Source organism: Seriola lalandi, unplaced genomic scaffold (assembly GCF_002814215.2).
Source record: "Seriola lalandi dorsalis isolate HSWRI2012SDOR001 ecotype SW California unplaced genomic scaffold, Sedor1 jcf7180002054949, whole genome shotgun sequence".
NCBI lineage: Eukaryota > Metazoa > Chordata > Actinopteri > Carangiformes > Carangidae > Seriola > Seriola lalandi.
Genome location: NW_019525500.1, coordinates 253,060 through 397,238, shown reverse-complemented (window position 1 = coordinate 397,238; position 144,179 = coordinate 253,060). Strand labels below are relative to the sequence as shown.

General features: G+C 40.3%; 4 protein-coding genes and 1 pseudogene across 6 annotated transcripts in view; 1 reads left to right on the top strand and 4 right to left on the bottom strand.

The window, feature by feature from the left end:
* Positions 1-25,270, bottom strand: part of LOC111645393 (ephrin type-B receptor 1-like) — an 83,021-nt gene extending 57,751 nt beyond the window's left edge. The window contains exon 1 of the mRNA XM_023394605.2: positions 25,210-25,270. Coding sequence (XP_023250373.2) covers positions 25,210-25,270 — 61 coding nt within the window. The remainder of the gene's footprint in view (positions 1-25,209) is intronic.
* Positions 25,271-29,109: 3,839 nt separating this feature from the next.
* Positions 29,110-69,018, bottom strand: LOC111645334 (glypican-1-like). The gene is made up of 10 exons (XM_023394497.2): positions 68,246-69,018; positions 40,419-40,577; positions 38,513-38,730; positions 37,847-38,020; positions 36,217-36,382; positions 34,893-35,023; positions 33,940-34,077; positions 33,235-33,365; positions 30,954-31,129; positions 29,110-30,560 (listed from the first exon to the last, which is right to left on the bottom strand). Exons 1-10 carry the CDS (start codon positions 68,394-68,396, stop codon positions 30,379-30,381), a joined length of 1,626 nt encoding a protein of 541 aa, XP_023250265.1. The 5' UTR covers positions 68,397-69,018; the 3' UTR covers positions 29,110-30,378.
* A 7,358-nt stretch (positions 69,019-76,376) lies between these two features.
* Positions 76,377-124,333, bottom strand: LOC111645339 (glypican-5-like; annotated as a pseudogene). Its single transcript, XR_015436318.1, has 11 exons — positions 123,606-124,333; positions 120,931-121,092; positions 115,614-116,161; positions 114,043-114,225; positions 112,048-112,229; positions 111,808-111,867; positions 111,032-111,154; positions 99,694-99,814; positions 93,607-93,748; positions 79,850-79,956; positions 76,377-79,274 (listed from the first exon to the last, which is right to left on the bottom strand). The product of XR_015436318.1 is annotated as a glypican-5-like (transcript).
* Positions 124,334-124,793: 460 nt separating this feature from the next.
* nasp (nuclear autoantigenic sperm protein (histone-binding)) lies at positions 124,794-131,193 on the top strand. 2 transcript variants are annotated; one of them, XM_087170498.1, is made up of 15 exons: positions 124,794-124,977; positions 125,393-125,443; positions 125,791-125,904; positions 126,249-126,329; positions 126,479-126,582; positions 126,913-127,320; positions 127,566-127,636; positions 127,713-127,783; positions 128,002-128,075; positions 128,465-128,653; positions 128,898-129,061; positions 129,258-129,338; positions 129,437-129,511; positions 130,161-130,292; positions 130,990-131,193. In XM_087170498.1, exons 1-15 carry the CDS (start codon positions 124,940-124,942, stop codon positions 131,026-131,028), a joined length of 1,692 nt encoding a protein of 563 aa, XP_087026624.1. In that variant the 5' UTR covers positions 124,794-124,939; the 3' UTR covers positions 131,029-131,193. The 2 variants fall into 2 exon arrangements, with proteins under 2 accessions (XP_087026624.1, XP_023250397.1); XM_023394629.2 differs by lacking the exon at positions 126,913-127,320 and having other exon boundaries at positions 124,800-124,977.
* A 1,051-nt stretch (positions 131,194-132,244) lies between these two features.
* Positions 132,245-139,382, bottom strand: ccdc17 (coiled-coil domain containing 17). The gene is given in 14 exon segments (XM_087170490.1): positions 132,245-132,406; positions 132,899-133,009; positions 133,169-133,255; positions 133,671-133,806; positions 133,929-134,144; positions 134,305-134,359; positions 135,008-135,130; positions 135,492-135,625; positions 135,786-135,902; positions 136,858-136,996; positions 137,193-137,316; positions 137,609-137,677; positions 138,154-138,282; positions 139,012-139,382. Coding segments are annotated over 14 exon segments (1,752 nt in total). The 5' UTR covers positions 139,162-139,382.
* Between the last annotated feature and the right edge of the window lie 4,797 nt (positions 139,383-144,179).

The window sequence follows — 144,179 nt, the reverse complement described above, 5'->3', positions numbered from 1 at the left end:
TATTTTTGTATTTTTCATGTTTTAGTTTGTTTTTTTGTTTTCCTTCAATTTTAAATCTGACTCTGAAAAGTAACAAGTAACTACAGTTGTCAGATAAATATAGTGGAGTAACAAGCACATTATTTTCCTCTGAAATGTAGTGGAAAAGTAGAAATTAGTATCAAAAGAACAAACGTTTTTACTGTACAGTGCTTGAGTAAATGCATAGTTACATTTCACAGCTGTACTTAGTGTTAACAAGTTTTAGCTCCTGTCAGACCCACAGGAGCTCTAGCAGACTCAGTACTATACTCTGGTGTCTCAAAACTGCTCTTATCTACACACAGTCCCCTTCAGCCACACTTGGCTGCATATAAAGTGAATACACAGCCTGCAAAGTCTCCCCAAGTAATTTCCACATTCAACATCAGTCTGAAGTACTGGCTAATGGGATGACCCTGTTGTCTCAAAAGAGTGTGCTCAGCAGTTCAAAAACACATTGCATCAGCAAAAAACACACATAACTATACAACAACAGTGGATTTACACGAGGAGCTCCAGATGTTGGGGACAAAATTGCACTTCTTTCACAACAGCATGCCACCATCATGTCATAAATTAAAGAGAGTATTTGGTTTTGAGGCATTTTTTCTTTTTTACCCACTTATCCAGAGTGGAACAAACACATTTATACTGTGATAGATTTATACTGTGCATTACCCTCAAATTACTCCATTACTGGATGTCTGTGGGATCAGGAGCAAGTTCACTAAGCTAACGAAGCTAATGAAATACACCTACTCCACTGTGATAATGTATAGCGAGTCTAATTAATCGTCATGTTGTTATTTACATACTTAGTGTTGTTTATTTCTTTGTTAAAGAAATTTGATAGAATCAAACATCTGATTAAGGTCCTGCCTTCATGCAACACCCATAGTGATCCTGTAACTGCTGTAACTTAAATGTTCAATTTTTGATCTGATATACTGTACATCCATCACTAAGCTGAGACAGACACTGTTTGTCTTACCTGTAAAACTCAAGGTATTGATGTGCATGTCTAAAAAAGATACTACAAAAGCACTTCTTTAAAGGAGCACTGCAGCAATTTAGTATTACACCACAATAAAGTTAAGAGACTCACAGGATTGGCGAAAAAAAATGGAAGCCACATTGGTTGATTATCCAGAGTGTTTCAGTTCCTAGTAGAGGTGAAGCTCTGAAACCAATGGTTCCAACAGTACCCACAATGCAAAGTGTTTTGCATTATGGCACACTGTTTTAAATTTGTGCCTTAAATTGGTTGTATCCAAGCCAAGCTAACTCTGATAACATAAGACTTAAAGCAATGATGCTGTTGCAAAGTACTCCCCATTACTCATTAACTGATGCCCCTTTAAAACCTGTCTTATTTGATGAATTTCCATCATTATGGCATGCAGCAGACATTTATACCAGATGCTCTGATGTAGGTTTAACTTAATTATAAAATAATGTTGTAGAAATTGTTTCTAAAAATCAATAAATCAATGTTCAACTAACTAGTGTGTTTGTTACATTATTGCTATGACCTAGCTGTGAAATCAGTTATCTTAACATTAGTTTGTTATTTGCATCATCTACTATATTTTCTCATGACTAGTCCATTAAATGTAGGACCATATATCAAAGCCAAGACTTTGGCCTCTGCTGACAACATCTGTAAAAACCACAGAATCAGTATTACAATTGTCAGTCCCTCATACTCTGTTAACTTCTGCAATACTGGTATTAATTTCCTTCTTGACTTCTGCTCTGTGTGCTGCACAAAATAAATTAAACACATGGGGTGCTTGGTCCTAGTGTATTAATAGCTCAGCTCTGTTCATTTGCTTTCACACATTGTAGGGACTTCAGTACTTGGGCATGCCACCGTATGCATTAGTTTTGGGAAAGATCTATCTGCAGCCTGACAGTATTTGTGTATGTTGAACACAAAAGACACTAAGTTTTTGGACAAATAAAGACATTCAAATATAGTCACCCAAATTGATTTCATATTCTACAGTTCTTCTTCTGCATATATCTGATTGACTGTCTTGAATCTTACTGCTTCCTTCCCTTTAAACAAGAGGTGATACTTTTTTCACTGTGTGTGTGTGTGTGTGTTTGTGTCTTGATGATAAATCTTGATGATAAAATATGACGATGTCAAAGTTCCACTTTAGAGTTCTGAATTGCTCTTTGTGGATTTTAGTTTTTGCTCTCCAACTCCTAGCAGCTAAATTAGGTGCAGTGCCTCTTAAAGTATTTTTGGTCTCAGCTACTGTCAGCTCCGCTCTTATTTATGCACATTTAAACTCATTTTATCAAGAGAGGTAATTCTAACCCCCGCTCAAACATGAACACAGTTCATCCAGAACAGAGCAGTTCAGGTGACAATATGCAATACATTAAGATTTAACCTCCTAAGACCCGAGCTCTATTCTTTGCTATATAGGCTGATTGGGACCTGAGAAAAATGATGTCCACATATGAGGACATTAGTTTTAAATTTCGATTACTGAGTGGCAGTATAATATCCTCATATGTGGTCACCAGACCCTTGTTGAGAAAAAGTTAGTATTGTGGGCAAGAGAACCCAAAATGTGAGGTCCACATATGTGGACGCCAGGTCCTAGGAGGTTAAGATAAAACCGGCAAAAATTTATTTGAAGAAAGTTCTTTAATAACCTTCAACGAGGAAAACATCAGAAAGCTAAAGAGTATTCTGATTGAGCTTGATTTTTAACTGTTGTTGAATTATTCATATGATATAAGTGGACCTTCTGCATTAGATGACCTTGTTAAATATCACTGCTCATTTTATCATAAATCAGTGAGTGCTGTGTTCTTAATAACAAACACCTGTTTTACATCTAGCCTAATCATATCATTTTGTAATCATGTTTTTTTTTTGTCGATTTGTAATCAAATGAAGTTATGACACCTTGTGCCAGGGGAATCTTAACTATTTATTACCAACAAACAAGTTGGGCACATGTTGGATGCAGTCACATATTTATGAACCATGATGCCTGTGGCTGCAGATTATAACGGGTTGGCCTCATACAAAGTTCAATGTAGATAATGGCTATTGATTTTATAGAACTTTCGCAGTTAATTAATATAAGTGAGTAGTAATGTGATATTTACCTCTGCAGTAAGTACCCTGAATGCCTCACAGTTACCCCCCCCCCCCCCGGGGCTGAAAATTCTTTTTCAGGCCAAGTCATACTCCCAATCTACAATTTATAGAAGCTACAGAGGAGGCTCCCACATCAGGGCGAGTAATATGGGAGAGGGTGCTGTGCCGCCTTTTTAGAGCAGCCGCTTTTTCGCTGCCATGCAGTCACTTCCCATAAGTTTTCATGTAAACAAAAGAAGCTGAGAAAAAGGCAGACACTGTGTACACACCCTTAGCCCTCAACGCCTGCTGAACAAGTAGATTTCAGCACGACCCCACGTTAACCATTGCTGCTGTTCTCTAATGCAGCCACTCTGTTTTATTGACCTCTGAAACATCAGAGCCTTCCCTCAGTAAAAGCACATCCATGCAAGCTAACTTGAATCACCTGCTAGCACAATTCCTGTCCAGTTACGCCAGCGACAGAGCTGACCTCCCTGGCGCCCTAAGCAAAATTCTGCAATGGGGCCAGCTGGCTTTCTGATTTGACCCATGTAAACCATTTTAAATATAAAGCACTATTTATACCAAGGCTTGGCTGAATACTTAATGGTTATTATTTACTGAGAGATGTGCTTCCATATTACCCAGTATGCCCAGCCAACTAACATTTTTAATTCAATATTTAATAAATGGTCAATGTCAATCCATTGCTTTCTTGCATTGTTCCAGAGTTGTAAATAAACTTTGACAGAGTCATTGTCTCATTAAAATAATATGCATTATATTGTCTGGACTCTCTGGAGTGGTCCCCACAGAGGTTCTGCTGGAAGGCACGCATGTTCTTTGGTGCACGCGCATATGAATGCTGTTCACGTGCAACAGGATTATCCTTCCAGAGCTGCGGTTTGTAAACACTGTTGCCTGTTGGCGTTTATCAATATAAATAGTTGTATTTCACTTCGACATTTGTCGGGCGCAAAGTCACAGACAAGCCCTGGAAGTAGCTAGTTAGCAAGACACAGACACATCTAGAGACCAGCGAAGTTAGAGACAGACATATGTGCTGCAAGCTAGCACCTAGCGTTAGCCTACAGACATCAGACTTAGGGGAGCGAACACAAATCCCCCCTCATGGTGTTTTTTCTCTTTCGTTACCAGCTAGGGATAGCTCCTCTTCATCCTCTCATCAAAGTTGTAAGCAAACGTTGACACCAGCTTTGCCGCTTTGACAAGGGGGAGCTTTCATACGTTGCCCTTGTCAACTTGCGCAGTGAGCAGTATGGCCGCCCGGTTCGGCGTAACAACCCTTCAACTGGCTTCTTCTTCCCCTTGGATCTGTAGTCCAATGGATCGATACCGATCTGATACATGGCCTCCCTGGAATCCAATTGACGGAGACTTCAATCCCTCTGGTATTGGTGAGTTGTTGTGTATTTGTGACATGTTGTATGATATATGAAGGTGATCTGTGAAATATATTGTGGTCATGTGATATTTATTGTCAGTGTTGTTGGAACTGTGCTGTTACATTTCGTTCTTACATATGTTAAACTGAACTGAACTAATTTGAATGGGTTAAATTAAAGCTGCCCTAATCAAATTTTGTACAAATGATTATGTGAAATGTTAAAACAGTTGCATCACATAGAATTATTACCTGACTCTGCAGTTCCCCACATATCTAAAGCATCTTTCAGCTGATCCGTCCACAACTTTACAGTTTAGGTTTACTCCCACCGTTAAAAGTAAAGTTACTATCAGACTTATTTTGGTCATGTGGACAGAAACAAGGGTCCAAATAAAAGCTAATGTTGCTCCATCTCTGCTTGATGTGTAAATAAGTAATGTTTGTGAATATATTTGCCATAACATCTCTTTAAGTTAATAAATATTTCTGTGTTATTTATACCTCGTTCTGCTTCCTCCAAGTGGCCAAAAAATAATAATCAACCAAATTTAAAACCAACTCTGAGCACCAGCAGCTAGCAAAAACAAATGATTACTCAACAACAGGTGGTAAATAGATCATTTATGAGCTAAATGGATTTCAGATTTCATCCATTCATCAGAGGGAAACACGTGGTAGACGTTATCAGGCCAAGTGTGCCCAAAAAGCAGCAACTTCTTTAGGATCAGACGTGTGCACAAGTGTAACCAGTGCCTTGAGGTATCAGGTTGTTTTTTCCAATGGCTGACATGTAGCTGTTGTTGTGAATGGAAGCTGGGAGAGGCACAGGGCCGCTGTGTTAAAAAGAACAACCAAGCTGTCACACATGAGCACTTATCTGTGTCACAGTTTCTTACTGAACAAGCATCCCACAAAAAAACACACACGCAGACACACACTCAGTCTCAGACTTTCTGGTCCCTGTCTTTGTTTCTTACTCTACCTTTTCCTGTGTGCCTCTCTCTCACCCTCTGATTTGTCACTTCTCCTCTCATTCCCCTCGCATCTGTCGTTAACAGCCTTGACCTAGAAAATTTGTGGTGTCATGATTTCACTTGATGAAAGAGGACGTGTTCGTCACTATCGGAAAAAAAAAACAACACATCATCACTGTCCTACAGAAACCCTCTATCTCAGCTTTTCAGAAACTGTAAAGGGCCTGTTAAATCCCTTCTTGATACCTACACATTTTGACAATTTACAGCTTTCTCCATAATTTGTGTTGTTGCCAAAAAAAAAAATGAAAGAAAGAAAAAAGTCAGGGTTGAGAAATGCTGGTATACAGCTCCTGTAATGTTGGATTTCTTTACAATAGTACAGTTTGATGACTATGCCACTAAGACATTATATGTTGGATAACTCAATCCAGCACAGTAAAGCAGGGCTGACCTGTCAAAACAATATATCGTTTTTAAAAAAGCAGTGCAGGTTTGTGGCTTTAACACACAGAAGATGTATTGTGGTTCTCCACAATATGATTGCTTGTCACAGCAGAGGCTTGTCACTATAAATATAACGGCAACATATTGAGTTTTTAGACAACAGGGTGTGCTAGTCACTGTAAAATAAATAAATAAATAACTTATTGTCTTTTAGAAAATAGGAACAGCACAACAATAAAACAAGAACATATTGGGTTCTTATTTTTAGAACTGAGCCCCGATGAAGCCTGTCTTTCTCTCTCTCTCTGGATGAAAAGTTAACATGAAACTGCCACTACCACAAAAAGAAACGTGCACACACATGCACAGACACATACACACATGTAAATGCTCGCTCAGAGACAAGCGCCCTGTGAAGCATCCAGTCTGTCACTGTGGCAGAATCCTTTGTGCCTTTGTGACTAAACACAAGGGGAACATGCCTCTAACTGACATGCTCTGTTTTTAAGGAGAGCGACGCCTGTAGACGCCACATTAGACATCATCACATGTGGGATCATTTGTTGAAGTGGATGCTGAGTGCGCTGATAGGGTGGGTAATTCACAGGGCTACATGAGTGGGCACGGGTGAGGGTGATATAGCTTCTGTGGCACAAATTAAAGTTAATGTGTTCACTGTGAAACATATGGTGAATGGGACGAGGAACCGTCCTCTTTTGATAAATGGGAATATAAAGGAATCAAATGTTAATCCAGGGAAAACATATGATGGGGCTTCAGGTGGATTATAATGTCTATACTTTGTTTGCAAGCTTCTATGTGAATGAAGACTTAACAGAATAGTCAGAAGGTCTGTGTATTAAGTATGATGTTAGACACTTTTAGCTTAGTTTTGTGTAAAAATAAATGGACAAATTAGTTTGTGGTAGTTAGTTAATTAGTTAGTGCAAGTACTGATGTAGTTCAGTGCCCAAACTTTTGCAGACAACTGTAGCACTTCACTTACTTTCTCTGCATGTTGTCGAGACCTGAGCGTAGTTTAATTCTTCTGTTTCCTTCTTTTTTACATGTAACCGAAGCGATTGTGTATTGGGCTGAGTGCTGCCAAAACATGGGTGACCTACACGCAGAACTGTGCCTGAACACATCCATGTGCTGCTCTCACTACGTTGGATGTGATTCATACAGATATACATAGATTTGTAAATGATTTGAAATGATGGAACACAGCAGTGCATATCTGGAGGCTCAGTGTATGAAAGCCAAGTGAGACGGAAACAGCTGATGAATTGATACTAGGAGACCATTTTATCACTGCTGAAGCTCGTAGGTTAATGTTTTATCTACAGAATAATACTTGACTCCTAACTCTGACAGTTCACTGTAGTAATGATTAACACACTCTTCTTCATGTGTAAGGGTTCAGTTTAAGCCACTCAGGCTGAGATATCCTGACTTTTAGAAATGCTGTGTTTCCATTTACCTCCGAAGTCGGATGTTGGAGCTGGGAATGACATCACACCTGAGGTCCCCGCATTACAGTAACAAGCTGCTTGCTTGCCGTTGATACTGTCAGCAATACCAGTTGATAACAAAGCATCACATAGTATTTTGCACATGCAGATAGTACTTGTTGTACGACTGATTTAATGAGACACAAATAGGAGAGATGTGCTAATAAACAGTATATTACTAAAGCTTTCTCAGAGCAGCCATCTTGGATATCGGAAATCTGATTTCAGGAGGCGTTCTAGTTTAAATTTATAAATTTCATCGTTTATATTTATATCTATATCCATAGTGGAGTTTTATATTAACCAAGCTCAAATTCATTGAAAATCAGTCAAAGTATGAGGCTACACCACAAGTTTTCTTTTTTTTAGTCATTAGTCAAAAGAGGTTGCCAGTGTTTTCTTATTTTCCATGTAAACACCTCTAGAACAATGGGTAAGGAATTTCAGATCTTCATAATTTTTGATTTTCTATAGGCCTAGTATTCCTATGATTTTCAATATGAATAAGATGTCTGATTATGTGACTGATGAGCTGTATGGTCCAGAAATGGCTCAAAAACTACAAGGAGTTTTATCAAATGCTTGGTATCATTGGATTCAAAACAACTTCAATTTCAATAATATTTATCCAGTCTAAATCTGATCTTTATCATGTCAAATGAATGTTACACTTATTTTTGATTGATATTTTTCACGTCTTTAAAAGAAACTTGTCTACCAATTAAGGCATGATAAATATGTGAAAACATTGTCATGTGTAGCTGCATGTCCTGATAGTTACCACAGCAAACTTTGTGTTTCCACCTCTAATAGAAAAAATGATGTGGGGTTTTTCCTTAACATACACCATATACTTATAAATGGGTTAACTTCATTATGAAACCAATAGCAGTGTAGTGTAAAACTTTTAGTCTCCAAGCCAAAGACAAGTATAACATATAAAATCTGTGCTCCCCTTTCAGAAAGTAACACTGATCTGTGACTGTTTGCCTGGTAGTGACATTGTAAGAATGGTTTATCTTCACCAGACTTGGACTTGCAATATGTTTCTAATTCAGTAATGCATTTCAAGTGAATTTGATCTTAGATTAGTTTGATAAATCTGGCAATCTACTCAACTTTTAATATGACATCGAGAGTACCCTGTAAATGAGATGACAACTTCAGCTGTCATAAAACTCACAGACTCACAAAAGTACATGGCAAAATCCAGTAGGGCTTTAAGGGTATCAAGAGATTTCCAATGTTTTTACTGTGTGTGTCTCAGAGCTGCCAGTCAGAAATGAAAGATGAGTGGGACACCAAATCATACGAGGCAGCACTGTGAGCTTCACATTGACGCATTACAGCTCCAAACGCCAACACTTTATCTCCAAGCCCATACATCAAAGCCTCAATCCCCCACATTTTCATCAAATCAATCTTAAATAAATTTACTTCCATTTTATATTTCTTTTGCATTTTAACATATAAACTGACAATAATTAAGAATCCCACAGAAGACAAAAATCAATCAAAATGGGGCATTAAAATTATTTTAGATGTGACTAGCGATCAGAAAAAGCCTGATAGAAAGAGCTCAGTAGCTGAATAGACCTCATCTGAAAGGAAATGGGCCACAGTGTGTATTGTGTGTCTAAGTACATCTACACTGCATCTCAAATGGTGACAAGCTTATCTTATTCACAAAGAATACACCCACAGGAGCATTACAGCTTCTTAAGTTTATATAAGTGCATGGAGAAGGCAATACGGAGACTGAAAAATAAGTAGTGAAAAACACTCATCTCCACCTATTTGAGACTGCATCAAGCCAAAATTTTCAGTTGAGCTTACAATTATATATACAGTATATATATATATATATAATTTCATTATACAATTATTCTGCCACCAAGTTCTTCAAATAACAAATTTTTAAACATTACATTTAGCCAAATAATACATAAAAAAAAAACTATAGCACTTCAACCAGTGATTATATCTATTTTATATTTATATAATATTTTAAATTACCATTTATCTATTATTATTATTATTAACTATTTTGGCTGATTATTTTCTTAATCAATCATTAGGTCAGAAAATAGTATAACAGAAAAAAAAATTCAAAGTGCTTGTTTTGTCCAAACCCCAAAGATATTATTTTTTATTATCATCAAAGGCACATTTTTAATTCAATTTCTGTCAGTTGACTTAATCAACCATATGCATGCATACATGGCATTTATTTTAAACAACATACAATGATGTCACTAAGATGAAAATACCTTTTTATGTTTTATGCCACACTATAGCAGAGCATTGTTGCACTTACAAAGCTGTAATAGATTTTTTTTGCATCATTGAATTTATTTGACTCTTGCCCTACCATGCATACCCATTTAACAAAAGCAAGAATACAATTGTGATGCAAATTTAATTATTACTAAAGCATCTTCTTTACTACATTGTGAAAGCACGAGTATAGGTCGTTCATATATCTTAATAAAGGGAGGGTTTGTGCAACTTATATATCATCAGCATCCTCTGACATCCTGACTCCAACTTAAAATACACAGCCAACACTAAAAACTTAAATTGTTTTTTTTAAGCGTCATCGCCTTTTGGATTGTCAGGTTACATTGAAAAGTGGTTTGTGAGTAAAGGTAATCCATCTGTCTGTCGAACAGAGAGAGAGACAGAGTTGTGTTAATAATGATCTTTTCATTATTGGTATGTCCACTGATATTCTTTATAATTCTTGTTGTCAAAAAGTCCTATGAAAAATGAAAGCAATAATTAACTGATTCTTCTGACAAGTGTTGTTTGTGAAGCCAAAACCTCATACTGCATATCTTATTCCTCTGTGCATTAGGTCTCAACAAATTAATGAGCCACCTCATTGCACTGGAGGGTCTTTCATTACCATGAACAGGGGAGCTGTAGTTTATTTTGAGTCAATCCAATATAAACCACCCTGCTACAAATACTAAAGCACCACATGTATTAATCCACAGCTGAAAAAAGCAACATTTTTTTTTTTTTTTTAATGTGACCTGTCTTAAATCCCATCTGGTTGTTGTTGATTATGGTTAGCCTGCAAATGTTTCAAAATAAAAGCCCTGTCAAGAAATTGAGGGTGTCTGTCTACTGAAATGCTAGAGGGTTCTTAATTTGAAACAGTTAGAGGTAGAGTTGAGTTTGCATGAACAACATATTGTTTTATTAGAAATAAAAGCCTGCCTCTAAGCTCTGTTATCTTCTGCATTTCAGGTAAATAAAGGCCCTCGCCACTATCTGAGCAAATATGGAAATATATTGGCAGCCTTATCTTTAAGAGTTGATTAATTAGGTTTTGTAGGAAAATCAAAAGGCCTTCTAATATGCCGGAATTCCAAGAAAATCATTAGAAATGGCAGATATGTTGTTGGTATCCAGTGGGATCAAGCAGAGAGGAACGTCACTAACTGACAAGGTAATCTGAACATGAGTATAATTCACTTAACAGATATTGTCTCCTAGGACAAGATGACCTGACAAGCCAGTCAATATTTCCTCAGAACAAAGCGTACTACCAAACTGATGTACAGTTTTAATGTTATACCACCCCCCTACTTAACAAGCCGACTATACATAATATAGTATAGTAAAGAGATAATTAAAAACCAGCAAACACAAGCTTTACACATTATTTTGTCAGAATAGTTTCCTTGCTTTGCATAAAAGAGGTTGTCTAATCATCTAATTTGTATTCTATTAAAGCAGACGATTAGTCACAGATCTGTTTATCACATGTCAGCATGTGTCTCCGCTTGTCTCCCTGGAGACAGCTAGAGAAAGACAGAGATGAACAAAGAGGAAAAAAAAGAGATATCAGCTGACCACATGCCACCATGCTTCTGCTGTATCTCCCCTGACAGTCTCAATCTTACCAGTGGGTCAAGCTGGTCCCACATGTTCTGCTGAAACCAGCCTGGAAGACATCCGCCAGCTCAGTGAGACACCCTCTGCTAACTCAGAATGTGCAAGGTGGCTAAGAGACACATGCTCGCACAGTATGAGGCTTGGTTATGTCAGTGTGGAGCCGCACGCTACCAGACACACTGTAGACCAAAGAGAGAAGGTGCACTGGCTGCTGACATGACCCCTGAGAGGAAGAAACCTTTGCAGACCACTGTGGTGCTGCTGCTGCTGCTGCTATCTATACTATTAATTAAAAAGAAAGTCAGATCCATCAGAATTTCACATATAAACATTAAAGAGTGGGTTCCTCACTTATACCCAGTAGTAATGCAGACAGACATTACTGGTGTTATATGTTAAGGTTTTGAGATTTCTGATGTCCATTGCCACACAAATAGGTCAAAGGAATTCTGTTTATGGAGAAAAAAATATAATCATATATATTATATATAACCATAATAATACCAGTTATAACAATTAATTGATTAGTCCACAAACAGGAAATTAAGCAGCAACAATTTAATAATCAATTAATCATTTATGACAAAATTTGTCAGACCTTCTCTGGTTCTAGTCAAATGTCAGAATTTGCTGCTTTTCTCTGTTCATCACTGTAAACTGAATATATTTGGGTTTTAAACTGTTGGTTCAGAGAAAGTAAGACATTTGAAGATGTCCTCTTGGGCATTAGTCATTTTTTCTCTTCTTCTCCAACACTTTATAGACCAAACGATGATCAATTCATCAAGGAAACTATTGGTAATGAAAATAATCATTGGTTGCAGACCTACAACGATTTGTTTCTGGAGTCAGTATCCTAATTAGGATTATACTATTATATATTATTATCTAACTATTTATAGCCAAGTCATAAAATATTTATATCATAGATTGATTTTTGGCAAAATAAACTTAACTTTTATCAACAGAAAATAAAATCAAAAAGGTGTTATATTGCACTCCTAAAACTGCAATTACAGTAGAAAACAGCAACAACCTAATAACACAACATGGAAGATTTTCTACAGACTGGAGACATGTAGGATAAAGCTCTAAACAGTGTATTAGATACATCCTTCTTACAATCGAGAGCTGAAGTCCTGACGTCACGTTTGCCTCAGTGCTACTAGCGCCTGTAATGCAGTCTCTAATTCAGCATTTGTTTCACTAGTCTTTCAGAGAAAATAAAGCATGTCCCTGGGGTTTACTGTCCACATTCTCAGACAAATTGGCAACCACTGCAGCACTTGCTAATAGAAGTGAGGATGTTTTCACAGACATGTCTGAGGTAACCACAGACATTCATGGAATCTGTGTCCTTTAACACACAATGGTCAGTTTACAAGTTAATTTATAATTTACATTTTGATTCTTACTGTTCCGAACAGTGGAATGGAGTTTGTTGATTGCTGTATGAAGTGCTTTAACATGTACCATTTTAGATCCCCTGTTATTTAATCAAATGCTGAGAGGCCACTTTTACACATTTTGGAGAGGTGCTGCAAAATTAAGTGCAAGCACAGCACAGGCATGAAAAACTCTTCAAAATCCATTTCTCTTTTCATAAACCCACCAGATGAGAAGAGGTCATCGAGATGAGAGATTTAACCAAAGTAGCTAAGTTCACCAAAAGGTCACCTGTACCGTGACCTACCACAGCTATTTTCTGATTCACTGAGGATGATTATGTAAATTCTGCACGCAAGCTAAGGTAAACCAAGCATACCAAAACAATTTCAGCTATGTGAGGGATATGTTTGGCCTTGGGAGGGGGGGTTTAAGTTTGTTGACCTCTTCGCTCCTTGAGGTAGAAATCTGAGGAGGATCAGTTGCTGAGGAGGGGGTTGAGGGAGAACAGGGGGATGGAAGGAAAGACGCGGGGTTAAAACTGAGTTCACCTAAACTCAGAGAAAAGACAAAGAGAATTTATTTACTACTTCAGAAATGATGCAGTTTATCTTGATGTCTTTTTTTTCCTCTGGTTTTGGTTCAACCATCAGCAGTGCTATGCATGTCACTTTGATGGGCGTCTGTGTCTTGAAGGTGCTGTGTTTGTGTGTGGTGTGCAGGGGGCCTCAAAGTCAAGTGATGATGTCCAGTCAACCGCATTGCTTCGCTTGAGTGCATTCAGACACACACAGGGTTTGACCTGCTGTCACACAGGTGTGATCATGTCCCCTCCTGGATTGACCCCGAGGACTGCAACACGGCATCTGCATCAAACCACTTTTCCTCTGTGAATCTCTGCTTCCCTCCCCTCTCCTCCCTCTGGTCCTCTCACTGCTATATTTTACTTTCTGTGGGACTTGGACCACAGTTTTTCAGTGTTCAAATTCTTAAGTCCTACTTGGAATCCACCATTGACTCTCATCTCACTGGTTTGGCTACTGAGAGAAGTAGCCTGGCAACGTGCAAGTTTTTACAGACACGGCCAACAATTTCCATTCCTTTCTCAGTTGTCTGGACAGCAGGTTAGACTGTGAATCTTCAACGTGTCAGAAATTACACTAAAGAATATGAAACACTTTTAGTATGCTGCATTGTTGATAAACTAACTAAATGAGCAATTTCAGCAAAACTACTCGCAATTTTTGACAAAGAAGAAGAATACACTGAGCAAACTAGTACACAAATATGATGTGCTACTCACTGGCTTGGCAGGGAACCCAAACTTTTGTACATGCCACAGTAGTTGTTTGGGGTTTTTTTTAAGTTCATTAAATACAAAGTAAGACTATGTTAACATTTTTTAATGTTTGTTTCAACGATTGTTTTTATTCCTTTAAGCTTCACAAAAACTAGCATCACATTAGCCTCAGACAACTAACTAGGTTTGCAGATTAATCTAAGTAAAACTAAATTAACAAATTAAAAATCAACAACAGCAGCAGCAAATGCATTTTGATGGAGATGTAAATTTGACTGGATTACATAAGATAATGAGGAAATGATGATTAAGTTGCTAAAATGTTGATAGTTCCCAACTGGCAGCAGATATTATATGGTCACTATTATGCAGAAATACGTGGGATATCAGTCAGCTGTTGTCAGTATTCTACAGCCAACGTTCAACCAAATATCACTATAGCATCCTTAAACGTGTTAAAGTTTGTTTTCTGGTTTAATACAGATACAGTTCAACGTGCCTTGAGACACAATGTGTTTAACCAAAACCTTGATCTTTCACTAACTTAACCAAAGTGCTTTTGTCGAATGTGAACCCAGGCTAGCTAGTATAAAAAACATGAATGTACCCCTGATGACGGTGGACCGCTGTGTAAGATTGTGAATTTAAACTGGAGTCAGTGGAGGCTGGCGCGTGGTGCTAACTGTTCTCCATGTGAATCTGTATGAAACCTGTACACTATAAGGAAAAGTCAGTAATGTTGGTCTGAGATCAGCATGATACTCAAGTCAATGTGCTATTATTGGTATAGCGATTTTAGATGCTCCCCGAGGTGCATCTGTCTGCATTACGGGCGTTAAAGTCAGAGCTGAATCTCGCCGTAAACATGATATCAACATGTACAAAACATATTGCTGCTGTGTTCGCTGTGTTCATATGGTTTTAAAAAAAAAAGAAGAAGAAGAAGCAAAACAGTATACTTTCCTCAAAAGGACAAAGCAGTGCAGTACTCAGTTGGGTGTACTCTGCTCAAAATCATGTGTGCTTGTCAAGTACAACAAAGAGGCTGGTGGTACAGTGAAGAAAAGGATCAAATATACTGTACGTTAGTGTGTGCACTGTGGATCATGCAGCAGGGGTTCAGGCCAGGACCCAAATAAAAAATTAATTTCCTCATTCTGAGATGGAAGAAATGTGTTGCCGCTCAGAAGTGTCCAGGTGGACCGCGGGCTTAAAGCACACAGCACGCTGTATGTTTGCAGTGTAGCTGTACGTCTGCAGTGCGAATATTGAACCTGGCTCATGACCAACGAGATGTTTGATGGCAGCTCCTGTATCTCATATCTTTCACTCTCTTTTTAGATGATCTAAGGGAATACCTTAAAGAATAAGCATATAAAAGCATAAAGTATTTTTGCGGATGAATCAACAGGTTAAGACAGAATGCTCACGCAACTGTAAATGCTGATGCAGAGATGTTGCTACTTTGTCTTTACCTGTGTATACCTACAAATGTGCTCACATTTATAATTTAATTCAACAGCAGTCACAAATTGCCCAGCTGCATTGCCAGTCTGCTAACAGCCACTCAAATACTAAGAGCTTGTTAAAATGGCTCCTGGTGGGAGGGACCTGACACTTATTGGCTCTCAGCTCCATATATCAAACTCGAGGGCTAACCACTGGGTTCATTGTCTCTCGCTTTATGTCTTTTTCTCTTTTTTTTGGCTTTAACTCTTTTTCTATCCTTCTCCATCCCTCTTTTGTTCTCACCATCTCTCAGGAGATTTGCTATCATAACTGCTGTCACACAGAGTAAAACTGTCAAAGTGAAATTGCCCCTGTCGCTCCCCATATTGTCTGCTCTGTCCTGGTTTTTGCTTTGTCCCTGTTGTGTTGGAAATTTAGTAAAAGACAACAAGAGTAAAAAGCACAAAAAAAAAAAGTCTGATCTGTGGGGTCACGACAGATGCTCAGTTCAAGTGTGTGACATTTTGCCAGACAAAAGTCGACACTCAGAGCACACGTGTTGTACCTGAACGATAATCTCTCTTTTTACTGCGGTCAGTTTCCCTCTGTCGCTGAGCAGAACCACTGAATTCCTGCTCACTGCTCCAGCAGAGCAGCTTAGCGGCCAACAGAACAGAAGCCAGTGGCTGTAAAAGGTAGGCGTGGATGAAACCGAGACGGTGTGAAGTTGGGTCTAGCTATGAAAGAGCAGGGACGCTTGGTCACCCTACCATGATTTGATAAAGATGAAACTGAAGGAGGAACACGGGACGGAGCTGGCGGAAAAGCACAACTATGAAGTGACACATAACAAAAAAAAGTTTCTCAGATACCTCGAGGAATAATACTTGGTCTCGACAAAAAGCCTGATCATTTCTGACATTTTTTATGCTTCTCATTTTCAACTCAATATCTTTGGGTTTTTACCTGCTGGTTGAATAAAACAAGCAATGTGAAAGTGTCAGCAGTAGCAGTTTGAAATTATAACCAACTTTTTTTCACAATATTTAGACATTTTATAGACAAAATAATTAATGGATTAATTGAGAAAAATTGTTAGATTAATTGATAATGAAAATAATTGTTTACTGCCGCAGTAAATAAGGTTATTCTATATATATATATATTCAATTACAATATTTGATTGACAATAATATTGACAAACAGTGAATGCAAGACTAAAAGTCGACACACACACTAACAACTATTAGTCTGTATTTTGTGCTTTGAGCCAAATGCTAACATTAGCAAATGCCCAAAAATACATTACAAGTCTGATGTTAAGCAGATATGTTCACCATGTTCACAATCTTTGTTTAGCATGTTAGCATGCTAACATTCTCTAATTGGCACCTAACACTGACATCTTAAGTGCAGATGTCATTCCTGTTTAGCTTTATTTATTTTATTTATCTATTTATTGCCTTTTCCTGTTTTATATAATAGTAAATGAATTGTCTCATTGACTGTTGATTGGGTGAAACAAGGTATTTTAAGATATAATCTTGGGCTCTGGGATATTGTGATGGTCATTTATTCCCTATTTTTGATATAGGTAATATATTTACAGACTAAATGATGAATCAGTTAAATGTAAAAGTCACAGAGACATTAATCAGTAATAAAAATAATTGTTAGCTGTGATAGCCGTATACCTATCCTGCATTATTCCCCCCTTGATGCATTGTGAGATTAGTTTAACATAACACAACTTTCAAATGTAAACTGATTAAAATTCCTGAAGAGGCACTTTTCCCTCCACAACCTTTTCAAGGTGAGGCAAAAATCAGTAATGCGCATTGTCTCACCCATTGTGTCCCCTCCCCTCTTTTCTTTTGCTCCAACAGTGTCACAGTCCTTAATATCCAGCATGGCTATCTGGGAGACCATATGCCCACAGCAGGAACCCTGAAGAGGCTGGCAAAGGGCCCACTCTCAACCAGCAAATAAATAATGGGCCATTATGTTCAATCATATGCTGAGCTATAAAGGTCTACAGCTCAGAGCAGCAGTTTGCAGCATACAGCAGGAAGAATAGAATAGAATAGAATAGAAAAGAACACTGCCAATTAACTGATTAATGTGAGTCGATCAAAAGAAAAATTAATTTGCAAATATTTTGATAATTTGTAAATTTGAGACAAGTTTTAAAAAAATCAAACATACTGTATACTAAATATAAACTGCACCTGAAACAATTCAATTAATCAATTAATCAGCAACTATTTTGATCACTGATTAATCATTTAAGACATTTATCTAGCGACATTCACGGTTTCCAGCTTCTCTTTTCTGCTTTTTGCCGTTTTGAATCACTATAATTTGAATATTTTTGGGATTTAGAAACAAAACGAGTCTGAAGATGTCACCTTGGGCTCTTGGGAAACGCATGAGCATTTTTCAGTTTATCATAAACTAATCAATTCGTCAGATAGTATTAGCATCAGTACCTACAAACAACTGCCAGAATAATTAATAATGAAAATGATTAGTTGCAACCCCTAACTTGATCACAAAATATGCTTTTACACTCAATCCCAATCCCACTTAAACCAATAATTCGTTATAACTGTGCCATTAATGTAAAAAAAAACAAAAAAAAACATGTATATTACTAAAATGTTGTATGCTGTGCCAGACTTGCACAAGAATATGAATGTAGCACCCTGTTTCTGAAGTGGTGTGATGCTGCTGTGCCATCAGTCTGTAAGGAAAGTCCTGCAATCTGGTGCAATCTCTTCTTCCCCCTAATGCCTCATTTGCATTTAGAAGCAGTAAATGCATATTTCAGATTCACTCATTCCTCCTGTGTTTCCGCTCTTAGGCCGGTGCGTTGAGTCAGTCAGAGGCCTGAGGTCAAGATAAATGGAGGTGTTTTTTATTGGTGAGGTCTACAACAAGAGGGGAGAGAAATGATTTTGCCTTTGCCAAAAACAAAGGGTAATTGATGCTATCGCTTACCTTGCATGTTGAAAAAGATAATCAATACAGAAGACAGAACAACTCAAGGAGCATGCCATTGCTGTCTGTCTAACATAGCGCCGTATTGATGTGACTCTTTGAGCTGCAAATTAGTTGAAGTGACTGTATAATGGACCCCAGTGAAAGGAAAAGGAGAATTTGGGGCGAAAACAAAGGATTCTTTCATTCCCTTTATGCCCACCAGTGCTCTGTTCTCTAACAGTATCAATTATAGTTTCATATCAGGAAATATAATCTATTTAGACTGGTTTGTTATGCAAATAACCTGAGGAGTATGGGTGGTGAAGTGCTTTATAATGTGCAAGCTTCTGCTTCTCTCTGCAGCTAAAACCAATTTATGCTTTTTTAAACATGTCAGCGATGGCAGCTGTGGAGGAGAAGTAGTGATTGTAGTTAAATGTTGTCTGTAATGAAGGTGGTTTAGATGCTGATTGACTGTTGTTGTTGATATAAATGGTATAGTCAGTGAGCAGGTTGTACACAGCAGGGCCCACTCATCTTATACTCTCATTCACAGATGTGTACAGCTTGCAGTATATTCCCCATCAGAGGCCAGTCACCCGCACGGACTCTGTCACTTTTCCATGTCAAGCTTAAGGTTTACTACATGCCATATACATTCTCTATTCATTTCATGTTTAATTAATTAATTAATAGTTCAGTCCATCAAATGTCAAAAAAAAAAAAAAAAAATGAAAAATTCACATTCCCAGAGCTCAATGTGGCGTCTTTTAACTGCTTCATTTCTTTGTTTTGACCAACAGTCCAAAAAGCACAGGAGTTTGATTTATGATGTAAGACTAAGAAGCAAATCCTCACATTGGAAAAGCTGGAACCAGAGCACTGATCAATTCATCGATAAATCTGCTAATTGTTTCAGGCTTACGTCCCTGGTCTGCGTCCAACCATTTTCTCTTTCTGTCTCATGTCCTCTCTCTCTCTCTCTCTCTCATCTCTGTACTTTCAACTATCAAATAAAAGAAGCCATACATTGCCCTCAAAAACATAAAAACAAAAACCTCTGTTTAGGGACAGTCCTACTGTACGCTACAGATTCTTCTGCAGACGTGACTCTTACAGACTCAAATTGAACTTAAATCACAAGATTCTGGAGTTGGACTTAACTTTTAACAGTAAAACTCACAGAATTAAACAAATGAGCAAATCATTATGCTTTGTGAAAGGAAACCCCTAACCCTAAAACCTCTTGGCTCAAGGTCCACTTACTGGAAATCTTTTAGTCATATCTTTCGGTCCGCATCAGTAGATGGATTTTTTGTCTCTTAATACTATTGCAAAGGTCAATAATGAAACTTCAACTTCAATTATCAACACAGTCAAATGTTAAAATGCTGCGTTACTTTAATGGGCAGCATTCAGAAACTTAAAGACTTGGATCTCAACTTGTAATTTGCTAATGAAGGCTTGAGACTTGACTTGGACTTGTTCCAAAAGATATGAAAACCACTCTGGCAAACACATCTAGACTAAAAACAATTTCAGAACATGTTGTACAGACTGCATCTGTAACCAGCAGAATGGGATGTACAGTGTGACCCAAACACCTGGTATGTAAAGTCTGCCAAAAGTATGCATTAAAAACTGATATTTTTCCACAGTAATTGACATGACTCATCTAAGACTGATTCAGTGGACCAACAAGTTCTTCCTTCAATATAAGAGTGGGATTGTTGAGTTGTGTGAAAATTCACAGCCAGGGTGTGAAGATTCAGAGTTAGGGATATATTTTCACACTAATGTAACTTATTAATCACGGCTCAGGAAAGATTGGGTGTGTTTTGTTAGGAATGACTTCCTGAACTGCGGAAAAATGTGATAGTGAAGTCTGATAGCCTGTAGGTATAGAGAAGCACAGTGTCTAATAACCGACTGACTGATCTGAAATTGCCTCTTGATGCCCAAATCGCCATGGGAAATACAGCACCAAAACCCAGGACTGAGTCTCACGGCAAAAGGTAAATATTCCCACAGGTTCCAAATACCTTGCAGAAGAAGAAAACCAAATTTATTCTGAAACAATCTGAATGCTGTGTGGAAATAAATATTTAATACTGGCGGGGGGCCCTGAGGAAAAATAGACTTGGATACACTGGAGTAAAAGCCTCAGGACTGGTGTGAAGGATCTTCTTCCAAGCTCCTACTTTCCCCCAGTTCAACTATCTGTCTGTCACATTGATAACCTGTCAACAGATGAATATAGAAACCACATCTTTAAAACATGAGCTGGCAGAGCATGGTGAAGGGTACAGTGCGTGTGTGTGTGTGTGTGTGTGTGTCCTGTACGTGCAGTGTGTCATCTGCATATCTCTTCCCGATAAGTGCATGATAGGTTTCCCCCGAGGAGATCATTTGTTCATCATTTGTTGCTCACGTGCGCACACACACAAAGACACTCGTACTAAACAAAGTCACAAATTAGAGCTCGTCATGTTCGTACCAGCATCTAAAAGAGGATCTACGATGTTTAACCTTTAGCATTTCCACAAGACGACAGATGGTGCACGGCACGTATGTGCTCAGGCTCCAGGGAAAAGGACTGAAATAGTTTACATGTAGGAGCATAATATGTGTAGTGTAATCGTATGTACAGTGCACACTTTACATGTATCCTTGCCTGTGTGGAAGCGTGAAAGCAGCAATGCACCGATACAGGATTTCTAAATTAGGCTCCAACCAGCAGCTCCTGCATGAAAAAGTCGAAAAGAAATTAACTCCTCGACCCTTCGACACTCAACACTGACACAAATCAGCAATCTCAGTGACAGAGCCTGCTGCTGACTGCGCATTTGTTTCAGACACAGATGACTTTGCCACCCCTCCCAAGGCTTGTTTGCGGGATATGTAGCACTTATACCCAACAATATCCGCTGGGTCAGGGTTTGCATTGACTTTCAAAATAACAGGGTCAAATGCTGGATTACTGTACTGCATTCTGGGCTCTCTGAATAGGTCCAACTCCTGAGGGAAAGTAAAGGTCATTGAACAATTGCAGCAATTTCAGGCTGTGTACATGACAACAAACAGCTCTAGCCAGAATAACACACCCCTTAGACTTTTGTTTCTAAACTATAAATTTTTTCCTGCATGCCTGCTCTTCTGCAAATCTGCAAAGGCTGCCGGAGTTTACGCTTTCAAAAAGCTGCTTATGGATGCCTTTGTAAACAACAGATAAGATCGAGACAAAGACATTTCAAATCTAGCAAAGTACTCACTTCATACACAACAATCAGCAGGGTTGGGGGGAAAAAAACACTTCAAGATGCAGAGAAAAACACATGGAGACACAGAGATAGATAAACACAAGAGCCTGACTGACTGATTTTTGAAGCAGATGCAGATATTGTTATTTGGGATTAATAACTTTGTAATGATCAGTTGGTCAAGCAGGGCAGTGCAGTGGTTAGCACTGTTGCCTCACAGCAAGAAGGTTTGTAGTTGAAAGTTTGAACCTGCCAGTCAGGGTCTTTCTGTGTGGAGTTTGCATGTTCTTGTGCCTGCGTGGGTTTCCTCCTGGTACTCCGGCTTCCTCCCACACGCCAAAGACATGTAGGTCGGGTCAACTCTAAATTGCCGGTAGGTGTGAATGTGAGCGTGAATGGTTGTTTGTCTCTATATGTCGGCCCTGTGCTGGGATTGCCCAGCCCATAAAATGGTAAAACTAATGAATGTATTTGCCAGTTTTTTTTTTGTACATATTTGTAAAGGATCCCCTAAATGTGTTATGGCCAAGTACTTAGTAACTTTCATTATCAAATCACCTGTTGATTATCCTCTCAGTTCATCATTTTGTCAAAAACAGTACAAAATGTTTTGATTTCTCACAGTCCAAGGTAATGTCTTCATATTCTGTGTTTTATCAGACCATCAGTTCACAACCCAAAGATATTCAGTTAACTCCCATTTATGACAAAATAAACCACAAAATAAATCTGATTGTTAAAATAGTTGCAGGCTAATTTTCTGTCGATAGACTAATCGTTGCAGCTCTACACTTCATACTGAACTTCACAGAAAATTTAATTGTCAATATCAATTGTTAAGGACAACACAAATCAGATAATCAGATTCACTGATTAAAGATATTAGTTTGTTGCAGCACAATACTTGACAATGATAAACTTTTCACTCGAGCCTGTATAATGAACATATAATGAATTTTTGACTAGAGCTAAGATAGCATGTCTCAGCTAATTCATCTTCCTCTCAGGACAGTAATGGCAGCTGCAAGGAAGCTTTTCCCGACCATAACATACTTATGTCAACAGATTAGCGCTGAAACGATTAGTTGATCAATTAGTTGGTGCACAGAAAAATAATCACCAACATTTTAATTATTGTTTAATTTCCTGACAAAAATTGTGGTTCTAGCTTCTAAAATGCAGATTCTTTGGACAGCTGATGTGTCAGCTGGGCTCTATAAAAAAAAAAGTCTGAAAGTTTACAGAGGACAAGTGTACACAGAGCAGAGATAACAGGGACTGTCAGCAGTGAGTATATTTTACATCAACAGACTCAGATCAGCTTATGCAGCAGTTCATTAAGCACCTACTTACCATGAAAAGGCCACCGTGACCACAAAACAACCCACCACCCACACTGTACCTATTTGTCTGTCCTCTCTATCTTAACCTTCTACCTTTCTCTCTCCCTCCCACCCCCACACCCACACACACACACACACATACATGCACAGCATTTCTGTTTAATCAAAATAGACCTGCCATTCAACACATTTACATGTCTCATAATGGGGGAGACTCACTAAGGAGCATGTCATTACACGCACCATTAAAACACAGCAGTAGACTAATCTAGCGCCTCCACAAGGGACAGCAGCAGCAGGAGCAAGAGGAGAAGCGATAGAGGACATGGGAGTGGAGGATAATAGGAGATGCTGCAACAGAGGGAAATGGAGGAGGCGTGTCAGGAGGAACAAGTAGGAGAGGAGGAGACGTGGGAAGACTCATACAGGAGATGCATCATGAATGGCGGTGGGTATGAGAGAAGCAGATGAAGGGGATCTTGAGGATGAACAGGAGTGGCGGGGGGGGGGGGGTAGAAGCAGCAGGTGGTACTTGGGGAGGAGTAGGCTGTCGTGCTTGAGAAGACTGTGCAGGAGGAGGGGCCTTAAGGAAGAGCAGCAGGAGTATAATTAGATGCTTGGAGAGGTGAATTGGCTGTAGGAGATGGCTGGAGAAGCAACAGGAGTAAGAGGAGGTGATGGAGGAGAATTAGCAGCAGCAACGAAAAGTGATGTTTGGGGAGAAAAAGCTCTGGGAAAAGGATGATGTTTGAGGGGCTTCAGCAGCTGCGCAGTGGGCTCAATTTTGTGAGAGGAGCAGCAGGACCATCATTAGACGATGTTTTGGGATGAATAACACGAGGTCAGACTTTGAGCGGTGCAGCATAAGAGGCAGGTGGTGTTCAGAGAGGAACAGGTGGAGAGGTGCTTGGAGAGAGGAAAATGAAAAAGCGTAAGATATGCTTGGGGTGTAGTAGAAGACGAAGCAGAAGGAGGTCATGTTTGAGGAAAAGGAGCAGGAAGAGGAGTAAATGTTGATGCTGGGAGAGGAGCAGCAGCGTTAGGACAAGTAACAGAAGGAGCAGCAGGTGATGCTTTGGGGAGAAGGAGGATGAGCAACATGTTTGATGATGCTTGGGAAGGAGCAGCAGCAACAGCAGTGAGGGATGCTCAGGGAGGAGCAGCAGAGTTGTAGGTAGGTGATGCTTTGGGAGAAATGGGAGGAGGCCATACTTGGAGAGGTGCAGTAAGAGAGCCAGAAGCTGATGTTTGGAAAGGAGCATGGGGGAAGATGATGCTTCAAGTGTGTGTAGGGTGGGGAGGGGGGACACGACAGCAGGAGGTGATGGTGGTGAAGGAAGGAGCAGTAGGGGAGGTGGTAACAGCTACAAGAAGTCACTGAGCACCTGCAAGCTATAATTATGATTCAGTTTGCTGCTCCAGGTGAGCACAATGGATCCACAACAGGGCACTGAGGGAGAGACAGTCAGGTTTCACACCAACAGCACACAAACAAAATATGATACCGTATATTCATATCACAGGACATTAGATAGCTTGTGCAACAGGGCTATGGGTGAGCAACTTGATATAATTTAAGCCTCTAAAATTATATGAATACAAAAATTTAATTAAAATAAACATTATCATCATGCTTGGTAGAACAATAAATAACATTTTGGAAACGCATAGTGGAATATTATAAAACTTACAAAGCACGCAGATTGCTTTTCTTTTTTTTATTTCAATAACTGGCAGTGTCTTTAACCTCCAATACAGCACAGCAGCGTCCCTGTCCCGACGTAAATTCCACCGCTGAAAGCCAATCAACCCTCATTTAAACCCTCTGACAAAGTGAAAAACTTTACCTAATAACCTGTAATACATTGTAGAGGGATGTCACACAAATATCACGACATAAGTTTCTGTGGAGAGGAATTAAGAGGTCTACACAAAGTTAATATAACAGAGGTGTTAGACTCTAATAAACAGGTCAGTTGACAGGACGGCTTTTGCACCCTCCTTCTCTCTCTCTCCACAGTTCGTGCATAAATTAACTCAAGGCTTCACCCTGCACCATCTGAGCACTGGGAAAAAATAAAAAATAAAATCCCCCTCTTTGCCCACCTACCTTCCACTGCATACACCGGAGTAATCACACAGAGAAGCACCGCAACCCAAGTGGCCGGCATGGCCAAGATGACTCCCCGCCTGTCCTCTCCCATTATCCAGCTGACAGAGAAAATCCCCACAGAGACACGCTGTATTCCTCCGATGTACAGTCACATCTCAGTCCTCTGGGTGTTTGTGTATGTGTGCTGCACCGGCAGAGTCAGCGGGGACTGAAGCGGTTAGACTGCTGGTGGATCTCGCTCGCTCCCTCTCTCTCCTCTCATCCTCCTCACACCTTTCTATCCAATCAGGAGAGAGCATGGCGGCTCGTAAACCAATCACCCGTTCTTTTCCACCTGACCTGTGCTTTGTGCCCAATAGTCAGGTCTCAACCGCCCCGGCATGGTGGCTCTGTGACGGGACAGTGACACCCAGTGGTCATAAAGCAGTACAGCACCCAGACTGTCACTTAATAAAGGGCAGCTGATCCTGGTCCCCTCAGGGAAATGTACAGTTATGAATGTCTTGTTCCTCATTATTATGACATGCTTTTAACAAATTACTACACATTTTTCTGACTTTTGACGACTCAGTCGCGGGAGGTTGAAGAACAGTTGTGAGCTTCAATGCTAAGTTTATCAAAATAAAAGATGTCACACAACTCTTTCCAGTACACCGTGCTTTAATCTTCCCTTCATTAGGGTGGTTGCTTTGTTTCTTTTCAGTGCATGTGACAGACACACAGAGCAAAATATGGTACTTCCTAAAAAAAATGTTTTAAAAAGATCATGGTAATGTTTTTTTGTTTGTTTTTTTAAAAAAAAAAATCAAAAACAACCTCAGTCACAACCACAGAAGATTGTGTAGGCTACTGGAGAGAAGTTGTGATGTGTCTCAATTTTGGTGAAATTACAAAACTCTACCTTTGGAAAATGACAAGAAAGGCCTTACCTTTGCAAATGAAGCAACAGGTGTCAGTAAACGCATGTTGCTCCAACCTTTCTGACCTTTCTGACCCAAACATTTGTCAAAGCAGAGCAGAATCTGGCCTCCACTCAAGGATTTCTTAATTAGGTGCACCTGTACACCTGCTTGTCAGCCAATCAGGAGAGGCTAATGTCCTTATATGGTGGGACTTTTAGCTCCCAGCAGGTGGTCTCAATGAGAGGCTTTATTAAAGAAAGCACACTGACCTTGCTGATAAAAAAAAAAAATCCTGTTGTGTATATATATGAATATATGAAAATACAAAAAGATGAGGAAACATCACCTTGATATCCTGGAAATAAGTTAAATTGTCCTTGAGCTTTCTCTGACAACAAGTAATAAGGGATGAGTCTGTTCTCCTTAATCTGGGACATGAAAACAGCCACATACACAGTTTAGACGTTGCAGTTTCAACAGAAAAAGTGAAGACTACACTGGATGAAGAGGGTGAAGTAATACTTAAGTAACACTCATAGTTCACCCACACAGGTGTTTTCCCGTCTTTTAACGAATAAGACCTCCTCTAACAACTGTGTTGATTCGCAGTTCCCTCACTCTCCTGTTTGTTTTGTTGTCTGAGTGGGAAAACACTAACCTTTACCACTCTTGTTGGCACATGAACCTTACTGACTGACTTACTGACTAATTCCCAGCATAGACACTTGTGTGGCTTTGCAGCACTGTTCATTAAGTCACTTCCTAAACTACATGACCAACCTTCGCCCTTCTACACCATTCCATTGATTGAGGTGATTTGGACTCAAAGATTTTTTTACACTGTGGGACAGCCATACTGTTTTAAAGTTGAGGTTAATGATTATTCAGGTGTAACTATTAAACAAGCAGAATCTCTCTTTAATGTAGATACACAACAATATTGTGGAACAATGGGTGAACAGGAAGTGTAAAAAGGTTTTTTGGCCCTCTGCAACCTAAAAGTTTTATTGACGAAGTGCAGCATTAAAACTTCGACACCTTTCAGCCCCTAATGGCCTCAGGTCAATTTACTCTTGAAGTTTTTGTCCTGTTCCTCATCTCCTTCATCTTCCGCAGCTCCCTGTCCCTGGCACTGTGTGTACAAAGAGAAAAAGCTGCTCAGCTACTTGACACAGTACAGATCATTGCTCTGACATTGTATTTCCCAGCCTTCAAAGGCCATCGCAGTCTCACAATGTGATATCTCACTTGTCAACAGCTTTTATGATACTGCACCATGTACCACTACAACAATTAGGCCTACCTTTAACCGGCGGCTACTGCATCCTGAGACACACTGACCAGTGCTTTGAAGAGTCGTGTATGTCTGTGTGTAAGTGAAAGAGCAGACAAAGAGAGACTCTTCTTATCTTAAAGCCAGCAGTCGGAACCATTTGAAATTTGCAAGAAAACACGTTTAGCACCGAGTTTGTCAATTTTAAACCACAGGTGGAGACCTAAAAATCGATTACAGGCTTGCTGGTTGCAACATAAGCACAACAATTATGTTTAAACTGTCTCCAGAGAGTCTCTTCAATTTGTGCAACAAGAGCTGTGGAGCCTTTTGTTCAATGGCAGACCTAACTTGAGGGATTTAAAATGGTGAGTAACTTGGACGTGATCATGGACAGACAGTTCAGACACAGTGTTGAGCATTGATACGTCTTCTTTATGTCTGTACACGGCCAAATAAAAATCAACTGTGTCCTCCCAGCTCTCAGTAAAAGTTCAGTTCAAATTCTGCCTTTACTTCCACATCAGTCACAATCATAGAACAAGACACAGTTCAGGAAAGACACGTGATGTGGACAATGGTCAGTTGAAACAGACGTTCAAATCAGGTCATAGGCAGTTGTTGAAAAATGAAATGTGAGCCCTGTGCACTGAAACGTTCAAGACTTTTCAAAAATAGAAATTTCTCTGTGGACCTGTGTGTGTGTGTGTGTGTGTGTGTGTGTGTGTGTGTGTGTGTATGTATGTGTGTGCACGCCTCCTGCTCAGTTTCATTCTCTTGTATCAGATTTTAAACATCAGCATCAGGAAAATAAATCATTCATTAACTCCAAACCCCCTGACTGGTGCAGGATTGTCATCCGCACACACAATGTGTGGCCTCGTTTTCCCCCAGCTTGTCAGTGCCTGTTACAAAGAGCTAAATGTTTATTTATAGTTGCAGTGCATCTAGCAAGTTGAGTCTTTTAGGAGAAAATGTGCAAAATCCTCCTGGATTCGATGTTCTTACATGGGAAGGAGTGATATCTATGAGTGGGTGTGGCACATAGTGAGTAGTCCCGCTTGGCCCTGCAGTGGAAACAGGAGGGAGTGAGTCATGACTAAATCTGGTGGCCATAGAGCATCAGTCAGAGACAGTGTAAAGAGTATAGTTGGTACTTTATAGATGAAAGCCTGTACGCGCAGATGAAAAGCTGTATCAGATGACTTCAAGCTGAGAGGAAGAGAAAGGCCTTTAAAGGAGACGTAGCCTTTAGCAATAGTTTGACAATTTGGGAAATATCTTATTTGCTTTCTTGCTGAATGTCAGATGAGGAGACTGATACCATGATCATGGTATGACGAAACAAATATATTTAACATCTCCCTGCCAGGATCTCACTCATTCTCACATTATGGATTGTTTGTTTATTCTGTGTTTTTTTTTGTTTTTTTTTTTTTATCTGGAGCTTTACAAGATATAACATCATGTTAATTATTGCATTTTAGACGAGCTGGAAGGCGGATTTTGTTACCTTTTCACTAAGGTAGCTGTTTCCAGCCTTTATATTAAGCTAACGGACTGTTGGCTGTAGCTTCATACATAGCAAACAGACATGAGAGTGTTTTTTGTGAGCTTCTCATGTAAGTCTTGGCAAGAATAACTGTATATTGCCAAACTGTTGAACTATTTCTTTATTAGACGTAAATGAATAATAACCAAATCAAACGGTCCATGGCAAAATCCACTGCAACACTCAAACAGAGTTTAATGAATGAAATGTGAGATTCAATACACTCATGAATAAAAATCAGCTTAATACACAACCCCAGTGTGTGTAAATGTGTGTGCAAGAGGTCTGCCATTTGTGTGAATTAGAAGTCCCATATGTACCAGTATAGTGGTGTAGACTGAAAAAGAGGCATGCCGAGTCAGTGATGTATCACCAGGCTAACGTACACATGTTGTCAATATTCTGCAAATCTCCTGTACTGTATGTACAAAAACTGAAAACCTTATCTTTTTTTTATAGTGATTCCTTTTCTTTCTTTCTTTTTTTAACATTTTGCAGTTACAAAACCTGGTGAGAGTGATGTCACAAATGTCCGATGTACTTAACGAAACTGCTAGTCTGTGCTTTGATGAGACGGATTATTTCTTTACAAAGGTGATGAGTTGTTAAAAAAGTGGTTGTTTCCTTTTTCTTTTTGAAATGGTTGGGTATACAGTCAAAGTGAGGTAAAATCTTGCAATCACAACATCTCATACATTTCAGGAGTGTGATAATTTATCTGCAATAGTATTTCAGACGAATCGTACTGAATGTATCTGTTTATGCCAACACACACCAAAAACATCTGGACAACTACATCACAGATTATGGGGGATTCATTGCCAATATAGTATTATACTGTACATTCATGGCTGAATATGGTGCCAGTCTTTTAGCTAATGTACACCAACATTTACAGCTTACACAATGTTTGTAAAGGTAGACAACCTCGAGTTAAAAAATAAAGTAAAATAAAAAAGTGTTGTTGAACGCACCACACATCTGGGCACTAAGCATTTTTTTTCACTGAGCTGTGCCACCTGCTGACTGGACGCTGGAGCTAAATGGACCTGATAGAAAGTCAATAAATCATTATCAATATCCTCATCATCTTCATCACTGTAAGGTCATCATTCTCTTTGTCTTCTTCATCTTCTTCTTCTCTCATAATTCTCATCCCAAGAATCCACTGAAACCAGCACAACAAACTGAATCACACTCACACTAAGACATATTAAGACTGAGCAAAACAAAACAAAGAGTATTGTCACTGTCAATTTTTGCTCCTCTCGGTCAAAGAAAATCTTGTCCATTTACTCCCCAAAATGTCTTTTTCAATTTTTTGGCAAAGTTACTTTCCAATCTTCCCCCCACCAAACCCCCTTTTTTTTGTCTGTCCCAAGGTTCAGCCCTGCTGTAGACATCAGAGTCTGACTGGAGGCAGCAGCAGCAGCGGTCCATCATCGCTGAAGCAGCAGGATGACCAATGGGAGCAGGAGCGGGAGGCTACAGAGGCAGGTTTGGGACGTGGCTGCGCCTCTAACTCGGTTGTTGTCTGGCGAGTAGGCGTACAATCCCGGTCTGCTCCGACTACACTGTCCACCTACACACATCCCGCTTCCTGAGCCGCTGATGTCGTCACCTAGCGAGGTCATGAGAGAGAGGCAGAAAGGGAAATTATTGATTACTTTATTTTCAAAAATCTAATTAAAAGAACATGATTTTTTTTTTTTTTTTTTAAGAAACACATCACATTCAGTTGCCCCTAAAAGGTCCCACTTTTCAACTTCTAAGTGACAATTATTGAGAAATTACTGAGAGGCAACCATTTGACCTTCATGAATGGAATAAATGCTTTAATTAAGTTTACTAGTCACTAGGTGGGAGTATTTGCTCCTCAGTTCCCAACTCTGGTTTAACACAGATAATCAGACCATTAAATAGCGTCATGCAGATTAAGGTCAAGGTGCCCCATTCATAAAATCTTAACACTGGAAAGTGCTTTCAAAAGTACAAATATTAGAAAAAGACCCACTCGCATCCTGGAAGTCCACATCGTTGCCATCCAATGCATTTTTCAGCCTGTTGCTCATAATTTTGAGTTGCATGATCTGCTGCCGGATCGTCATGTCTGGCTTTGTGATGTCAAGCTCCACTTCTGGGTTGTTGATCTGACTGGCCAAGCCGTCACCCATCACCTCTGGGAGATATCTGTTTGGAGGAGAGAAGGGATGGGGGAGGGATATGTGGTGAGAACTTCAGAATGGGTGTAAGGGAGAAGATCCGGTAAATGAGAGGGCGATTCGTTTGAGGCGAGGCTCTGTTCAAATATTTCTTTACTTACAAACACATGCATGCACTCAGTCAATAAATCTGCACAGCTGTGCCATATTGTGTAAATTCAATGTGGCATTTTGTGCTGACAGTGCCTGGTAAGCAGATAGACTGACGTGGTCTGACGTCTACAAGCAAAGACACACACACACACACACATATGAATGTATTTTAGTATGAGTGTAAAACCTCATGGACAAAATGCTTCACCTAGCCCCTAAATCTAACCTAACCTTAGCCATCACAACTATACACTCAGTTGGCAGTTTATTAGGTACAGCTCACTAAATCTAATGCAGTTTAATAAAACAGTCCAATAAATCCTCCCTTCATGAGAGTTATAATGTTGTGTTGAAACTGTTTTAGAGAGACGTGCTGATCCAAATGTCATTTTGCAGCTCGTTGCATTATACTGTGAGCTCTTATATTATTTTGTCCACCTTATTCATGTCATATATATATATATATAACAGAAACACTTTTATGTAATAATGCCATTTATTCAGTTTTGAATGATTCATTTGGACAACATAATTTTGTAAAACAATAACATGATATCATCATATTGTCTTGATATCAGTCAATTCCACTGAAAGTAAATATACGATACTATAAACTAAACCCAATACTACACAATACAACACTTAATCCTAAAACCATGTTTGAATAAGTGAGGACTGATCAAAAATGTTCTCACCCAGGGTTTAAAACTTCTGGTCCTCACTAATATAAAGGTACGAGAACTCACGCTGCACACAGACACACATACACACCATTTGCTTAGAGGTGGGATATAATTTATGTTCTCGAAACTTCTTAAAATGTTAAATAGCCCCATTTAAAGTCCATACTCCAAGCCTGTATTCCATATTCCACTCAAGAAGAATTTATCGTCGCTGTAATTTTGTGTTTGACATTTATTGAGCTCTCTGGAGATCCACTAGATGTCGCTGTAGGTTTTCGAACCGTTTGTCACAGTAATAATTCACCCACTGCCACAAAAATTTCTTATTTCCTTAATCTGTCACACGCAGTCAGTGATTCATTTAAATTTCATGACCTCTCTCATATTTCTCTCTCTCTGTAAACACACACACGCACAAATGCACGCACACACATACACATATATCTGTAATTCAAACCTCTTGACTGTCATATATTTCTGAGTGCTCTGCTCAGGATAAATCTCATCCCTTGGCTGTAATCCAAAGACTTGAATGGATGTGTGGTGTGAGTGCAGACATGTACATATATCAACATGGCATCAAATTGTTCTATAAACAATTTATACTTGGATTAAGGGGAGGAGGTTGAAACAATCAACGGGGGTGTGAGTTTGTGCAGCCATGAATGCTTGTGTTGCAGGATGTGGATTTCCGTGTGGAAGAAATGCCAACTCCTAAGACCGCAGAATAAATTTCTGTACACCACTGTTCTCTCAGCTTGTCTGAGAAGAAACAGCTTGTTGTCTCCGTTGTTAAGACACAAAGGATATGGCCTTCAGGAAGCAGAGAACCAGCCTGTATCATAGCAACTTTACTGTAAGCAAGTCGTCTCTTCTCCTTTTCCCTTTTTTCTCTGCTATTCAGAAACCTCCTTTAGCTTTAAGTGTTGACACATTTTGTAAATGTTTCTCTGCTGCATTTATGCACCTTGAGCTGAACAGATTTCAGGCCTTGAAAGGGTTTTACTCACACTATGTTAATAGTGGAGGATGGAAGAATGAGTACTTCACTTGGTTTTAGGAACCTCATCTAACATCCTTCCTATAAATGTAGGGGATAACATCCAGGACTGAATGTATGGACTTGTATATAAGCAAAACCAAATAAAAAACATTTTAATGTTGGGGATAAATACAGTCTAGTTAAATTACATCTAAACATGGTCTGGATATGAGGTGAATTTAAATGCAGTTGGTTATATTCCACTGGTTGCGTGAAGACTTGATGGACAGATCTCTGATGTGTGGATTTCCTCACCTGGCTTTGGTAATGCCATTCCAGCATTTATCCTGACTGGCACCTCCTGCTGCCAGTTTGCTGCAAAGTGCCATAGGCAGCTGGGTCCAGTACTGTCGCATCTCCCTCAGCTTACTGGAGAGGTCTGATACCTGAGGACGGAAATACCCACATTTGAGAGAAAATTGTAATTCACAGGTGAGTCTCACGTCACAAGTCACATCCCAAATCCTCCAGGTTGGACTTAGAATCCAAAACAAGTTGTAATATGTTTTAATCACATTTAATACTTTTTCAATATGTAAACAGCATCAGGAAACCTGTAGTACATCAAATTAATGTAAATCATGAATAACTTCTTTAAACCTTATCAGTGGAACACATGGATAGCCCTGGTAAAGGCCCTCACATACCACAGTACAGTATCTCTATGTCTGTATGTCTATGTGTCTTCCTGTACCTAAAAGCTGATGCAGATTCTGACACACAATAATAACCTGGGATGTCGTGATGCAAACAACAAGGAATTTAGATTATTTTCGATCGCACTGTACCATCAGTGAGGTATCTGATTGGTAGATCAGATTCATAGATTCGGGTTTTTCCTGCTTACTGCTCTTTATACAAGAAATAAAAACTGTTCATATCATTATTTTTCAAAGCATCCTCACTTTCCTTTTAGTGCCTAAAACCTCTGCACAGTATTATACATGTACACGTACACACCTGCATCTCCAGTCTGAGTCCAGCAGTCGGGGAGGGTTTGTATTCTGAGGCGGTCAGGGAGCCGCTCTTCCTCCTCTGCTCATGAAGGGCGGGACTTCCTGTCCCTGGTTCACCTGGAGTTCCACACATCTGGTACACCTACACACATGCAGACACACAGATGTGCAGTTACAGCTCAACACACATGTACTAGAAGCTGTGAATGTGAGTTGTGATTTTTAAAAGTTGAACCACTTTACAATCTAAAATACAGCTCTAGGATTCACCTGTCTGTATGTGTGAGTGCTGAAACCATCCACTAGGTGTCGCCATAGACAACCGTTTCAAACTATAAGGATTTTGGGATACAGTATGTGCCTTGATGGTTGCCTTGTTTAAGGTGCTTTGTTTTATCCCACATCCACACAAGTATTTAAAGATGAAACATTCATATCAGTTACATTGTGACTGCAACACTTGATTTACATTTGATTTAACGTGTAAACTGACACAGACTGAAAATAAACTACAAGTGCAACAACAGAAAACAAGGCTGAGATTGTTTATGGCAGTACTAACTACTTGTCCAGTAACGGACATCGACATATACTGTACACACAGTAAGAGGACATCTGGTAAACTATGGGAGCCTAGCGACTGAGCTGAAAAGTTGACTCCAATGGAGCACATTGTTGAACTCCATCTCCGGTATCCTCACGGTAAGCGCTTCTCAAGAATAATAATTCTGTCCCTCGACGATTTTTCGTATTACTTAATGATCTTTGACCTTGGAATCAAATTCAACTAACAAACTGATAGAGAGGTGATGAGTTCGACAAATAATTCGACGGGTGCAGGACTGTAGACATAAGCATGAGCTGACGTCTTACTGGAGATTAAATTCTCACTGGGAAATTAGCTTGGGTGTTTGCAAGCAATCAGAATAAGTAAAGAGACAAACTGAGACGTCTTACTTTTGCTGTGAACGTATCCATGTTTTGCTGCTGGTAGTGAACAGCCTCATAGATTCGAGCAGGGATGGAGGCGAGAACCACGTCGAGACTGGGCTCTGTGCTGAAACTGGACACCACCTGGATCATGGTGTCTGAACAGACGAAGGAGGGAAATGAGATTTTCTGATGAACTCTGACCAAGACAAACTCTGTTTGGGGCTTTGTTTTTCTGGGAACAAAACTTGATTTGGCCCAAGCAACTAAATAAACTGTTCATTGTATGATTTCATACAACAGTCTTAAGTTACCAGTGTTATTTCTTATTATTTCTTCTTATTATTATAATAATTAATATTGAAACCAAAGCCAGTAGTTTAAATAATATCACAGTAATTCAAAGACATTGTGGCACATGGTACCTGAAGAAGAAGCATACATTTCTCACACTATCTCAGCCTCAACTTAACTGAGGATCAAAACTTTTTATCATTCATGTTGTCAGATATGGAGAATGCATGTTTGGTTATTCATGTCTATACTAATCTTTTCACCTGCAGTTGCATTTTTATTTGGTCTACATAAGATCATAACCCACGCTCAGCGGGCCTCATGCAAGAACATTTTAGTATTCTTATCCTCAATCACTCTTACTTTGTCCTATTAACTGGACAAACGTGTAGTAAATTGTTTGTTTCCGCCTGATGAACACCATCTGTTCATGAGGAGGTGCGACTGTGAGATTCATCATTAGCATAATCAACGCCCCTAAAATTGCCACATAAGGCTGCGCGCTCAGCTCTGGTTGTGAGCAGGTTTCATTCACAAAAATGTAAACAGAAAAATGACCTTTACACCACAGGGAAACAAAGAGGGAACAGTTCACGCTACATTTTAGCTAGATGATATGAAAGGTGGTAACGTGACGGTCACAGAGATACTAGATGGGATGTTAGACTGTTGGAGTGGAAGAATTTGCCTACTACAAATACAAACACTGTAAGTTCCTGATGATATGATGAACACAGTATATATTTATATATATTTTGCAATATGTTTGTTTAGTTATTTATTTTTTCATCTTAGTTCATTTCTACATGAATGTCGATTAAGACTGGTACATCAGAGCTGGACCACTTGTACAGTTCATTCATACCTAAGAGAAAATTGGTATGCGCCACAGATTTTCATGAATCATTCATACGTGCAGCATAATAACAAATCTATTCGTATGAGTGGTTCTTGGATGAGGCTCGATGTCTGTTCCAGGGATCCACTCGGACTAATAAACATCTGGATTATCTCTCGATTTACTCTACCATTTCCTACTTCACTGTCTGAGTCTCACCTATGAGGTTTTGCCACTCCGGGTTCAGGTCGGCTTGGTTGGCCAGGCAGCCCTTCATGACATTGGAGCAGTAGTTGGAGCAGGGTTTGACCGAGGCCATGCCGCGACAGTGAGGGCAATAAACCAGCTTCATGAGAGCCTTCATACACTCTGGACTCAGGGAAACCTGGTGTATGCGGACAGGAGAGTTAGCATCAGAAAACAGAGAACAGGCAGTGAAAGAAGAACATTTAAATATATATATATTCACAGTCATTTATGATGATCGTAAGAGTCCCGTTTCCTCCCTTCACCCTTGATTACATGTTTATGGGAAATGTAGTGCAATCCCCATTCAAAAGTTTATTCTCCAAATTGGCTGTTAAGCCCTTCTTCTTTCCTTTTCAATAGGGAATTTACTCCATGAGGGCACAAATATCTCTAGGAAAAGACAAAACCATAGAGGGCGGTATTGTAACATCATAGGTGACAGCCTGAACAAGAAGGCAGTGATAGCTCTCCTTGTTAGTGTTTTAACAGTACATGGTTTCTGTTACACCTTCGGCTTCTGATTATGTACGTAAGTCATGAGAGGTGTCCAGTTCCACAGTGGAGTTATTTTACCACTTCCCCTCACGGATCTGATGGGGAGATACTCAAACCGAAGGCAGTTGAGGCCCATAACAACACCATTTTTAAATGTAGACTACAGAGTTTAAGATATTTGGATGCATTGTTCTTCCCTATGTGCAATCCATCACTGTCAACATCAAGTCTGCATTGATTTGTGTCAGTGTTACTTTATCTTTGTGTCGTGACGTGCTGATTAATTTAAAAAGTCTGCACTCAATAACAATAATGTAGTTCTAACAAAAATGAATGCAGACTAGATGTTCACTGTGATGGATCACCCCAACTCAATGCGCTCTTCATTTTTACAACAATTGGAAATGAATGGGAACTCGTGCGAGCCTGGAACTGCAAGAAAAACACATTCACATTATTAAAACACAGCTACACAGTGGACAAAATTGTTAGCTCTGATATAAAGTGCTGTATATCTGAGCAGTAAAAAATAGGTTGAGACATGCAAATCAACAGTGTGGTCGTCCAAACAGTAAATCTAGCAGTCTTATAAGACATAAATGAAAAATGGAGGGTGTATAAAAGTCTTGTGACAGTATACACTCGGTCAAACAAGTCATTTAGATGAAAACACAAACACAGTCACACAAGATACACTGAGTTTCTGAGTTTGTTAAATTTTCATTGGGAGCTGAAAAAAACATCATCACACCCATAATTTGACAAGCGCATTGTCACCCCTCCAAATGAGAGCTTTGTTCTGCAGGCAGAGTCTGACACTTGATTTTTGATGATCTTTGTTTTTCATTTTCAGGGTGGAGACATGTTCTCTGACAGTTAGGGTGTGTCGAGCATGTCTTAGTCACACACACACACACACACACATACACACACACACAGAAAAAGAGATGATGCTCACAACAACACAAACACTCAATCTTGAACTCTCAGTTTCTCTCACACAAACACCCTGTTAATCTCTCCCTGCTTCACTGCATCTCCTCCTGTGACTGTCTCACACACACACACACACACACACACACACCGCACACACACACACACTCACCTGAGAGACCTTCCTGACAACCTCTCCGCTGACTATCAGCCCCTGGACAAACGACCGGGCTGTGACAAAAGCCCGGATCACCTTTGCCTTCATGTCCCGAGGGACATCTCCAAATGGCCGCAGCGTCTCCTGTTGCTTAGCAACGCATTCAAGGTAGTCCTCTGATAGGCTGACCTGTGAGACAGGGTGACAGTGGCAGACACGATGTAAGGGAAGCATGTTGTTTAAAAATACCTTTCCTCCCTATCAGAAGAATGCAAATCAGTAGACTATGTGTTTAAGAGTGATATTGGATGGATAAACATTGTGAACGCAAGTGACGCATCTAAAAATGGAAAGTGTATCAGCTTGTCACATTAATTAGGTATTTTTTGCTGAGCCAGAACAGAAATAAGGCAATTGAGGAACTAGATGAAAGGATCAAGAAAATCATTCAACTGCATCCATTCAAATTTCAAGTAGGCTATTACCGTCCTGATTTGGTTCGACTCAGTATAATTTGACTGTTATTGTATTATTTCACAATGAAAAAAATAAGACGTATCCTTTCTTCTGCCCTCTCATGTCAGTTATTCAATCAATACTCTGATTTCTGCTTTACTACAACATTATTGAATTCATAAAAATGCTCTTTTCCTCATTCTACATAGTCAAGTCTGTACCCACCTCTGCAGGGGCGGAGGATTTAAATGTGCGCTCCAACAAGCGGGACCAGAACTCAGACAGGGTCTCGTCCAGGTTGAGAGCAGAGCCCCGGTAGTACTGTCGCAGGTCAGTGTAGAGATCGCCATACAGACGGGTGTTCTGGGAGTACAGAGGGCCGAGTGGAGACAGCGCCTCCTGCAGGGAGCGCTCTGAGTGACTGTGCAGCTCAGTGAAATAGGCTGGAGAGAGAAAAGGAAGGATGACAAAGGACAGATAGATGGGAAAGTGTCCACATGCAGAGAAATAAGAGTAAAGGGAGGTTGCAGTTTGATATTTCTTGTTTCTGGCCACGTGACAAATGTACAGTATTCACTCCTCTTCAAGCTCTGTTTTGGAGTTTGGTGCTGGACAGGGAGTGTTCACTGAAAACAGCTGCCCACTGCCCCTGTAAACGCCACTAATGAAGCAGTGTTGCAGACTATAAAGCCAAAACAATGATCTGAAACGACCTGTAGTCAGAGTTTGACACAATGAGCGACTCCCTTCACATTACACATAGTCATCTAAACCATTGTTAATATAAAACTATTGATTAGTGCAGCTTTAAGTGTAATTATATTTTGTAGAAACATTATCCAATGAATAGTAATAAATATATCATGTAATAGATATGTGGAATACAGAATGAATAAGGAATTAGATTGTTCCTCGGGCCAATCATATCAATAGAAATGGATTTGAATGTACTGAAACAAACTAATCCATGTGAGCTTGTACAGCATTTGAACACAGCCATTTGAATTTATTTATTTCCAACATAAAAAAAGAATTTTAACAGTTTGTTTATTATGACTATCATAATCAAATTCTTGGAAGATTCTTGATTTAAAGTGTGTTTATTGCAGCCATGACGCTGATTTACTCTCTTCATTAACATTTTTTAAGGTTTTTTTTTTTTTAATTTTCACTGCTGCCAGATGGATTCAAAGTGATAGAGAGGTCAAACAGAGAGAATAAGGGAGGCAGCAAGCTGTCTCTGCAGTATACTGGTCTGGGCTTTTCCCTCCTTCTTCAAAGGCTGTGGACCATTGCCAGCCTGCTCTAACCACAACCAGATGGACGGCCACAGTTTTGCTACTGAGGTGGCCTGCTGCCTTCAGACTAATAATACTGTCGTCGTCGTCGTCGTCGTCGTCGTCCTCCTCCTCCTCCTCCTCCTCCTCCTCCTGCTGCTCTGTTTCTCTTCATTCTTTATGTTTTATTTTGATTCATTGTTTCTGCTCAGTACTAATGACACATTTTCTCACTTTCTGCATTGGTCTGTCTCCCTATTGTTATCAGTGGCACTTCTCAGTCTGTGCTTCTTTTCTTCCTCCTTCCATCCCTTTCTTTCTCTGATGTGCACTGATCTGCAGACTCGGCTCCTCAGTGGGTCAACTGCTCATTAGCTGAACCAGCCACTGCCCCAGGGGGACACCCCTCTGTTTGTGTGTGTGCGTGCGTGTGTGTGCGGGTGTGTGTGTGTGTGTGTGTGTGTACCCCTTCGACATCAGGGGATCGGCTTATCACGTTTCATTGTGTCTGGCTGACTCCGCTCTCATTATAACACCCAGTCAGGGGTCCCCTTGACGCACAGGACACACACACACATCCTCCCACACACGCACACGTGCACACACACACGCGCGCACACACACACGCGCGCGCACACACACACACACACACACACACACACCGGCACTACTGAAGCTGCAGTATTGAGCTTTGAGCCTCACAGCCTGAGCTTGTACCAAACACAAACTCACAAATACACAACATACAAATGTCACACTCCCCTGGGCTCACTGCTGAAGCTTTGCTATTGAGCTCAGCCAGTAATGAGTGTCTCGAATACGCACACATATCCACAAACACAAACGCTACTTACTGTCGAAGCTCCTGTGGAGAGCGTTGAAAGCGGCCTGCAGCGACCTGCCGGCCTCTCTGATCAGTCCCTCGGTCTCTTGGGCGGTCAGACCGGCCAGATTCTCCTCCATGGTGCTGGTGCAGCAGGTCGGACCCTGGGGACACATCCTCAGATGTTCACCTGGTGCAGTGGGGAAAGACAAAAAGTCATTAATTAATTTAATTGTGCGTTATTTAATTGATTTACATTAACTAGTAATTGAACATGTCAGCTCTTGGACATTCACCATCAAACCAAAAGCAGACATCACCAGGCTGAAAGAAATGGAAGTTAAAAACAATGTAGTGTAATTGTAAAATACAAATGTGTGGGTTTCAGGAGCCACAGCTGTTGTAGGGATGTGAGTGGTGGTCAGTGCGCCACCTCGGTGAAGACTGAAATATATCAACAACTATTAGATGAATTATGAGTTATGAAATTTTTCACAGACCTATATGTTCCCCAGAGAATGAATCCCTCTGACTTGGGTGATGCCACCTGTAGGTGACATCTGTGCTTCTGAGTGAAATGTCTGAAATATCTCAGCAGCTACTGGATAGATTCCCATGAAATCTTGTTAAGACATTCACGTCCCGTTCAGGATAAATTGTAAAAAAGATCCTGACCTTATTATCCGGTGCCATCATCAGTTCAAAATTTTAAAGCGTCCAATACTTTGATTTGTGACTAAATACCTGCAAATACTGACATTCCCATTAGCCTCTGGAGCCTCAGGCTACTTTGTGCTTGGTGCTAATTGGCAAATGTTAGCATGTTAAACTGAGATGTTGAGGATGGTGAACAAAATACCTGCTAAACATCAGCATAGGATCTTTCTCAGCAATAATAAACACAAAGTGCTATGGACTTTGGAAACTATGGAAAATATCTATGGAAAATATCCATATATTCATTACTGAAGACATGTGAGTGTTTTCCCCACCTTGTAAAGGACTGTGGGATTCTTTGATTAATCTTGAAACAACCAATTCCCCAAAGTCAAAGTCAGTGTCTATGACTCACTGTTTGTTCACTGAGATTAATAATGAAGAAGTCAGACAGAGAACCACTTGGACCATTCACAACATGCGGCTTACACACTGCTGACATGTTAACACATCAATAATGTAACACTCTGAGAGGAACCGCTCTTCTTCACTTTCATATGAGTTGTACTGTTTATATTTGTTACTTATTACTTAATGTAGAATTTTGAATGCAGGACTGGAGGGTTTTTCCATTTTCCATCCGGTGCAGCTTCTTTTGCATAAGTAAAGAATGAAGTGCCTCTCAAACCACTGCATTAAGTATTTATTGCCCTCCTGGAATCATTTTATATAAAGTTATCAACCACAGAAGCACTCTGTATGTACATATATAGTAGTATAGTATATATATATATATATATATATATATTATATTTTTTATTTTTTTTTATTTTTTTCATGGTTTATACCGAATATCTGTGTTTCTGCACATTTATTTTGGGACAAAATGTAGGTAGATAAAATAGCACTGATGACTACATTGAAATTCAGTGCATTAATTTTTACAATTAAAGCCTGTTAGAGTTTAATATCTGACGTCACTTTTTCAGACATGACCTGGGACCTTTCTTGCATGTCTATAACAATGCATTGTATTTTATGCATTGTGAAAAATAGAACATTTTCCTCTGAAATGTCGTGGAGGAGAATAATCAAGTAACATAAAATCTATGTAGTCAAGTGAAGTACAAGTAAATATGTACTGTGTCTGACTGTGAAAATAAACACAAAAATGCCAGAATAGATAAAAAACAGTAAATGAATAAAAGGTAAAGCAACTTTTTTAGCCTTTGCATGTGTGGCTATATATCCGCTTACAGGACAAACTGCTTGGCCTGAAGTGTAATACAAAAACTCTGCAGTGATGAATGCAGAGAGTAACAGAATAGGTTTTGGCTTTGACTCCTCCAACCCTCTAGCCAATAACTGAACCCTGCGCATGACACACCTAAACTGAACATGTGCCATGGTGTTAGAAAAAAAAAATCTTTACCATAGATTTATAAAAATATGAAGTACAGGCTACAAAATGGCTCATCCTAAACCTTTTTCTATCCTTGAGGGGATACGCAGGTCTGTGAGGGAAATTAAAAATAAAGATGTTTTTCACACACATACTTGTTCACACACACTCTGAGTTTGCCAGACAGCCTAGAAAGCAGTCTGCAGCATCGGTCTCTTGACGGACCAGATGCCTCAGGATTAGTGTGTGTTCATATGTGTGTATGTGTGTGTGTGTGTGTGTGTGTGTGTGTGTGTGTTTGTGTGTGTGTATGTGTGTGTGTGTGTGTGTGTGCCCACGTCTGGAAAGGTTAAGGGTGAGTAAGTACCCCACAGCTGTGTGCATCACTGCTCTCTTCCTTCCTTAACAGGTCCTTGGTTGGTGTGTGTCTGGGTCTCTCTCTGTCTGTGCGAGTGTGTGTGTGAGTGTGTGTGTGTGTGTGTGTGTGTGTGTGTGTGTGTGTGTGTGTGTGTGTGTGTATGTGAGAGAGAGAGCAAGAGAGCGAGAGACTGACAGCTGTAGTAAAGGAAATAGCACCTTCTGTACCACCTTACTTCTTTTCCCACAAACCTTTTTGGGACATTTCAAGGCGTTTTAACTTTATTACAAATACAAGAGAATAAGATATAGTAGTTTACACATCTGGATTAAGTTGAGCACACGCATACACGCCCATCCCACAAATCAAAGAGGACACACATTTAATATTCTCATTTCCTCTTCAAGTGTCAGATGCAGGTCAGCCAGTCTGAGATGAGACGCTTCACTCCTGCCAACCCAAACAGCATCAAACAAAATCGCCCCCTCCATAATCACACCTGCTTTGCTGGGCTGTGAGTCTGATCATTCAAAGTTGGAGAAGGCTTTAAAAATGTAACTGCATCCTCACACTTTAGCTGTGAATTTTCACACAACTCCCACAATCCTGTCAATCTGGTTATCGGAGAGAACTACTGCATGACCTCTTATCTGCGACAACTCAAGTCAACAGCTGAAGAAAATTAGATTAAAAAAAAAAAAAAAAAAGTTTGCTATTGAAAATTTGCAGCAGCACATCACGCAGTCAAGTACAATAGCGAGACTGCCCTCCTGTGAAAAATGAGCGGACAGGTCATCTGCGCAGCAGGTTATTATGACACATAGTACATTTTGTTGTTAGGTGACATCTAGTGGCCGTAGTAATTATGAGAGTAGTGAAGGAAGAAGTCTGGTGATGTAATATATACATAACTCAAACCACAAACTTTTTCCTAAACCTATCCAAGTAGTTTTTGTGCCTAAACATAACCTTGGCGACGAAGGTCTGGTACACCGCTGATGGTACACTCTGCATGTTCATTATTGTCACCATGACAACCTAGGTCCGGTAGACCTGTCGCCCTGGGGGCACTAATTCAGGAAACACTCCTATGGGTCGTATCAGAAGGTTGTAACAGAGGACCTATATGGCTGTTCAGGCTGGAGGACTTTTTGACAACTGCCCTGCAGTAAGTAAAATCTCACTGTAAGTTGTTTCTAATATTTCGTCCCATTCCAAAGGACCAGTTGAATCATCACCGCCGAGTTATTCAGTTGATATCTGAATGAAGAAATGAAGAAGGTTTATCAAAAGAGTTGATAGGGTGGGATTACCATTCCCCGATTGGGTTCCCCCTGGGCAGCTAAAAATGTTTTTTGTTGGTTTGTGATCATTTTTGGATGCTGTACACTTTGAGTTGTTTCCCTCAACAAAATGTTGAGCGACATAATGAATCACTCCTTTATCTCTTTCAGTTACTTTAGAGATGGAGCTGTTGCTGTGTTTCATCTGCGACACTGAGTTGGTAAGGCTTGCCATGCAATGACAGAGGACTAATAACCAAAAAGGAATGTCATTTCATAGGCATGAAAGTTTTTAATTTGAATTATATTCAGTTTCAAGTCACAGCTCTGTGATAAACGCTTCCATCTGTTAATAGAGACTTAATTGAGATAATTTTTCAGTATGATAACTGTGGCTTTGGGGTCAGTCAAATTTGTAGCCACCTAGTAAAACAGAAGACTGGAAGCTTTATTTTCCTTGCTATACTTTTATTCAGTCATACAGTAAAAGGAAAAGGACAAAGTGCTTCCCAGCACCACAAGACAAACACAATAATGGCCAATCACTCATAATTATGTTGTCTAGATGCAGTCAGAGGTGCATCACACCCACACATATTGAAAAAAACTGATAATCTTCTCAAATTGCACCAATTAATGATGATTGGGTCGAGGCTCTGACTATCAATCAAATCTGCCAACACTGGCCATACTAGGATGGGATGGGATGGGATGGGATGGGATTGAATAGGATAGAATAGGATTGGATAGGATAAGCTAAGATAAGACAGGACAGGATAGAATAGAATAGGATAGGATAGGATAGGATAGGACAGGATAGGCTAAAATAGAATAGAATAGGATAGGATAGGATAGGATAGGATAGGATGGGATAGGACAGGATAGGCTAAAATAGAATAGGATAGGATAGGCTATAGCTTCACACACATACATGCGATTTCTCTGCTGGAGTTTAAAACCACGCCATAAGTATTACATATCATAGCAGAGATCATCTTTGGGTGCTCATGTGCTGCAGTTAATGTTAGCATTTTGTTGTTGGTTTGCTTACCAACCCAGACGACACAGGGCGTTTACCACAGACACATATGCTTCACTGCATTCCTGGGTTGCTGGGTAATGGAAGCAGCTGGCATCCTGCTATAAAACCTTAATTTACTTGGAAAGACAGAAATGAGCACAGTGGTGACATACTAACACATGTACAAAAAGCAAGCTTGCAAACATGCTAATACATGCAGACAGATACACCTCACAGAGGGTGCAGAGACCAGAATGTCCAACATAGAACAGGTTTTCTCAGGAGGATGCCTTGCTCAAGGGTTTTGTGATGGGAAATGGGCAGCATTTGGACAACCATCTGCACATAGTGAGAGAATGAGGTTATCAAAAATCCTTTTAGGCAAAGCCTTGGAGCAAAACTGAGCTTTTAAATGCTGCTGGGAAAAGGGGAGAGGAGAGGAGAGGAGAGGAGAGAAGAGAGAAAAAGATTTGGATCAAATTAAATCAGTTTCTATAGGTTTGGCTGCCCACTGTTTTTGCCCTCAAGGTTCAGCATATATTTAGTCAAGTCCATATCCCGAGGGGCAAACACACACACACACACACACACACACACACACACACACACACACACACACACACACACACACACACAGGTTTGTACTACACTTGTGGAGACCTTCATTGACATTATTCATTCCCTAGTGTCTAAGGCTGCATTGATATAAGACAAGCAAGATGCTGAGAGCATTTCAAAAGGGAGAGAGGGAGCGTAAGAAATCTCGACACACATTTACACAAGTGAAGATTAGTTGGGAATATAGGTAAGACTGGGTTATGCTTGAAATGAACTAGCTTATACAAAGTGCCGTCCAATCAAGTCTAAAGGTAAGTGTTTATGTCTGTTCTAAATTTATTGCCACCCTCAAAGTAAGGATGAAAAGGTTGCCATCATACACAGGTCGCGGTGCATCTTTCAAATGTGGATAATGGTGCAGTTCTTGATCATTGCCCATTTGCATTTGCTTGTTCACATGAAAGGTGCGAGAAAAAGTTTTATGAAGAACAAAAGAGAAGAGATATACTGTAGATCATTTCAAATCTGCTTGATTTGTCAACTTTTACACCTGGCCAATTGCTTGTCATATTTATTGGTTTCTCGGAGGTTCCCAGGACCTTATCCCCTGAATCAATAATTGTACTGACAAAATATTCCCGCTCAGACACCTAATCTCAAACATCTTTGTGCAAGATCTCTGGATTTTATTTCTGTGACTGATCATTTGTGTGACATCTCAACCATCTCATCCCGAATGCCTGAACCCATTTTGTAGTGCTCGATTAAATAAAGCTGCCATTATTCTTGTGGTTTCCACAGGGATCCACTTGGATGGGAGAGTCTTGATTGACATGCAGTACACAAATCTGAACACTGCTCTTGTTGCCTATTCCAAACCGAAGATTCACCAACACGAAGCAGACAAAACCATTATTTAACCAAACTAATTCTGACCTTAAGCCTTGAACCATGTTTTAATCTTCAAAGAGACTTTTAAAGAAGAGAAAACAGATGTTTTTATGGTTCCTTAATTTATTTTATTTAGAAAAATTCAAATGACAAGTTGTGAAGAGCAGAAGATGAAAAAGGCTTTTGTGAAAACATGATGGCTGTTGACCCTGCTGCTGCCCCTGCTTGTATTTGTCAGGCACTTGTAGTGATGTACAGCTCAGAGGAGTCCCCTCTTTGCTGCATGTGCACATTATCCAAAACTGCCGGCATAAGAAGTCGTAGGTGGAAAAGATGGAATATCTGTTCCTGAATATGAAGAGTTCAGTGGTGGCTACACATCTGCAGCTATGGTGTAAAGATTTTTTACAACCTTTAATTACCACCTACAGGAGATATGATCAGCAGGAAATGATTTCCTGCATTGTTGTAAACTAGAGCCCTAATGATACAGGCTGTTTGGGGCTGATACCAAAAGTCTGATATCGATATATCGGCAAATATCCTTTATATATCAGTGTTTCACATACATTTACTTTGACGGGCTGCCCAGGTATATCACAACATGTAATCAACCCTCAAAGACCAGATCCGAGTGAATATGAGACAACATATACAGCGATACCAATATATCTGTGATAGACCAATACTGGCCAATAAAATCGTCCAACTGATAAATTGGTCTGAGCAGGTGCAGCTACAGAACAGACAGCGTCTGACCCCTGGCTGGCATGAATTTGAGTGTTGACACTTCTGGCAGTAAAAATGTGTTGACGATATAACAAAAAAAGTAAGGTAAAAAACTCATCTGACTTAAAAACCTCTTGTATAATCATTGCTCAGTCAGTCATTTATGTATGCAGGAAATGTCTCCGGAGTCCAGTAAAATCCTGCTCCACATTATGCAGTCATCACCACAATCAACCCTGAGTGCTCCACAGTTCACAACCCTCTATTTTTGGCCACTGCTCAATGACTTTCAGCAGGTCAGGGACTGAAACCAACAACCTTACGGCCTCAGTCTGGTTCCTGTAATATGAAGACTTCTTATTACTGAAGATGTAGTTAAGGCAAAGCCCATTTAAACTTGGATTACAGAGTTCATTCACCTCGTTAGACTGACATGAATCCTGATGAGGTAAATTCCTCAGTATTGATTATGTGGAAACGTCTGATGTAAATTTATGGGGATAAATTAATTTAATGATGGATTTTATGCTGAGGAAAGATCACATGCTCCCTCAGCCCTCCTGGAGCTGAGTGCTACATTAGAAAGACCACACAACCTTGCTCTCCTGCAGGGTATTTTGCACTTAATCATTAAGTGAATCCATTTAATGCGAAACTTGTTTTTGGTTTTTCAAGATGTATACTGGTCGCCATGGAGACCACATCAAGACGACACTGCTTAGCCATTAATTTCCTTTTCTCCATCAAAAGCATCTGGCTCCCACTTTCTTCTCTCTGTCACACCCTCCCTCTTTTTATATCGTCTCTTTTTTTCTCCCCCCTGCATTCCTTGTGGCAGTCCCAACATACCTGAGCCCGTCTCGACAAGTGCGAAAACCTCAGCACGTGTGCCAAGCAGGCAAACAGGTAACCGGCACCGCACTGGAGACCAACAGGAAGCCATCCAGCGCGGCAGCAACGAGCTGAATCAAAGCCACTCGCACACAGAACATGTGGAGTTTCAGACACTTCAGAGGTGACAAGCTCCTCTGCCTGTTGTTGCATCTGTAATCTAAAGCTATGCTCAGCTACCCTTAACTGAAAGTCAAATTAAAGTCCCATCAAGCCAAACACTGGTGAAGCCAAGCCAAGTATTCTGGTTTTGTCAACACCCAGATTTAATCGAAGGCAGGACATTGTTGATACAGCAATTTATTTAAACACTTGACAGCAGAGTCCATTAATTTCTTCTGAATGTTTTTTTTTCGTGTTATGGTGCCATGCTGCTGGCTTGCAAGTTAACACACAGGAATATTTATTGGTTTGGCTTCTGGCTACAGGCAGATAATTGGTGTTTCCCCTCTGGTAAAATGCATTTCTAATGTTCATGGGAAGATTTTTTGCTCTACAAGTTGTACGGTCTCTGCTACATGACATGTTAAGATGATTATTATATGATTATATATCAGTTTGATGCATCAGTGGCTGGAATTCGTTTGTTTTTGCTTCTTCTTTACATCAGGACACCTTGTCGTTCCTTTTGTAATTACTTTAATGACATTTTGGGGGTTGAGGGAAGACAGATTATTTTTTAATTCAGTCATAAACCAGTATATATAAAATAATTCATCTATACAGAGTCAGATTAATATTGCTTAATACCAAAGGGCCCATTTTCATGACACACACACACACACACACACACACACACACACACACAAACACACACCCTTGTGGTCTTGATTAGGTGGATCAGGGTCACCAGACAAACAATTAAGAAGATCAGGTCACTGTATTTCATAACACACTCACCAGTTATAAGCACCAGTGTAAGCTTTTATCCACACACACATACACATACACATACACACACACACACACACACACACACACACACACACACACACACATACTGTATACAACGGTAGGGGACATTTAATGTTACTTAGACGGACATAATACCCTGAGGCTGTAGGTTACGCCCAATGGAATATACATACAGGATAATCTCATGTCTATCTAACACACACGCATGTTAGTCTTACTATAGTTGTAAGAGCCTAATGCATTCCCAAGCCCCTTACCCTAACTTAAACCATTACAAATAAATTCCTAAACCTAACCCGACATAAACCTGAATCTAACCTGAACCTTAAAACCAGCTTTTAACCATCAACAAGCACTTTGAATTTGTGGGGACCGGCAAAGTTTCGCTGATGCTCCGAAACGATGGTTTTGAACCAAATTTGGCCCTCACAACCCTAGAAAGACATGTGTACACACACACACACACACACACACACACACACACACACACAGCACAGCTTTGAATACGAGCTATAACCCTTTGAATTGTGCAGTGGCAGCTCAGTTTTTGAGCAACTGTGGGAAACTGCTGCTAAAACAAATGGTCATCCAAGCTTATCCCTGATGTTTTCAACCAAAGAGAGAAAACCCCCAAACAGCAAGACTTTGCAATTATAACTTTAATGATAATTAAGTATCTTAATGGCTGAACTTTGCTGACCTGACTATAAGTTGTTTTGTTTAATTGTAACTAATTCAAGACAATTTATGTACAAGCAAAATACAAGATCAATTTTGTTTTACTTGAGAAACTCCAGTTATGTTTCCAATATCTGAGATTGTTGAGGCATCTAGCGAGTGAAATGAGACGTGTAAATCCAATTACACTCTCAGCCACAGTAGAAGTGCCCCATCACACATCTAACCTGCACTGACACTGCACACTAATCTTTCTCACAGGTCAGGCAGTATGCGCTGAAGCTGAATCAGCACACTGTAAAGCACAACTTAAGGCCCTCAAATAACTAGTTTCAAGGTGTTAAACCATTTCTCAACCTGTTCTAGCTGCTGACAAAGGAACAAAATTGGGATTTGACAAACAGCTCTCATATGTGGTGGAGCATCGCTGTTGTCCATTGAAACGAATGAACCAATTTCCTTTATAATCACTTCCTGGCACTTTAAATGATAATTACAGTTTATTACAACTTCAGGAATTTACGGTTTCAGTCACCATTTCTATCAGAGATACTAACACTGTCCTCATCGAGCTAATTGAAGTGGAGACGTTGCTAAAACTAAGTTTATTCACCAAGCTATCTGTTTTAAGGATCCATATACAGATGAAAAAGTTTTTAGGATTTCAAATGTTATGGCAATCCATTCAAAAGCTGCTGTGATATTTCAGTCTGGATGAATGTAGTGGATCAACAGACTTACACTGTTGTGCCTACAGCCAAACACTTATAGATGATATTGACTCTTATGATGGAATGGGTATCTGAGTCTGAAATACATTGTTGGTCATAATTATCATTGAAGTCATCCAAGTTCAGTTCAACTCAACATATTCCATGTGATGGATCTCAACTAGACATTTCCATTTGCTCTAATGTCGCTGCCTCATTCTGATCCCAGATCATCTTCTCGAACGTGATCTACTTCCAAACAAAGGATACAACAATATCACTGTAAGAGGAAATCCATGGTAACTATACATGTGGTCACTGCACACATTGTTCCAATACTTTCAACACTAAAGTCTTTTACCTTCCACATTCAGGCAGTGAGCATGAGATTAAAAGAATTAGAAAACACGTTATCTACTTTAACTCCACGCTTAAATGCTCGTGTGAACTTGCACATGTGTAGGCCAAACAAGACCTGACCTTAAACTAAGAATAGCTGAGCGTGAAAGAACCAGTAGAAATGGAGATGTAGACAGACGCTAAGAACATTTACATTTAGAAGTGTAAATGTGTGTCATGTGATTGGCAGCTGACTATAAGCTATTGAGAGCAACCAGAATCTTTAAAAGCGCACACCTGTTGCGAGCCTGAGAAAGCCAGTGTAACCATGTACGACTATTTATAAATGAAGACGATCTCGACATCTCCTTGTGTGCGCCGGAATTTCTACTGAACAAATCTTTCTGCTGCTGCGCGCTGGATTATAATCTGCCACTGCCTCATTCCTCTCACCCATCCATCCTTCCTTCTCCCTTTTCTTCCCCCTCTCCTGCTGAGATGAAAGCCTCTCATAGGAAATGACCTTGCACTGTGTTACCGCGGGAACGGTCTGTCTCATTGTAACCGACCTGACCTTTAACCCTGGAGGCTGTAAGGACAGACACATACACACGGTACAGCGCACACAAACATGACACGTGCAGCGCCAAAAAAAATAGAAAAAAAGTCACGTAACACTGCGATCACATTACAAATACAATGTAAAACCAGTTTAATAAGACACACACACTCACACGCCCAGAGTCTGCCCCGGCTCTGCCATCACACACCACATCAAAGCGGCTTATTGCTGAGCAGTAAAAGTGGCGCAGTGGTTTGAATTTATTCCCTTCAGTCAGTCGTTTATTCACTGCTTCCCTTTCTTAATGAGCGTCTTACAATAACCCTGTCACTTACTGCGGCAAATTACCGCTACCTAAATGAGGGGCTGATGGTGCGTCTGTGTGCACGTATGTGTGTGTGTGTGTGTGTGTGTGTGTGTGTTTCCATCTCACACTCTCTTCACCATTTAAGGGCACCTGTGTGTGATTTAGAGTTCCACATGGCCTTCCTACCAAAGTGCACTTTTACCTTTTTACTATCCCCCGAAAAAGCGAGGGAAGGAGAGGAGGAGAGAGCCACAGAGCTGTAATGATGAAAGAGGAGAGAGAGATGGAGGGATGAGAAGGCAGTAAAAATGGAAATGAAAAAAGAGGGAGAGGTCGGAGGGAGGAGAAAGAGTTCGTCGGTTGCGACAGAGGCAGAAGCAAAGAGAGAGGAAAAAGGGGGAAAGGAGTCGGATATAAAACTGTAATCTACTTCTAAGTGTCTAATAAATCTGTTAATAAATCTTTTCCCTCCGAATCTGGAATTCACAGTCTCTTTTTTCCTGGTATATTCACAGTTTCTCACAAATGTTTGCATATCTGATTGACACTTTATTGAACATAATTCTCCATCATCACAAAAAATGGCTTGCACTGCAGTTATGTGGCAATTCATCTCAATTTCGCCACAGCAAGCAGAGCCACTCAGAGCTGTGGTCAACGTGCAAATCAATGAGGCTGCTTGTCTTGCTTGTAGCTTATATAAATATTTGCTGCTATGTTTATGGCAAATGTCAGGAATGGTCCAAAAACCTCTTGTAGCTGCAGATTGCACTCAATGAGGTCGATATTTTGATAATTTATTCTCAAGTCTTTTTTCAGGTTGTCAAAAGTGCATATGGGGTTTTGACTTAAGATGCAATATGAAGATGTCTTCTCAGGGCTCGTCTGCACAGGAAGTGCTTCATGGAACAGATTTGCTTCTACACAGGCTGTATAATGCCGTACTTTTACTTTCACTACACGCACCTAACTGCAGCCTGAGAAGTATATCTATATCTTAAGTCCGTTTTTTCATTTAATGAGCTTCACTACAGCGATTGTGTGCTGAGCTGCGGAGCACTGCCCAAACGCTGGTGACCTACAACTGAACACTACGGCTGAACGCATCCTGCGCAGACGCTGCTAATGTGCTGCTCAGGCTATGCAGCCGTGTAGATGTTGTGTGAGGCTTTGGGGAAAATACGTTTTATGGACTAAATGATTAATCAGTTCATTGAGAAAATTACTGTCAGATTAATCAATAGTAAGAATAATTGCTAGCTGCACATTTAATTCAGCGAGGCTATTACTGAGTATCAAATCAGACAGTTCAGTCACGGTATACTCCCTGGCGTAGTGCGGCAATTTCACACTGCCGTTGTGCACTCACCGGATATAACGATTGCAACAAGTGACCTTAATTGTTGCTTGACTTGAAAATGAACATTTTACTTTCCTGTGTGCGTCCCCCGAGTCACGCGACATGGAAATTAGGCCGCCATCAGCGGTTGGTTGCCGTTTTTCCAGTTTGAAAATACGTTGGCTGTCCCTCCCCTTCGAGCCAAGATGGCGACCGCTGAGGGTGAGAAGTTCCCACCGTTTTACACTCAACTTTTTGACCGTTTCTAGTGCACCTCCGGGTACTTATAGTGCTCTGCATGTCGCCATACTTGTCAATGTGGACGCACTTATGCACTCAAAACAGCAAGCGTGAGCATGGAAGTACACAAATTGAGACACAGCGAAAGAGTCTACAGTGATGTTAGCAGCTCGCGAAGAGGATTGTCTCCAGTGTACGGTTTACTGCACTGAGCGAAAACAATCAAGCAACCCTGACGAAAGGCAAATGTAAATGCTGATGCTCTTAAGACCAGACCAAAATATTAAAATGAGATGAGAAATGTGAGATGAAACCAGCTCGAAAAAAGCAGCAGAGAAAAAAAGGAGAGGGAGGTGTAGGCACACAGTGTTTTGGGTGAACCTTTCCTTATTTTATACCATTACTGAACTAAAAATACCCCACCGGCCCACAGTCCAGCCCTGTCTCACCATATAATACTATAATTCTATGTCATTTCTGGGAGTAGTTAAAGGCTCTTAAACTAACTACTACTTTTACTCCCCTTCACTCAGTCTGTAAAAAAAAAAAAAAAAAAATCACAACACATGCCAGCTGGTGTGTGCCACGCCGGGTAAAGTCAGCGTCTGAGTGGTCACGCTTGTGCAAGTATGTGGATAATGCTGATGAAGGCAAAGGTCACGTCAGCCATCTCTCACTGCTGGGATTAGCCCTTATTTACAGTTTACCGTAAACAGAGGATTGTGTTGCATTGCGACAAATCAAGCGGAGACTATCCTGAAAAATAATGAGAGATCCTGCAAGTGTGAACACGCTGAAAGAGAGCAAGAGTCAAAAAGACAGAAACAAATATGAGTGACAGTGTGTGTTATTCCCTCTGTGGCAAGGTCAGTGCATTAGCTGTCATGCTGTGTGCCAAGAACTGCTAACACATAGATTAACAGGCCAGGATTAGCAGGAGATTAGACACCAGCCCCTAATCCAACAGCACAGTGTCGGCGGCGGTGATAGGAAGGTGGCGAACGAGAGGTGGGAACACATGAATGCGTGCGTGTGGGTGTGGGTGCGTGCGTGTGGGGTAGGGGGCAGGGGCAGATCCCCCATCGCAGCTCTTTCTCAGTAGGGGGCATCAAATCTCTGTGGTCACAGGAACATTAGGTCAAAGCATGAGGTCGAGGGGTTTCCAGGTCACAACAGTTGGGAAACTGAATGAATGTGGCAAACGACCGCCGCATCCGAGCTGCTGGGAGAACAGCCACATGGTCTTGGACTGAAGCGCTGAGGAAGTTGGAAGTTTGACCAGAGCAATAACAGCCTTCTGCGCTCATGTTTCGTATCAACTTCAGATACATGATCTCCCACCAAAGGATTACAAATTACACAGAGACACAAGCACTGAGTTTTAAGTCTGGTGCTGTTAGAGATATTATTATAGAATGAAGCTGCTCCTCTTTATCCTGGTTGCAGACCTCTGAATCGCTGCCCACATCCCAGATTTTTTTCACATACATTCAAATAGATTTGGTCTTGTGATCATCAACGGTTAGCTCGTTAGAGAAACATCCAATTAGAGCTGCAGCTGACGATTATTTTCATTACTCATCAATCTGCCAGTTATTTTCATGATTAACTGACTGAACATTTGGTTGATATAATTTCAGAAAATAGTGAAATATGACATCACAATTTCCTACAGCCCAAGATGATCTCTTCAGATTATTTGAAATGTCCGACCAATAGTCCAAAAACCTTAATCTAACTTTTCCAACTGGAGTCTGAATCAGGTTTATGCTGGTAAATAAGGTGTTTACGCCAAAGGTAGAGAGCAGAGCCAGCAATACCAGTCAGTTATGAATTATGATATTGTTATGGTAATGAAGCCTGTTTGTTTGGGGGAGGGGGGATCAAACAAAGTCTGGTGTAAACAAAAAAATGTCAAAGTGTTTGTTTGTCAAAACCACAGAAGAATCAAAATGTTGAGCAGATGATCAGTGTTTGCTCAACTTCCGTACAACACGACAGGTAAATCTTCTGCAATGACAATGTTTGACAAGATTCAAAGGAAGAGTGAGAGAAATGCAAAGCAGCTATTTGAATTTCATCTGGAGCACTTCTTCTTTCTGCTTGAAAGTCTATTCACAGAAATTCATTACTATGTCTCCCATGGTGCCTTTGGGCAAGGTTCTGTAAGTACTGTGCTGGACCTGCTGCACAAAGTGTGTTACATTTTTAAAAAAAACTCACATGGATACCCTGGTGTATCGTCAGGACATGACGCACACTGTGTCTTCAAAATGTTATGAGCCAAGGAGCCACTTTTATGCAGTTCGCCACCTCTATCAAATAAACTTCTCTGTGTCTCCCAACGGCAAACTATCTAATAAAGCAGAAATGCCATAAAAATAACAATAAAAATAACATGGAATAACCTCTGCGCTAACACTCAGGAGGTTAAAATGATAAAAAAAAAAAAAAAGTGTGAGGGAGACTGGCTGTACGGAGCAAAGTAAGGCTCATAGAAACAAACATAGCAGGCGTGGATGGAGTTTGGATTCACAGCAACGAGTCTAATTATAGGCCTCTGCCTGATCCTCGCTTTCTAAGAAACACAAATACACACAAACACACACTCTGACAGGTACTTCAGGTTGGCATCAGGTTCTCCATTAACTAACCACAACTCGCATGATATCCCTGGGAGCTGACAAGCAGTTGTGAGTGTGCGTGCATCTGTGTGGTAACAAATCACAGACTTGCTCTTTCCATGAACCACTTGAATTCAGGTGAAAAGCTGCCGCATGGTCCCTCATTGATTTGACCTTTTACATCCACTCCTCAGAAATAAAATCAATCACCTTTCGCTGCACTAACATGTATCATAGATGATCACCACCCTCGGTTGCTATTGGAAACCGGTCCCAAGTCTGCTTGTTTTACCTCGTAGAGCTGTGACAGGTACACCTGCCGTTGAAACCCAGTCAGATCTTAATGAGATCTGCATCTGATAATACTGTCCACCATGATCCTATCAGCGCTCGGGGGGGTGGGGGGGGTTGCTTGCAGTGTGTGTGGTTGTGACCTCTCAGTCAGGACACAATAGCATCCTCTGTTGTGCAAAACCACTAACTGACTCTAACTTCATTCAACATTCAAGCTATAAAACCTAATAAAAACCCTGCGGAGGTTTGAGGAAAATACTTACAAACTATGTGATTAGCAGTAATAATGTAATGTCTCCCCTGGTGGCTATACAGAGCACTGAATACATCTACAGCCGTTCCTTCAACATGCTAAGTCGAATTTAACATTTTAAATTCCCCCAATATAACTTCTGCTTGCTATCACAGGCTAAACACATAATTAGCACAAGAGTCTTGTGATGAGGTGCCGAGTATAAATTTGCGAGCACACGTTCATATTTATGGAGGAGATCATATGAGCTGAAAACATCACATCCACAGCAGATATCACATTCAAAAGATCTTACAGCGTTACTATAGCATTAACTTCATGTTTCTATCTCTGGTGCTCGACTTACCAATATGACGATGCAGGTTGGCTATTAAAGTGCCCCTCTACTCCAAAATGAGTTTTGCTTATTGTTTCCTCACGTGGATGTCTGACCTTCACCTTCAGTGATGCATTCGCAGAGTTTGACACCTGAAGGCTGCACAAACACTGAGAATTGACCTTTTATCGAAATAGGAGACATTTTGTGTCCAATAGTTAAACTTTTCATGCATTTTTAAATGAGGGACAAGGAGGTTTTGCAATATTAACAATTTTTATCCAGGTAATTGCACTTTTTTTTTCTGTGGATTGTCGTAACACATGTGTAGAGGGGATCTTTAAGTTAATATAATCTGCATTCCTCACAAACAATCACTAAACTTCTGATTTTTCCTCGCGTTGGTCTGAAAGCGGGTTTATAATCCTTTATTTTCACCCAGCGATACGACATATGATATATATTGTATTCAAAGTATAACAGAATAATCAGCTGATTACACAATAATCAGTTGTTTATATCTTAATTATTGAAACTTGTACAAAGATTTAACTGTATGAATAATATCACGCATGTTTTGAATAGTCACACTCAGACTACTGTGCGAAATCCCTGACCTAATTAACACCACCACGACTGCTCACAACAATCAACGTCTGTGAGACAGCTACAGACGTGTGTTTAGCATTTTCTCCTTATCATTATGTGTTATTACATATTGTAAAACTGGTTAAATGTTTGCTCAAAGATATTCAAAACTGGAGTTTGTGGAACCTTTTCAAAAAACCAACCAACATGATGGACTGAAAACTACTTGGTAGTCTGAGTGAAACCACAGACAAACAGATGCTTGTTTTGTTCTGTCATATTTTGCAGAAAAGACTTGAATTACAACAATTAATCCTTGTAATAACAAATAATAGAAGCCAGGCGTTGAGAGGAAGCAGGTCTGTGCTGGCATGTCGTGCTGCTAAAGGCTAGTGAAATGGAAAGCAGAGCACTGTAAAGCCTCACTATACATTCTCCAGTTCATCTGTCTGCAGATAACCCACTGAGCCTGTACGCGTCCTTCCCTGAAATTACAAACCACAATGCATGACAGTTAATATACAGAGCTGCGAGCTGAAGCGCAGGGTGAACACGCTACGCCGACACATCTCATCCACTCCTGTCGTCTCTATTCACTGTCATAAGAAGTTATTAAAAATACTTTAGCTGAAGTGCACTGTGAATGATTGTGAATGCAAGTTACTTTACATCTGTACTGTGGTGTTATATTATTTAATCGGGCCGAGAATATAAACGTATCAATTAATCAATCAATGCAGAAGGAAAGTGACAGTAATGCATTGTTATAACTCTATACTGAACACGAATATATGAGAAATAAATGGTTGGAGGGCGATTATATTCATTATCAATTAATCTGCCAGTAATTTTGTCGAGTAGCGGTTTAAAAAATGTAGAAACATCGTCAAAAATGCGCCATCACAATTTCCTAAAGCCGAGTTTAACAGTGAGATCGCTTGTTTTGTCCAACCAAAAGTCCATAATCAAAAGATATTTGGTTTTAGAGCTGCAACGATTAGTCAATTAATTGATTAGTCAATGAAGAGAAACAATTCAGATGTGAGAATTTGCTGTTTTTCTCTTACATTATAGAATTATTCAACATTTTTGGGTTTTGGACTGTTGATCGGACAAAACAAGACAAGGATGTGGATGGTGTGATGGATATTTTTCACTGTTTTGTAGATTAAACGATTGAAAAAATAATCTTCAAATGAATCGATCATGAAAGTAGCCGTTGTAGTCCTGTTCTGTTGACTTTCATAGAAGATGACCAACAAAAAAACTCATTTAAAAAAATGCTGTCTGATTATTTTGTCCAGTAATATCTCAATGTAACAGAGGAATCAGCTCAGAAACCACGAGTACAACCAGCTGTGCACCAGTTCATTTCACTTTATGCAAATGCCTGTTATCAAAGTGACACAAATACCAATAAATCTCCATCCCTTCAGTCACACACACAGACACACACTGCGTGGGGCTCCATGGAGCATACAGTATGCATGAAGAGCACCGACTCAAAGCAGCCGAGCAACTACCGAGTCCACCACATCAGACAAACAACTCATCTTTTCATCTGGAAAACAGATGGACGCTCGACTTCTAGAGAGGAGGGGAAGATGAGAGGAGGGCTGGGAGGAGGAGGAGAAAGTAAAAATAGCGTCTGATAAGATGGAGGAAACAAACATTAAAGGGAGGGGAGAGAACAAGAAGAGGAGGTGTGAACTAGAGGGGGGTGAGAGAGTGGGAGAAATGTAGAGGAAGACAGAGGTTATCGAGAAACACTACTGGTTTTGTACCACATTGATTTTTAAGTGCAAAGATTGATGTTAAGGCATCGAACGGTTTGCGCTTTTGCTCCTCAGCTCTTTTTTTCCCTCCACCTACCACTCCTATAATATGTGATGATCATTGATCATAGGGATGCAGGAGGGTTGTACGGCTCTGACCCTTGTATTCATCAGTTCTACTTGATTATATGTTGGCAATGGAGGACTGGATTTAATCTTCTTGTGCCTTTACTCACAGTGTTTCTGGATAATAGCTGCGGGTTCATACGTAGAATGTAAATGGCTGCATTACATACAGTATATCGACAAGCCTCAACACTATAGAGAAGATTCCTGCCATGAAAATTCAGACTTTTTTACTGCCATTTTAAATAAAATTATGCAGATTGCCTGACCTTGCAGAGCACATGTGATTTACAATGACAGATACCACTCAAAATTCTTAGTAATGTTTGAAACAGCTGGTCCTTGATTTCAGACAGAAGTAAACAAAAGCATTTCTAGCTGGCAACGGTCGATTCTGCAGCCTACAATAGATGTGTTTCCATCAGGTTTCCATCTATTAATAATCAAGGACACAAGAACAGCATTGGGGCACAAAACACGTCTCCACAATGTCATAATAATTTATGTATGGGCATTTCCACTATATGTTTAGAAATGAAGAAGCTTGTTGCCTGTGAATTTTTTTTTTTTTTTCACACACCACCTTTGATGGAAACATGATACATATTCCAGTCAGAAACTGAACCAAATAACCATCAGCTAGGGTTACAATTAAAAGCACAACGTTAGCATAAAAAAAAAAAAATCAAATGTTGTCATGCTGTCTGCCTGCTGCACAAGTTCACAGCACAGTCACTCATTCTGGTTATTATATGTCTAACATTAGCATGTATGAAAATGCTGCTCTTTCCTCAGAAGACACCAGACACTGGATGTATGCCAGATAACTCATATAAGGGACGACAGCAGTGTAAACAGGGAGAGATTCCCACCTTAGAAGCGGTGTCAATACAGGATTTACTCAGTGATATTGATCAGCCACACAGGATCATGAAAAGAGACTAACACGCCTACTTATAATTTTCTGGAAAATTGTGAGCATAACAACGTGACACATTTTCCATGCAAAGCCATTAGTCTGTTTCCCAAACTGCAGACTCTTAATACATGTCAAACACAGAGCATCAGCAATATTCATGCAACAGCCATAAACACCTTATAATAGTTGTATAATAATACATCTGTCTGAGCTAACAGGCAGCTTTTCCTTTGCTTGAGATACGAACAGTTCCACGTCATTACTTTGTGCAGTTTTCATGTTGGTCTCCTCATAAACCCACTGTAATTTTGGGTCGTTTTCTGCCCCATGCCTGATGACAGCCCTCAGAAACCTGTCTATGACAATTTACTGTTAGCTGCATGACATTTCAATGTTTCCAGCTGACTCATTTTAATACAAGAATCTTGTGAAAAAGGATCTTGTATCCATCTTGTCCATGTAGAAGACTTGGAAATAAAATAACATCATGTATTGCAGAGTAGAGCTAGTTAATCCTAGAATTTGATCAGGATAAATGTATGATTAGAGTGTTATTTCACTCTAACATAATCCTGTTAGGCTGCCTAGCTTACGTATTTGTTTGTGGTTTCACTTTCAACATTACAAGAGAAAAGGCTTCATGAGGACTACAGTGTTTAGAAAACGTTACGCCATCTTGTCAAATGTGGGCTGGAGCTGCAGGAGGGTAAACGTCCTCAAATCCAATGTAAGCTTAGACTCTGATAGCATCCACGACTGGTTTCCATACAACAGGAAAACAAATCACGTTAGATGTGCCAGTCGCGAGTGGGGCTTTTTCAACGTATAACCCCATAAACTACTTTAACCTAGTCAGTTAATGATATGCTCCTTGGCCTTGCAAGTAACCAATGTTGTTAGTAACACATGCTAACGTTTTACTAAGCAGCAACCTCCAGGGCTGAAAAATGAAGCCAACATGGAAATGCTAAAAACTACAGTTCCACGAATGGCCACTAGAGGCTGGTTCCAAAATCTAGTAGATCCCCATAGACTCCCATGTTCAAATGTGCAACTTTAAAGCAGAAATAAACATGTTGACAGCCTGGTACTAAAAACAGTTTTGGTCTCTATAGCTAATTCCCCTATTCAAGACAACTGTAAAGGGGTGATTTTTTTTAATATAACTCACAAATTTTAATCAATGCATAAAGTTATGCATAATTGAGGGCATGGCTGTTGTGAGTGATATATAGATGCCGTCACAGCCTGCTAGCTGTCAGCTTGGCGTTACCTCAGCTAATTCAAGTCACTGAACATGGCCTCTCGACGGTCAATTGACTAACGGAACGCGAGGAAGCCTGTGCTCCTGTATTTTGAGGTGAGTGAAGTTCTAGCATTATTTTTATTTATATTTTTAGCTTAGCCCATTAACTAGCTAATTAGCCAGCAAATGAATTAGCCTTGGGGTTTGCCGTTGAGCAAAACGCCCAGCTGTGCTAAAACGGGAGCGTATACTTGCCACAGCATGCAACAAAGTCTCGGCTCCACACACTCCCCACCTCTTTCTCCATTTCTGGATTAGGCAGGAGTTTGGCAGAGTCAGGCACTACCAAGATGGCGATAGTGAAGCAGCCCACTCTGAGCTTCAAAACTGCTCTTCAGAAACCTATGGGTGACAACACGGAGGCTACGTCCATCTTTATATACAGTCTATGCATTTTGCAACTCATGTTATAGCAGATAAACATATAAGTCTTTGTGTTTTTGGTTTACAAAAAAACAACACCACCTTCAAAGCTCTTCATGCTGAGTAGCAGTCTTACCACATACTCATGCACTCCACTCTGGCATGCCAAGAAAGCCAAACCTCGACAGGCCTGTCGTACCTGGTCGCTAGATTGGAAAATAACTACTTGGGAGAGGAATTTAGCAAAGATCAGTTCTACAACACTAAATATTCCCAGTTAGTGTTATTTACTCAACTGTAGGTTAAGTATTTAATAAAAAAGGCATCCGAAAATGATCAAATATGTAGCACAGGAGGCAGTATCAGTATCCAACCAGTTGTAGCACCACTCACACCTCCTCTAGGAAGGGAGGATGAAGAGGAGATGAGGAAAGGTAACTATGACAGAGCCTCCTCCTCCTTCTCCTCACATCGTCTCCCCTCTCCTCCTCCTCCTCACCTCTATCTCTGTCTGTCTCTCTCTCATGTTACTGCATCAGACATCATGAAAGATTCACAGCTCTGCTTTTAACAGATCTTGCCCCCCCCCCCTCCTCTCACACAGACACAGACAACCCTGCACTCATAGATCTGAGCCATGTCTAGAAAAACAATGCAGGGACGGAAGCAGGAGTAAGACAGCCAACAAGGGAGATGATGAGGGAGGAGTATAAAAGTTATAGGCGTGTAGAGAGACCACTTACGTACGTGTGTATGTGTGCGGACTGGGTATTCAGCGTTCCACTTGGTGGCATGTGCTGTGAGCGCCTGAGTGAGCGTGTGATGCGTGACAGATGATGGACAGTATCAATTTCCTCTCTCTCACACACACACACAGCGATTTAACAACAGACATGTGCAGATGTGAACCAGCACCAGTAAAACAGTAAAATATTGATACTCACTTGAAGAAACACATATTTTTCTTTAGCTCTGAGGTATTGTAATATTCTCATAGGTGATGTAAATGTTCTTGTGCATAGAAAAGAAATTTCATACATCAATGTTCCTAGGCAGAGCAAGAAAAGAAATCACATTAAGACATTATTTAGTCGGGCATAAAGGTTAATACATATTTCAGTTTGCAAATGCAACTTCCTAAGTTACATTAAAATATGCTGCGTAGTTTCTTTCTCCAGACTTTGACTTTGAAGGATGTGATTTAAATGGCACAGTTTCACTCCACTGGAGAGACAATGAATAACGGAAGACAAAATCATCGAATCTGTGCGGAGGAATGAGGAGACTGCAACGTTCCTCAAATTATGACATGAAACAAACATAAATGCCACATTTCCATCATGTTGTCCACATTGGATTCATTCATTTAAGGCTTGCATGTATAATAGGAGCTGGATAGTGGACTCAAAGATGGCACCCACGGGGCTTCGTGTGGCGTAGTGGTCTAACCAGGCACCCCATGTGTAGAGGCTACAGTCCTCGCTGCAGTCAGCCCTGGTTCGAATCCCGCATCGGACGGCCCTTTACTCTACTATACTACTATACTATCCAATAAAGGCATAAAAAGCCCCAAAAAATATACTTTAAAAAAAAAAAAAGATGGCACCCACTCACTTGAATGAAAATCACTCACCAAGCGCATAAGCCAAAAAAGTTTTCTAGCTTTCAGGTCTGCTTCCACGTTGTGCGCCCCACTGCACATGTGCATTACTGTTTCTCCCACTGGCTCCACTCCACGCTCATGTTCAGTCCATAGACTTTACAGATTCAAAAATTTAATGTAGATAAAAATCACTTCTCTTGGCTCTGGGAATGTTTTACAAAAACACATTTTATGAAAAAAGACTGTATGTTTTAAAATTCATGATACCTAGAGTAATAATTGACCTTGCCTGTTGTCCCGTTGTAGGCGTCTCTTTTATAATGGCGGTTTATGAGGAAAATGCTTTTGTACTTTGATGCTAATTAGCGCCACCAGCTGTTTGTCTCAATGAACCAAATCCTCAGACTCACATAAGAGTTGTGGATGGAACAGATTCATTTGCATTCTCTATTGCCAATTTTCTGAAAATTTGCCCAAAATTAGCACTAAATATGAATGGAGGCTTGACTCATGAATGATAATGCAGCATTAATCCTCAGCACTTAGTAGTGTGTGGCTACAGAGAGGGTATCGAAATCATGTAAATGTAAATGAATGGAGGCTCCCTAGTTGACTCAGTCTTGTTAAAGAATTATTGACTGGTAACCAAAGCTGTAATGTATCCTCATCTGCAGGTAATCTGACCTAAAACCCAGTGTTTCACATTATCTCTTGTCATTCACAACCTCCCTGCATTTCCTCTTTGTTGCTTCAAACAAACAACAATGTGACAAATACTCAATATGCTGGCTACACTACGCACGGACAAACACACTCACACACACACACACACACAGGCGACAAAATTCAGCAACTTCCAATAGAGAATATGAAGTGTGCAGGACATATAGTCTCCCTCTGTTTCTGTGTCATACGATCACATGGGTGTGTGCTGCTCTGCACAGACAATGCTCATGTGAATGAAACTAAGTGTCTTCCCTGAAGAAGGTGTTGGCTTTCACTGACTTTTAAACACACACACACACACACACACACACACACACACACACACACACACACACACTATATAGGGCGAGCTAGTCTTTAACTATTGAACAGGTAAAGGGCACAATGTGTGTGTGTGTGTGTGTGTGTGTGTGTTAAAAACGCTCGCAGGCACAAAGACAGACTGGCAGACAGGAGGAAAGACGACTTCCATTCACATGGTGTTAAACCTATAGGACAATAGCTGTGAGCAGGGAGGGACAAGAATAGGGGCTGTTTTTTTTTTTAAACTCTCAGTAGGTATTCAGAGCATCTGCTTGTTATATTGCACTGTTTACTGTGGAATTATGATATTAATCATATCAACTAACTAATACAGGTCGCACACCCTGTTTAAGCCTGGCAATAACATGCATTTCATATCCAGATGACAAGTGTTAATCACAAATGTTTTTCTTCCCCTTGCAGACTGACAGAACATATTTAATCTTATGCACCTTACCTTTATCAAAATGTCCATTAATGCTGCTAATATGTGGCAGTTACAGACACTGCATTTCTGTTTTGATGTATGGCTGTGTTCCAGTCAAAGTTAAAAACCTTAACATATAAACATCTACATGTACAAGATGGATTTTAACTGCTTAAAACACATGTAAACGCAAATTGCACATCATATTTGACTAGTTGGTCAGCTGGTGTTATAGTTGCCAGAATTCATCTGTGAAAATCTAAATTTATGTTTATTGGGAGAGAAATGCATTCAGACATTCAATATAACAGCTTTCATGCCAACAGTTGTTTTTGTTTGTTTGTTTGTTTGTTTTGAATGGACTTTTGTGTTGCCACTGCTGTTGGACTGTGCCAAAGATGTCTGACTGACCTGAGGTGAACAAACAGAAAGTACATACAGTATCTACACATCAAACCTTAACACTGTCTGACTGCGGAAGAGAATCACAACTAGGAATTGTAAAGTATCAGAAGCTGACAATGAATGCTTGGTCTTGACATTTCACATTTGTCATATTTTGTTTGGTGGAAAAAACATTATTATAATAATGGTGATGAATTGCACTGAAATGCTGGTGATGCACTGGTATCAGAAACATGTATCCATAACAGGAGTACTATCCTGTACATTGAGGGATTTGTCACCCAGTGAGGAGAGTAAACTGGAGTAACCTCCTCTACCACTGTCGTGCTCAGTGGATAACACTAATCATGAACTGCTCATGACTGGGAACAGCTGGGTCTTGTCCCGAATCATTAAGAAATTGTTTATTCCTCTAAATGTAAGTCTGCATGCACAGGAAGGCCACAGGGCTGAAACATCTGTGCTGTGTTTACTGCACTAAGTGATAATAGATACGTTTAGAAATCATGCAAGCCTGAATTTACTTTGGGAAGTGCTTTTTATAAAGAGGACGTTTCGCTCATTTTACACTTGTTCCCTCTGCAGTAAACCGAGGGGAATGTGTTTTACTGTTAATGTATTGTAGCCATTATAATACGGTGGGATCCCCTTGTGAATCCAAATCTCATTTACAAGGGAGAATCATCCAATCTATCCGCATTAATACAGTGTGTAGTTACAGGCAGGACGGAAAACTGCAATTTACTAAACCGCACATTCATACGCATTAAAATAAAATCATATCATCATATCATCCAAACAATTAACATTCCTCCTAATGGCTGTAAAGGTGCAGATAAGTGAATCTAAGCGAATTAGTGAACATGTGTCTCAGCTTCGACGAGGTCTTTCCAAATACAAACATGACTACCTCACTCAGGTGCATCAAACTTTTGTTTATTTCAGCAATCTCATCGAGGTCGACACGAACACCCTCCTGGGTGACTCTGAGACAGGAATCCACAGGAGCCTGTCTCTTCCTGGGCAGAAAAGCTAAATTTACCAACCTTGGGTCCCTGAGATGAGAAAGATTGAAGAGCCCCTGTTCTGGGGAATTCTGCTGCCTGTCGCCATCTTTCTCTTCCTATCTGTTTGTCAGTTTTAATGAGTTCTGGGAAGGCAGAAGTCTTGCTCAAATAACCAGAGCAGATCAAGGTCCGAGTGACTGAAGCATTGTGTTTTTCATCTGTCAATAAAAGATGAGTTTTTAATGGAAAGGGAGGGAAACTGTTGCGTCGGGTCTCTTTCACGGGCGTCCGTGAAAGAGACCTTCAGTGACTCACTTTCTCTGTCTCTGTCGACCTGCCTCACTCGCTGCTTCCGTTTTGTCTTTTTTTTTTTTTGTCTGCGTCTTCCTCCACTTTTCTTTGCCTCACTCTTCTTGTCTGTTTGTTGGTCTCAATCTCAGTAACACACCCAACCACCCACACACACATCCAATATTAATAACTCACCCACCCATACGAGACTATTTTTTTCATCTGACACAACATGGAATGACCTTCAGATCAGACGCAGTCCAAACATATATGCACACCTCACTCACACCTTTCTTCTCCTCCTTTGCTGCTCTCTGTCCATCTTTAGGTGAAATACAGGAGGAGGCAGAGAGCGACAGATGATTGCCTTAAAGGGGAAAACAACTCAATTTTACAATTCCCATCTGCACTTTCCTCAAGGCCAAGACAGTTTAATCAGTATCTGTGAAGAGTGGTGACCAGAGAGATGAGATACAGACACTTTGATGTGTGATATCTGGCTGGCTGACTGACTGTTTGACTGACTGGATCTCCAGCTGATTGACTATTTGACTGGATGGGTAATTGACTGATTGATTAAATTCATGATTGCCTCAGTGGTTGGATGGCTTATGGACTGATAAGAGACGGTACCAGGATGAAACAAAAGAATAAAGATCCCAGATCCCAGATCCCTTCTCCTGTTCGGCTCCACTTTTTTTTTTATAGCAGCTGATGCTGTGAGCATGCTGAGCTATAGTTGTTATTGAATATTGCCCCAGGCTAGCCTAAATTATTAGTTTATGCAAATGACACAACAGGCCATTTCAGCATCTACTGAGTCACACACACACACACACACACACACACACACACACACACACCACACCACACCACACCTGCAATCCAGAGCAGACAATGAAAAATGCCCCAAAACACATTATTGAACAACAACAGCCTTGAACAAAAAGCACATCTATATTTTAACCTGCAGCGCAAACACAGACAAACAATCATAAATACCCTGAATAGAACATAATAGCTCCACAAGACACATGGCTTACACCCACCTGCAACTATGCCCTCGGCAGACAATGAAAATGCCCCAGAAACGGACTATAATAGAGATGTGCAGGACAGACTATAGACTGGAAAACACTTCAGTTCGGACGGGTTCATTGCTTAGAGAGGGACATGGAAATTGGGAGAGAGGCTAGACAAATGAACAATAACACACATAAACTGAGGTACACCCTAATACAAGCACACCTGCTGATTGACAATTGACAATTCAACAACTTAATGCAACTTTAAACTTGGCTAAACAAGCTTTAGGTGCAGTTTTATCAACATGAATGGTATCCACAGTCAAACCAGTGACAGTGCACTAGCCAAGCATTTTATTCTTATGACAAAGATTCATATATTTTAAAGGAATGTTGCAAAAGAAATGTTGTAGACACAGATTAAATCCAGTTACTAAAAGATAAGAAACCCCACAAAATAAAATAATATCAGGAAACCTCATAATTGAAGCACCTATAATATCATAACACCCTGTGTGATTTTTCAGCAAGCCAGCTGATTCATGTTTCTACACATAATCATCAAAACTGACTTCATAAGTGCTGAGAAGTGTATGAAATTATGTTGATGCCCCCCCCAAAACTCACCTGAGATCTCGGTCTGAGGTACCTCGGTCAGAGTGAACCCTTTCCCGGTGTAGAACTGCCGCAGGTCGGAGCAGCTTTTGTCCGCCCCGGCCACCGGGCCCGGTGCTGCACACAGACACACCAACACACAGAGAAGCACCGGGAGACGCATCTTCTGAGGTGTAGTCCTTTTTCTTTCTTTTACAATTACAGTCAGTCAGAAAAAATCCTGAAGATTTGGGGTCCGGGTGAATCAGGCAGGACTTCACAGAGGGTTCCTGTCGTCACTGTGTTTTGTTGCAGTGTTGATGTTGAAGAGTTTTCAGTCTGTCAGCTGAAGCACAGTTCCCCCGTTCAAACTGCACAGAGCTCCGGTTAACTAACACACGAGAGCAGGAGGCACCCGTGGCGGCCACTCCGGGGTGTTTCTGCGGGAGAACAGAGCTGCGACTCGCGGCAGTAGGTGTCAGGTACACCCCGCTCCTCCTCCTCCTCCTCCTCCACCTCCTCGGCGCTGCTGGCTGCGAGCTGCGGAGATGCCAGAGACAATAGAGAGAGGAAAAGAAGAGAGAGAGAGAGAGAGAGAGAGAGAGAGAGAGAGAGAGTGTGTGAGCAGGTGTCGCTCAGTCAAAGCCGGTGCAGATCCGGGTTCAAGCTACCGGGTCATGATTATGGAAATGTGTCAGTTTAAAAGCAACAAAAGAGCAAAATCCTTCATTTTAAATCAGATTTCAGAAAGGAGAAGAAGTGTCCGGTGAATCCCCTCTTTCCAGGCTTTGGGACAATGAAATGTGTGTTGGTGGGAGTGTGCAGTGCAGAGTGCTGATGCCTCTCACTCTCTGTGAATGAGAGTGTGTTTCCTGCTGCAAGGAGCCAGGGGCAAAACAGCGACACCTGCAGGCCTCATTAATAAGGAAAGGTGTGGAAGGAAGAAGGTGATATTCCAGGGATTCCTCATCAAAAATTAATAGTATTCATTCTCATTTTACTCTCATTAATGGAACATGACAGTGTACACACATAGCGAGTGTATTGGTTTCAACACGAAATAAATCATAATAAATGAAAACATTAGCATAAAATCAAATGTGGTTCAGTCCCATAAAGTGTGCCAAGAAAACACACCTTTAGGCCAACACCACCAGCCATATGATTGGCTGATAATTGCATGTACAAGCAAGGTGTTCCTGATAGAGTAATAGGTGAGTGTAGTAACATAAAAAGCTTCTTTTTTTTCCCCATTACATAAGCTTTGAGAAGTCATTTAAAAGATTTTACTGATTCTTCAAATTTCAGATACTCAGACAGGGAGTTTCAAAGCTAAAGGGACCCTTACTGAATTATTCTTCCACCAGACAATGCTCAGTTGGCCTGCAGCTTCAAAACATCAGTCGAATCTTTCACCGCAATCGCTTAAAAATTGATACTGAGGTCAGGAATTGAGGTTCAAGGGTAGATCTTCTTCTGCAAGTGAATGCATGAAACTAAATGTGACGTGCAAATTAAAAGAAATTTCTGCAAACACTTCCTGACTCATTAAACGGCTCTAAATATGCTATGCATCCCTGCAGGGAGGTTAGTGGCTGGTAGAGATTCAGTGCCTTCCTGCGGCTCAGTTCGGCAGGGTCGGTGGACGTGACCGATGAGCTGTCAGACGCTCTCCAATCTTCACACCCTACATCTTCCCCAGCAGCAGTGCCGGGCCCAAAGGCTGGCCAAGAAAGGTCACTGGTAGCCCTGACACCTCAGAAATACAGCTGAAATTAAATGCAATGTGTAGGAATGGAAGCGAACACAAAGGGTTTAAATTTGCTTTAATTACTTTAGAAATGGATTTGTCAGAGGAGTGTAAAGGGGGAAATGTATGTAACTGTGTGAGAGACGTTAATGCTACACAGGTCAGGTTCAGAGTTGGGGCAGGTTAATTAATAATAATGCTTGACATACATTAGTAAAAAGATTAAAAGCTCATTGTCCTCCAGTCTTTATTATTTGTAACAATGTGCTAGTACTTTTTAATGTCATACTATGGACAAGTTAATGCTCAAGACAGTAAAAACTTTAGTGACCCTGCACTAAATGTCCTTGTCTGGGGTTATTTTCATAGTTTCACTTAGGCTCTTTAGCTCCAGTTATCGGAACTCATAATGCTACAAAATGCAATCATATTTTGGACGATATTATTCTTCTGACTTCGTATCAACAGAAGTTCCTTTCCTCTTTCAGCATCACAATGCACAAAGCCAGATCCATTCAGACACAGTGCGGTGGCCTAGGGGTTAGATATTCACCATAAACAGCAACATCTCTGGTTTGACCTCAGCTGGAGCGCTGTGTGGTGTGTCATTTCCCATCTCTCTCTTCCATTATTTCCTGTTCCTTCACTACTGTTGACACAGAAATAAAGCCATAAAAGTACCCAAAAATTTGTAAGGTGACAATATAGTTTGATTGGATGTAATTTTATCTCTGTATTGTACACTGAACCCAGTAAATAAGCGAAGAAGCCCAAAACTCTTAATGTTGTCATGTCATGTCATGTCTGATACCCTTAGAGATAGGAAAGGACATCAGACTTCATCTCAGAGTAGAGCTGCTGCTCCTTCACATTGAAAAGAGGTGGCTCGGGCATCTGATAAGGATGTGTCCTGGTCACCTTCCATTAGTGGTTTTCTGAACACATCAAACTGGTAGGAGACCTCAGGGTAGACCCAGAACAGGCTGGGGGGATTACATATTCCATCTGGCTTGGAAATGCATGTCTTGGGAACCCTCAGGAGGAGCTGGAAAATGTTGCTGGAGAGACGGACATCTGGACTGACTTGCCCAGAAGAGCCAGGCGAAAAGCATGACTTGGCCTTTAGCCTGCTGCCTTCTGGATGGCTGGATGGATGGATGGATGGATGGATGGCTGGATGGATGGATGGATGGATGGATGGATGGATGGATGGATGGATGGATGGATGGATGGATGGATGGATGGATGGCCTGTCTGAGGCACCTCGAAATCCAGCTGAATGCTGCTGGTGACTGTGGCAGCAAGCCAGCACAAACAACCTATTTTATTATTTCAATGTGTGTTTTTCCTGCTGTGACATGTTGAGCTGTCCCCTGTGTACTTAGTTGATCATGATCAGCTCATCAAATCAGGAATTACCACATTGTGACCACGCTGTATGTACATTATATTTGATTGAGGTGGTCATCAGTCACTGGTATGAATTCCACACTTGATTCCGCACGCTGGAACATGTTGAAGCACAGGCCATTACAGAGAAACAAATAGAAAAGAATCCGTCTATATCAATAACCTAGTACATTTGCCCATCGTGAATTGAAATGAAACATCACGATATCCCGATGACTGGTATTTACCCCTTTGTTGGCTGTGTGAGGGCAACTTTCACGACAAACACACCATTTGTTTTGGCAAGAATAGACACAGGTTCAGCTTCAGCTTCAGGTCATCTGTAGAACACACCTTCACAGGCCACTTCATTCAAAGGAAAGCGTACACTACGCTACCCTTTTGCTTAATCCCACATACACATGCCCAGTCCCACACACACCTAGTGTAACGTCAGGGCAAGTGTTAATCCAGCCGCAGAGTTATTGCCTTGGCAGGCTAAGTGCCGTTAGGATTAATGTGTTAAAAGAGATTGGCACATACCAACCATTTTAGCCGTCGGGAAAAATAAATTGTTTTGTACCAGTAAATAGAAACAGAGCGATGGGTAACAAGTCAAATGTCTGTTTTTTTTTTCCATGCAGTACACAAACTGTACCTGTCTTCATATTCCAATGACTGACATCTTCTTGTTTTGGAAACTAATTGATGCAGCCAGCTTTTGGATGATAAGCTTTTCTGAAACTGTTATCAGCATGGTAAAACAAAAACATCTGTATAATCTGTCCAGCTCTGGAGCAGACAGCTGTGTTCCATATCTACATAGAGTGATATATTAAATGTCAGATTAAAACACCAATGCTGGAAACTGGTTTAAACTGATATCAGACAAATATTTAGGTCGTTCATGCAACAAAAGAACAATGTGGATACTGTCTGTGGATGAGTACAAGTGTCATCTCCGCTTTCTTTTTGGCACCACATTTGATTTCACTGTTGGCTTAGACCACGTAGTCAGTGGTGTCTAAATGTTGTCAGTTAGGTCACACAAATAAACCATTCAGTCTCTGTTTGTGACATAGGTCAATCTGGTACCACTCAGACTGGCAAGAACATTACCTCCAAACTGGCTCGCTGATATGAGGCTTGTCGGGCCAGGTCAGATACACACATCGGAATTAACCACAAGACTGAACCCGTTTCATCGGCTTAACTCGTTCTCAAACTCATTTAAACTCAGCCTCAGTCTTGCTCGCTTCCATTTTCTCCTCATCTGAGCTTCCTGCCCTATTTTATCTGCCCTTAACTAAGCCCACACTTTCTCAAGAAGAAAGTTTTAATACTTTAATACTCGCCATTTTTCAATCTATTCCCTATTCGCCATCCTTTACACCTTACTCTCTACATGGCCTCTCACACAAACCCTTCTAGTATCATGCATATCATACATCATAGCACTCTGTATTTCCAAGAGCATGCCTGCGATGCATCAGAGCATGAAGATGTCAGAGAGAAAAATAATGAAAGACAAAGCAGCTTAGCCTGCTGCGACCTGCTCATGGCGACCTGTAAGTGTGTGTTTGTGTGTGTGGGTCTGAGCTGCAGCAAAGTATTTTTCGCTTCTACTCTGTCTCCTTTCAAGCTTGTAAATCAGAATGACAGATATTTCCTTCTCAGCAGATTTGAAACCAATGGCACTCTTGACACACATGTCAGTCATTCTTGGTAGCATCGGCAGCGACAGGACTCCAACTAAACCTGGGGATGATAAATAGCGGTCGACAACTGTTGAAGACACAGCATGCACTCTCTATGTGTCCATCACAAAGCCTACCCACACACTAACACCTGTTACAAACTGTACACACACACACCTACAAACAATAAATCATACAGATGATGAAATTTTAATAGCTTACCTGCCACCCTCATTCAAAACGATCTGTCATTCAAGATAAGATCGCTCAGCTGTAGCCAATAAACACTGACATAATGCTATGGGAGTGAATGACTGGCTGCCATCCAAGTCCATGTGAACTGTCAGCCTGAAAACAGGGTGAAGTTAACGAAGAAGGCCAAAGTCAAAGGCAGTGTCTGTTTGTCTGTCTTTAGTCATGACTGTAATATCACAACTGCATGTATGAACAAATCTTTAACACATTGTCTTCCAACCGAACTGACTGTTCTGAATCACCTTTGTCAACGAATGAATCGTTAGTTTTTAGCAGAGCACCGCTGTCAGCTAACTTGTGATTCATAGTACATTACCTCCCCATCAAAAACGTATTAAAAGAACACAAAGGCCTCAGAAAAATCATAACTTTCTGATGTAAGTGGTTGGCATTAGATCCCAAGGCTCGGGAGAAGTTGGTGGTCATACCCAGGGTGCTATGGTGCGGTCTACATCGTGCTCGCTGAGTGGCGGCCAAGCTGTTCCCCTTCGAATAGTGTTTCCCTCATGAAAATAATGTCAGTGGCTGGGGTTAGGGCTTGGTTTATGTGGCATAGCAGTGGATAGGGTCAGGGTAAGGTCGGGTTCTGATATAGGTAAGGAGAAACACCATTTGAAGGGGGGACAGGTTTCGACACAAGACCAGTGACCAGTGTCCTGTTTTTTTTGTTCGTGTTAGTCAGGGAGGTTTAGTCTTAGTTACATTCACCCTTGCTCTGTGAACTTGCGCTTAACTTGGTGCTGTTGGGTAAGACTGCGATTACAGATCTTTGAACTATATTGCATTAAACAATTCGAATCAACAAAGTGATTGTATGAGAAATCTTACCGATCTTAGTGATCCCTACTTTTCCCCAGTGCCCCCAGAAGGCTGACATTTGTTGATTTGAGTGAAAATCATCCCTCAGCATGAATTGTGATACCTTTGGATATCTTTCCATGTAGTACATAGTTAGGGCCAAAACACAATTTGTCCAATCGCGTGGTTCACGAGAGTACACCTGCAAAACCTGTTCCCATCAACCTCAGTTGTACTTGGTGCTAATTAGCGTATGTTAGCATGCTAACACACTAAACTAAGATGCTGAACAAGGTCAGCATTATACCTGCTAAACAAGTCTGCCCACGTACAGCCTCACTGAGCTAATAGCATAATATTACAGTTAACAGTTTGTGGTTTAATTCATTGCAGGGATGGTTTAGAATGATAATATGAATGTGTAAAGGTGAGTTAGATGACTCAGTGCTCTCCTTTCACACAGAAACTGAGGTTAAAGTGCCCTTCAGCAAGATACTTAATCCCTAATTGCTTCAGAGCAGAGCTGCTCTATCTTGGCATTATAGACTTTGGATATAAGGAGGCTGCCAGCCACTGTGAAGTTGATCAGCTTTCAGGGTTAAATGACTCCCAAACACCCAATCCAAATTTAGTGTAGTGGCACGCCACTGCCGTTTAGATTCCACCAGCAGTTAAGGATCTTTTACACACGCTGAAGTGTTTATTAACAATGGACTTTTCACATTATCAGCTCCAATGGGAGTAACTGAAAGATTTGAACACCCGTGGGATGAGAGAGGCAAAAGATCCAATGTTGGAGGGCTCGCTCACTGATGTGAACGAGAAGAGTTTGTTTTTCACTCTCAGGTTGCTGTCGTTCAGTAGAGATAAATATATGTCCATGCATTTATAGTTGTGAAATAGCACTTCAATTATAAATCCTTTTGTGTTGTTTTTTGTCTATAAGGCAGGAGGTGTGCTTCTGGGTGGAGGCTCTCAATATCAAGAAAGCCTCTGGTCACATTTTTATAGCTAAAACAACTATAAAATCATGTGGAGCTGCAACATGTGCACAGTAAGTAATCTGATATAATGTGTGTCTTGAAGGCTGAAAACACTGGTGAGGAGAGGAACACAAATGTGATTTAAATAGCACAACCATCAATCATAACCCCCAGACAGTCTTTAAATAATCAGAGCTCTGATTTCATTAGTGCTGGCAGAAAACCTCACCAGCTTCTCGAAAACAACATCCTGCATATGTCCTGTCTCGCTCTCTCTCTAAGTCATGTACCTCTTTCACCTCTCACCCTTCCTGCCTCCTGCTTTCTTGTTCTTCTGCAGGGTGTACTGGCCCTTTGTGCATCTCTGGCTGACGTGCATCACACATTCACTTCGAGGTAATTAATCAAAGCAGTGCACTACACCGTGAAGGAGAAAAGACAATTCCCATTAAAGAAAAACCAACAATAATATATTAAAACTAGTAAAATATTGCATTTAAAGAGATGTTGACACAGCAGTCGTCGACTGGAGGGATGGGTCTTGATGGTGCCAACTTCAGGATGAAGGATGGGAACACTCCTCAGTCTTCCCTCCTTCATGCTGTCTCTCCCTGCCTCCGTCTTCCCCTCTGTGGCAATTTGCATTCAATGATGTCTTTATTTCCCATCATCCCCCTGGCAGTTTACAGTGCCAACCAGAAAATCTGTGCCAACTTCCTGACCATGCCAATCCAATCACAGTAATCTCTCACAAAGAGCCAGAGGCCAAAGAGCTGTGGCTGCATCCCCATATTATATATACAGTATGTGAGGCTCTGATGGCTCCAAAATCCTGACGTGGTGGATGCACTGCTTGTAAAATATTCTGATAAACAGAGTTAACAAAAAGCGGAGAGCCCAAAGTTTCCAGACACCAAATATGATCTTATGAAATGATGCACAAGACATCTAGAATATTACAATTTGATATAATAATGCAACCATCTTGGGTGTAGTAAATCACGCAAGTGTGAACATCGTGTAGTGTCGATCAGAGTGGGACCATGCTCATACAGAACATATAGTGTATGTGATATTATCAGGCAGTGAGAGGATTTCAATGTTAAAGCTACTTAAGGGGAAACAAAAGGTGAAAACTGTTTATTAGGTTTCTAATTATCATTAGTACATGATGAAGCTACATTCATTCTGTCAGATCATGTTTTTCCACCATGTTTCAGTTCTGTTTGTGGCTTTCATGCACATCTTCCACTGAGACTGTTACACAACATATGAAAGACAAAAGTACAACATAAGTTTGAAAACACAGTTTATTACTGAGGATATTAAACTGATGATTATTGACACAGCAGAGTAGCAGGACACAGTGTATTACAGTCGGTTTATTTACGCTTTACATCAGAGTCACTGGTTTTAGTTTACATTAGCTCAGTGTCGTGAGAGAAACCGTAGCTGCTGACTGGTTGCTTCATGCATCCTGGTGGCTCTGCATACCGCTACGACAAAACATTAGTAATACTGAACTAAGAGAGCTGTTAAACTTGGATAAAGTACATTTATTGGTTTTATTTAACAATGACACCTACAGCTCGCTCCCTGGCACACCAGCGTGCCTAAACACACGTGGACAACCGTCATGGCAGCACAGCACTAGAGGAACAACAGAACATAATTTCTGTGCCACTTAACACTTTGATATGAAAACATCCTTCAACCTCACGTGTCCTTAGAGATTCACACACCTTTTACTACAAAGCTTTCTTGACATTTCAAGCTGCGATCCATAGATAACAGTTTGTGACTCCTAAGAGAAGGTGAGCATCCACAGAATGACAAACTGTAACATTGAATTATCAGTTTTATCTTCACTTTCCATATGATTTCATTTGAACTGTTACCCAAGAGAGCTCTAAATTATTTTATGTGTTACAAAGTTTATAAGCATATAAAATATATGAAAATATATCTTTTACATTTCAAAATCGCTGTCAATAGCCCACACTGGTCTTATCACAGGCTGAGACTGTGTACATCCACACACTGTAAATATGCACTTATCCCCTTTAAGGTCTCTGTATGTGCATTTGTGCATGGTGGTGGTTTGTTTATGTACAAGGTTGCCTAGAGAAGGGCTGTGAAAGATGGAAGGGTTGGCTTGAGTCCAAAATCTCATCTCATTTGGGTGCAACGTTTAAACTCTAATCAAATAATAACACATTTGTTTGGCACATTATGTTGTGAAAGCATCCCGCTAGCTAACGTGGTGTCTGGGCTCGCTGCCTAGATAACTCACACAAACTCTTAACAGTATTCCTTAAGCTGTCTCATCTGTCAGTCACATTCCTTCACAAATAAACGGTCTCAGGTGAGTGTCAGTACGATACATGCATGAGAGTTCTGCTGTTTTGCAGCACAAAATCAAGGACAGAAATGACTTTCTCACATCTATCTGAGCTAGTTAATACAAGCAACACAGTGTGATATGTCTGAGAAGAAAGTCAGTCACCCGCTGACAGAAATGCACACGGCGTCCCTTCGGTTGGTTCGTTTGCTCTGTTTTGAATGCATTTGATCAGTATTCAGGTTGTCACTCCTGCTGTTGTGAGCAGTTTGGGGGGTTAGAGACTCGGAGAGCCGGGAGGACTTTATAATCCTAATTAATATGAATTACATTTAATTCACATGTTTGGATCTGGGCTCAGCTCTGCTCTGATCACTCTCTTGATACCCTGTGTCTCATCTTCCCTGGATGCATAGACAAAGTGATGACACATGTATCAGACCTACAAAAAGCATTCACTGCATTTTGTTGGATGTCTAATATATTCTCTCACTGCAGTTTTAATTAATACATTTGGAGACCAGCCACTCTTTGAAATCGCTGTGACAGTTCAGTGTTTGCAATGAATGACAATGAAATGTCAAATTATTCATTGTTCAGGCAGATGATTATTTCTGTTTCTTAAATGACGGCCATATTTAGTCTTTTCTGTACTGGGTGCTTCTTATTGTTTGGGATATTCTTATTTTAACAGAGCTTCCCGTCAAGGACGGCTGTGGCAGCTTGCAAGTGGAATTAAAGTTGAAGTGAAAGAATTATATCCTTCTCTGTAGTGCTTTTACGACTCTGTCCACTGTCCATCTTCAGAAAAAAAACAGTCTTCAATCATTTTTTCCCCACAACTACCAAGACTATGAAAGGTATTACACACCTAGAAATGACAAACTTCCAGGGGACACACTCTCTGTTGAGGGAAATTTAAATTCTTCTGAACACTTACAGCAGAAATGAAAAAAAAATCACCCAGCTTGCACGAACAAAAGACCATGTTTGTGTTAAGAAAAAAAAAAAAGTGCCACAAGGGCTTCAGTCTGCACAGACTTCCAGGCCAAACTGCAGAATTTTTCATTATGCAGCATGACCATCTGTGAATGGGCTGAAGTATCACATATTTGGCTGTTTTGCCTATCGAGAAAGTGCCTTAATGTCCTTTTTCCAGCCTATGTTTTTCTCTTCATGCTGAGTTTTCTTTAACATTAATAAGTTCTCACAAAATATAAGGATATGAGTAAATATAAAAAGTGAAGGCCTACAGCGTGGCTCATAGCTGCCACGGATTTTAATCTCTGTGGGGTACACATAATGTAAAAGTCAAAGCAAACCAAACATCTCTTAATTTCCAAGTCAATCTGCTCTGTTCTATATTAATCTATATTTACACATCAAGCCATTGTTATCTATAGAAACTTTTCATATAAATATATAATATATATATATTTGTATTTACATCTCTCTTCAAAAAAAAAGTCAGTAGTGCTGTGCAATCTATCCTATTGAAGTTAAATAAAAAAACAAAACACATGTAGAGGTCAGTACAGGTAATATAAAAATGCATACTGTGCACCTGCAGCTGTGATAAATCCACAGCCTGTCACACCAGCCACGCCACCCAAAACAAAAACAATCAGAGTGGTTCAGCTGTGCTTACAGAAACTCCAAATACCAAACACCACAACAAGACATACAGTTTGTGGTTGTCTCTCAGTCTCTTCTGTCTCTGTCCGTCTCAGGATCTGTGTCACGATGGTCAGCGTGGTTCCCATGTGGACAGCAGTAGAAGCAGCAGGGTCACCAGGGTCAAAGGTAAAGGTTCAACAGTCATCGTGTGGGCTGATCCTCGAACTGCCACCTGACAGAAAATATGCAATAAGATACAAAATTATACGGGAAAAGAGTGAGGGAAGAATAGAGAAATGGAGTAAAGAGTACCAGAAGGACATATGGTTCATGACAATCATAAATAAATTGTTGATTATTATTCTGTTGACAAAATGTATTGATACCGGGTAGCAGTATGCATGTGTGTGTGTCGATGCCATTTGTGCATGTGGGTATGTGTATGTGTATATGCATAACTAATGCAGAGTTTCTAACGAACCAGAATGACTGAGAGGAGATCAACATGTGAGGCTGTTTTTACGCCTTAAACTGCATGAATCGCAAAGGTAATCAGCGGAAAATGTTCATTATCCCAAGAAGAAAAGAGAGCAGAATTAGCTCTAGCGTGCATTTGCAGTCTTCAAAGAGCAATAATCATCCCCGCTAACCACTTTCCTACAAGAAACCTGTGATGTTCACTTACTGTCTGGACTCTTGTTCATACATTTTCTGATTTTTGTGCTGATATGATAAGCTATGACTTCAGGCTGAGACACTGAGTCATCAGTGAATCAAACTGTGAAAGGAGGAATGGCCGACACCTACCTGTGGAGGTGAGAGGTGATGAGGGGGAATGGGGCGACGAGGAGGAGGAGGAGCCACGTTCTTCATCTCTGGACTTCGACCGCTGGATGAGTCAGCTGTCTCATCACCTGAACAGATGCAAAAATATGATGATATAGTCTAACAGTATGTGAGATTGCATATTAATCATCAATATTTATAGACTTTATTAAATGTAGGAAGCTGTTTTGTCACCTGCAGTAAAGGTTTTTCCACTTCATTTTATTCTTGTCTTTTTAATTGTAAGTGTGTAAAAACATTTTTGGAGAATACTCAAATGAAAATGTCGATGTAATAATCTTAAATATGGGAAATAGAGTACTTTATCAACCTAGTTTTACAAGCAATGAGCCCACATACGATGGACTTTGTGTCTGGAAAGATCAAGTAAATGAACGAAATAAAACAAGTTCAGGCCTTTGCAATCATTTTAAAAACCCTAGTCAAAGTAACTCCATAAATAAATAAGTCCATAAATTAAGAGAATCACAATTTGTGGAAGTCATTTCTGGTTCTGTTTTTAGTGTCATGATTGCACATTGCATTATTTATGGCTGTTTTGTTTTTGTTTAGACCTGAAAGATTTATGGATTTCACCCCACCCACCCACAGCTTCACATAGTGTGAATACTGTTACCTTACACACACACACACACACACACACACACACACACACACACACACACACACACACACACACAGATGCACACACTCCTGCTTTGCCAGAAATCTGATTCTGTCTCTTACAATACACATTGTCCTGCAGTACAATAGACAAAGAGCCTCTTTCAGTCGCTGAGGAATGAGGTGAGTTTGTTAACTTTCACACACTCACACAAATATTATATCTCATCATAATACAGACAGAAAGATAGCAGGAAAACACCCATGTAAAAATACACATAAACACAAGCACACACACGCACACACACACACACATACACACACATAAACAAAAAGAACTGACTAAACATATATACTGTATATGTATATGTATATATATATATATATGTATATAATATGATATAATATGAAGTGTTTTTGTTTTTGACTGCATTGATGATTCAGATGATTTACATCTCAGCAGACTGTTTACCAATTAGGCATCTGTCCTTTATTGTGTGCTTGCTTGACAAATAGCAGCATGGAGCAATATGGGACACTGGGTTCATAGCTGTGTAAATGTGTGCGCTTGTGTGTTTCTGTGTGTGTGTGTGTGTGTGTGTGTGTGTGTGTGTGTGTGTGTGTGTGTGTGTGTGTGTGTATGTGTGTGTGTGTGTGGTCCGTTTTGTGTCCATCTGTTCTGATCAGAACTGAAAACCTTCTGTCACATCTGGTGTGAACCTGCTCAGGGAACAGAACTGGATCATATTATTATTATTGCTCCTCCACCATAACAAGTGTCGAATAACACACATGCATCAGTTTTAGAACAGTATCTGTTATTTTTCCACTTCTCTTTCATCGTTATGCAAAAGCTGACCATGTTTTGCTCTTAGACTGAGCTGGTTTGAACGAGAATTATCAATGGCTGATTTGTTTTGCCCCTTTAAATCGATCAATAGGAACGTCAGACAATACCTAACACACTGAACAGCATAAACAAGCTGAAAGAATTTTTCTCACATTTGATGGTAAACTCTGTAGTTTACCAATTTTACTACCAATTTACCAATTTTAGAGGAAAAATATTATCAAAATTTGTAGACAACAAATTTTAAAGTGAGAAGCAAAAGGTTAATAACATATCACTTATTGCTTTTGTATGGATGAAAGTAGTATAAGGTCTGTTTTCTCCAGCAATTACTAGCTCTACTGGAGGGAAGAATTATACTTTTTACTCCACCACATCTATCTGACTATAGTTACTAGTTAATTTGTATATTGAAGTTTTACAAAACATTGTTTTGATAGATTTTACTATCAGTAGATAAAGTAAAGTCCAAGTGAAAATTAAAGGTTGAGTTGATGCACTGTGGAAACACACTGCTGCTGTAGTCACTAATATGCAAAGTAGGGCAGAAATTATGTTTATTTCCATTGTTGATTAACCTGTTAATTATTTTTCTAACAAGAAAATAATTGTTCATTCAATAAAATATTAAAAAATTGTTAAGAAAAAAAATGCAAATCACAACTTCCAAAGCTGGTTTGCTGAAGAGCGCTTTTGCTCAATAAATTGAATTGTGATTCCAGCACTATGTCTTATTTTAAATCAGTGTCATTGAAAGGCTGCTTTGTACGCGCATATGCATGTTTGTGTGTGTGTGTGTGTGTGTGTGTGTGTGTTGTAAGCGTGTGGCCCCACACAGTCTCCTTCTACATGCCCTTTGGTATGTTTGTCTCTTAGCAACAATGACAGAGTATGTCACATATGGCAGATTGGCTAGAAATATGTGCACATGCACACACACATGCACACGCACACACACACACACACACACACACACACACACACACAGCAGTGAACTACACTGACCAACCAAGTGTGGATCACTATTTCTAGTTATATCTTCTTTTATAACATAAGTGCAAAGGCATCTTGGTGTTGGACATCAAAGTCCACCAAAGACCGAACCCGCACCCTTCAGAGCAGCCGTCAAACACCCTGAGTCATCTGGTCAGACACTTCAGAGCTGTGTGTCTTAAGAGCACTTTAGTCTTTGGGAGTGGGACAAATTCAATATTCCACCACCATTGCCCGACTGACAGACTGACCATATATAGAACTGTTGCCCATGACCAAAAGTGGGCCTTTAGGCTCACAGGTCCACTGGATGATGGCAAGGACCACTGTTGGATAAGTATGCAAGACACACACACACATACACACACAGCCAGAGATGAGTGATGAACAATGTCACTGGCGATACTCATGGGGTAGTTTAACCTTTACTGCTATGAGTGATGATTGTGTGGTTTTGTGTGTGTGTGTGTGTGTGTGTGTGTGTGTGTGTGTGTGTGTGTGATATGGAAGACTGACATTTGAAGGATCCTGTCAGTAAACTGCAGCAGTACATTGCAGTGTCCAGGTCAGTGCTCAGGTAAATCAGCTAAAAGTTTTCACCTTCTCATTGATGTAAAACATAAACAGTTGCATTCATGCACAGTTTGCATCCTCAGAGGAGCTGACCTGACAGTTTACAAGGAGGGACATGAATGGTCACCATGTACTGTGATAGCTGAAGACGAGAGCTGATGAAAACATCAGGACAGTGATTCATCATCCCATCCCAAATAAATCTGTTCTCTTTACCACTGGCTTGTAATTTAGATACTTTTCCAAAATAATAAGATAAAAATGGAATTGAATTCATGCGGCGCGTTCACCCGGGGGTGATAGGACAGTGAAGGCCCCAAGCATTTGGAGCAGGGCCATAAATCAGAGCTGTGGTGACCCACAGGAAACAGACTGTCTGCTAAGCACCTAGTGCATCGCTCCCTCTCTCTTACACACACACACACACACACACACACACACACACACACACACACACTTGTAACTTGACCATTATTGTTCACTGTATACAGGAGCAATGTGTACATGCTGACAAAATCCTTATCATTGCAAAAAAAACTCCAAAGTAATACTTTCTTTTTGTTTGTTTGTTGTTTTACTTAATTTGGTAAAACATCAGACTTTTAGTAACTAAAGTTAAAGTTTAGTAACTAAAACTTTCATAAATAAATTTTCATCTCTGTGACATACAAATAACACTACATATCAAAAAGCCTCAAGCTCTTGTTGGTAAGAGGCAGCATGTCTATGGTAGCCACACTAAAAATGAAAAAGAAAAAAAGAGTATGATTATTGAGAAAGTGCTAACCTGATTACTTGTGTGCTTGAGACATCTGGGATAGAAATGGTCTCTTAACTAACCATTGATGTTTTTGTATTGCAGAGACAAAACAAAATCCCCTTTTGCTTCTGTGATTCTTTAATCCTTCGTAATGTTCAGGCTTTAGCATTCCTGTCTGATCTGCAACAAGCAAAGCATCCATTCTAGACATGTCGATACCCCAACCTCAGCATAACTGTATATAATTCTCTTTCATACATTCTTCCAGTCTGTCGTCTGAAACAAAATCCTACTGACAACACAGCATCTTTCTAATAACAGGAGACAATACTGTATATGTGCTCACAGAAACATGTTAGTTATGCTTTGATCAGACAGAGCTGTAAGTAAAGCTGAACTAAATGAAAGCATTTGAATGTCTTAAACAAGGAAGAGGAGCGTTTGCACTCTCTGTCTTGTGGTTACCTCAGCTAGTTCAAATATTTGTGTGTTTATGTTCACTATACAGTATGTAGCTTTGTGTTTCCATGAGAATGGAGTGATGAAAGGGTGTCGAGGATGCATGATCTGATGAGTGAGAGTTAAAAGGTGAACTGACAGCAAAGGTGAATACAGTGTGTGTGTGCATGCGTGCATGTGTGAAATAGAGTGTGGAAGATGGAGTGTGTTAATGATCGTGTCTGATATCAGATGCCTGTGGTGTATTGTACAGAACTGTTACTTTAGGCCCCAATTATGCCCAATCTTGTTGCTCCTCTATTTGTATATACAACAGACACTCAGTCATTCACTCACTCACTCACACACACACACACACACACACACACAAATGATGCAAGGTGACCTTGAAAAGCGTCTGGATAACTGGTGTGTGTGTGTGTGTAAATGTATCCCTAGCATTTCCAGCTGAATCAGTAATGAGCATTTCATTACTTCAGCCTCAGTTCCCGAGGGAGGGAACACACACACACACACACACACACACACACACACACACACACACACACACACACACACACACAGAGCATGGGATGAGCAGGGCTAGAGGTAGCTATAGATCATACAGTCAGCAATTACTTATCAGAATCAAATTATAAAATGGTAGCAAAATAAAAAAATCAAAGAAGGAAAGAACAGTGGGCCATGTACTGGAAACCTCATAGTAAACTAGAAGCATACACCAGACTTCAGAGAAGTAAGAGAAGAAAATGATCCGGATCTGCTCCAAACTGTAATATGTTGCCCCGTCCCTTCACCAAGGTCAAGCGCAAATCAGTTCAGTACTTTTTACGTAATCCTGCTGACAAGTAACACACACGAGTGAAAACATTACCCGCTAAGGTAAGAAAAAGTGCTAATATAGCTCAACTCAAATGACAATTATATTTTCTGAACACACTATGCAAAACTTTGTAATGAAATCAATGTGATTCGGATATCTCGGTTCAGTTTGACAACACAACGTATTGTATCTCCTACTATTCCTCACTGCTGTCATCTTGTTATTTATGGACTTTATGAAACAGCGGTATATAATTGGCCCGCTAGTCAACTTACTCAGTGAGACAAGATAATTCACAACAAAATCATCCATGTGTCACTGGTGGGTAATTTGCCATGGTGTTTCCAAGCATTTTAGTAAACATATACTGTACTTTACTGAGTGATAGTGAGGTTTCTTTTGTCATAAGGGAAAAATTAGAACTTGAAATGTAGCTGAGAAGCTACTGAACACAGTAAATGACTCCCCAGAGATAAATTTTAGCGCAGCCCGATCAATGTTAATTTTTAAATAGTCCAGTAATAATTCAGATATAATCAAACCAGGAAAGTGTAAATAGTGAGAACTGAGTGATAGATGTTTAATGCGGCCGTAAGAAAAAGCAGTTTTTAAATTGACAGAGTTAACCAACCTTAGTCAACCAGTTGTCTAAGGAAGCACTGTATCTCTATTACACTGATTGTTAAAAAAAATGTGTATTTCTCGACTACCACTTCATCACAGCACAGCAGTGAACACAGCCCCAGCACATAGAGGGAATTTTGTTTAAACAATAGTGAAAGTCTGCAGCTGTGATAGCAGCCTTGTGAGGCGCACTTAGGCACAGCGGTGCTTTCAACTAAATGCTATAAGGTCAGCATGCTAATATGTGCTTATAGTAACAATGTTAAACTGCTAATTATCAAGCAGGTATAATGTTTATCATGTTTAACAGGTTGTCATGCTAACATTTGATAATGAGAGATAAAACACCAAGTACAGCTGAGGGTGATGCGAATGTCGGTTTTGTTTTTACTCCAATTTAATTATAAACTTGATTGTGGACAGCTGCCTGGTCAGATTATCTAGTCAGTTTGTATCGCCATCTTCACCACTTACCCAAAATTAACTGTGGTAACAGCTTAAAAACTAATATCTAGGTTAATGACTAGAGCTTGTTTTCAAATGACTATAATAACAGTTAACAGTCTGACTTGCAGTGAAGCATCTTCCCAAGGTCACTCTCACTGAGGTTAAGAGTAGCCTCCAGTGGAATCATAAAACCTTTGGAGGAAACACATGGAGGAAAAAAAGAGCTGAAGACTGCAGGCTGAATGCAGCGAGGGACTGACTGTGATCGGAGGCGGATGAAAGGATGATGAGTGATTGGTTGAAGGTTGTACATCAACACAAGCCAATAGGGGTTGGGGTCTGTTATGTGTGTGGCATGTGAATGCTCATTTGAATACATGAGGAATGAAGCTGGAGGTGCAGCTACGGGACGCAAGACAAAGCAAGGGCGGCGGATTTCGTTAATAAGGTCAAGTATGAGAGTAAGAGCGTCAGTGCCAGGGAGCGCGCTAATAAACAGATGATGTCTAATCAGGTTTGCATGAACAAACTCACTCAGCTGTAGAGACAAGCGGGGTGTAAGAAAGAAAGACAGCCAAGTAGAAAAACAGGCAAACAAACATGAATGATAGACAGGAAGGCAGGAAGGTAGTGAACAGGACATGACAGCCAATACAGGAGATGCCTGATAGAGGTTGTGAGTATGTTGATAGCTCGAGTACACAGAGTCAACCATGCACATATTTATTCAGTAGATAATGTATGTGGTAGGCAGCATTTCATGTAAAGTTCATTTCTATTATCTCTCTCTGGGTGTGTTGAACAAAACTGAAAGCCTTTAGTTGCTTTGAACAGGAGACACAGAGAGAGCAAAGTGAATGTGTAAGTCTTTAATGAGCTGCATCTCCTACCCTAAGGATCTATCATTTTAACTCTACTCCTTATTAACCATTGCCATGTGCTGAACACACACGCACACCCACGTACACCCATAAAACACACACACACACACACACACACACACACACACACACACACACACACACACACACACACACACACCATTTATGGCTTCTCTTTAACGTTGCACCCACTGTTACCTCCCAACGCCCTCTCCTGTATCTGCTCCTCCCTATCTCTTTCCACACCCCTCTTGATTTTATCTGTTTGTGTGTGTGTGTGTGTGTGTGTGTGTGTACGTGGGTGTATGTCGTGGATGTGTGTATCAGTTCTAGTCAATATACCCCAAGCTGTGAGATTGGGACAACATAAACAAAACCAAAGACAACTGAGTTCTCGAAAATAAAGGCGCAGGTCTAAGAGAAAAACTCACAAGACATCACAGAAATCACTGTGACCATACAAATTGAATTGATATGCTATTAATATGCTTTGCCAAATTCCTTCTGGTGGAAACAAAACTGCTGTCAGCTCCAAAACCCATTTGTTACTGTCGATGTAAATCTTTAAAAACAGGTCAAGCTAATATACTGTTTTTATGTTGTTGTTTTTAAAGAAGGATGTATAAATTGTTAAAGCAGCTACAAGCAGTAAGTAGTGTAATAGATGGGAACTATTTTCAGATGCAGTATGATGCTAAGTATGTACGACAGCAGGGCAGTAGATGTGGGGTGAAATCAAAATAAAATAGAGTGCCCATGTGCATCTCAGTAAAGGCACATGCCACAACAATGTGGCTCGTTGAAGTCTTTGTAATAGCTTTCGGAAAACAATGGAAGTCTATTGCACATGGGGTAAAATATATCAGGCTTTGGCTACAGAGACATATTGTTGGTAGGGTAAATTCATTTTTGATGGGATTTCATGTCCATGAGAAAAATGTAGAACATACCCAACCTTCAGTTTGAAGTGAGGGGAAAAACTGTGGTTTTGGTTAAATAAGGAAAAAGTCAACCTACGTCCTCTCGTGCTTCACATCAGCACTGACCTTTTCTGTGTTTAAGTAAGACCACGACCACTGTGCTTTAGCTGCCAGGAGCAGATATTGTAGGGAAAGCAAATAAAATGGGTAGATGGCAAATATTTTGCTGATATATTCAGTATGGACATTTTGTGTGACAGATCTGTTCGGTACACAGTGAGCATTTCCTCATTACGTGAGTAAACAACAAGAAAATCAGGGTTTTATTACACTTCCTACAAAGTGTATTTGCTAATAGTTAGGAGGGTATAGATATAAATCTCGGGACACAAGGTTGCTCACACTGTAGGTCTATTGACTAAATGTGAAAAAGCATGATGGGTAGAAAATGTCCAGAGTAAAGCTGCTGTATCAGTAGCATACTGATCACATTCATAGCATGTTTTACACCCTAATGTTTTCCACTGCAAGCATGTACAAAGAAAGCAGTTTCATTTTATAGCACTGATCAGTCCAATCCAAAGGCTTGCTCTGGGAACTTTTATAGCCACCAGTGCAGATTAGAAGGCTCACCAGACTTTTTATTGTTCTTTCTGGCTCCCTTTAGTGAGCAGTGGATGCTTACGAATGCAGATCAAACTGTCCTCGGGCGGAGGGGCAACATGTTCAAGCACTGGAAACACTGGCCTTTCCCTTTAAGATGAAATATCTTCTAAAGGCTTTGTGAATTGGGCCCCAGGGAAGGGGGGGGGGGGCAGTGGAGCAAGGCAAAGATGATGGAGGGAAGATACATGGAAGCAGGACAATAAATAAAAAAAATGCTTCGGCAGTGTATAATATCCTGTTGTACTTTGAGTATTTGGTGTAGGTTTACGATAACAACCAAATACAGCGTTTTCACTGCAGATTAAAATATACTTAACCTCATTTCAATCTATTCATGCACGTATGTAACATAGAGGAGGCAATGGGACTACAGAAAGCACAATGTAAAACTACATTATGTTACTTGGCCAAGATATATGGCACAAAATCTACCCCACCTCCAATCTCCCTCTTTATCTCCAACTCTCCCTCCCTCTCTCTCCCTCTTTCCTACCCTGTCTCTTTTTCTGTTTCTTCATTGTCATCAAATAGGGACCCATGGGAGGGGAGACCACCTGGTAACCATGGTTACAGGGATTGAGTGCCCCTTGCGAGTACACACTCACACATTCTCTTACATACACATCAGAGCAAATAGATCTTGTACTTGGTAAGGATATAAAGAGTTCCTGAATGTACAAACAAGTATGTGGTGTAAGACAAACCAGTCTATTGTCCTATGAGCCATTAGTGTTTTAAAGGAAAAGGTCTGGTGCTTTCCAGACTGGCATTAGTGGTTGTAATGTGACTCATGGATACCTGGAGGTTATAGCATCCCCACCTCTGCATCCACCACCACATCACAGTTTATAACAGAGCAATTATGGTGACACAGTGATTCATTTGTTACAGAGAAGAGAAGAGAAGAGAGGAGAAGAGAAGAGAAGCTGTGATTACATTTACATTATTGACGTTATAGGACCTGGATACGTCTGGGGAGACAGAGAGATCGGAGAAAGGGCAGTTGCAGAAGGGATTGTGCTGGTTTGAGGAGAGAAAATCAATCAGTTTAATCTGGGTGATTTCCAGAGAAAAGGAGGGAGAGAAATGACTAAATGAAGAAAGAGTGAAAAAGAGAGGAAAAAATAACTTTGTAATAAACTGTGTTTTTAATGTTGCTGTGACAGGCATCTGTGTGATTGTTATTTCATTGTGTTAAAAAAAAAGATAATAATAATATGCTTCTCATAAAGTGTTGTGACTAAAATAGTCCACTTTTATTTTTTCAAGTAGCTAACCTTCAGTATAACACTGATTTCAAAACAACAAGTGACTACAGTGTAAGATAAGCTTTTATGGTTGGATTTCACGGTCTCCTTACAAAAAAAAAAAAAACTTTATAAAAATGGCACAAATAATGCTAACTTAAGCTCCCTGCTCTTAACTGCTCATATGTTAGGATGCTTGGCTTTCCTCTTTGTTTTTGATCTGTGAACAATGTTTGCCAAGTGATTCTCCCTCTCTGGGCTGAGATTTCCTTGATGTGGAAAATGGATTTAAATCAAATAATAATAGCCTGTGTACTGTCTCGGCATGACTAAATTAACTTCTTACTGTTAACTGGCCCACATAAATAAAACACAGGCTCGGCATTGAAGCATTAAAGGTTTGACTTCAGCGCCTGGCATCGCATCGCCTCCTCTCATCCTACACTTCTCTTGTCTCTCTCCAGTATTCAATAAAGCCCAAATGTCATGAGAATTAATTACAAGACAGGAAGAATATTCTCTTCATTTTATTCATCCCTGTTCATATCTGCAGCCCAGAGACAGAAAGAGAGAGAAAGAACTTAAGCTCAATCATGTGTGTGTTAAAGAATACAGTGGGTCGATATTAAGAAAGACATTACAAGTCAAGAAGGAGCACACTACTGGATCCGCTTCAGTCAGTCAGACGGAGGACTAGGCCATCCATAAAACATACTGGATTACACAGAAAGACATCGCGGACACAGATGCACCGCCTGCAATCACACAAACATACTTATATCTTACACATAAAGCACACGGCCGACATGCACACACAAACAAAAAGCCATAAACATTAATTTCGAGCGTGCACATCCACACACCCACAAACACTTTCTTTCTCACGCAAACAGTTTTGCTTCTTTGCTTTTTCTTTCCTGTGAAATAATAAGCTCCACATTTCAGCAAAGTGGTTTGTAGGCAGAATTTTAAAGAGACAGAGTCCCAGAGCGTGGATGGGCAGATTTGTGGAAGTTTTATCAAGAAACCAGACTGTATTTATTCAATATTTGGTGTCTTATTTATACATTAAGTCAAAACAACTGATTTAATGCACAGTACAGGCATAAAAAGTAGAAATAATTCAAAAAACAAATGACTTGCTGTACTCTATCTCTGTGATTTGTGTAGTCTGGCTGATGCTGCATCACTCTTTCAGCTTCAGTGCATGTGAGGCTTGTTTATATGCATAGAGATGCCGACGAGCAGGGAGACATGCAGAAAAAACCCTTTTGTCACTCTTTATTGTGATTCTTTCTGGAGGAATTCATTGTGGCTTGAGAGGCACGATCCCAAAGCGCCGCCACCAGCTTGCTAAATCATAACCGGCAATTTTCTCTGTAAATAGCCAATGTACCAGTTTCAGGCCCAGCGGGAGGCAAGAGTTTCCACAGATCTGACACTTCAAGGTTAGTGGAAAGGGTATGACAAATACACCAACAAATACCTTACTTTTATAAGTATAAGAAAAAACAAACATTTAAACATAAATATGCCATGGAGAGGTGTTGTAAATGCCATGTCTTGCAAAATGAACACAGCCCTCCATACTATGGCATCATTGTTTGCATATTTTAAAAGTAATCCTGATGTGCACATGAAAGTTTGTTTTCTAAATCTAAAAAATTAAGTATGCGCATAAACCAAATGTTAATTTTTATCACCTGTCATTTGCATTGCAATTTTGTGATTTATAATTCTCTAAATGAGAAACATAGTATCCTCCTAACAAGACACTGGAATTTAAGAATAGCACAGTAAATCACATAGCTCTGTGTGATAAAGATACGCATAACTCCAGGCGTTCCATATATATATATATATATATATATATATATATATATATATATATATATCACCTTCACAAGAATTGGACAGACTCAAAAACGTAATGCCTCTGGCCGTCCTGAATCTGAACTGAAACCCAAAACTTAGTCTGGATACGTTGGGTTCAGGACAGGGAGCAAACATTTACACATCACATGCTGACTGAGTTGGAGTGATGGACGGATTACTTCACATAGTGATGATCTACTTTAGCTGTAAATGAGAAATGAGGATAAGTCAAGTTAATGGCTACATAAATGTTCTAAAACTATTATTTAGCTTTTTTCTCAAATCATGTTGTTCCCTTTTGGCTCACAGGCAAATGCCTGATGGCCCAGTACTGGTCCAGAGAAACCACTGACCAACGGTACAGTATCATAAAGGACTAACAAGCTACAGTATAGTTGTGCTTTACAGTACGTGACTGTAGGGATACACACTCATGACTCCAGCAATGACTAGGACAGTGCATCATTAATCCCTGACAATGACGTTTGACCCTGTTACATCCTGCCCTTGAGGGCAGAGATCCCCTCACTCGATGACATCACCAGCGTGTTGCGATCACGAGGGTGATGTTCATGGGTAACAGGGTGCTGATGCGGAAGAATGGGCCTTCATTTAGTAAATTATGACAATCAATCCTGTGAGGCAAGAACACTTTACTTTAGCACATTTTCCATCTTTCAGAAACTACAAACCAACAAACACGTTGGTGATGTTGGTGGGTATGACATTTATGACGTTATTGATTTGACTTGTAAATAATTAGCTCGGGTCATCACCAGTACGACCATAGAAACTCCAGTCACAATCCACTCGGGTGTCATGGAAAGTTCTGTCACCACGAAGGTGGCCGAGGTCTTCTCGCATGTTGACCAGTTAATCAACATATGTGTTTTTCCAGCTAAAGATAGACACGGACGGTAAAGCTTTCCATAGCGTGTGGAGGAGGGAGGAGGTGCAGCATGTGAGCAGCCTTTGAGGACTGTTTGTCCTTCAGGCCTGTGGTTGGAGACGCTGATATGCAACAAAGTACTGGATCTATTTGGTTTTAACTTGTGGAAACACGTCAGCTTGAATGAAGGTCACTGGAGTGACATGCAGCTTATTGTTAAAGCCATTTTGCTGATCTACATTTCCTCTTCCCGAAACCCACAGAATTTTACCTTAACAATACATTTAACAATGCAAGGACTACACAATGCTCCAAAACAGACACCTCCGATTGGAAAGGCAGTATAATCTAAAGAGTTAAAGAGTTTGTTTTGTTTTTTTTGCTGAATCCTCTCTTTACCCAATAGTAAAGGAAATCAACCACAAACATGTTTTCAACCTGTGGGAAACACTGGACCCCAAAATGTGTTTCAGGTCAAGAACGGAATATTTTACATTTGGTCAATAACCTCAACATAGAGCGATGTTTTCTCATCAACAATTTAAATCATAGCAAATTTTAACTACATTCACTCTGCGGGACAGCCTCAAGGCTCCTAGGGGTCCCCAGATCTCCCTGTGATACACATGTTTTATGTATAAGCAGAGGCACAATGAATAAGTCAAGAGATAAATGAATAATTGCAGTTTATTTTTCCGTTTCTCTTTTTGGGTGACCTGGTTGTTGGGGCATCCTTTATCTTGGCCGAGGAGGAAAATAAACTGCTGAGACCAGCAGAAAGAGAGATGGAAAAAGTGAGAGAGGGAGAGAGAGAGGGAGGACAGTTGAATCCATCTCTCATACTATCCCTCCCTGTGGGCATTTCCCTGCTGGCACAAGATATGTGGAGGCGCGCGTGCAAACACACACACACACACACACACAGACACACACACACACACACACACACACACACACACACACAGACACACACACACACACACACACACACTGTCTATTTGCAAAAGACATGCTTGCAAGTGTGCATCACCTCATGTGTGTATATGTGAGGGTGTATGTTTGCTAATGTTTGTGCTTGTTTGTGTGTGTGTGTGCATGTGTGACTCACCGTTCTCCTCGCCAGATGCTTCACAGCCATCTTCATCATCACAGTCATTTCCACTGCCTCTGTCCGTCTGTGCGCTCCCTCCCTCCTCTTCCTCCACCCTTCCCCTGGCTTTGCTCGCCCAGCCGAGCTCCACTAACAGCTCCTAAATAAAACACACACATACAAATGTATATACATATTACACATACCTACACTTCTAAAAAAAACAAAACCAAACAGAAATGTTTACATTTTGTTTAACAGTGAGGAATTTATCTGAGAGCAAGTGAGTGCCAGAGGAGGACATATCAAAAACATTACGAACAGCTGATTGTAAGAAGGACAAAGGTCAGAGATTGACAGTGTGCTGTGACTTTAAACTAAAACTTTAAAAGAACTAGTGACATTTTTGTAACTACACTTATTTGCTTTCTTGCCAAGAGTTAGATGAGACGATTGACACCACTCTCACTTCTGTACCTTAAATATGAAGCTACAACCAGCAGGTGATTAGTTTAGCTTAGCATAAAGACTGGAAACAGGGTGAAACAGCTACCATGGTTCTGTCCAAAGGTGAAAAAAAACACCCACCTAGGGGGGGGAGTCGAAGATGGTTTTACTGGGAGTTATGTTCAGGGCTATTTCTTGACCCAGAGCAGTGACTTCCAAGAGACACAACGGCAGGGAGCAATGTCATCACATGCATTTAGAGCACACACACACACACACAGACACAGGGGAGAAAGAGTGAACTGCTAGCGGCCGTGCAAATTGGTAAAATCGATCCGTCCTGTCTCTTCCCCGGGTTGGCGCTTCTGTAAGTGTCGAAGCCTCCATGTGAGACACTTTGATCAGTGTTTGTATGTTTTTGAAACTTATTTTGGGGCTGCAGATCACTCTGCCCAAGTGCAGTGTATCCACGTTGTTCCAGCACCGTGCCGAGCAGTTGGCAGGTTTTATGTACAGTGTTTGTGCTCTAAAGACGTCAACAGCAGAGAAAAGGGGCTAGAATTAGCGGGTTCACCTGGGTGTTTTGTTTACATTGCTGCCGACTGGAGCCAGAGCTGATAAATACCCACTACTACTGCAGAGTTACTTGCCCCTGGAGTGAATGCCTAATCCTAGCAAGATTTCTGACCTGAAAAGGGGCTTATGAGAGCAGTATACAGATCTTCTCATCTAACTCTCAGCAAGAAAGCAAATAAGTTTATTTCCTAAAATGTCAATCTATTCCTTTACTGATCATGACAATACTAGAGCAATCATAACAGAGAAATGCTAAAACACATAAGGGATGTTTTTCAGTAATATTTTTTCCCTCTTCAGGCACCAAGTGGCCACGGATAACATGGCTGCACCAACACAGAAACATACACACATACACACACAGGTCACAGGGCAGACTCAAGGGTAATTGAGGTCATGCAGCCTCTGCGTGAACCCATACGCTTTACTGCTCAGTTAAGTCACAGCTTGGATGCTTTGGCATGTTACATAATTGTCATGTCGGATGAAAACCTGATATCTCATAGAGCTAAACTATTCAGGGATTGAAAAAAACGTTTAAGTCAAATATTGGGTATTAACTGGGTTTGTTAAATTGAAAAGAAAAAGGACAAGATAAACTTTTTGTCCAAGTTTGAAAAAAAAAAAACACCAAAATTGTGGACTTATTAGGTTTTCACATATACACAACGACAGCAACATATAATTGGTTCACAGCATGATGAATGTGTATTGTAGAGAGTTAAGTTGGGTAATATATAAATTCCATCTGAGAGAGATAAGGCAAACAGCCACCAGTTTTATAAAGGAAAAAGATGTATTGTACTGACATTTTATGTAATTTTATTTTGCCCTAAGATAACACTTCTATATATACACAGAGAGGGAGATGCCACAAAGATTGTAATTGATTGTATTAATGATTTATGTTGCCTTAGAAACAGAAATCTGTCCAGCAAATTAAATCTTACAAAGGCCAAACTGAGAGTCAACTGTCTGGGATTTTATATTTACAACCATTTTTTTTTAAAAGAATAGTATATAAAGTATATGTGTTAAACAAACAGAGTCATTTACAGATAATTCAGCTGAAGATTATTTGCTAATGTATGCACATGTTATCCAAACCTAAACAACTGTTGTTCTGTTACTTCACTGTTGAGAAATTTAAGAAAACAAACAGAACATGAACGTACATTTCACTGACTGCTGTTTTATCAGTCTTAAAATACCAACCGGGGATACACTCCACTTATTTTTTTATGGAGTAATTCCCGGCTAGATGGATGCTGGGGTGATGCATAAGGAGGGACATCTGGCCTCCACCATACAGTAGGTGTGGGGCAGCCATGGAAACAAGGGAAACCAAGGTTATTATGTGACAGCATGTCCGAGGGGACACGGAGAGAGACTAGACTCTGTGTGGTGATTCACCATCATGTCATCGTACTGAGGACTAAGGGAGGACAAAAATACATTACAGCAATGTTTCCACCAAGCCTGTGTTTTCTTAGCCATGTGGAGAGGCTAGAATTTAAACAGAACTTGGACCATGTGGTATATTGAAACTCTCCAGTGAAACCAATAGGCCTACATGAATAGGCCTAAATGAAATTATTCAAGGGTGGCCGCTCCAGACTGGCCTGTCCTAACTAATTTAATGGCAGGAGAAAAACTTCCAGTTTATAGCTAAGGTGGGAACCTAAGGTCTTATCTTAATTTTTTGATTGCATATTACAGCAATACGAAAACCTGTGCAGCTGAGAACTTAAACACCTCTTCTTGAAACTCTATACAAGACAGGCAGGACAATCGATTCAAAATATTGAGCGAGGGAATGGCAATTATACCAATGACACATAACATAACATTGTTTTATAGTGAGCTAAACTCATCAGACAGAGAGTGGTATCGTCACATCTACAGTAACTCTCCACAAGAAAGCAAGTATTTCCAAAAATGCCAAACTGCTCTTTTAGCACTGCCAAAATTAATTACAGGTTTGTAATGAAACACAAACTGTGGTCTTCATGATGAAATTCAGACGTGCCAAACCCCCGACTTCCTGTAATGGCACACAGTCTTGTCACTGGATGTAAATTATGTGCTGCATAGTCAGTCCATACAAACTTCATTCCTGTGGATGCAGAGCGAGACTAAGAGAGAGTTTTGCACAGGCTTTTAACGAAGCCATCCTCGTGGATAAGAACTGCTGAGACCATGACCCTTTCTATACAGGGGCAACCCTCACAGGGTTGATGAGGCTCTTCCTGATTGGCTCAGCATGTACATACAAATTTTAATTGCGAGGATAAGCGAGTCGTTACACTAATAGAATCCCATTAGAGGGCAAAGCCTGTGTGAAACACAACCCACTGCTGCACAGGTCTAATTAACATGTAATACAAATTGGGACAGTGAAATATAAGAAGAGACAGAGGGAAAGACAGAGAGAAAAACAGACCTCCGAAACTAAATAATTAAAATTCCAAGGATGCTCCTTTGTCCTGTTACATATCTTCTTCCTCCTCTCATCCTGCAGTGCGAGTGTGTAAATGGCAGACATGACAGCCATGAATAATAATTAATAAATGGCGAGCATTAATGTCTATACTGCAGATGAACAGCTTCGCCCACAGAGAAAGCACTGGTTCAGCTAGCATGAAAGCAGCACAGCCCAGGCTTCGGATTTCCAAAGGAGAATTGAAACTTGTTCAAAAGGACCCAGGGTTTGTTTGGGTGCAGACTTGCATTCTCTGAATTTGTTAAATAGATGGAAAGCACAACCCTTTGGAACTGAAAATAGTTTGCAATGCAGATGAGTTGTGTTGTATCTGACTTTCCTATCTGGTTCATGTTGTGGCCTGTTAGCTTTATCATCATCAGTCCAGTGGGTGTGTATTACAAGTCCGAAGACATTGATCTAACCTTCCCTATCCTCATAGAGTTTGAACGTGTGTTGGTGTGCATGCGACCGTGTTAGAAGATTGAATATTTTTTTCAAATCCTAGGCTAACAAGATACGTACAGGTTACGCTGATTAAATGGGCCTGAGAAAGCAGATCTCATGCAGCACATAAATGATTACATGGTGCATGTGGGATGTGTGTTTGTGTATATCGCAGTGGGGGATGCTGACTTGGCATTTCCTCCATGTAAATATAACATGATTAATGGGCTCACCACCAAAATTAGACGAAGCACAGAAAGAGCTTCAACAGCAAAAAGAGAAAAAATCTTAACATGCTCCGTCCAACGATTTCCCATGAATATTGCATTACCATCAACGTCACTTGCGTTAACAAAATTGATCAGGTTTTCTTGACAGACACTTAGTGCATCAACGCGGACAGGACGTGTTGCCACATCAGAATATTTCATTTGTGTCCCTTATTCAAGTTTAACTGATTTCTACTGTGAAACTTGATCTCTGTCTTTAACAGTTGAATGGGTTTGGCTAAAAGAAATGTTACTTTAAAAATATATGTCTGGTGAGATTCTGTCCTATTTATTATAAGAAATCCCATGAAAAGATCAGAACAAACAATGAATTGATCTTACTGTCTGTGTTTCCAAAGCCTAATATTTCTCTGTGCCACAGTTCTCTGTTGTTGTCCAAACACTTCTAAAAACAAATAAATGAGCCACACCATTGAGCTAGGTGACACATTGCTTCATTATGCTGAACATGAGCTCTGTAGTTTATTTTGAATCGATTCCACACACAGTGTCCTGCTGCCATAAATTCTTGCTAGCACACCAAATCTACTGCTGAAAACAGTTCACAGCAAATGCACTGTTTACTCCTGTTTGAGTAACGTTTTCCATAAATTGACAGTGACCAGCTGTTTCAGGAAATGATACAGCCTTTTTTAAAAGTGAAAGTGTTGTATATATTCATGACCTACAAGTGCCACAGACAGGCTGGATAAGTTGTAAAATATTGAGAAATGGACAGATGCATTGTTGGCTTTGGCCTTTCCATGGAATTTGTGAATCACAACAAAAATAAAGAAAATTATCAGCTAGGGCTGCACGATATGCAAAACAAATCATATTGTGATTATTTTGGCAGATATTGCGTCTGCTTTTTCATTTGGAATGGTCGTTTTGCATTTTCACTGAAATAAAATTGCAGCTCCTGCAATTTGGATATTGCACTTGGCCGTATTGCCATTTCGATTATATTTTGATTAATTGTGCAGCCCCATTATCAGCCTTTTCCTTTAATGGCCAACATACCAACATGTTTCTCTGTTGGATTTTTGTTTGTATGTATTACCTTCCTGTTTGTCTGTCTAGCAACCTGCCTGACTCTCTCTGAAGTGTCCTGAACACAAGCCACATGGTCTTTAGCACAAACAATGAATCATCATTATGAATCACCCATGCAAATTTTACCACCATATTAGCAAGCTGTCCCGAGCTTTGAAAGTGCTGCATAAATCGAGTTTAATTGGTGAATTAATTAATTTATCACTGCCTGTTATTATCTACATCTGTTTAGAGTGGTGACATTTAAGTTTATTGGATTAAGCAGCACTTCACATAAGAGGTGATAACGGATGATTGAGAGCCAGATGAAGATGTGGACACAGACACACACACACACACACACACACACACACACACACACACACACACACACACACACAGAAACCCAGACACCTGCAGTTAGCTTTAGCATCTGTGTATCATGCCTACATCACACTTTAGAGAAGCACCAATGGGACAAAGTGTTAATGAAGGTGAAATTCTGGACAGATTGAGGCACTAGAGGAAAGGTCACGAGGTCACCAAAATAATAAAAAAAATCATCAACTGAGGACCATGAATGTCTGTATCTAATTTAAACATTAAAACAATCAAGATGACTTGCGCTGGATCAAAGTGTTGATGAACAATGGGATGACCAATCAGTATTGTTATCTGCAGGCCCTGCCTTGAGCATAGCAAAAAACTAAATATTACATCTGTGAATGTAAACGAGGGAATGGATTATCTCACTGTTTGACTGGTTGATGCATGAAATCATAAGGTTTTGTGGGAAAAAAAACAGTGAGAAAGGCGTTAAATAGTGTGCAAACATTTAAGTGTCTTTACCTGTGTTATCTGCTCCAGTTTCTGTTTCGCCCCCTTCAGGACAGGGTCTGTATTACGGACGGTCATCTCTGGGTTCTCCCTCTGGGCTTTTAAAGTGCTGCCAACCACACGACCTGCATAACTACAGAAAGGGAGAACAAAAGAGAGACTTAGTACTTTCTGCCCCAGTTTTGTGTGTGTGTGTGTGTGTGTGTGTGTGTGTGTGTGTGTGTGTGTGTGTGTGTGTGTGTGTGTGTGTTGCCCCAGTTTTCTCTCAGTCACCATGCTAGTGTGTTCATACTGTCTTCAGACTGGGTTTCATGATTTTATGACTGTGTTTGTGTGTGTGTGTGTTTGGGTCCACTATTGGATAGGTTTGCAAGTACACACACACACACACACACACACACACACACACACACACACACACACACACACACACACACACACAGAGCCACACAGTTAAATTTGTTTATTTCTGGCATGAGAGAAGAGGAGTCATTTGAGACATTTAACGATGGTGACATGAGCTCATCTTCTGGCAGACTTATCATAATCTTAATCATCTTGTTAAAGTCACATAGATTTTTATTAAGGACTGATTTACTGTTGATAGTCAAGGTTACTGGTGGTTTTCAACAAGGCTGCAAAATGAATCAATTGTTACTTGTCCTGTAATTACTTGAATATAAAGAGTTCATACGAACTTTTTAAAAACGATTAACTGGGCGGAGAAGCCTGACAGTGGAAACTTAAAGTCATCACTGAGTGTGATTCTTGATCATCTCACTTACTGATCTTTCTTTCTGTCGTGGGCTTGAAGTATCACATCATTTTGTGTGTGTGGGGGGTTGGAGTGGGTGGATCAAAAAAGAAGATGAAGTGAGAGAAAAGCAAAAGAGAAGAAACAACAGTTCATGAGTCATATTTTTCCAGAGTTTCCAAGTTCCAAACCAGCTTTGCTAACTAATACAATCAGCCACCAGCTCACTAACCACTGAGTCCACACCCTCGAAAACACAAACACACTCTGGCTCTGGCTATGGCAACAAGGGAATGGGATTGTGGGAACCGGGGAGCAGAGACATGGTGGGTTAATCTAATAATGACTTGACCAATCTGCAGAGACGGTGAGGTAGTGAAAACCCCCAGCCTCTGGAGCCATGCTTACTCTGCTGGTCTGAAATCAGATCCTATCAGAAACTTCTACATGATGCATAAAGTCGCGAATTAAGTTGAACAAATCTATGTTTTATTCTCATAGACACTGTGTTTTCATGCATACATTTTTCCCAATAAAAGGTCTTATTGATGCCAAAGTGTTCATGCTCAAGTTCACCTTCTTTCATGTGTTTTGGCTTCATTAAATTTGACATTGCGAACCATAATAACTGCTCTGAGAGAAGTGCTTATGAACCGTCTCCGGGAGATACATTTTCCAGTCCAGCTTTGAGCAAGTTCATTTTAAATATGCAGCCAATCACATACAACATCAACAGATCAAGAGCTGCATGTTTAATTTAAGAGAGGATGAGACTACAGATCCTCATGGGGAAAATCAGGTCACTAGAGAAGCAAAAAATAGTATGAAGCAGTGGTAAAAAAAGGATACAGAATATGACTATAATCCAAATACTGAATAGAAACAGAACTAAATAAAAAAAACATTATATTGCTGACGCATTCAACATATCCAGTGGCCTTAAGTGGGTAGTTTTGCTCTTATATTTCATGATGAGATGCATTATTGCGGTCATGGTTATTTCTGCTGCCAATGCAGAGAGGACCACTGGAGAAAAACTGCCTTGTAAATGCAAAACATCATGACTACAGGAAAGGAACAGATGATCAGGGTCTATGAGACTGTACAACTGTGTACATGAATCAGCTATTTTGATTAGCATTGCATATTCATTAACTGATAGTACCAATGCAATGCTAGACCAATGTACCATACGTGATCAGGCAGTATTGTGTTACATATCATATATTACTGTGTTCACATACAAACAGCCTAAGTGACCAATCGCAGTTCTCATGGAGGCACACGTCATCTACAGTGCGGCCATGGTGGCTACAGACAAGGTCCGAAGTTACACTATAGACTCTCTGTAATGGAAATATACATGTACCTTAAGGCAAGATTTTCTATTCAGCCCATGTTCTGAAGTGCTTGACAAGCCTTTGAAGAGGCTACACTGAACCAACCACTCATGGAAATACTGTGATAGAATATCATATCTGGATTTTGTCAAAATTCTTATGTTCTATTTTTGTTCCAGAAACAAACACTTTGTGTAAGCTGAATCGGTGAGTTGATTCGTTAGTGGGTGCGCTGTTTACATTTTTTTTCAAATTCTTTGATCCCAACATGCTCCAGAGAAAGTTAGGCACGCTGCACAAAACAAAGGGAGAGACCCTTATAAATCCAGAGAGCCTGGGTTAAGCCTAACGTTAGCTGTCTAACACACTAATCTTACTTTATGAGACAGACCATATCTCATGGATCTTTTCTGTATTGCCACATAAACAAAAACAAAAGGCACATAAACAAAAGGCAACATTTCAAACACTATCACCATGGAAACTGCTCATATTGATTACAAAGATGCACCGGTGACCAGCAAAAGATCATAAAGTGCATCCCTGTGTATACAAATAATTTAATACTGCTTTTATTCTATGTCTGGATTTGGAGAGTATGGCTAACAAAAAAGGATATGATAATGCTAAGAGTATTGGGCGTAATAACAGGATACTGGTGCATTTGTAAATGCATTAACACACATGCTAAAAGGCTCAGCAGACCCCCCCTTGAACTTATTTATAAAATTCAAGGCAATAGAAAGAGGAAAATATGAGAGTGAGAAAGAAGAGGGAGAGAAGGACAGGAAAGGGGGAGGTGTAGGATGGGGAAAAAGAAATAAAAGCTCAATTAAAAACCACAGACTGTGTCCCCTGGGGAAATCCCAAGATTCCTCAGACTCCAGCAAAGATTTTAGGGATCAGTGTCAACACCACACATCTTATGAATTTGCTACAGACGCAAGATTGTCAGCACCTAACAAATGTTCTGGCAAATATGATGTTTTCTTTTATCATTGTGAAAGCTAGGAATTTGCTCTTCTTCATTACTAACCATGCAGCCAAGAGTGACAGGCAATTGATTTGACTTTTATTCATACAAGATTGGCTGAGCATACTTGCTCTTTTATTGCCCACACCCTGTCTACAGTCAGACACAAACAAAACAAAATAATTAACAGAATTAGTCAAATCATTACCTGAATGGATGAGGCAATTATTAGCAATGGCTTTGAACTTTCAAATTAATATGAAATTTTGGGATTTTTAAGTGGTTTTGCACATTATTTCAAGACCAGCAAACAAACACTAAAGCAGTGTTTTCTTCCAGAGCATTAAAAGATATATGCAAGGTGGCAATTTTCCAGCAATACATTTGTAATTAAATTATTACAGTTATTATGTTTCTCAGTAAAGGACAACCAAATAACTTAATCATGAAAAATGCAGTGGTGATAATTGTAATTATCTCCATTAATGAATCCAAAAGCTTAATGGTAAATGGTATCTAGGGGCCTAAAGGTGAAGGCAGGAGCATGTCTACAAATTACATCTCCATAATCAGTAGCTATTGTAAGAGGCAAACAACTTCAACAGTACTTTTCCTTCATCTCAGAGATTTCTGCAAGCCAGGCTCTTGTTGCAGCTTACAAAGAAATTTTTCTATATTCAAATGTAAGTTTCTCAGTGAGACAGATATCAAGAGTTTTATATTCTGTTGCCTTCTCTATATGAAAACCAGCAGTGGAGAAATTACTGTAGGCTAATATATCTGGATCTTGAGAACATGTTTGTTGTATTTGCATTAAAAGAGATAGTTTTGATATAGTTACATAGCCAATGTTAGCACCAACAGCTGTTTACTTACCAGCCTTGCCAAGAACTTCAGTCATAGTTGTGTTTACAATAGGTCATAATACGCTCTCTGAGCTTCTTCAGCACACACTGGATGCAAGAGTGACTCGGTAAGAAAAAGTGGGCTTGCTGGGGTAAGCTGCTTAGCATGCTAACTTCAGCCGAAGAAAAGAAAGTGAAATAAAAGTAAAGAAGAGTTAACATTCGCTTTCCACTGCTGGAGAAGTAAACCTTGCTTTTGCCAAGTAAAAGAATGAAGTTTGATAATGAACTTGCATCATTTCTTCTAGACTGGTGTGTAAACAGCTGTTAATGCTAATGTTGGCTATGTAGCAATAGCAAAATTTACAAATAGCTAGTGTAAGTGTTTTTATCAGTAAAAATAGTAGTGTCTGCATTTGACAGTTACGCACTGAAAGCTTGAATGGTGAAAAGGTTAGGGCTTAAAATGAATTCCTGTGAAAAATAACACCCGTCTACACAATCTCACACTGATGTCTAATAAAATAGCTCTAAAGCCAGCCAAAATATGCTTTACTCTAAAAATAAAGACTCAAATGTACAAAAAGCTTTGGATAAATCTGTGACTATACAGGCAAAATGTTTTTATTGTCTAAACCAGTTATTAAATAATATAAACTAAGATGCCCTAACCCTTACTGCCGAGATGGGGCTATGATTTGCTGTGAAAACAAGACTGACATGGCGTCTCAGAAAGGGCTGCCTTCAGCTGTTATTGATCAGCATTTCAAGGATAAGTGACAGGTTGGACAACACTTGAGGTCACGGCAATCTTTACTGCAAATGCAGAGGGACCATATCAGCCAATTTCCATGACTATGACTATGCAAGATGTAATGGCAGATCAATTATTTATGTACTAAGCTCTATAATGATTGTTGCAGTAGAAGGATGAAGAAAAGATCCATGTTGGTTCACCCATCAACTCTCTAAATAAATCTTAAATAAAGTTCAGCAGAATGTAGTGAATGGTCATCATATCTTTTGTCTCTTTAGTAAATTTTAAATATTTTTTCGTGCAAAAAAATACAACACATGACAGAGCTGATGAACAAGGGTATTCTGTGCAAAGGCTACTGAAGTTACAAAAAATCCTGTCTGTTCAAATATAATTGTAATCACCATTTGGCATATGTACAAACTTTCTTCTTTAGTTTGAGTAATAAATCTGACCGTGTGGATTTTGCTTTACATTCAGGTGGAGAAGGTATCAGCAGCATCTGCACATCTAAAGCATTTTGTCGTGTCCAATATTTGCTGTCCTGCTGAATGTATTGGAAGCTGTCTAAGCTGTGAATGAGCTATTAGCCAGACAACACAGAGTCGGGCTGTGCTGTTGGTTTGACACCAGATGATAATATTGCAGAAAGTGTGCTGCAGATGACACAGAGAGGTGTGACTATGAGTGACACTTAATAAGATCTGGAGAATGACAGACATAAATCACCGGCACCATAATGACAATGCTGCTCTGCTGTTGCCCTCGGTTACTGCAGGGTTGCTAACGGTAACACACACAGATTCTTGTGTCTCATCCCTGTACCAAATGTTTCGAACATCTGTAGCATGCACGGAAACACACTTGCACCCACACACACATGCACGCTCGTACAAGCACAGTGAAAATGCAATTACCTGAGATAGTGATCTGATGCAGGAGAGGTGTGTAATTATAAGAATCACAACCTCAATTGTACATCTACCTGCATTCCTGTGGAGACATTTTCATAGCTCTGTCACAGTTACACACACACACACACACACACACCATTTTTATCTCATCCCCCCTCTCTCTCCCCAACTTTCCTGTCTCACTCTAACTGTGTCTATTACAATAAAGGCAAACATTGAATTGAAATTCAATTAATGTATCAGGCAAATAATAATATTCCCTACATTAGTACTAGTGTTTTATTACAGCTTACGGTCACAAACTAACAAACCACGCTATTGCACTGGGCTTCTCTTTGAGTGCTTTTCAGTCAAGTAAAAAAAATTTATAGATAGTCAAAGACACTTGAGGTCCATTTATTAGAGAAGTCTTTCATCTGTGTGTTGGACTTCAAAGTTCACCGAGAACTGAACCCAGAACCTCAAAACTTCATAGCAGTCTCCTATCACTCTGAGCCATTTGGTCAGACACTTCAGAGCTATATGTCTTACAGCATTTGAGTTTTTGCATGAGGGACTTGAAAATTCAGTGAGCCTAGGGGTCGCACCCACATTCTCAACACTTCCAAGCACTCCTAACACCGTGAGCTAGTTGTATAAAGACTTGACCAATATATTAGCCTTTGAAAGTTTTCTTTAGGTGTTGGACTTCAAAAGTGCAGCACCTGGATTGAGCCTAATATTTCAAAATCTTACCTGAGCTATTAGAGTAGACACACTTGAACTTCATTTCTTTTGCTTTTGAGTCTTTCCTTTGCACTCTGGATGTCAAAATATAGTGAGCATCAAAAGGATTGTAGCTCTAACCTTAAAATGTATCAATGGGCCTCTGACTCCTTGAGCCATCTGGTCAGGAGCATTTGTAAGTTTGGCTATTGCTACATAGCTGACATTAGTATTAACAGCTGTATAGTGACTAGTATTGCCAAAAGCTTCAGCCATTGTTGTGTTTACAAGAGATTATAATAGAGATTATAATACGCCCTCTGAGCAGCGCTACTTCTTCTGGAACAACTGGACACTACAGTGACTCAGTACTGAAAAGTGACAAGACGGTCTAGCTGGTTAGCATGCTAACTTTAGTACAAGAAAAGAAGTGATAGAGACAAGAATTAACATTGCTGTTGCTTTCCACCACTGGAGACAGCTCTTGGCAAGCAAAGAAATTATATTCCATGCTGAATTTGCAACATTTCTTCTAGACTGGTAAGTAAACAGCTGTTAATGTTAACATTGGCTATGTAGCAATATCAAAACTTACAAATAGCTCCTTGAAACCTTTCGTGTCCTTTGGAAGTCAGACATCAAAATGCACAAGGTTAACTGAAACTTAAACCCACAACCTCAAAATATATATATATATATATATATATATATATATATATATATAAAAACAACCCTCTAAGACGGTGAGACATTTGCTCTGCAGTGAATTTTGAAGTCCATATATATCTCTATATAGTCTGTATATATATTTGTATATAGAGCTATGTGTCATTTTCCCATTGGCTACTGGTCCATTGTTAGTGAGTGTGTAACAATGGAGAGGTCCAATGGTGGACAGGTTTGCAACCACACATGTAGGCACAGACACACACTTCTCTATCCTCCCTATAATCCCCTCTGAAAAATATACATTTTCCTCTGCTTATGTACAACAAATATTCATGCATTAAGAAAATACACAAAACACATCAAAAAATTGGGTGTGGCAGGTCTTCAGTGGTGAGAGCAGAGTGACTGTCTGGTTACTGAGGATGATGATAACATACCTCCCTCTATTGGAGAAACTCAGCTATTACAGTTCTAAATGGCTGCAAAGAAAGTACAGCTTAACCTGTCACTGCATAAGACACATCTTTTAAAACATTTACCTGTAACTGTTATGAATATTCCACACCAGTTACACAATATCAGTACATTGTTGTACTGTACTACTTGTATCTTGTTTACAGGCCAGACAATCAATAGTTCAATACATAATAAGCACTCTACTACATATTGCACACACTGGAATCATTTCATTTTCATTTGTACAATTTGATGTGGGTCAGTTGTATCAGTATGAGATTATTTCTCTGTGTGATTTTGTTGTTAACAAAATGAAATCATCCTACCTGCCACATGATGTAATTTAAATGGTTATTCTAAAAACAGCCTTATCTGAATATAGTTTATGTGTACTGTATAACATAATGACCCATCGTCATTTTACTCTGTGCTCTGCTGAGTGTGCTTGAGAGTCTCGCCTGTGTGGGTGTGTGTGTAGGTGGATAAGGTGGAATGGCCCAGAGCGATTGGAGGATAGTCTGCTGCCAGTTTGGTCCCTCCATCACCTTAGTTTATATTTGGCCTTGGGCCTTCAGTTTGTGTTGGCAGCTAATAGCAGCATTTTCTCAGTGGTCTCCAAATTGTTAAGTTGTTCAAGGCTACTTGTTGGTAGATGTATTCTGAGAGTCTATTGTCATGTTGTTTAATATTGTAAATATGATAAACAGAGGTTGTATTTGTAAATTGTAGGAAATGGTTTAGTTAGAGTTAGTTTAGGTAAAACTCCTGAAAGATGCTATTTAAGACAGCTTTAGGAATGAATGTTTTCACTCTATTATTCCAGGCTTTCAAGGTTTGACTTAGGCACCACAGAGGAAATGAGATCTCGTACGATGCACTCTCATTTCCCTAGACAGAGGTGTGACCATCTTCATCACTACGCCAGCTCGTAACCCAGAAGAAAGACAAGTTTATAATCTGCTGTCCTCTCTTTTATCATCCTTCCGTAATACTTTCTCATCATTCTGTGCGTTTTGCCGCCTCTTTCTCTACCTCACACATACACACACTCTCACCAACACAGAAATTTGTAAGTGAAGTGGGTCAGAGGGCGGAGGAGATGAATGGGGGTCTGAATAGAAGGTTGGAGAGATGAATGGATGGCTGAATTAATGAATGAATGGGTGGATGGATAGATGCAAGAGAGAAGAAGATGTAAAGAGGTCAGAGAGGCACAGACTGGCTGCAATCCAACACAGGCCAATTGCAACATCTCCTCTAACCGTCTAAGAAAAAAATCCACCACCCTAAACCACGTACTTCACAGATGACTGAGGATTTCTGAAATTTTTACTTCAAGTTTTGTTCATGTTTAGAAACATCACCTTACTGACAGACAGAATTAAAAAATAAAGTATGGATTTATCTTTAAAATATGGCCAACATTTCAAAATGAGAACTTAATCACACCTCATTTCTCAGTAACATCCCTACTGTGTGGCAATGATTTGGCTGAATATGATAAACTGCTTCTCTGGGGTTGAACTCCATCCAAATACTTTAGCAGCACAGTTCTTGGACTTAAGGCAAAGTATTCAGCCAGAAGGTTGTCTTGGCTGTGACAAGTTTAGGGACTAAAATAACATTTGAAGCTGTTTGCAAAGCTTATGCAACATTGCAGCAATTATGATAATCACAATTTGGTGACTTTTTAAATTAATTCTAGTGTCTGCTTTAAGGTTATACATGTCCGTCACATTCAGCCATACTGTAAGATGGAGCATATTCAACCACAAGAGTTGCAACATTGAGGGTGTAATCATCTGCATTTCTCCAAGACATAATAATACACATTGATGTATATTATAATGTTTATTATTAATGCATATTGTATATTGATGTATACTATGGAATGTATTAATGATCGGTGGTCCTTCTAAGTTCAGTCATATATTTAAAGGGAGGTTCCACTTCTCTTACAGTAAAATACCAGCAGACACAATATAATGGCAGAGTCATTAAATACAAGGTTTACTGGCCTTCACTGTAGCACTGATAGTGACAAAGCAAAGTGTTTGTGTGTGTTTGTGTAGGATGTCCTTGCAAGGCTACATGGCCGGCTTCATATGGCTGATAGACCATTAATGGAAAACCTTCTCCATCACAGCAACCGATTCCCTACCAAGATAAATGGAACTTAATGTTTGTGTGTGTCCGTGTGTGTGTGTGTGTGTGTGTGTGTGTGTCCGCGCGTGTGTGTGCATGCGCGTGCACCCATTTGTCTTGTTACCAGTTTAAGCTGCCAATGTAATCACCATGAGAAAGACTCTGGAAATGAACTCTCTAACCTTCACAACCCTGTCACCCCCCTGCCCTGACAACTATTAGGAGCCACACACACACACACACACACACACACACACACACACACACACACACACACACACACACATGCTCGCATATGCTGCACTTTTGTCCCCTTTTTTTGATATAAAAATTATTCTGAGTAAAATGAATACACAGTCATGGATGACTACCCAAGTGATGCACTCATTTCTTGCATTTGATGCTCATAAAGTTTTGTTTCAGTTAAATGTAGAAAATACAAACACACTGGATGGATTGTGAACCTCTCAACAACAATTTAGGAGATATGACATTGATATCAGGCTTACCTAAAGTAAGAAAAACATGATTTACACCAGTAAAGTGCAGCTGAGTTGAGATGGCACTTAACCGCAGACTGTATCTGGACACAATCAGTACATTGGAATAAATACACCTCCTACTGTACATTAATATTGCTGTAATATACTGCAGAGTCTGTGGAATTGTAAGCACGAGAGCAATGCTTAATACTGTAAGAGAGAAATTAAGAGAGAAGTGAATAATTGATCACGCACCACCTTGGATTTTACAGGGCCACCACAATACTGCACAAGCCTGAGAATTCAGCCCAAGCCTGATCCAAGACCAACAGCTGATGAAATCTTTAAGCACAAACGTGGCCTAGCATCCAAAGCCAACATCAACGTCACAAGTCTGTCTCTCCAAGTTCTTCTCTCGCTCCTACACACATTCAGTGTAGCATTTGAATAGTGAAGCTTTAGTCTGGTACTCCAGCATATTGGATGTAAAGTGAAACAATGAAATGTCACATTCCAGGGCTGTAGAGTGCGACCATTCAAAATCTGTGAAGTGCGACTAAACATTTTCATTGGTCGCACCAGCCTGGTCTGTTACACAGGTCTGTCTCAATGTGTATCAACTGAATTGTTTTTTTTTTCGCCTCTGATTGGTTAGAGAGACACTGATTTTCTTCTACAGTGAATGTGGGGAAAAAATAAGCTGTTTGTTTGAAACACGCATGCGCCAGTAGTTCAAAATGAAGAGAAATACTGAATTTTTATTCAATCAAGAAAAAATTGTGCTGTTCCTGTTTACACCTGTCCACACCCCCGAAAAAAACCCAGCCCAGACCCAATATCACTGGCAGAGGTAACCGCTCCACCCACCACCTGTCTCCCCTGTCCCCAGTAAGACAGTGGTGGAACAACTAAATATACCAATGCAGCAATGTAAAAAGTAAAGGCCAGCATGAAAAATCCCGATTAAAATAAATAAATAATAAGTATTAGCAGCAAAATGTAGTTAAAGTATGAAAGTAAAAGAACTGGTTTGGGCCCTCTGACTGATGTATTATTATATATGACATCATCATCAATGTAAAAAGTTAGTCTGGAGCCCTGCATTCTCTCCATTTGGGTTTGCAATTTCATCATTTGTCCAGTATTGAACTTCATGAGCATTAAATGCCAGAAATGGATGCTTGCCTCGGGTAGCCGTCAAGGACCACATATTGTGTCTGAGCAGCTGTTCTACATTCCTGGTGTTTGGTGCGTCCTTCCTGGGAAGTTTCTTTAGCTACAAAGTTATGCATTCAGTGCAACACACATACCTCTCTGCGACGTCTTGGCCACTCCAGCATGTGTGCTGCTCAACCTCCATCTCACTCTCACAAAGCATCTCTGGCAGCTCTGAGAAAAACCACTGGTACCGCTGTATAGAGCCCTCAAACTCCCTGAAAGAGAGACAGAGGGTTGTGCACAGTTGATTGCCAGGGTTGTTGTAGGGAGGAGTAGGATCAATGTACCATAAGTTTTTATTTGTTCCAATTAAGACTTGTCACGTCCAATTACCTGTGAAATGCTTTCTGATAGACTCTGGTAAGTTACTGAAAACAACACGGGGAAGGGAAAAGGGAAGCTCTTAGCACTTTTGAAAATGAATTATTAATGCAAATCTGATATGAAGGTTTTCAGTTAATGAGTTGTCTGATTTCAGGTTGTATTTTCTCAAAGTCACATTAGAAAATGACTGTATCCTTTGGGAGACATTAAACATAAAACACAGAGATTGTATTATTGAAATGCAATTAAAGAAATTCAAATTTGAATGTTTGGTCTGTGACTACCATTATTAGAGGGCATATTTGTGTTACCTTATATGTGATATGTGATATTTAGATGTTCTCATTGAAAAAAAAACTTTTGACACTGGCTCTTCACTGAAGGCTGATAAATGGACAGAGTAAAAGAGTGTTGTGAAATACATGAAAATACATTAGTAAGTAATTAGATGTCTGGCATTTTACTTCTTGATTATGGACAAGTGAATGGGATGTAATTCTCCAGTGGTAATAATCAAAAGCGCAATTGATTGAGAAGAATTTACCTAGACAGTTTTTTCAGGCTTCGACTCTTGTCACCTCTGGAACCTTTAAGAGGGAACAACCTGCTGGAATACAAATGTGCAAACACAAACAGACATATAAACACACACAGCCAAATATCTGAATTGATTTTCTTCTGCTATGACTCAAGGTTGAAACTAAAATAAAACCTCTACACTATCTCTCTGTTCACTGATTTAATTCACCTACAGTGGCCCCGAATATTCTCAGATGTAACTCACCTGCGGGACTGCAGCTGCAGACGCTGATAAGCAACAGGACCCACTGAGGGAGGTGAGGTGACAGATGACCTCTCTGAGGTTAGTAATGCACCAGGAGTCACTGAGGTTGTAATATGGGAGGTGGAGGGTTTTGCATTCGTCATCATGGGACCAGCTGCCTGCGGACCGCACACCTTCTCTACCTGAGGAGGAGACAGTTTGCACTGTGGTATCTTGGACAGGCTTATGAGGTCGCACGTAGTGATATACATGGAGTATCTAGAACAGTGGTTTCAGTTTGTTTTTTTGCTCGCTTTAAAAAGTAGATTAATAGTAGTTTGCACTGTCCCTTGCAGAGGCAGATGCTGAATGTTTCAAGCATCTATCATTAGCTATTTTCAGAGTGAGAATTATACGTGACAATCATTTCCTTCTGAAATGTATTGCAGTGGAAGTATAAAGTATCATAAAATAGAAAAACTCAAGTAAAGTACAATTACCTCAAAATTGTACTTAAGAACAGTATTTCGATTAAATGTACTTAATTACTTTCCACCACTATTAATACAATTACTTAGCTCACATTGATTTTAATATTGTTCAGTTACCCAACAGGCAACACTCCTGAATTCCTGAGTGAAAGCAAGGGGGTGGCCATTACAAAAGCTGATATCAAAAAGGTTCAAGACTAACCGCCACAGCCACACAAAAGACTATTAAAATGAAATAATAAACTCTATATTGACGTCAAAATGTACCTCTACAACAATTAATCCTGAAATGAATGAATGGAACTAATTAATTTCCAAGCCATTATCCAAACCGCTCATCCTTATAGGGGCTGGTGCCAATTGACATTGGGTGAGGGCAGGGTGCATCCTGGACAGGTCGCCAGTATATCACAGGGCTGACTTAGAGACAAATAACCATTCACACTCACATTCACACCTACGGGCAATTTCGAGTTGCCAGTTAACGTGACCCGGAACCCACGGAGGAGACACTGTGCAAAACACTCCCCAGCCAGCTGGCAGGTTTGAGCTAAGAACCTTCTTGCTGTGAGACGACAGTGCTAACCACTTTACCACTGTACAGAGCAAAATTTGTTTTGTGCTGTTAAGTGTCCCATTGTGTTGGGAAATCAAACAATGTTTTTTCTCAAAACCCAACATTTTGGAGCAGTTTTTCCTCATTTACAGAAATTACTGTGATCTCAAAATTTGTGGTATAATTATTTATTGACCATAAATGCTGCACATAGCGCCCGTAAACTGTTAAATGGTTAGGGCTTAGCCTTTGATGATGTCTCCAATGAATAAAAAGCTTGATCAAATATTTGATGAAGTGGTATTTTCTTATTAGCCACAATTAGCAGTGTGATTATGCTTGTGTGTTTGTTTACCTCTCAGGAATCTACTCTACTAAGTCCACAATGTTCTCTCAAAGTTGGACAGCTACTCTATTTCTTCCTCCAACAGTGTGTGCATGCATGTGTTTGTGTGTCGTCTGTTTGTCCGGAGATTAGCCACAGAAACTTTCTCATCACTCAGAACCAAGCTGCATTCTGGGTATCGGTTGTCCCGCCAACCAAAGCCTTTGTCTGGCACTGGATCTGTATTCACACTCACATACACACTCGCACACACACAGACTGAGGGGAACCCCAGATTCTCTGAAGAATGAGGCTGTTTTTAGCCCATCTAGGTACAAGGCTTTTGTGAGGAGATCCAACTGCCAGGCTGAAAGAAACCCACGGCCTTCTTCACTCTGTGTCCAAAATTCAAATGACTTTATTATGGGGCATATGAGTACGGATGTTTCAGTAATCTGTTACTGCTCCTGATTTACTTTTAAGCTCTTAATAATTGTATTTTACAGGGGCCACAATTACTTTTTCAGTAGACTGGTATCAACATCGAGAGTCCAAATTTCTTACATATAAAAATTACAAGTATAGAGTGTAAACAGCAAACCACTTGGATATTTCCCCTTCATCCCATCATCCCCTATGCTTACTGTGGCTGTAATGCGTGGCCCATGCAGCTGAGCGTGCAGTATGGCATCATTCACATGGTTTCGGACCGCTAGCAGAGCTAACTCCAAGCTGTTGTGGTTGCTGCTAGTCGCTAAAGTGGCGGCTAAGCGTTGGAGCAATACCACCAGACTCCCCCAGGGGGCGCCAAGCTCTGATACACCCACCTAGAATAGACAGAATGAACAGGAAGAGAAGAGGAAATACAAGGGCGCAGAAATGGTTACAGAAATGAAGAAAGAGGAAGGAGGACAGGAAAGGAAGAAAGGGAGAAAAAGAATAAAGACAAGTTTAAATTTGTTTCTCAAAGGCTGTAAAATTTGCATAGATGCATTTGGTGGACAGTGTGCTAGATTTTTCCCTTTAGTTCTCTTGTTATCGCTGAGACTATGCAGTGTGCAAGAATCTTTTCGCAACCACCACTTGTCAATATACCAAATTTCGAAATCCATCAATCAAAAACAAATTGATGGAGGGAAATGAGCCAATGCTTGAGATGACTGGCAGTTCCCATCTCATGACAGGATAGACCACATTTCCCATGAACCAAATTGTTCCTTTCACAGTAGGAATGTTCCTTCTTGTCCTTCTAACTCTTTTTTAAGCTTTAATGTGTTTTTCTTTCTTTTTCTCTACTGAAGAGGATAACCATGTTGGGAGTTGTTTTTCCATCACACTTCATTTGCTTCCAAGAAACTTTCAAGCAGGATGAACAGTGCCATCTTCCAGTTTTGTGCTATAAAGAAGTCTCTCCATTGTGGGCACTGTTAAAGCTGTCCAGCAAATTTCGAGGCAGCCCAGTAAGATGCACGGAAGACACTGCCAGTTCTCTTGGCAATGCTCTTGTTATTTGTAAGTCTAAAACTTGGGAATGATTTATTGATGATAAAATGCTGTGATTTACTGATTCAGTAATGTGAGCGATGGGAGATTTAAAACAATTTTTTACTTGCCTCTCCAGAGGCACAGAGAAACAAATACCCCCTGAAACCTCCCATGCATCTAAAACAGCATCCCACAGCGCAATACACACACACTTGACCTGAAAAAATAACATTAGATGACCTTTTGCTAATCTCCAAACTCTCAATCTGGAAGGAGATTACAAATAATATAGGGGTGTCAGGAAGTTCTTGAGCAAGTTAATTTAATGGAATAGTCGAACATTGGGAAATGTGCTTCTTCTTACATCTTCCAGCACCTAATAAAACCACAAATTGTCCTTTTTAATTTCTTTTTGTGTATGGATTAAATACACAAAATATAATACGTAAGTAAAATTTTGAGGCACTGGTCGGTGTGTTAATGCACTTTGGACAGAGCCAGGATAACTGTTTCCCTTGCTTCTAGTTGTTATGCTAGGCCACGCTAATGGACTCCAAGCTCCAGCTCCATATTTAGCACACAGACTTCAGAGTGACATCAAACGTCTTATCTCCCTCTCTCCCAAAAAGACAATTCCTTTAAAAGTAGAATCTGATGAGGTAATGAGGCTGAGACTTGCAAAACAATACATATATCCAAACTCTGAGTTCACAAACATTCAACCACTCACCAGACATCCTCTCATGATGTTAACACACAGTCCGGTACAGGGCCGTATAAGTGTCAGTCCTCTGCAGTGGGAACAGTACTGCATCCTCACTAACCCTCGCCCACACTCTCTGGATAACGTCGCCTTCTCGGTCGCATTCACAACCTCTCCAGCCAGTCTGAGCAGTCGGCTCAACGCTCGGCCTGCCCTGAGCGCACGGGACAGGCTGCTGACCAGGAGGCGAGGGTGGGGTCCAAAGGGGCTGACATCCTGCCGCGTCAACCTCAGACAGTCGTCGTGAGTGGTGGAGGTGGAGGGATAGGTCTGGAGTGACATGTGGCCAATCCCAGGGTTGAGCAGACGACGGTAAACCAAAGGGAAGAGATCATTGTAGAATCGGCGCACAGTGTTGTCTAGTGAGGAATTAGAGTCTCCAGAGAGGTGGCGTTTGATGTCGGCGAACAGCTGAAGCACAAGGGGGCGACAGTCGGTGGCCACAGCGGAGTAGGCGCTGTCGAACAGAGAGCTGGTCAGGTTGTATGTGAAGGACACGAGCGACTCGAAGGTCTCTGGAGCAAGAGAGAAGACAGAGGGACAAGGATTTTACCATGAGCACCACGTATGTGCGCTCATGAAAAACATCCGCGATAACTAGTCATGAATATAAATGGAAGGAATATGTAAGTGTTAACACAATTATCTACTGCTGGCAAAGGTATCCAGTTTCTTCAGTCTGCCATCTAATGACCCATCATCATGCTGGACTGGGAACTGTTCCCTGTATGCTGACTTGCTTGGTTAATCCAAAATACGACTTTAAGGCCTTGCATAGTGAATTTAATTTGCAAAGCATTTAGTGATTTAGTGATTGAATTCTGAGCATAGGGAAGAAGAAAATATTTTGAACAACCGCTGTCTTTGTGTCCTCGTGCCTGTGAGACACATGAAGGAAGACTCTCACTGTTTTATCAGTGAGGCACAACTTTACAACTGTTTTGTGAACCAAGTTAAGTATTTAAGCCAAAATCATCACACACTGAATTCGTCCCTGTGCAACCATTATATTTGCTAGTGACTACACTAGCTACAATAACATGTTGTTTTCATTTGGCTGCTCCAGTGAGGGGTGACTACAGCGGATCACCATCCACATATTTGATTTGGCATAGGTTTTAGCCAGATGCCCTTCCTGACGCAACCTGGCTCAAGCCTCCAACACAAGGACCCCACCCCTGACACGGTTTTCTACAATAATATCACTGGCTTTGATACACCTAAATGTTAGTGGAAAGTAATATTTGCTATAAATACACTTACTCAAGTACTGTATTTAAGAACAGTTTTGAGGTACAGTACTTTTACCTTACTCGAGCATTTCAACTGTCTGCTTCTTTACACTTTTACCCCACTATACTACACTATATACTACTACATTTATCTTACAGCTGGAATACCTGGTTACTTTTCTGATTAGAGTTTTACATAAAAAAAATACGATAAACTAAGAGTAAACATGTAGTGTCCAACCTTTTTGGCCTGTAAACATCGTATAAAGAACAATGTGTAATTATGGCCTCGTCATGTTTCAAATGTTTATGAGCCGTTAGCAGTTCCACCACAGAGAGAGCTCCTCCCTGAACATCATTTAATTTCATTAGGAGTTCAAATTATCCAATATTTAATAAAAAGAGAAAATTCCAAAACATTAAAACAGATGTGTGTATCAGAGCTTTGTTTTCCTTCTTTCCTCTCCCATTAATCATCTCATGATGCCTAATATATATCTTGTGACTCTTTGTAGGGGCCCAACCGCTGAGGTTAGGAACCAATGAACTAAACTAGCTTCATTCAAAGTTCTGCTTACACGTTGATGCATGCAACAATGTCATCTATAATAATATATCAATCACATGAGACAAGTTACAACAGAACTAGTCCTTTTACTGAGCCAAATGATATGAGTACTTCTTCCACCACTGCTAATACACTTAAACAGAACTGTTACTGTATCATACAGAGATCATTAAAATACCAAAGAATTACTTAATATCTGTGTTAACATCAAAGTTGTTATAAATGCATACAGTCTCTCTGAGTAATGTCCTTGCTGAGTTATTATTATAAAGTACATTTTCCACATATGCTCATAAATTAAGCAAACATATGAAGTCTCTGGCTGTATATTTAGCACATATACAGTCTGTTATGTAATCTTTATACGGTAATCCTAAATAAAATTGTTATGATTTAAAATGGTTGCACAACCGACAAAGATATATGCCATCCCCACATGTGAGAGGTAGCATTTCTATATCTGTGCATATATTAGTTTTGCTTGTTAAAAACTCTCTGTCAAACCGACCTTGGACTGACATTATCCTGCTGCATATGAGCCAAAATAGCTCACAACTTAATTTGTCGCTGAGCTCTTTTTCACTTCCCTGTTATCTATAGTCAGGTGATAATGAGAAGCCCAATCTCATGATCCGCCGTGTTTCCTATGTCCGACAGGCTCTAATAAAGTGGACAGCACCCTCCCTCTAACAGAGGCTGTATGCCTATGTGTGCGTGTGTGTGTGCGTCTGTGTGTGTGTGTGTGTGTGTGTGTGTGTGTGTGTGTGTGTGTGTGCGTGTGTGTGTGTGTATGTGTGTGTGTGTGTGTGTGGCTATGTTTGAGACTTGCCAAGTAAAAAGGATGATGTCAATCTTCTGGCATCTTGACACACACACACACACACATGCACACACAAAGACAGGGACTACTGGGACTAAGAGAGAGAGTGAGACAAACCTATTTATCTGTGACTTTCACCAAGTCGCTCAGTGAGTCAGTGTGCATGTTTGCGTGTGTGTGTGTTCGTGTCATCTTCGTATTTCACTATCACAGCTGCAGCCACCTGACTCTCCAACTGACAGCTATTTATTAGGGATTTTATTTAATAACTCACAAATGTACTAAATAAGGAAATCCTTGCCTAAGCCAGCAGCAACATTTCAGCTAACAGTATCAAAAGGTATGTATGTTTTTTTTTCTTATCTAAGAAATCCAGTGGAATCTACAAAGCAGGGACACAGTATTTGTTTTCATTCTGTACATCCATACTCATACTTTACATCAGCAGCGGAAGAGCTCTTTAGACTAATACACTGAGTGAGAACGTCTCACTTTTATGTGTTTGCATACCCATGTCCTGGCAATAGCAACTCAAACACACACGGCATCGAGTGACAAGGCAAAGACCACTCGGGGATCATGTGATTGGCTCTTTACCCTGTCTGATTGGACAACAGCTGGGACGTCGAGAAGAGGGCACAAGGGTCTGACGGTGCCAGGAGAAACACACGCAAGCATGCAGACACATATTCACTCACACACACACTCACACACACACACACACACACACACACACACACACACACACACAAAAGTAATCCACAGGGTGTAAATGGAGCCTGACTACAACCGCTCCGGGCATGTCTCAGTTTCTCTAGTGGGTTATAATCACTGTGCTATGGAGAGGGGATCCTTTGAGATTCAGCTCAGCTGTTGAGGAACGCTGCACACAAACCCACAAAAAGAACAAAAAAGAACCTTTTCTCACTTTCTTCTACAATTGTTTAGCTGTATGGTTAGTTATTGTTTTATTTTTCCATGTTTCGGGAAATCTGGCACAACTACCATAAAAATGAGTATCCAGCATACTGTTTCTGATTCATCAATTTCATATTCAACTGAAAAAAGTAGTGGTTAACCCATATACCAACAGTATACTGTGAATATATGAATGGGATAAATAAACATTGTAGTAACAGGTAAAATTCCATCTGTTTTTATTATTTTCAGCCCAATATAGACCTGGTGAGTCTGTGTTTTAAACTATTATGCTTGACCAAATAAAGACTTTTCTCTTAGCTCTACCTGAAGAATGATTTCATTTCTGCAGCAACACAATCAAAATCCCATTTACTTCCACTGTATTGAGGTGGCTTCAGTATTTCCAGAGAAGGATATCTAAAAACACAATTTGCATTATTTAAGCCTGTTAAACTCCAACTAAATGCAGCAAATTCTAAACTTGTTTCCTCTTAACTTGCTGCAGTTTTGGCCAGCTGCTCTTTGTGTATGGGTGTTTTGTATTAATTTTACCCATGGATGGTTTAGCCGTCCATTGGGCATAAATAGCAGCTGAAACTGAGCCTGACAGCATTCAGATGTAGCAGGAGGGAAGAGAGTGAGAGATAGAGAGACAGGAAAAAAGAAAACAGAGAGGTACATGTTTGCCGTGTCTGTCTGCTAGGTTTCATCAGCTCTATCCCTCTCATAATCTCCACACTACATGAGCACACACACACACACACACACACACACACACACACATTCATGCACGTAAATATACACACAAGGTCTCTCTCTCTCTCTCTCTCTCACACGCACCCACATGCTCACACAGACTGGTGAATAGCGTTGAGAGACAAGTGGACAAGCAGAGTATTCTTCCTCCTATTCAGAGCAGCCGTTAGAGACCGGCTGTTGCCCACGGCAACAACACTTTGCTGCGGATACGTACTGAATGTAAACATTCTCCGTCCCTCGTTCTCTCATTGGTCACGAACAAAACCTGATTATTGCAGCGACAGAGACAGACAGACGCAGAAAGAGAGCGGAGAGTTGTAACAAAGTTTTCCGCTGCTCCCTCTGAGAGTTTGCTCTCACAAAGACTCAATCGAACATCAGTTGTTTGTTTGGCTAGCCACTGTGGCGCCTCACAAAATAAACTGGCCTCACACCACCGCCCTGACACAAACTAGCCATTTCATGATGAACACACAAAGTGAGAATGACAGGGGGCTACGGGCACTTGACAGAACTGTTAAAACACCAAAATCACCACTGCCATTAAAGTCACTTTGATTTGAGTTCTTGAACCACCCACAGAATGTTCCCTCCAATCTTTTCGTTCACAAAATGTCACAAAATAGTGAAAAACGGCCCCGACTGTTTTACAGAGTCCATGATGAAGTCTTGGGATGATAATGACAATCCAAAATCTAAAGATATTAAATTTATGAATAAAAAAAGAAAAAATCTTTATACTTTAGAAACAGGAATCAAAGAATTTTCTGCGTTTTTGTTTAAAAAAAAATGTTTTAAATAAAATTGATAAAAATTGATTGAAGAAAATTTACTTGACTGAGGAATAAAAAATCAAAAATACAAATACAAAATGAGCCTTTGTGCACATTGTATGTGTACACTGCTCTTTCACTCCACACTTTCCTCCTTCATATCTGACACCACCAACACCATCTTCTCCCTCTATACCTCTGTCTCCTTTACCTTGGTAGGCCCTGGTGTGTCCTGCGAGCAGGTACTTGAGTTCGAAGCTGTAAGATTGCATCTTTTGCTGCGTCTCACTGCGAACAGCCGCCATGTAGCTGTCCTCCATCTTACTCGTACAGCAAGTGGGCCCAGGTTGGACACACACTCGGAGAGCCTCATCTGAAAGACACAGACATTTCATGGAGTCTGCAGGTTTTTATTAACCTTTACTTGAACCTTAACGCTGATAAATATTAAATGGTATTCTAGAGGTCCAGAATGAATTCCACCAATAGACACTCAGAGCTAGAGACTTGTTTCCTACAAGTTGTTTTAAGCTTCATGGAAATACTTTTTCCTGCATATTATCACTAAATAACTCACCAACAAGACATTCTTTCATTTTAATCAGTTAAGTTAGTTAATCCATTTAGGGACCTAAAAGCATTTCATGCACAAGGCTTTATGACAACACACACAAAAATAATTTTACAATGAGCCTGTTGGGACCTGACATGATGACATGCACAGTAGGCAACACTTCACCACTCACACAGGAGTATATGTGTGTGTGTGCGTTTGTGTGTGTGTGTGTGTGCGCGTGTGTGTGTGCGCGCGCGCGAAGCGGTCTGACTTTGGTGGACTGCTGTAAGCCAAGCTGTCAAGCAGCTGACTGAGATCAAGGCAAAGAGAGGGAGATGAGAGAAATGGACCGTTCACCTACGTCTGACCTGACACACACACACACACACACACGCACGCACACACACACACACACACACACACACACACACACACACAGATCTATGTCAGACTTTGAGCTATTCATATTAGCTCTGGCTGACCATGGAATACATTACTGAGATAACTACTATTTATTGGTAATTGTATGGTGCATTCCTCATTTGCAGTTAGCACAGTAGGTTGGTTGGGGGCCTGACTACAGTCAGACTACAAGTCGTAAACAAGATTAAAGTCTGAAAAAAGAACTGAAACTGCTATTTTCACACTCTGATGACACTTCAAGCTCAACTATCCATAGGCAATTTCCATTGATAGTTTTATAGAAATCTTACAGCATTTCCTGAACAAACTTTTTCTGTTTGTTTGTTAAAATCACATAAGAAAATGTCCAGTCAGGTGCAAGTGTTTGTGTCCTTGTCTTAGTCAAGAAGAAAGCAGTCAGTCACTTGTGGAAAACCTACTTTAAATGAAATCTTTCTCAGGCTAATTCATCCATGGCCCACAGCACATCAATGAACGCCAGACGAAAAGACTCAGAGATGTTGTTCAGAGTTGGTGCAAAGACTCTGCTGTCGTAATTATCTATAATTAGCAGACAACTCTGCCAAAGACTGCTAAGGTCACCACTCTATATTGTTAACTAGCTGTTAACAATCACAAGCACAAGGCGCACTGCCAGTCAGCGCAGTAATAACAGTGACATCATAGAAATATTACAATGCCTTATTTGGTTACCTTAAGTTAAATGAATCTAACAGTGTCTTTTCCCTCTCTTGCAGCTGCATGAGTTTCATCTACTGAGGTCCAGCAGAGACTACCTTATGTCCGCTGGTTATATAATATGAATATGATCTGCACCTTCACAAAAACCACCTTTCTGTGTTTTGTTTTTGGGTGCCATTTTGCTGAAAAGGACGATCTTCCATGAACTCAGCAATTAAGAAATGGTTGCACACTTGCAGCAGTCTGCAGGTCAGTAATAATGTGCAAAGAGACTCGCTTAAGCCAAAGGAAAATCTAAAATGGGCATTCACATTTAGAAAACAGCATCTTAACACCGCCACTTATAGCCAAGCGTGTTTTTAGGAGATCTATATATGTGTTCCACACTATTTAGGTTAGTTTTCAACAGAAATAGCCTCTCTCCATTAGGTGTTGGCTCATGCAGCACAGTGATGATCTCTAATATTTGGAATTTGAGCTTGCATTTTTAAAGCTATGGGTCTAAACCCTGTGTGGGCCACAAGTCACAATCACATGTTTCAATCAAAATGTTTTATAAGTATCATTGATTTCAATGCAGGAGCGATATTAACTTTAATACTACTGTGGTTAGTAGTGGCCATATGTATTTCCAGCAGTGAATGACGAATATGATTCCGTTTGCCTAAGTAAGGAATACTTTGCAAAAATAGCCAATTATAAGTCCTATATTTACATAAATAAAAGTACATAAGTATTATCAGCAAAATGTACTTAATCATAAATGAACACGTCATTGGCCCATACAGAAGAATGTCCCTACTACTGTTATATAAGGATAAATTACATATTGGATCATTGTTACCTATAGGCTACACTGATATGCATACAACAATTTGATGTAGGGGCGGTCAAGGTGGAGCTCATTTGAATAAATTGCTCATTGGTTTTATTTATTACATTGCATTGTAATTTATAAAGGCATCATGTGTTTTGATTTTAAAATCTCCACCTGCAAATTAAGAAGTTAATTGCTGTCAAATAAATAGAGTGGAGTAAAAGGTTTGTATTTTACTTAGAAACATGGTGGGATTGAAAGTTTGCCTCAGAGTGATATCCAAGTACAGAGCTTCAGTAAATGTACTAAGTGACATCCCGCCTCTGTGTATTCCAGGTTTCTTTTTTTTTTTTTTTTTACAACTTTTATAAAAATCTATGCTATTATATTTCCAAAGGGACTGACTGACCTGTTCCCGGTGTGTCTGGCACCAGCTCCACCGGGCCTATTTGGCGCATCATGTAGGCTGTCTTCACCTCATGACAGCTGTCTGCCGGTCCCCGGTAGGAAAACAAAATACAGCAAAATCACCCAAAACAAGTCCACGTTTTGTAAGGCTGCACGGAACATCGCAACATCTCAGTCAGAAGATAGAGAGTCTGGATGTTTAATATGAATCCCAGAGAGTCCCGTCCGGCGCAGTGCGACTGAAAACTTCATCTGCAGCCTGTGAGTCCGTCTGGAGCCCACAGTCAGACTGAGCGCCCTCCTCCCCCTCACTCCCTCACTCACTCCAGCTCAATTACTTAATTGACATGTGAGCTCACAGCTCTTCTAAATACTCTTTAGTTTGAGAACGTGTGGCTCTGGCTGTAGAGCAGTTATCGCAATGGTGACAAAAACTTTTTACAGTCAAGGAACAGACATCACAATAAAAGCATGTCCGTCATAACAATCATAAGGAATAAGAGCAATTCACTCACATTTCACTAAGCAATGGGGTCGTACTTTTATTTATTTATTTTGTAAAGCCTATCTTTCATTTTAAAACAGTTACTCCTGCAAATTGGGTCCATTAAACTTGACTGATTGTTACCAGTGAAGCGGAATCAGTGGAAAACATGGTTTAAAAGTGGAGGATTGTTGCCACCTGCTGGTCACTCTGTGTCAAAGCAGTCATTAACAGCTCCTGATTGAAAAAATAATAATACAAAATTCAATATACACTCACCAAGCGACCAATTATTTTTTACTTTTAATTTTTAACTTACATTACTTATATATTATTGTTATTATATAATTTTTTAGATGGTCTATCCAACCATCCGACAATCCATTCACCTTTCTCCATTTTATTTATCTGGGTCCAGGTCAGGTTAATTAATTACAGCTGTGAAATACTGCCTAAGATTAACAGATTTGTAGGCCTACGTCTTCTTGTATCCAAAGGTTTTTAACCACCTAAAAGCTATTAAACCCTGTTCCAGTGTGGTGTTGAGTTTTGTGAACCCAACAGTATATAATGACTGCAGACTGTTTTTGTTTCTTTTGAAACAATACTGGTATGTAACGTTTAAAGGACCTGTACTTTTCCCACGGGCGTTGAACACATCATGATACGTGCTGCGGCCCCTTTAAACTCAATCTCCCGCGTTCCAAGTTAGGCGGAAATAGAAACCCTTCTTTTCTCTATTTAAGCGCGCCAACAAGGACTCTTACAGGAGGTCTATCTGTACTTCATTCACAGACGCACCACACTGCCTGTTTTCCTCTTTCCACCGTCTCTCCTATCGTCCTGAAAAAATGCCAGAGGAAACGTCCACCGCGTCCAGCTCTGGGAGGTAAGAGTCGCTTGTAATTTCTCTCTGCAGTCACTATAACGTACGCTGGGAAAACACAGCTAGCTAGCATTTAGCCTTTAAGCTAACGTGTGCGACCTACTGTGTTTAGTATTGGTTGGAAGATATGGATTATACAAACGTGCAGTCAGTGATGGCGACTATTAAAGTAACAGCATGGTTAACAGCTCTTTATGGTGGCTGCAAACGCTGTTAACGAACACCAGTCAGCTCAGCTAGATGGCTAACCACCATACGGCGCTAACAACAATACAGCTAACGTCTCCGGACGTAAACTCAGAGAGCCAACGGTAAAACTTCGGAGTGTCGACACTGGCTGCGCTTGAGGGTCTGGTCAGGTGACTTTTTTTTTTTTTTTTTTTTGGCGTTGACTAAACTCAAGTTTGAACTTTTGCAGTGTGGAGGAGAAGCCGTGCTCATCATCATCATCATCAGCTGCTGCAGACAGGTGAGTACCCCCCCAGCAAACTCCGCTGCATTTGTTCACATTGTTAGGCAACACTTGGCGTGCGTGTGTCCCCACCACCACCCACCCACAGGATTTTCTTTCATCAAAATAAACTTTCATTTCATCACAGCACTAACAATTATAAATGGATATTACGATCAACTCTTAATAAAGGAAGAACAGATTTGCATTCAAAATATAGTGACATCTTTAACAAAGTTTAAAGCTGTGTTGAAAAGTAGAATCTGGCCTTGAAAATACACTAGAAAAAATGAGTGATTTAGTTCTTTTTCTACAAAAAAAGTTACAATCATCATGTGTACTTTATTTTTTTCCTTTCCTTGCAGCTCTGTGGACGTCATGGAGGAGGCAAAGAAACTGATTGGCACGGGGAACAGACATCTAGTGATGGGAGACATTGTCTCTGCTGTTGGTGTTTTCCAGGAAGCCTGTAGCATGCTGTGAGTATTTGAGGGAAGAGAGCTGTCACTTTTTTACATGGCGGAAAAAAACGATCACTGTTAATATGAATATTTGTAATGAAAGATAGCTGTTCACTAATTCTCTGGCTGTTTTCTGAGGATCATTCACTCTGGATGTGTGTTGGTTATGCTGAAAGTGAAAGTTTGTTTACCAGATTTGGAAATTACACTAACCCTGAAATGCTTATTGAGATGAGTTCATATCATACCTTTATTTATAACTACATTCCAGTATTGTTGTGATGTTTTTTTTAAATTATGTAATATTAGACAGTACTCATCAAAATCTTCTCCACTAAACACTTGTGTGTTGTCTCTGCCAGAGCGGCGAAGTATGGGGACACTGCAGATGAGTGTGGAGAGGCCCTCTTCCTGTGTGGGAAGTCCCTACTGGAGCTTGCCAGGTTGGTTGATGCATTGCTTTAGGGTAATTTGTGTGTGGTGTTTTTTTTTTTTATAAATTGGGTTCAGAGTAAAATCTTTGGCCTTCCCCTGCAAGCAGTATCTCTGTTTACTTTGGATAACCTGATAGATCCCTTTGTGTTTTGGTTAGAATGGAGAACAGTGTACTTGGTAATGCCCTGGAGGGAGTCCCAGAAGAATCGGAGGAAGAGGAGCAGCCTAACTCAAATATTGAGAGTGCCAACAACCTTGATGGTCAGTGTTATACACTTTTCTGATTATACTTAAGGGGGTAAGAGTTTTTCATATAGACAAATGACTATACTAGTATAAAATTTTGATTACATTTCCCTAAATTAATTCAGTTTATATTAAAAGTGGCTTTTCTGGTTAGGTTAGAACAACTCTTTTAGTCATGTGTAAACCCCAGCTCATAAAAAGGGGTCTAAAAGACTTGACTGCCTACATACAACAATACAGTGTGATACAGTAAGATGGTATTGGAATACAAAATGAATGCGAGTTGAATTGTCAAGTTAATATCAATGTCAGAAAACTCAGTTTTCTCATGTGACACTGGTGCAGAAAAAACTAGAGATGAGCTACGAAAGCAGGTCTATGATGCAATGGCTGAGAAAGAAGAGACTGTGGCAGCTGACAACAAGCTGAAGTCTGAAGATCCAAAGAGCCCTGCTGAGGTGAAAAAAGAAAATGGTGTGGCAGAGTGCCCAGTCAAACACGTGAATGGATCAGAGAAAACATCGGACTCCCCTGTGAATGGGCAAGAGAAGAGTTCAGTCCAGGAAACCACAGCGAATGGAGCCGAGAAGACCCCGGGTGCTCCTGTGAATGGTGTGGGAGAAAGTCCTACTGGATCTCCTGGAAAGGAAAATGTGACGGCGAAGGTACAAATTGTTAAAGAGCAGAATGGAGAGGCGAAGGATAAGGAATCCAAACCAGAGGCCGAACAGAACGAAGAGGAAGCAGAGGGCAGTAGATCTCTAGATACTGAGCACTGTTGGTGTGGATGGGTGTAGCACAAGTTTGGTATTGCTTAATACAGAATGGTCAGCATTAACAGGTGTTGCAAAAGGTGAAGGGGAATGCACTGGAGCAAGTGTAAACTGCACATTTTTTTCCATTTTCCGAGCACATTTGCATTTGGTTTTCTACTGAAGGTGCACTTTAGAAAAATGAGTGTCTAGCTCTTTGTAATTATCCTCCTGTTTTTTCCACAGATGACGATGATGATGACGACGATGATGATGACGATGAGGAGGAGGATGGAGAAAAAAATGGACAAGATAAAGTGAGTTTCCATACATGGAAGTCTTGGACATAATTGTGAATATGTTCATTTCTGACATGCCTTCTCTGCCTTTCAGGATGAGGAGGAAGTTGGGAATTTGCAGTTGGCCTGGGAGATGCTGGAGGTGGCTAAAGTCATCTTTAAAAGGTAATGACAACTCTACAAGATGAAGTTGATGATAAACTAAGAACAATGGCTCAAAATTAAGTATGTCAACATGTAAGAAATTATTAGAAAGCTTTATACTGAACATGTGAATTCAAGAAGGCTACTTGTTACCTGCATCCAGACTTAAGGGCCCTAATCCTGCTTGAGGATGTGAGACAATGAGGTAAAATTGCCTGTTAATATCATTATTCTTCCAGAAAGGAGAGCAAAGACGAGCAGCTGATGGCAGCCCAGGCATATCTGAAACTCGGAGAAGTCAGTACTGAATCAGGTATGTTTCTAACAGCAGACTGAATATCAAGACAGACTTGTCACTGTCACCTTTCATAAGGGGGCCCAGCTTTTACCCTCAGTTTTCTCTGCATTAAAACATGTACATGGCTTCCTGTGGAACCTTAGAGGTTAACTGAATCGAATCAACATTTGTTGATTAACATTTGGTTTGTTCATCAACATGAACACTTTGTGAGGGGGGGGCAATCTAATAGTTTGTACACATGACTGGGGCCTTAAGGGATTTATGGTTTTTGAAGCTTTGATTTCTTATCATTAAATGGTGTGAAGAGGCTGCAATGTGTGTAGGGCTAAAAATACAATTGCATACAGATGAAAACACAACATGCTACAGTTTGCAAAAAACTAAATGTGTCTTTCCCCCAGGTAACTACCCCCAGGCTCTAGAAGACTTCCAGGAATGTCTTACCCTGCAGCTGAAGCACTTGTCTCCCCACAGTCGTCTCCTGGCTGAGACCCACTACCATGTCGCCGCCACACTGTGCTACATGGACCAGTACAGCCAGGCCATCCAGCACTACAACAGCTCCATAAAAGTCATCGAGACCCGTCTGGGTAAGATTTATTTTTTTGTCTTGGCACTAATGTTTTTAGAAATGTGGCCTTCTTGTGCACATAACCTTCATGTCTAACTCATTTAAGAATGAGTTGACTGGCAGGTGGTTGGAAGAGTGTGACATTTCTTTGGAAGATACTCAGTCGCTCTTAAGTTTAGCAAGATGGCAACTGACTGCATTTATCCAGGTAACGCTTCTGTATCATGTTTTTCTTGTTAAACCCGTCCGTTGTCTGTGTACAGCCATGTTGCAGGAGGTGATAGATGCAGCAGATGGAGCAGCAGAAGAGAAGAATGAGATGGAGGAGCTGAAGCAGCTTCTGCCAGACATCAGGGAAAAGGTGGAGGATGCCAAGGAGAGCCAGAGAACTGCCAGCACTGCCTCCCAGGCCATCCAGCAAACACTAGTAGGTAGACTTTCATCAGCCCAGGTTTAAACCATTTCCTCAACATGAGAGTTCACCCTTTATATTTTAGCTTGCCAGACTTTGTGCTGATGGTGTTTGAAATTTACCAGGAGGTTTTACTTGAATGTGGCATAAATGTGCAAACGGCATCAAAAGTTGCAACCTTTGCTCTGGGTAACTGACTACCCTCTTGTAGGGCGGTGCCTCGACCTCAACAGCATTCCTATGTGAAAACGGGGGCCCATCATCATCATCAGCATTTGCAACAGCCAGCCAGGTAAGGACATGGGATTGATGCACATTAACCTAAAATGTCTTTAAAAAGCCAAATGTCACCCCCCCATGAAAGCAATCAAACCAAACTTTCTATTTCAGATTCCAGTTAAATCATCTGACAGCGCTTCATCTTCCAAAGCAGTCTCAGACATCTCCCACCTTGTCAGGAAAAAGGTGAGACCTACTAATCCCTTAACGGTGGTTCCTGTTAATAAGGTTTGTTTATTTATTTATTATTTTTTTTTTCTCATCATGATTGCTGTCAGATAAAACTGACACATCAGGGATGGAAGTCCGGCCAAACAGCGAATGATGCTGCACTTCTATTTGCTGGACAGAATGAATCTCAGATCTGTCATGTAGTAACTGTTGGAGGAATAAAACCCCTCACAACTAACTCCATATTGGAGTTATAATCTGTATCATTGAAACTGGCCATGTACTCCCACTTTATGTTGTAAGGTCTGTTGCTTGCCTGCTTTGGTTGTAGGGATGTCGTTATGGCTTTCTGCTGATGTGTTGTGGCTTTTGTGTGACCTGTGCAGTGACTGAAGTGTGACTTGTGTTGGTTCCTGTAGTGTAGTTGTGGCATGCGTGTGTTTGTAGGTGACTGCATTATGGTGGAACTTAATCCAAGAAATTAAACTTTGATTATGGGCTGACTTGTGCATGATTAATTTAAATTGTGACGTAATTGGTGATGGCTGCTTATGTCAACTTCGGTTTCATTTGCACTGTTGTAAATGTCAACCTGAAAGGTTGTGTACAGAAGCCTTCAGTCTCCTGTTCCACCCCCTTGTCCTGCTCTTATGTTTCTACACAGAGGAAACCAGAGGAGGAGAGCCCAGTAAAGGACACTGATGCTAAACAAGCGAAACAGGAAGCCACAGTTAATGGCAGCGGTGACTCTAGTGCCAGCAACGGCAATGGAGTCCAGGAGGGAAAATCACAGGAGGCGAGTGATAGGCTTATGTACTGATACATGTGCACAACAACACTCGGTTTGTGTTGTGACGTGCATATGGTTTCCAGTTGTATTTTTAATTTGATTTTAGGTTCAGGTTGTTTTCCAGTATCTGTAAAAGTGGATAGGCAGCCTCTTAAATCCAACTCAAAAGTACATAATTGCCTCCTAGGAAGTTGGGAGGAGTCATTAAAGTCAATGCTTTAACTGATACAGGTTGGTAAATGCAATGAAACTGCATGTCTGGGACCTGTTTTTGCTAAACGTACAGAAATGACTAGACATTACAGCTAAACTCAACTTCTCAAATTCTTGAAGTGGTTTTCATCTGTATAGAAGCAAACGATACTATTCATTCACAGGACACCTCTTAACTAGAGACGTAGCACCAGCTGTTACCATGGTTGGAAGTTAATGCGGTCTTAAATTGTCAGACTGGACTCCAAACAAATTGCATTGCTATTTGCATCACTTGAAGTTCACATCTCTCTGTATAAATGCTGTCTGCGCTGCTGTTTGCAAAAGGAAAAGAATCATTTATTATTAGAGAGAACTGCAGTGGTGAGAGCTCTTACAAAGCCTTCCATGACAAACCAGCAATCTGGAAAAATTCTCTTGATGAGGACAGACATGCACTTGTTGTTCTGCTGTAATGTTAAGTGCCCTTCTTTTTGTCTGTTTCCTGTAGCCTGCCAACCAGTCAGCCTCTGTCCAGTCTTCAGCGTGACGTTCCATGTCTCTTTCCTGATCTTCAAAACCAGCACAGCATGCCTGTCCAGCCCCTCTCCACCCTCAGCAATTTTGTTTTGTAAATAAGATCCATTTTCATAGATTTGTCTGTCCAGTTTTGTATACTTGTAGTAAAAGAAAATAAAGAATTTGCAGATGTAAATTTGTATTGCACTTTTTTTTTTTTTTTTTTAAATTTATAAAGACTTTCTGGCCACTTTGAACATGATACACTTGTGACTCGGTGGGCTGGGGCCTCTGTGTGTGGAGTCTCCATGTTCTTGTGCCTATGTGGGTTCCCTCCAGGTACTCAGGATTCCTCCCACTATCCAGAGATATGCACATTAGGTTAATTGGTGGTTAGAAATTGGCCCGCCCTACCCCACCGTGACCTTCAGGATAATCAATGAAGGAGCACTTGTGGGACAAACACTGACTGCAGCTCTTCCTGTCAGAAGAAATTAAATGTGCACTGATAGTTTCGTGGCCACACCTGAATGTGTCGTCTTACTTTAAGTTACTTGGGTTAATGATATTCATACAGCAAATATGTAATAATGTCATAAATTGAGAATATCCGTAGTTGATAGGCTTTTTGCTACAAGAATTTCTCTATGTAATTTGAGTGTACAATAACAGTCTGAGTGAATGCTCCAACCCAACAAAAGCTGCTACAGTGTATATGCAGACAATCTGCAATGATTGTCAATCATCTAACTGGGCTCACAGCACCACAAAACCTGACCTTTTTTTAAAATGTATATTTTTGGTTTTCTTAGAATCTTCTAAAATGGTAAATTGAACATTAAGTTTTAGACTGTAGGGGGAATAAAAGAAATTGAAAACATCACCATGGGTTCAAGGACCTTGTGAGCATTTGACCCTTACCTGACATTTTATTTCAGTTGATTGATTCATTTTATTTCAGTTGATTTATGGTTGGTCACAGATGTCAAATTTACTTTTGTCCGAATGTACCGCTTAATTTTAATGTGGGACATTGTTAAATTTCATGTGCTCTTTTCCATCAATGTGCTGCTGAATTCATCTTACGAGCTGTCCTGTATATCTCCGCTTCAACTGCGGACCCCTGCGTCTTTCAACTGCACCAAAAGGAAAGTAAGAGGAGCCCTTGTTTACACTTTTGCAAGGTAATCAAAGTTTGACATTTGACATATCTGATAAACCCTCATTGTAAAGATGTTTTCTGCATTTCATGTCTGTCTCTTTCAACTGTGACTGGCTTCATCTGTGGGTGGAGGGTCTCTGTGATCAGTCGAGGTCAGCAGGGAGGAGAGCTCATCTGCTCCTGTGGGCGGTGGAGCTGAAACCGGCAGTGATGCATTTCTGTGGACAGTCGCAGGGAGAGGGGACACCTGTATGGAGACATGAGGTAAACCCAACAGCACATTAAAAAAAATAAAATAAAAAAAGTAACATGCACTTGCTTCCAAAGACAGAGAATCCATAGGTGACACTCGTATTGTTGTCGAGGGTAAAATTGCATTTGTTTGTCCAAATATGTTATGTATGTAATATGTAAGTTGTTATGAAAACCATTACTTACATTTCCTGTAATACATTGCTGTACTGCCTTTTCTCTATAGAGGATTTACAATGTACAAAATCTTCGTACATATGTAGACTTATCAGTAGTGACACTTTTATGCGTAAAGATGACAAAGAGGATCTTTCTTTACATTGCAGCAATGATCAAATGACTCCAATTACCCTGTCTCTTGTGCATAACTCAAAACAAAATTATTTAGCTATAATTGCTTCCAATAAGTTGGCTTCTAGTACAGAACAGTTAAATTGACTATTTTTTTTAAAAACTGGATCCCCTCTTAAGTCCCCTCTTAACCTACCACAGCTGGGTATTTATAGTGCCCGGTGCTGGTCGGGTCAGGCTTTGCAAGGGTCTGCACGTCTCCATCTCGACCATTGACCAAACGTACACACAGCTCCATGTTGCCCACCTTAAGTTTACAGAAAAAACAAACACAGTCAGGCCTATAATTGACCACCTTGCTTCAACATAAACCAAAAAGTCCGTAAAAACAACTGCTCAAATTTCATATTTTTAATGCTAATGGCACAGGTAGGTTGAACCTGATAAATCTTGGGTGTCCACATACCTGCGGTACTGAGTTGAGCTGGGCAATGCTTAGTGAAGGTTTAATAGGCAGCCTGCGCACTGGCACCCTCCAGTGGCCGCTACGAAGCTGTTGGAGTTGATAAAATAAAACATTGTAACACATAAGCCAGAGTATTCAGTAATGGTTCAATATGGTTAAAGTGTGCATATGAACAAAAATAGCAGATGGTGATTTTCAGATCATTTTAGACTCGGATGATTAAGACTAAGCTCTGCCAGATGGTGCAGTCAATTTCCTAAATACCCCTGCAGGTGAGGTGCAGAGGTTTAAACATTTTGTCTTGAAATAAATAAAGAATTACTATTTAGGCCCACAGCCATTATACACCACTTGATTAATAAGTGGTGAATAATGACTGTGAACCTACAAATGAGAGGCCAGGCCTTATTCTAGTATTCGACATATTCTGCTGGTGTAGAATCAGTTTCCACCATTAATAATATAAACATGTATAAACATGTCATTGAATATGCAGATGGACCTGGTTGTATTGATCAAAGAGTTCCAGTTGTGTCCAGCCACAGGACGCCATTTTGAACACCTCCTGGTTATAAACATCCAGATTGCTTGCTGCCTGCACCTCCACCACCAGACAGAGGGAGGGTGACGGCTGGATCCTGCAGGGGAGTTGGGGGGGAGGGGGTATTATACATGTATGAAACTAGAGACTACAACATGCTAACTGCAGGTGCATGTACTCATATTTATACTATTTATTTTCTTTAGGTGGTGCCCCTACCTGGGTGCAGGCTGTTTGACTGACAGGAGTGCACAGTTTCCAGGGGTGAGGCCGTGACTGTAAGGCAGGGATACTCCCCGAAGGCACTGGACAGGGGGCAGCGGAGTCGGAGGTCCCACTTGCAGACCCTCTGAGTAGACAGCTGCTACCAGACGCAACGCCTTCAGAGAGGCATCAAGTCCCAGAACCAGGTCAAAGAAAACCACAAAACCAGCTCTGAAAGACCAGAGGATGTTATTTACTTTAATTTCAAGAAAGGTAAGAGGGCTGCAACACTGACAGATTTGTAGAGGATTTGATATGATTGATATATATATATATATATATATATATATATATGGATGTATGTGTGGGTGGTGTGGAGAATTAAACTGACGCTGGGTTGTAGGGTGCTGGATCCAGAGAGTCCAGTGGGTCCATCTTGCCTCTTCCTGACAGAGAGGAGCAGGACCTCACCTGGAGATTATTATTTAATCATGACAGACAACAACTGTCAAAAACTGTCAGTAAATTATTACTGAGCAGTCGTTAATCTAGAGGATTTAGCTGCAAAAGCTGACTTCATAAACATGCTTGACTGAATTGCAAATTATGTACCAGTGAAAGAGGTGCATGAATGTGAGTCTTGGTTTGGAGTGGGAGTGGACGGGGAGGTGGAGGTGGAGGAGGAGGCTGTCTCCAGGGCCAGGGAGCTTCTTTGCCTCTCTCCATCTCTGCCTGTAAACTGGAAAGCTGCTGGAGATTCTCCCTCTGAATCAGCCCGAGCTCAGTCCTCGCTGCTGCTGCTGCAGAGCATGCAAACAAAACATGTCTTAACTAACAGCAAACCTGTATGACTACTACTGACCCATTAATTTTTCTAGTGCACAGCAGTGTTTAGTTTATGCAAGTCAGAGAGCTTTTGCCTGTAGATCTAAAATGTCTTAATTAAAGTGTCCTGACTTTGGTGATCCCCATCATCAGCAGGTTAACAACACTTAAAAACTGCTTGATTTTTGGACTGTACTCACGCATTCAGCCACGAATTACTTGTGAAAAACATTGAAAATAAGAGCTTTGTGCTTTATTACAACGGCCACCTTCATAGTCATGGTTTCTCTCTCTGGCCAGCTGGATCCTGAGGATCTCCTCCTCCAGCCTCTGGTTCTCCTGCTCCAAAACCAGCAACTCCAGGCTCGGACACCACTGACAAGGCTTCAACTCTGGAAACGAGGATGACAATGATGTGGCTCACCTTCAAAAGGTAATTTACTCTCAGTTTTATACCATGAATCTGCAGCGTGAACTAAGTATCAGAATCGTCATCTTTGTTGCCCTTCGGCACAATTCTCTAATTCAGTGTGTGTTTTGCATTCATTATGTTTCAGTTTCTATAACTGATCATGTGAAAAGAAACGTTGGACCAAAATCTAATAATCGTGGAATTAGTACAGAATTTATTGGAAATGTGGAAATATCAAGTAGAGTAAATTTAGTAAAGGTTTCACTGGGTGCAACAGTATTGACATAGAGTATCACAGTGACAGGAACTACATATTTACTCTCTGTCATCGTCATTCTTACTCTTCTTCCTGGCCTTGGTGGACGCTGCTGATTGGTTCTTCTCCAGACTTTGGGCTTGTGACTGCAGGTCAATCATCTGTGCCACAATGACTGGATCTGACCCACCTGACTGGACGTATGCCTGTTGCAAGGCTCTGCAACAAAGACACCCGATTTACCCTCATACATAGCAGGGCAGCTCAGTAGAATTGATTCATATTCACATGGAAACAACCAGACAGAGAAGACACAGGAACAGGGTTTTCTTCCAGTTGGTTTTAGAATAATCTCCCATGGATGGATGCAGGTATATACTTTATCTGGGTAGAGAGAGGGCCGGCTACAGAGGAAATGAGCTCGTAGTTTTCATGATGCATCTTTTTGTTCTTGCCCGGATCTGGCTGATCAGCAGGTACAGGGACCTTTTGCACACTGAAAAGAAGAAGAAAAGCAAAAACACAGTAGATCATCTAAATTAGATCATATTATGACATCCATGCAAAGTCTCCCAGCCAGAAACTGCAATACAAAATCAATCTGTTCTACCACAAATGTTGTAAGAAGGAACTACCCGGGAATAATAAAACACAGAATTGATGCTCTGAGTCATACAAGCCTCAAAAAAACATACAAATTTCACAAAATAATACTCTTGGTGGCAGAGCACTGCAGAGGCCGTCATTTTTCTGTACTTAAGTATGTGTGTGGACATAATTCACCTTAAGAAAATACACCTGTGTCTGCAGTGGCAGCACAGTTAGTGGTTAGAGACTCAAATGGACTCTCTGGATTCCAAGCTGTTGTGTATCCTGTTGGTTTGTCTTTGAGCAAGACACCGAAACACTAAATCCTCCCTTTGTGATATCACTACATACTGCGTACAGTTCTAAAGGCTTGTACATTACTTGGGTATTTGCATTTTATTCTTCTTTTAATGTATCCTTCATTGTGTTGAACCACTGTGTTTTAAAATAAAATATTGTACTTTTCACTCCACTACTATTTTACAGCTGTAGTTACTTTGCAGATGTGTGTGAAATGTGTTTGAAGACTTATGATCATCAACTTCAGTGTCATTATCACCCAAAGAAGAGTTGGTTTGCAGGCAGGCATTAAACACACAGGTCCCAGGAATGAGACAATCTCTATAGTGGTCGACATATAAGCAATTTAAATGTATAAAAAAATCAATATACTTATTATAAATTGCAAGGACAGTAGTACATCAAGCCAAAGATAGACACACAGCTACCATTATGTATTTACCAAAGCGGAAAAGTATGACCTATGTCAAATATAGAACTAAGTAAAGTGCAGTTCAAAGTTCAGATGTGCACATTATACAGTTAAATACAATGCACGCACGCACACACGCACACACACTTACTGTAATGCATGGAGATGTTCAGCAAGTTGTTGCAGTGTTTCCTCGTTCCTCTCCTCCTGCTCTCTCAGCTCCATCAGCAGACTCTCCAAGTGAGTTGCGTTGCTCTGCTCAGACAGGACACTTACCTGCTGGGCCAGCTCTGATACACACACACACACACACACAAACACACAAACACACATACACACACACACACACACACACACACACACACACACACACACACACACACACACACACACACACAGACAGAGTCTAAGAGCAAGCCCTCACATTGCCTTTAATTCCCAGCATAGAATTTCGGACTCAAGCGGCTTATAGCATTTGTTCCTCACCATCTCTTTGCTGCTCCAGCTGCTGGTTGTGAGCATGTATCAGGGCCAGTTGTCGCTCGTGGAGCGTCGCCATTTCCCTCATCTCCCTCAGTCTCTCACTGTGACCCAGATGACACCCACTTGCCTAAGGACCATGTTTATAAATGGATAGATTTATGCACAGCATTGCTTCTTAAACATGTTGCACCCTGGAGTGAGACGATTCATTTCTTCTGTCACCCTGAGACCCAGCGTCATTAAAATGGGTGACCTGTAACTCAGTCTGACACCACTGAATGAGGACTTAGTCTATTATTAAAGAGCTTTTACAATATAGAAGAAATGTGAGCACTTATAGTATCTTGACATGCGTGACAGTGCTTATCATATACCATATTGGCTGAATAGTACAGTAAGGGGAGAACCACTGAGCCTACCTCAGTATGTGTCTTCCTTTTTGACTGGTTTGGCAGATGTTCCTCAATGGACATCCTCAACTTGTGAAACTGAACATCAGAAGAGAGAAAGCATGTTGTAATCTTAATGTAACAAAAGAAATATAATTTGATAAAAAAAAAAATACTTGGCTGTGTATATATTTGTATGTCTGTATAATATAATACCCTGCTTAATCCCTTTTGGAAATTGCTCTTCCAGTCTGTCATGACTGACATAATCATATTCAGACATGAATTTTTAATCAAAGACTGTGACATGCCTGCAGTGCTTGGTAAAATGACAACAAAAATACACAAAATGTTGCACTGACACCTTCATCCCGTTTGAGTTCTTATGAATCTGGTTGATCTTTACAATGCAACATATGCAACTGGACTGTATCTGAAAATACTTCTTACATAATAAAACAATGCCTGCTCACTGGGGACAGGGGATGGGTGAAAACGCTCGGTGTGTTTCAGGTGTCGACGTTGCTGTGTCACAGAATGGGTGAAGTGTGGTTAGCGCAGTGGTTCAGTTTTACCTCGTCGGTCAGATTTTGCACAGCAGCTCTGTCCGTCTGACTGCTTGCTGCTTTGTCTTCTGCTTTTCCTGCCTTTGGCTCGGCGTCAACACTCCTCCGCCTGATGACGTTCCTCCTCTGACCCCTCATCTGCACACACAAACACAAAGGCACAAGGTTTTTAGATTCATCCGTCTCTTAATCACAGTAACAGAGATGCTGCATATAACCAGCCTGGTAAAGAGAGCATCCACCAAAAAACTGGAATTCACTTCTGTTCATCTCTTATGTCTGACATGCAGAACAATGCAGAAGTCAAGCAGTGAATCATGTCTTTTGAAGCTATAATGTTAAGTTTGTTAGACATACTTGTGTATACTTGTGTTGATTCAGCTGTGTTGAGGCCATACTGGTGGAGTTTTACAGAAGTGCATTAAAATTTAGGGTTTTGTCATTTTGGTTGATGATTAAAGAAAAAAGAAAAATCCAGGAATTTATTGGTGGTTGTTTTGGTTATCAAAAAACCCCAGAAAAATTGAATGTGAAAATTGGATTTTCATTGTGTAAATTTATTATACTCAATCGACCTTACTTTAGAGAGACTCTGGTGCGCAATCATTTCATTTTTCTCATGTCTCTCTTCACAGAAGCATTTTCTGTCCAGAAGACCCCCTCACAACAATACGCATCATATTCATGGTAAGTTCACAACTTCATATTCTAAAGCATCTAATAAGTAAAGGATCATGTGCAGAATCATGAGACCTCTAATTACAGACAAAGTCATTTAACTCTAACCGTCTGATCACTTAAATTGTTTGTATGGTTGGGTCAGGTCGCTCAGTTACCAGAAACCTTCTACCCTGCTGAGGTGTTTACCTGACTAAGATCAGGGGTTCTCGTCTGTTTAGGGTCCACACCTCCACCGTTGACCTCGCTACCGATGCAGAACAGTGCTGTATGTTTCCCGAGCAGTTCATTGGAGCGAAACACCATGTTGCAGGCTCCACAGATCAACTCCTCCTCCATCTGGTGTCAAAGCTGGTGTTTTCTAAAGAATCCAACCAAGAACCCAAACTGAAAAAAAAAAAGAAAAAAGAAAACATGCCAGAAGAAAGATGAAATAAGATAACCAACCCATAAACTGAAATACAGTAGGAATAACTCACTTCAGAGTCGTACACAAAACAATTTAGGTCCCAGAAGATTGTTGCAGAGAGGAGAACAAAAAAAAACCCACAAACTCCTCTTATTATTCTTCTAGATTACACAGAAGGCTCAGTTCATTTAAAGCTTGTAAAACATGTTTGGTTTGTTCCTCCACTACTGAGTTGCTGGCTTTTTATGTTTGTTGGTAATTGTCACCATGCCAGTGACTTTGTTGTGAGGCTGTGGTGAGTTCTTCTGAACGTACCGGCTTTTGCACCTGCATACTTCACGAACAATGGCATTTTGTTACAAGTGTTATTTTAACACTTTTCCACCAAAACTAAATCCACAGCCTAAAGGTGTTTTCAAATCTCTGAAAAACAGCTTGGATATAAACAGAGAATCATTCCACAAGACGATCTGGGGCTTTAGCTCATGAAGAATACTCAAAGAAACAACATTTAGACTTTCTGGGCTTTAAATATGATCTTGTGTGAAGTGTATGATTTGTATTACCTGCTACTTACTGTATTATTCATCCGGTTATCATTATAATGTGTGTGTTTTAGTTGAGCTTCAACTTTTATATGCATATATTGTTTTTTATCTACTTAATATGTCCTATATTATGTGTTTTATTGCTTTTATATATTGCTTTTATTGTTTATTATACTTTATATTGCTTAATTGTTTTTACATATATATATATATTTGTATTGTAATCTGGGCGTCTCTCAGTGGCCTGTAAAAAGGTTTAAATGAATATTAAATAGACCTTATAAATCAATACATATCCAACAAAAGGTCATGTTTATAGGCTGCACTCAAGGAATACAGCTGAATAGATTTAAACGCATCTGTTTGTGATGTGTGTTTTTGTTGTTATACATATGCATATTATTAACACATCATGTTCCTGTCAGACACAGACTGTGGGACATGACACTTCTGTTTCCAAGCTGTACATGAAATAAAAAGCAGTGCTTTCATGGAAGAGGTTTTATTATATCAGAGTGAATTGAAGTGGAACAGAGAGAAAAAAAGAGTGTCATTGCTGAATGATGTGAAGTAGTGATAATATGGACAAAGGTCATGTAGTGTTAGAGTTGCAGTATCAGTCTTTAGACACACAGCAGCTTTCAGCAGCATGTGGAGGCACCAGAGCCTGTTTTCTTTAAAGAATAGCAGGGTCATATCACCGTGTTCCCCAGCCGAGTCCAGTCAGTTTGTGAGAGAGACAACTGACCTAAACACCGGGACACTGGACTTTGTGATTGGCTTCGGACCTTCGGTTGATTTCATAATGAGTTCAACCATCAAAGTATTAAAAGAATCTGCCTTCCACCGACTGTGTCCTACTGTTTTCCTATGATTTCTAGTTTTGGTGAGCACAGCCCTGTCAGATTTCACTTTACAGAAGGCATAGATTGTGCTTAACAATAATCATATTTGCTATCAGCTGAGCGCAGTACATTTCCACATGTATACTATTGCTTCTACGTTGTTAAATTCATTATAGGCAAGTAATTATTGCTGCTCTTTGGATTCCAGTGGTAGAGTACCCTTGGTTACCACATTAAGCTAACGCTGCCCATGTGTTTTCTTCTGTCCTTTTGAATATTTATAATATGGCTTTTTCTTTCTTTTTTTTTTTCTTTTTTATAAACATGCTCAGGCTGCATGATGTTTTCTCACCCTCGAGTGAACACTCTGAGAGGATGCCTGCAGCTGTGCAGTGGATGTCTGACTTTGAAGCAACAACAGAAAAAGCCTGGACCTCAGTGAGTACATTCACTCTGACAACAAACAGTAATCTGACATTAAGAACAACAAAATAAAACCCAACAAAACCTGATTATGAAACTCCCCAGATATGAGAAACAAACAAGGTTATGTTCAAATGCTCACACAGTACCGTTTCCACACTGCTGTAGCGTTCTGCTCTTAGATAACAGAGGTGGGTAATGGAACACCTGGCTGCTCAGGATTTTAGTTCAGGACTCTACAAGGACAGTCTCTATGAGGACAGTTCCTCTGAGAGGAGCTTCACACGTCCACCCTCTTCGTAGAGACTCTGCTGATCTGTGTTCAGATCTAGAGGGGTGAACTCGTGTCAAACCCAAGTCTGTCACATATCAGGTGCACACCAATTTTTTTTTTTATCTGTTTCTACATCAGCCGAGCTTAGTTCAGTTTTAAATGTACTCCTGTCTCCTGACCGTCAGGTGTAGTCTAGCATTAAAGCATTTAAACAGTATGTTTTTCTCCTGCCCCTTTAATTCTTAATCCTCTATTCAGTTGAAACAGCACCCCCTGCTGGCAGCTGTGTGTACAACCAGCTCTACTCCTATACTGAGGGTTTTGGCAACTTCAGCACTGCAGTGACATCAGCATCGTGCACTTTTCTACAGAACTAACATGCACTTGGTTTGGAAAATTTCAATGCAATTACTGAGCAGGTCTTAAATGAGTGAAAGTGCACAATTGCAGAGTTCTAACCTTCACTAACCAGTCTGTGCGTCGGCATTGTGGGTCTATTGTGAGCATACTGACGTCATGAATAGACAGACGTGGGTTTTGTTTGAGTGGTTTGAGACGTTTCTATGAGCGTTTTTACTTTTCTGCTGCTGAAATCATTTCCATCCTTCGTAACCGCACACATCACAAAGACAGATTTTGGTTGGACTAGCACCTCAAACTGTAGATTTAGCAGTATTTAGTCTTTTCAGTGCTCAGCCTTTGGTGCCATAAGCTCTTCAACCTTGGATATAACTGAAACAGTTCATGCACTACAATTAAAGATTAAATGAGAGAGTTTTTTTTGGTCATTTCAAACAAACACTTCCACTTTCATCAGAGAATCAGATGCCACCTTGAACGCTTGAGTGTTGCATCACCTGCTTTAATGCTGCTGAGTGATTGTCACATCAAAGAAACGCAGTCATTATCTCATTAGAAGAATGTGATTTGAAAGTGCTGTTTGTGTTTCAGTGACATTAAATTTGTCATTTGTACATTTTAGATTATACAGTCAGTGAACCAAAGTTCCTCCTGCACAGAGAGGTGCAGCGGAGAGGATGACGAGTAGGAGGAAATACAGAGGTTAAGTAAATTAGGTAAAGTTCGATCCCATTAATGTAATATGACAACCAGGGTCGCAGCCGTCTCTGAGGTCAAGTCATCGCTATTTCCTGTGGGGATTCAGGGTTTATTAGAAAAGATAGGAGGAGTTTATGTTTTATAAGCTGATTCCAGTATTTTAGAGCCAATATATTTACAGAGTGTGACGAGGGTTTTTAAAACAACATTTTGACTTTAATGCTGGGATTTATGAAGGTATAAATGAATATGAAGCAAAATTCTAGGACATATAACTGAACAGTGAACTGACTATGGTAAATGTGAAAGATTAGATTGTTGAAACAACTTCAGGGGCTTTCTTTTTGGCCTCTGGGGAGGTAAGGTAGCGATAAAGGAATAATGACTTCAGTTTTTCTGACCTTCAGAAAAACCACCTTCCCTCAGACCATCAGGATGATGAACTCTGCCCTTCAACCTCTGTATAACCTTTAACAACTTGTCCTTTGTGAACCCTTTGTACCACTCTGCATATTTACACTTGAAACATTTTAAACTTTTTATAAAGTATACTGAAAAGTGACTAAAAATAACTTATTGTTAATTATGTTTTATGATACAAAGTGAGCACTGCTTTCTCTGCAAGAACCCCTTAAAGTCTAAGGTGCTCTGTAGCAGTCTGTATTTTGTGCCATTTTGGGTTAAAGAAGAAGTTCATAATTTTTCAAGTCTGTCTTAAAGCAAAGGTCAGGCGCCCATATATGTCACTGAAACAGGTGTTACTGGTAATTATTTCTCATGTTCGTACGGGCTATTAAGAGATCCCTTTTAAATGTAAGTGATGGGGGGCACTGTCCTCGTTCTTTGTACAAACACTTTTTAAAGTTTATTTGAAGATAATTTGAAGTTTCATAGACTGAGTTTGACAAATCATCGTGGAGATCTTCCAAAGTAACAGTATTTGTAGTACAACATTGCCTCTCTATGTTTCCCCCGGACAGCTGAGTGGCAGAGGAAAATAGTAACACACACGCAGAGGGAATTTATTAAACACTGTAACTTTGAAGGCTATCCACTTTATTTGTCCAACTCAGACTCCTGAAGCCTCTTGTTAAGTGCAAGCATTAGGTGGATGAGGAATACTGTCTTAGTGTTCACATGGTCACCTGACTGTTTTAAGACACACTTAAAAAAAATGTGAAATTGTCCTTTAACTAACTCCCAATGCTGCGTATACAGTCCAGGCTGCTCTGAAGCAACAACAGCCTCCATAATAATTAGACAGAGTCCTGCTGCTGCTGGGAGCTGAAATATTCAACATCCATCCACACTTCTGACAGACACAGAGAGAGAGAGAGAGAGAGAGAGAGAGAAAGAAAGATAGACAGAAACAGAGAGAGAGTTGAGGACTTGAACTCCTTTTTCTCTCCCACATCTCTCCTCCTGCTCCGCAACACACACTCACACTCACACATGCCAGTGTGTTGCTAGGCAACTGTAAAATAAAGCAGCAGGCTCTGAAGTCAGAGAGAGAGAGAGAGAGAGAGAATGACTGAGAGGAGAGAAAGAGAGTTCACAAGTACTGCAATCCAGTACTGTTTGTTTGGCTCTGTACATGATCCCACCACAGCTCTCGGTACCCATCTGTGGATCTGCGAGGACTTGTGACTTCTGGTTCTCCCTCGGCCGGCCAATCAGCATTGGCTAGGGGACGGGCCCAGCGGTTCCCTAGGTTACCTGTGTGATTGACGGCCAGCCTCCTGCAGCGGAGCGCGCGGCAGTGTATCACTGATGCTCCCGCTTCCCCCCCGGAGACTGTG

Excerpts from the sequence above, each read along its gene's own strand:
- LOC111645334 (XM_023394497.2), bottom strand. The coding sequence starts at position 68,396 with ATGCGTCTCCCGGTGCTTCTCTGTGTGTTGGTGTGTCTGTGTGCAGCA. Across the intron at positions 31,130-33,234 it reads AATGGCATTACCAAAGCCAG|ATATCTCCCAGAGGTGATGG; the intron begins GTGAGGAAATCC and ends TCCTCCAAACAG. Across the intron at positions 30,561-30,953 it reads TGTGGACTTCCAGGATGCGA|GTGACGACATCAGCGGCTCA; the intron begins GTGGGTCTTTTT and ends TGACCTCGCTAG.
- nasp (XM_087170498.1), top strand. The coding sequence starts at position 124,940 with ATGCCAGAGGAAACGTCCACCGCGTCCAGCTCTGGGAG. Across the intron at positions 125,905-126,248 it reads CAGGAAGCCTGTAGCATGCT|AGCGGCGAAGTATGGGGACA; the intron begins GTGAGTATTTGA and ends TGTCTCTGCCAG. Across the intron at positions 128,076-128,464 it reads AGAAGTCAGTACTGAATCAG|GTAACTACCCCCAGGCTCTA; the intron begins GTATGTTTCTAA and ends TCTTTCCCCCAG.